General features: G+C 37.1%; 1 protein-coding gene across 3 annotated transcripts; it reads right to left on the bottom strand.

Moving 5' to 3' along the window:
* Nucleotides 1-2,628: 2,628 nt before the first annotated feature.
* Nucleotides 2,629-44,717, bottom strand: LOC131035885 (uncharacterized). Of its 3 annotated transcripts, XR_009104008.2 has the most exons (18): nt 42,404-44,717; nt 40,345-40,430; nt 39,667-40,203; nt 39,462-39,539; nt 21,019-21,094; nt 20,578-20,830; nt 20,285-20,397; nt 19,941-20,192; nt 19,272-19,846; nt 18,936-19,154; nt 18,763-18,822; nt 18,436-18,504; nt 18,143-18,283; nt 17,984-18,040; nt 14,190-14,249; nt 12,206-12,312; nt 11,509-12,113; nt 3,585-3,710 (listed from the first exon to the last, which is right to left on the bottom strand). XR_009104008.2 is itself a non-coding variant. In XM_057967644.2 (17 exons), exons 1-17 carry the CDS (start codon nt 44,157-44,159, stop codon nt 3,050-3,052), a joined length of 4,905 nt encoding a protein of 1,634 aa, XP_057823627.2. In that variant the 5' UTR covers nt 44,160-44,716; the 3' UTR covers nt 2,629-3,049. The 3 variants fall into 3 exon arrangements, 2 of the variants coding, with proteins under 2 accessions (XP_057823627.2, XP_057823628.2); XM_057967644.2 differs by lacking the exons at nt 11,509-12,113; nt 12,206-12,312 and adding an exon at nt 2,629-3,181 and having other exon boundaries at nt 3,270-3,710; nt 42,404-44,716; XM_057967645.2 differs by lacking the exons at nt 11,509-12,113; nt 12,206-12,312 and adding an exon at nt 2,629-3,181 and having other exon boundaries at nt 3,270-3,710; nt 18,769-18,822; nt 42,404-44,715.
* Nucleotides 44,718-121,896: the final 77,179 nt, after the last annotated feature.

The following is a 121,896-nucleotide window of genomic DNA, read 5'->3' as shown; positions in this document are numbered from 1 at the left end:
TACCAACCAAATTAATCGATTTCCCATCTAAATGAGGTTGAAAAATTTTCAATAATTGCTCGTCAAAAAAATCATACTAGATCAGCAAATAAAAGTGGTTAAAGATACCACTTTCTAGGTAAGTACCCAATGAGACCTCTATTTTTTGTGTTCATTAATTGTGATCAAGAGTTTGATATTAAATAATTGTTTTTAATCTTTCTCTATTGATATATTGTCTTGAAGCAATTGCATAGGTGTATAGTGTTTCTTTGAAGTCTTTACATCCTTGACCATTACCCAAAAGGATGACATCATCAAAAAAAATTAGAGGGGTAAAAGAACAAAAAAGAATAAAGGAATCTAAAACCTTTCAATTCATTACTCTAAATATTGAATTAGATAGCCTTCCTAAAAATTTATTTAGGATCACAAAAAGGTACCAAGGAATGTGATCCCTTTTCAAGGATCCTTTTGTTGGGCTACCATTAACAAGGGAAAAAAAATTGAGTCCCAATTGCAACTCGCGATACACACATACATCATACAAAACCAAATCCAACTTTCCTCAAAATCATGTTCATTTAAGTCCAATCAAATCATATGCTTTGTTAACATCAAATTTTATATTTATCTTTTGAAATTTTTTTATCTTTTAAGTGTTTATTACCTAATTATTCCAACTACAATTTTCCATTTTTTTGAATGAACACAACTTTCTCTTGACAAATTATTGACAATAGAATCAAAAAAGTGTTAGTTTGCTCTTTTCTCTTTAATCTATAGACATGTCTTGGAACCTATAGACATGTCTTGGAACCTTTTCATCGTTCTCAAGCATCAAAAACCCGAACACACTTTATTATAATAAAGCATGGTCATTTTATTGTTGACACCCAGCTCCAAATAATATAAGTTTATTGAGGCAGAGAAGAATTAGAAGTAGCCCAATAAAATTTGAAATTACGGATTCTTAAAAAGAAAAAATCCATATTAATTTTATATATTTTACAATTAAAATATGATTTAGTTTAAATTAATCAGATTTTTTTTGTTTATTTTATGATTTGTTTTCAATTTTTTTTTTAAATATATAGATAAAATTATAAGCCAGACCATTAACTACGGATCACTAGACTTCGATCAACTTTCTTGCTTCCCTTCATAAATTCTCAATCAAACCCACCCTAAAAGAGTCTAGAGAGCTGTTCTATTAGACATTCAGTAATTAAAATTTATTCCAGCAGAAAGGACAATGATAATAGAATTATTTGATCTCAAATGTAACATATGTTATTGTGACATTGATATACTTCAAGCTGGGTATGTAAAAATTTATGATTACCACCGTATGACGTCATTTACAGTGATCACAAGACTTCTATTTTCCGGAAATTTTGAAGACAAATATTTGTTAGTAATCCTAGACTCGAACACCTCTCACATCAATTGCACACATTTTCTCTTTTTATTTCTTTTTTCAGAACTGAAAACTACTAGTCCATTTTAGATAAAATTATTGAGGCCAAACACGAATCCCCCTTATTGATCCTGCGCTTCCCTATTCCAGTGTATCTGGATAATTAAATATGTATGATGATCTTCCTTGCCAAAAGCATGAGAACTCCTTTACAATCCCCAACATTGGTAATATGAACTTACTATTATAACCGTTTTGGGGCATCTAGGTTGCAAAGCTCTAGCTGCCCACAACATATTCATAAGAAAATATGCTCTAGCTGCCCACAACATATTCTTGACCAAATTTTCTCGAGGATTAATTAATTAGATCACCGGATTCGTTAAAAACTACTCCTAAAACTCACAAAAATCTTTCACAATATAGACTAAAAATTATCTTATAGTGTAAACATCTACCTTAAACATTGGTGTAAAATCTTTCGTGGCAGAGCGATAAGAAAAAAAATATATATCTATGACTCTAATCGTTAATACAGAATTTGCACATAAATCTGTAGAACTATTTTATTTCAAAGGTATTTTATTTTACAAGGCCACGTAAAAGCCATAAACTAAACCTTTTTTCAAGGTTATTTATTCTTGAGCAGAAATCGTATATAGCCCTGTATATTTTTTTTCCAGAGATAAACTCTATCCTCTTGGAGCCATTTTTTATTTTAGAAGAAGATTCTTCATGGCAATCAGGGTAACAGCAAAATCAAATGTTCAGTACCACTGACCATGAGATGTCCAAATTAAGAATCGATGAAGAAAAGAAAATCATAAATTTAAACCCCATCCCAGTTCCTTTTATTATACATTCATGTCCACCCACTTCCATTGGCTATACAATAGTAAGCATAGCAATAATGGTTTTGCAAAAGACTTAAGAACGCACCATAAATGTGTGTTTGTGGATATTAACAAAAAGTCCATTTGGGGTCTTCAGCAATGAACTCACCATCGTGACTCACCTCTCAATAACTTCGGTTTCTGAGAAACATTAGACTAGTAATTTAACTTGCTGAGAAAATTTCATATCCCTTGCTTGTGGAGATGTTTGTAGTGAACTTTACAGAATTATGTATTACAAGAATATTTGCAACTTGCTAAAGCATGCCATCAGAGTTTTTGTTTACATGCATCTCAGCAAATGGAGAAGCATCATTTGAAAAATTACACCTGTGATTTACACAAAATGACACATCAGCTATTTCTTTTGAATTTCATTCTGTTAAAAATACAATATTGGAAGATGCAGATTCCTCGCTGCATTTCCACTAGGCAGAAGCCCAGCAATGCGTATTAATTACAAAGGGAAATATTCTGTTCATTTGTACAACTTCATCCATGATATAGATACAATTCCCTGTCAAAACTTCCTTAATCTCAAAAGCATCTCTACTCGCAGAGATGGATTGCTTTATTTTTTCATCCCATTCAGTGACATCCTCTCCCTAAAAATCCTGATAATTGTACAAGCATGAATATGCCGACCAGTAACATAAAAATTTGAGTCGACAAAGCAAATTACAATTGAGACAAAGTGATTGAGGAGACATAAACAGGAACTCATTCAATCATTATACAACCAGAACCTAGATAAAGATTATGAATCTTGTGGCCCAGCATTTTGAAGATCCAGAAGAGGAACATATGCATATCCCTTCGGTAACCGTTTATTTTGCATAGAAGCCTCCGTTGGTGTCATTACCATTTCTCTTTGAAGTGTTTCAGCAATCTGCTAAAGCATAGTACATAAACATCAGCACAAGCTAAATATATAGACAACCAAGTAGAAATAATAAAAATGAATGATAGTTACTCACCTTCCTTGACTTCTTTGTCCTTCTCTGTGCATCTTCTCTATCGTCAGAAGCACCAAATTGAGGTGAATATGTGAATAGTTTCCTTGAACGTCCAGATTCTCCTACTAATGCAAAGGAATCTCCAAAATTTCTCCCGCGAAAAATATCATCTGAGGTAATCATTTGATGATTTAATTCTGAGCGGCCTGGGACAACTTCTCTGACATTACCTGACCCAGTATCTACACCATATCCATCAAATCGACGCTTTTCTATACTGCTAGCTTTCCAAGATTTACTCTCATCAGGTAGTCCACGAAAAGATGTAACAATGGAACCCTGAGCAAAGTCAGCATGAGAGCTGACATCTGGAGGCAGAAAAGAACTATGGAAAACTGCAGAAAATGCAACGCAATCCCTTTTGGAAGCAAGTATATTATGTGAGCAGTGAAGCACTTCGCGCTGCAAAAAATTTATGGTACAAGCATAATCATATTAATAGAGATCAACACCAATTCTAAACTACTATTTTTACTTGTGGTTTTTAGAATTTAATAAACTTGCAATTGAGAAAAGTCTTCTTGCTACTATATTTTGAAGAAAAACTGCTAAATTATTGAATGTACAGTAGCATAAGAATCTTTTCAACAAGCATAGGATAATGGTTACCAATTCACCATTGAAATTAAGAGCATCAGGTCATTTACTAGAATTGACAAAATGCACACTTACGCTTTAACTTTCAGGAAAAGGCAGAATCTTATTGAAACGTACACCATAAAAATACCACACTAGATCTAGAAAATTCACTTCCAATTTGCATGGCAATATGCATTCAGGTACCAATAATGCTACCAAGAAAAGATCACTTATTGACTCAAGGCCATGATCCTGATATTACTAAGGATTTTGGAAACAGAAGCGCAATAATAAACATGTAAAGTTGGTACAATAGACTTAAAGTTCTTGAACAGCTAAACTAATCCCTTATATAAAAATCCAACTCTTAAACAGAAAGCTCTACATCCAGGAAGGGTGGGACTCCTGGATAATTTAAGTGGCATGTCATGAGCTGGCACGACACTTGACTCAACCAAGGTGGTAGAACCACCCTCATCGGATAAATTTTTTGATCTGTCCCTATCTCCCTTTGTCAAAATTTATGTCCCTTCAAACAGTCCAGATGAAACTGGAGAAGATTATCAAAGCGTTTCTTTGCACAATAGGTAAGCCAGATGAGGAAATTTTTGCATTGTAGTGGGACTCAAACTGCAGCATTATGTAAGCCTGAAATCATAAACATTGTAGACATCTACGCTGGCCACTGCAAGCCTAACTCAACAGGATTGGAATGACTCCATTGAGATACTTCATGCATCACATGATACTTACATTAAATTAAAATCAAGTGGAATGACAAACATTGCCATTTCTATAGGCCTTCTTGTCAATGTTCACTGGTGCTGTTTCAGCAACCACCCATGTTCAAATCCCAGCTGAGTCACAGTGTGTTTGCAGGCTCTGTGCCCCTGGTGCGCTGTTACACTTGCAGAATTTGAACTGCTTATTTGTTTCTTGAGGTCCTAACAGCTGGGCCAGTTACTGCCTAGTTTGGGCTAAACGTCTGCTTGAAACCATCAATTACAGAACAAAAAAGACATTACCATGTCCATACAGTTTTAGGCACTTGTTCATAGCATATATTGATTATGCTAAAATTATCTGATATTGATCAATCCAGAGCTCAGGTATGGACTGGGATGTATATACTATAAAGTTAGCAACTTTTGACAGATTTGATGAATTTTCATATGAAAAAAGGCCATAATATGAACTTCAACATATAGAAGCAGATATCAAAGCATATGGCCTACATAACACGATGTTAGAAGGGACTGGACTGTAGATCAAAAATTTGAATGCAGAACAATCATATCTGATACAGATGCCAAACATCATGTTGCAGATAGAAGGCATGAACAGTCCAAACAGACAAATTGCTTTATAAATATGATCCAAAATTTAGCGTATCATCAGGAACTGAAGGTTTCCCAATTATCTGAATGCCAACATGCAAAGTCATATTCTAAATAGTTTCCTGATTGAATTCTCTCAAGTATCCAAGGACAACACTCTAAATTGCTGAAATTTAGACATGTTAGAAGCAGGAGAATATCACAGCATTATGACAGTAAACTAATTAAATGATAAACTGAATGGTGAATGAATAGAAAGAAGAATACTATGACAGAATACAAAAGAACAAAGAGAATAATGTAGATGTAGATGCATGTATTGGCATAAACACCACATAAGTAGAGAGCATAATATTATATCTTGCAATTAAGAGTCGTGTTATATGCTACCAACACCATGACAGTATCTAATGTAGAAGTCTGCATGCACCAAGATGTGCATGGACTCCCTATACTCCAACTAATCCAAAAAGGATCTGCTTTTTGTAGTTAATGACATGTTTTGGAACTAGAACAACTTTAATGTTGCAAAATGCTCAGGGTGGAATAGGTAATCTATGTGCTATCTTCAGTGTGCAAGAAAATCTTCAAAAACTGAGTATTTTGCCTATTTTGAAGAAATTGCTAGTTTCAGCAACCAGTGAAACATATTCACCACAGCAAAAGCATCATATACCTAAGATACTGGGTTCTTCTATTTTAGCCTGGGTCCTGGTGCGGGCACTGTTCGGGTACAGGTACGGTTCGGGTACAGCTTGGGTTCTTCCTGGGTGCCTGGGTGCTCTGTGGGTCCTTCGGCTTGGGTTTTTCCTGGGTGCCTGGGTTCTCTGTGGGTCCTTCATAGAAAGACCCACAGAGAACCCAAGGTCGTACCCAAGCATAGTTTCATAAATTAAAACCTCAGTTTCACTCACACAACTTTGTGACATCTTTTTTAATCAGAATATGCCAGCAAGCAAGCAATTAATTATCATTTCAGTTGCATATGTGAGCTATACATATGAACATGGGGTTAGTAAACTTTATATCAGCATTACTGAGATTGATTTCAGTTGATTTACATTATGCATATGTAGCAGCTGTTTGCTTATGTTTTGTGAAATCACTTTCCTTGTGTTGTTAATGATTTGGCATTTTGTCAAATGTTTGAAAAATGAAATTGAAGCAGCTTCTGCACTTGACACAGCTGGTGGTAGTGGCAAACCAATTGGGAGTCAAATGAAATTGAACCAAATTTTGATTTGACCTCAATGCTTCTGATGAAGAACATGAGTAGCACTCTTCTTATAGTTATACACTGATATAGTTTATATTTTATAATTTAGATGTTTGAACTTATATAAATATATATATACACACACTCGTATCTATACCCGTACCCGTATCCAAACCGGTAACTTAGTCATATACTATGGGGAATTTCCCACAATCACAGTGAGCGCAAAATTCTCTCTATTGGAAGCAGCAAATTGTAACAATCATTTGTGGAGTCCAGTGACATTTCCAGTATCTCATTATTTCTTCTTTCAAGCACAGTTTCCAAGTCTCTTCAGCTTCCAGATGTTTGTAATGTTATTTATACACCCTTGGGGATGTACTATAACAAGCTCTTACCCGTGATTCTATCATCTTAGATGGCTACTGGAGATAATTGAGAGCTATTTTAGTTGTTTAAAGGCTTTATCCATTAAGCCTAAGGGTAGTTCTTCCAATTGTAATGCCATTTGAAACACTAATTGGATATACACTTGCATTTGCTGGATTTTTTACCCACGAGGAGTTTCTCCAGAGTCCAGAGTAAACATGTCTTCTAAAAACTGTTGTTCTGTGTCATTAAATGGGTGCTCTCTTAGACTAAGAATTGAAATCTATTGCTGACGAGCTAGTTGAGGAATATCCTTCAAGTTTACAGAACAAGTGGTATGAGTGCATTCTCTTCCCTTAAAAGATTTCCTTTGCTAGATTAAGAATGGCAAAGCATGACTTGACTTGGTTTAAAAGTCTCATGTATTCCATGGAACTTGAGAAACAAGCTCCTACAAGTTCTTGGGAACAGTTTAAGAGGTTAATCAAGAAGCAATTTTATCTTATTTGCCATGGAGAGGGAAAATGTAAGGAAAAGCAATTCCTTAAGCAAAAATAAGGTTGAGATACATAAGAATATACTAGTGAATTCCATAGGAGAGCTGGTCAAAAAGAAAAAGATGCACTATATGAGGAAACTCCAATTAATACATAGGAGGTCTTAATAGACTTGTTTTTCTTTACAAACTGATGGATATATATGTAGCATGAACTTTGCTTGCTACCTTGAGGTAGATAGTCCCCCATCCTCTCCTACAGATAAGGGAGCTCTCAGCATCAAGAAAAAAATTGTACTTCATTGTGATCATCATGATAAGGATGGTTGTGTAGAGTCTTTATGTTGGAAACAACAATCTGAAAAGAACCCTTATAAGGTAAAATAGGTTAGAAAAACTCTATGCCCTCAGTCAATGTAGATAATCTAGTGATTAAAAAGCATAAGAGAATGATGGTAATTCTGATAACATTCTAAGTTTTATCTAGCTCTTTTTGATTCATGCCCTCAAGCTAGCTTGGTTGAACAAGATTTGATATATAAATTAGGCCTTAAAACGGTTCAACATCCCAAACCTTATTATTCATGTTGGATCAAATAAGGCATTGATAGGCTAGCTCATAAGCAATACTAGTTTGGTGTAAGTCCATTAGATGCATGTAGTCATCTTGGGCAGTCCATACTTGTATGAAAGGAATCAGTATTGTATAAGAGGCTTAAAAAACATCAGATAATCAAGAATGGTAAATCAATTACATTATATGCTTATTATGGCACAAAGCAGCCAATGCCAATCAAGTTTCTCCATGTTCGAGCAATCTACTTTCTCACCACACTAACAATTGAAGACAGGTGTATCAAACTTTGCCTTGTGCTTGCATTGTGGCACAAGACAAGGTGGCACATGCATCATCAGTTAAGGTTTTTCCACCCACAACCATTAAGTCTCTAAACTTTTGGGGGAAAATGCTTCCTAAATGGAGAGGTGCAATCCAAAAAGGGTCCAATTTTTGTACTTCATGGCATGATTTTGGAACTAGGACAACTTCTTTGATGCTGGAGAGTGTTCAAAGTGGAATGGAGAATCCATTTGCAAGCTTTGATGTGCAAAAAGATATTAAAAATTTGAGTATTTAATTTTACAATCGGCAGCTTCAGCAGGCAGTGAAAACAAAATCACCACAGCAATTTTTTCATTCACCATGGTGAGACCATCTTTGTCAGATGCAGTGAGTTTGTTACAATCATACATGGAATTCAATGATGTTCCAATTTCTCGATTTTTCCTCTTCCAAGTGTGATTTCTTGGTCTCTTCAGCTTCCAGATGTGTATAATATTATTTATACACCCTTGGGCATGTGCTAAAACAAGTTATTAGTGTGCTTCTATTATCTTAGAGAGCTGTGAGAGGAGTTCTTGCAGGAAATTCTCTGTTATTCAAGGCTGTCATTGTAATTGCAGCAGGGGAAGTAATTGTGAGAGCTATTGGAGGTCATTGGGAGTTGTCTCAGTTGTTTCTAGGTTCTGTATATTAAGCCTCCGGGCTGTTATTCAAGTGTAATGTCATTTTATAACAGCTTAGTATATTTGCATTTATTGGAATGTTTATCCATAAGGAATTTTTCCTCGGTAAACCACTCTTATGGTGGTAGTTCTCTGTTTTATTCTATTTCCTTCCTCATTTTTTTGCTAAGTAATTTCTGGCATGTGCTCTCTCAGACTAGGAATTAAAATAGTTGTTGATAATCTAGTTGAGGAATATCCTTCTAGTTCACAAATCACCAACCATCAATATGTAACCAAGGGGTATGCCCAGACACCTTGTATGTGAGAGCAGCCTGCATGTGATGCCAAGCTATAACTCATTCTAATGATTAACTTGAATGAATGAATATGCAGATAAAACTAATCATAGAGAAAACTTTCTGCTCCCTTCTGTCATGTAAAATATATCTATGTAAAACAATTAACTGACTCTTTAGAAAAGGAGAATGAACTCATTTCAAAAACGCTAAGAGATTTTGAAATTTTGTATCATGAAAAGGTGATATGTAATTGTGATGACATCACCAATAATGACTGATTCTACTGTTAGGGTGGCCGGTACATGGATGGGGCTAGTTTACATGAAGAAGGCCTCTGTGTTGAGCTGACAAGTGAATCGAGACCATATACTAAAGCCTATGCAACTAGAATCTGAGAACAGTCAGCAATTGGCAGATTTGCAAAATAGATAGATGTCCATGCTCACATGTAAGCTTATTTACATTTAAAATCGCCCTATAATGGATGAATTATATATCTTAATGCACTACAATTAACAATAAAAAGTTGACAGATGCAGGAGTGTGGATGCTATCAATCTGAAGAAAACTGATATAATACAACATTATATTAAATCTTGATAAACAGAACCAGACACTAAATGATTAGTACCTCAATCAGCTACACATCAACAGAGATCTAAGTTGCTGGTCCTGGTCCTGGTACGTGTAATGTCCACAAATTTTTATTAAGTGGCTTAATTGAATTAATTGATTAAATTGTCCAAAAATTAATTTTAATTCTTAAGGATGACTTTAATTGATTAATATAATTATAAAATAAAGAGAAAATATATTTGAGTCATTTTATTAGATAAAGTTTTCCAATTATGTCAAATATTTAAGTCGGCCTAATCTTCTAGATGTTTCCTGGATCTCTCAATAAGGAGGCTGGCTGGGAGAAGTAAAGCATGCTTATGAATGTGATAAACAGTTTATGATTTCTAAAGACGGAAACCTTTAGGAGTTGATAGGAGAGCTGGACAGAAACCTGGTTCTTCAAAATGGTTGGATTTATGATGGAATCTACATCTGTGCCAAATTTGTGAAGTCTCCAACTGAGACAAATTTATAAGTGTTTGTAGCAGAAATAAAGATATTTGCAGCACTGTGAAAATTTGCATCTATCTGGAAATAAAGATTTAATATTGCAATTGCCATCTGTTGAATACTGGCTTCTTTCTTAAGTTTGGTGTGAGTTTGATAATTTTATTCCACCGTTAATTCTGTATTGGCAAATCAACATTTTTATGCTGTGGCTTGATTTATATTATGATTATTGTTATAAATTTGTGGCTTTAATATTTGGTGGACGAAGAAAATAAATTAAAGTCCAATTCAATAAGGAGTTCGATGATATTATAAAGCTGTGGGTTGGAAGTATTTGGAGCCTAAGTCATATTAAAGATTGAAGTTGTGGTTGGTTAAATCTGACGATTTAATATTGAACCGGCCGTCTCAATAAGGGCTTCATATAAGTCAATCTATTAAAGTGTAATTTCTTAGGCCATCGGAATACTAAAGACTTATATATGCCGTTATTCTAAGGTTTGGCAGAAACATTTATTGCTAGCTTAATGTTGGCTGAGCGGTGTATTTAGCTTGTGCGGAAGGCATAAGGGCACGATCTTGGCAGAAAGATGAACGGCACTTATTTATAATGTTCAGGGTTTCCTAAGTTTCACAGCTTCCATAAATTCTGGCAGTAAATCATTTGACTGGTAACAGATTGGAGTATCGATTCCATTCAAGTGCCAAGCTTTCTGTATCAAGTCATGAGTTCTGAGCTGTGAACATTGAGGAAACCGTCTATACTCTTGCACTGGTGTTGGAAATATCATTTGGGCAATCACTGGCTTGAATGATAGTAAACTACCCAGGAGTCTTGCAGTAACCAAACTCTTCATACACCTTTATTTGGCAACTTCCAATGCCAAATATTCTGTATTCATTTGGCTGAAGGGTAATGCAATCGATTTTTGGTGCAAGGTCTGACTTTGTTTTTTTCTGACTTAATTTTCAATATTGGACGATTTTGTAAATGGTTTTCAAATTCATGATCTGGCCGAATATTTATTTCTGTTAAGCTGTCTTTCTGTCAAATACTTCCGTGCTGGAAGCCATAAGCAGTCAGTCTAACATATGCACATCAGTGAATTAAAGTTGGGATAGAACTAAGTGTTATTAAATTAAAGGAAGATATTGTTATCCCTATTTTTTGGATATTTTAGTACGGGTACAGGTTTGAGGTTCAGGTATGCCAGTAAACAGTTATAACTGCCAATAAACAGAAATCTTTAAATACCTGATAATTTACCAAAAAAACCCATAAAATCAGAATTCGGTGATTTGTCAAATATCAATACACAATGAAACTTACAATCAACATTCAGTAGTCTTCCTTTTGCTCTTCATCAAGAGCATCAAACTCAACATTTGGTTCAATTTCATGAGCCACAAAGAGTTACAACGCCACTTCCATTAGCTAGATCATATGTAGAAGCTGCCTCATCTAAAGAGATTTTGACAAATTGTCAGCCCACTCAAGAGTTGATCCAATTCCTCGTCACCCTTTACTGTAATCAAATTCCTTATGTGACAAGTGATGCAAGTCGTAGTGCATGATGAGCAAATCCTCAAGCTTCTTTTGCACCCAATCAGCTGCACTTAACTAAGGGAACCAAGGGCCTAGGTTTGGAGATGGCAACTAGTGGGGGTCTGGAGATGGAGACCCCAATGGCCTTTGAAACCAAACAAACCATCATGGCACATACCATTTTCATAATTTTATCACTTAAGTGCAAAATTAGGTATTCGGCACTTTTTTATTTATAAATTTATTTTTTGGTTTTTCCTTTTGGGCGGCCTTTGGGTCCCCCTGAGTTTGCCCAGGGAACTTACAGCAGACCTTGGGTGAACCCCAGGGCATCTCAGACCCGTACCTGAACTGGGCCCATATGGGCACCAGGGGGATTCTGTTGAACCCTGCAACATAGAAAAGGATATGAAAATTACATTAGTAGCGCCTGTATTCTTGTTCATGATCACAGAAACAAGAACATAGAAAGTCCACTCACCTTATTAACTTCCTTTCATGCCATTTCCATAACATGGAAACTAGAGTAAACCTAAGCAACGAGACATGATGAAAACTGGCATCTCCCCACCTCAACTCGCTGCCTTGCTGAGTTTGCCAATGGGACTCACTAGTCAGAGAAAACCGTAATGTCCCATTTCTTAAACTTGGCAAGTCATGCAAAACTTTAAAAAACGAGAAAGCGTATTGAAAAATGTCACTTAAAACACAATTAAAATTGAAAAAAATAAAAAAAGATCAATTGGATCTCTAAAGAACTAAGTGACATTTCTTTATTTGTTTCACTAACTTATCACACTTACTCTCACTCAAATACCTAGTATTTTTTATTTTTCACTATTTTTATCTGAAAGGACCGACTGTTTGGGTGCAGGAGCTTCATGGTTTGTCCCATGCAGTGTTCCTGATCCAATACCATCACTTGAAAAAACAGAACGGAACCAAGAGAAAAGAAATGAAGCAAATGTAATCAGATCAATTTTAAATTTTAATTACCTTAATGAAATTCCACTTTTTTAGTAACCTTTTAGTGTTCAAATCAAGTTTTGTATTCTGTTGTAATTTTTACAATTCTAAGGGTTCCCTTATTGGCAAGCAATAGTGGATGCGATGCTTGTGGTTGAACTCAAGTCCAATACCCCTATAATATAAGATAGGGATGCTGGCAGTTGCAAGCACAATCATTTAAGAGGAGTAGCCTATCTGGACTAAGGATTGCACAAATATAACTGGTGGATAGCCTGAAAAAGAAAGTATGGTGCTACTGAATTTCCAAGTTTTGTCTTCAGGTGGGAAGGTTTTTCTAAGTCAATTGTTGCCTCAGAAAATTAAAAATTCTAAGAATCAAAGTAATACCAAAGCTGTATGAGGAGAATCTAAAGTAATAACTCACTGACAATGCAGCAAACTGTGTTGATGCTCTAGTTAGACTACTTATGGACAGGCACACTACCAGTTTTTGGACTATTTGTTTGGCCAACAGCAATGATCTGATAGTACAGAATATTTGCAAACTGAAGGCAGGTCAAAATGTTTGTCGAGCATAGGCATAATATTTTCAAATAATTCACAACCAATCATGGATCTTCTCTTTGATTAGAGAGTTTGTAGAACTGGGGCCACATCCATTTTACAAACCTATTCAACACCTTGTAGTCCTTACTACCTGAGCAATGTAAACAGCCTACATACCTAAGGATGATTGTCAACGCTCACATTGTATAATGGATAGTCAATGATGTGTAAGTTTGGATTCCAGCTAAGGAGCTTGTAAATGTAGCTCTTTTTAAGTTCTTCCTTTCCTCTTTCAATATTTCTTTTATAATTCTTGGCTAAAATGTAAGATTTATTTTTAATAACTCACTCAGCCATGTGTTACTCTAGTTCATGTGGTTGAAGGAAAAAGCTTGCAATGGTCTCTATATTTGATGGCATGTACAGAACCAAGAGCATGTAAGAAACTTATATGGGAATGCGTTGTCAAAGAATCTGCCCATTTCAGATATCATTGACCGATGGTAGCAAAATCAACTCCATCCACTCCATGATTGTGCATAATTTTTTATCCCTGCCTTCTAGTTCCTTGAGAACTACAGGCTGCCAAGGTGATTATGAGCATAACTCTTAAGAAACATACATTTGGCCTTTAAGGAATCCCAACAAAGCTTTTGTATTTATCTTTTAAGTGATTCTTCATATAATTGACGATTTATATGTACTTGATATTTCTATGGTTTTGTTAGATGATCCTTGCCATATGCTTATGCAACAGAGTTCAAGAAGGTACAATAGATATTGCTACAGTAGTTGGAGAATACATTAGAGTTAGCATAGTTACAACTAAAAAAACCGTCTTTTTTCATTAGATAATGTAAGCAATAAACATGAAATACCAAAGTAAAACCCAATTTTGTCCATAAACACATCAAAGGCACAAGAATAACAAAGAAACTTTTGAAACCAACCTTCAACTTTTCTCTTCTAACAGTGCGTTCACAAATAAGTCGTATGCGTTCTAGTTCAACCTGGCAAAAGGAATTCATAAAGTTAACTGCTAAGAAATTACAATAGTGAAGAATTTATGTTCTATAATACGAAAAAATCAGGAGAAGATAGCCACAATATAATAATCTCAAACATCAAGCATGAAAATTCAGTTATCCTTGAAGCACCAAAGAAATAATTTACCAGAGAATTGTCTCTACACCTCAATTTGCTTACATCAAATTAACATTATACAGCAAATACAAATAAGGACCAATATTTATGAGTCTTAATTACAGAAAGTTTGTGTCTCAATAATCTCTTACATTTGAATACAAACTAATCGGAAATTCACCCATGTCACTCTAGAAGGTAAAGCTAGGAATTCACCTTCGGTTCAGTGATCCAATGCACATACTGTGACTCTCATCAATCATTAAAGGAAATCACTCTACGAGAAGCATAAACACATCCTTCTTGCCTAATGATACCAGCTTAACCAATGATGCATATTAAAATTTCATACTAATCATTTCTAGCAAAGACTCGGGTTTCAGTGTTAATGTGAATTATATCTCAAGCAAAAGCTGGAATTCTTGAAATACCATGTCGCGATGCTATGGTTTGAAGTGTGTGCATGTCACAATGACACAGAAAGACAAAAGAAATTAGAAGTGGGGTATTGCAATCCAAGGGGTATATGATTGGTAATTGAGATGGCTATAAAGTGGTATTGCAGAATCAACAACCAGGTTTAATAGCTGAGAGGGGCAATATATTGGATAGCAGATTGGTGAAAGGCAGGAACACAAGGCATCATGAATACAAAAATAAGGAGAGAACCTGGAAATGGAAGATCTCAGCTGAAAAACTCAAAAACAGAGTTATCAGAAGCTTAAACTATAAAGAAACCTAGGATGACAAGAAATAACTAGATAAGTGAAAGAGACAACAGTCCTAAGCAGCATCAAATTAGACAAAGAAGCCAATGGCAGATGACAACAGGGAAAATGACCAAAATTACAACTAGTGAAATAAGATCAATAATATTGGACTAGTCCAATCAATTACTGTGCTAGGGAGATCCAAAAATGATGTGACAGGAATGAATATGTAGTCCAAGTCAACCAATGGAATGAAGGTTAGATGTTCATTGCAAAGCAGGAAGAAACAGAATGAACAGTGAATGAAGGTTAGAAGCTACATTTACTTGATGACATTCAAATAAAAGTTTTTAAATAGAAGGTTTGTAAGATCTTTATACGGGGACGAATATTTAAGAATGGTTGTTAGTTAGATAATCCAGAGGAAGGGCTGAATAGGAGAGGCACAAACCAAAGGTAAAATGGTAACAATGGAAGATAAGATAGAAAGGAGATCAAGATAGAAAATGACCACAAAGAAAAACAGAGCAGAAAAGATACAAATAAGGTAGATTTCTATGTGATCCTGATTGAGTCTGTGTAGTTCTATTATGGCTTGTGTATATGTGAGTCTGTGATTTGGACTAAAAGATGGTTTTAATATCCTTGATATTTTCAAAAAAAAATAAGCAGTTTTTTGTGAATGAATTGTCGATTTTAGTAACATATGAATTTTGATGTAAGCATTATCACCTACCTTGCAACATGTATCTTCCAGCCTTTGGTGCATTTATAAAATCTCCCAAAAAATAGACATTTATTGACTTAAATTTTTGGTGCATTATAAAAACTCCAAGTGTATTCTTATAAGGATTATTCAGCTGCAAATATTCATCAACGGATTAACGCTAGAAGGTATATTGTAGTTAACAATGTTCAGCTCCAAATGTGCCTGTACTGATACTAACACTAGGAAGTCAAAAACTCCTCGCAAGTGTATTGATTGCAATCTAAATGGTGCCACATGCAAGGGGTGTGAATCAATTCCCATAACAACTGCAGAAATTCCAATGGAATACTTGTATGTTCCAGCTAAAATTCACCTTTAATCTGATTATTTTTCCTATGTATTTTTTCAAATAAAAACTAGAGAACATTATAATATCCATAAAGCAACAGCCTCTACAATTAGTTTGACTAGTTATGTGAGAAACAACCACATTTACTTATACATTTCATTGAATTTGAGAATAATAGTTTTGGACAAAAACTTGACAATAAAATACATAATCATATATAGGTACCTCGAACATCCTGATTCCACACTATACATTTGAACATACACAGCTTACAAGAACATTCCAGTGATTATGAGCATTTAACAACATCGATGGCATGTTGAAGAATCCAAACAGCACATTCCTGTTTATTACAACTTCAAATAAATCTGTATTCCCCAGTACCCGAAAAGGAAATGCAGGAATTTAAAAAGGAGCAGCCTAGAAGCACCCTAAAATTCCTAGGAATGGCATTTGTATTGGACATTAATATGGAGACCACAAGGGAACAGATGATGAGGAAAGAGAACCATGGACTAGAACAATTCCATGGAATATATAAGAAAACATTTTGACAATTTTGACAAAAATTACAACTACTTTTGCCATTTAGAAAAAAAAAATTGTTAAACATTATTTCATGATAGCAACCTTCAATCAAAGATACGATGCTATGAAATTTCACTAAGCATCATGCAAATCAGGAGACATGGATTCAGGTGCAGGGAACATACTAGTAGCCACATCTCTTTGTGACTATATATAAACACAATATAGCAGAATGCTATTTAATATGAATTCCCTAATCCTGAATCCTATGTTTGTTAGTACATGACACTCACACATGTAACAGGAGTTAATCCCCACACATTTACAGTGGACGAAAACTAATCTCCTAAAAAACCATTTCTTAAATATTGCATGCATACACATCTGTGTTGACACAAACATGATGGGAGAGAGCCGTTTTGCATTTCAAAAGCCGAAACACGTTTCCCCATCACGGACAGCCATTTCCAAGCTGTATAACTCCACCATAATGCATCTGTCTGTTCCGAAAAAGTCTATGGTTTCTTTTTTTTTTTTTTTAACTTTTTCTTGCTTTTTCTCCGCATTTTCCTTTTCCAAACTCCGGCTCACATTTAAAACTGAGGTGCACATTTAGATACTTATTTGGTTTTACTTAATTTTTTAATTATATTTTTATTATCGAAATTTGTTTAAATTTTAAAAATGTTTTAAATTTTATTTTTTTAACTCATATTTTGTCGTGTTTTAAAAGTAATATATATTATATATTTTTTATCACAGGGGTATCCCGGCGTCTCAACCCAGAGATTCCCACCAGACCTTGCCTTGGGCTTACATTTTTTTGCCAAGTTGGGGTCACAGAGAAGCGAGTTGGGGCGAGACTAGTCCCCTGCGGATGACTGAGCAGGCTCAAACCTCCCAGTCACCAGTTAAATCCATCTGGCGAGAGTTGAACCTTGGACCTACATGGGACAAGCCCAAAGCCTTAGCACAACCTTACCAACAGTTTGAGCTAGCAGGTTTTCCCTAATATATATTATTTTCAATAATTTATTTTTATTATATTTTTTTATTTAATGTTTTTTAGTTCAGCTCATTACATCTCACAATATGAGTAATGTCAAAGAAAAAACTGTCATTAAGGATAATGATTTTCTAGATTAAATAGTTTCAACTTTCATTCTGTTTATAAAATATTCAAAACCATTATCAGACTTATCTCATAACCAGAATTGAAGGATTGTCTGAATGAAGCTAGTCTTTCAAGAAACATTATTACAATAGGGCAATTAAAACCTTCACAAACTTGACAAATAAGCTCACCCGCATTTGTTTGATAAGTTTTAACTCTCCAGCACCTCCATGTTTCCGGGAATCAACCTGCATTGTTTAAAGACCATGTTTATAAAAACTTGCATTTAACTACATTCAAAACTCATAGTTTCACTACTATCAACTATGTATAAAATTGAGTTACACTACCTTTAGCTTTTGCTCTGAGCTATGTTTTTCACAATATGCTTTATGTTGAACCCTTCCTCCATGAACACCAACAGTCATATAAAGCCCAGAGTCTCTTGCGCATAATGGATGAAAATAATTGTGGCAGTGGCCAAAATTGCACTGTAGAAATATAAAATCCAGTTTATATTTAATGCAGATTTTATGTATTTTCGTAATGAAATTTGGCAAGCTATTGACTATGTCACTATATGTCCTAACCAAGCAGAAAGTTTTACTATAATTTTTTAACTTTCATGTATATTAATCCTAACCTTCAAACAGACACCCTGTCGATGACAAATGCTGCAAGCTGAGATTGGTCTCTCTCTGGAAAGAAATTCCTGAATTTTGGAACATATTACTAATTAACATTAATAAAAGTGCATGGCACAAGATTGGCATTATCAATATGTGAAAAAAAGTAATTATACAATTTTACTTCTAAAAGATGCCCTTGAAATTGGCCAGGGCCATATTGATGCTAAGCATGCTATGAAGCCAAATTACAATAGAATAGCATTCCGATACATAAATCAATTATCATAAAGAAATGAGAAAAGCATCATGTTAAATAGAAATACAATAGGACAGCAACGTACACATACCATCCCTGCAATGGGCTCAATCTGGCCCTTCTTGAATGTATTCTCCAGTATCCACTGCAGATTTAGCGCAAAAATATATAGTTGTGAACAAGATAATAAATCATATTATGTTAAAATTGTAATAATGTTAAAAACATCTATTATCTTCAATCAATCAAACTTCATACCTCAGCACAAAATACATGAACCCATTGACCTGTAGTAGTTATCTTAAATGCACCACTTGGACCACCACACAAGGCACACTCAAGATCATATCCAGGCCTGCCTTGGCTAGACAGAAATCTTGAACCATGGTATTTCCAGTTTAATTCTTCGCATGGCTGACAATACCATGTTGATGAATGAACTGGAGATAAACCATAGCAATCTTGGTGAACAGAGACCTGCCATAAAGTATTTACAAACTATATTAAAGATAGAAATATCCCATATAAACCATTACTATCATCCCACAGAAAATAAAGTGAGTTAATACTCAAAAGACAATTAGTATTAAGTACTTTGCAATGGCGACAGGTATAAATTTTGTTTCCATTCTGAAGCCGGCAAATATCACATAAAAGCGATTCATTTTGCAGTGAACCAGCTGACAAGGAGTAAGAATCAAATTGCTTTTCTGATGAAAATTTTGCAACAATGGGCCTTGACAATGTCTCTTTAGCCCGTAAAATTGTCTGTGAAGACGAGCCTGGGATTCCAGCCACAATATTCCCCTTAAGATATTTCTGCTGTGATACTTTCATGGGCTGTGCCATAGAAAAACTAGGTCTAGTGCCCCATTCATCAGGTTGTAAGGGTCTGCTCGGAAAAATAACTTGACGCAGTCCATGCTCTTCAACTGCATCTCCCAATCCATCTTTCCTAGAAGAACCGATCCTAGGTGATGCTGCAGCTGCTGCAGTAGCTGCAGCTAAGATAGCTTGTGCCTCTTTATGCCGCCTCTCTTTCCTACCCTGTTTCTTTGCTTCTCTTTCCCGGCGTAGATATTCATTCACTACAACTCTGTCAGCTTTTTGCTTCCGCAAAGCCTGCTGATCTTTTGATAAATTTGTTATCACCCTGAAAAGTAAATCCTCTGAAATGATATTCAGAGTAGTAAGATTACCATCACTGAAGACACCAACATGAGCAAACTCAATATATAAATGGTATCAAGGGAAGGAACATACCAATATGTTTACGATTTATCCATGCATAATCCAGAAGACTGCTCTGCAAGAATAGAATTTCACTTTCTAATTCATTTTCTGGTGCCAGATTTGAAACTCCTTTATTCCTCGCCCCTATAACCTGCTTTCTTTGATAATCTTTTGAGATGGATTCAACATTGGACATACTAGAAGTGGGACCCATTCCATAGTCAGTATTTTTTGTTCCATGAAAGCAACTCTTTCCAGCTGCTGCTTTACTTTCAGGGTGGCCTGTTCCAAAACGCAAAGTCATTTAGTAAAACTTCATCTACCAAATACAAACAAGATGTTGCATAAAAATTGTACAGATTTTCAGTCCCTACCATCATGATTCATTCCTTGATCTCCTTTTTGAAATCCTAAACCATTTTGAAATTCCAGTAGTCTCCTTTGTATATAAGGATGAACATAGTAATTAGGTGATTTCTTCACGCTTCTGAAATTTGACATAATAAGGAATTATTGGTGATGTCTTCCTGTTATGCATAAGTGTAAAAAGCCTAAATGTCTAGTCCATACACTAGAAACCAAAACAGTAAACGAAGATCACTGAGACAAATCTAGATCCTAGACAATAAGAAAACTAAATAGCATCCAACAATGAATGTGTTCTTACTCAATATCCAACGTAAGAGGAATTTCAGCTCGATCCCCTTCAAATATTAAACCAGAATTACTCCCATCCATCACAGCATCTAGGTCCTCCCTAGTCGTGCGCCCCTTCAATAGAAGATTACTAGAAACTGCTTTGTTATTCTTTAACTGAGTAAGCTCCTTACAATCAGTCAATTTAGCCTGTATTTTTAAGGAAGCATGCTTTGAATTACTGTTCTTTTCAACAGCAGAGTCACCAATTCCCTCTGGAACATCTGACACATAGAAAAAACTTCACTAAACATACCTATTTTCATAAATATAGAGCTCCGTATGACCATCCAATTCTTAGAGTACTTTCCAACTACTACTCAAAGAATAAGGTGTATCTTGGCAAAAAGAACAGAGCACAAACATTTTGATATTGCCAAGTGCAAATACTATTTTTTGCTGAAAAAAATACCTTCCATTTCAGCATGTAAGCTTTCTGACTGACACTTCAATTTTGTTGACACAGAATCTGCCAGTTGCTCAGCTTCCTGGACATCAGCCAGATAAATCTTCTTTGTCAATAGCATATTATGTATAATAAAATCGGAAAATCTAGCAAATAAATTTAACATATAAACTGAAATATAAGACTCCACCAAAACAATTAGTAATTGCATCTGTCATGTAGTTCCATGGACTTTAAGCAATGTTCTTTCAATTCTTGGGTCAAGATCTCGTCTTAGTGATTAATGATTCTTCAAAATCTGGTAAAGCTCTGAAGGAGTTCAAATGTATTTCTTTAGCACTTTTGGACTTCTGGTCAATCGCCCACTGTAATATTGCCAATAAAATTACCTCTAAAGCCATTGCTGAGAGGTTAAATATCTTACACTAAGAATCCAAGATTGGTTTCTAAATGCAACGAGGCTTTATGGAAAGCAGTCAAATTTTTGACACTGTCATTGTCATTCATGAGCTGATTCATTCTGATCATCAGGACAATATCAAAGATGATAGTGATCAAGTTCGATATTGTTAATACCTGTGGAACTGTGATCAAGTCCGTTGGAAGTTTTTGATGTTGTCTTGTTGGCTTTTGGCTTCAACAACAAATTGGTTAGCTGGGTTATGAATGTCCTCTGCAAAGCTTGTTTTCAACCTTGGTCAATAGCAACCCTGTCGACTGCTTCAAAAACTCCAAGGGGATTAAACAAGGCTACTTTTGTTTCCTTATCTTTTTATCGTTAGGATGAAAGCCTCGGGCATGCTTATTAAGGGTTGCAAGTTGTGGGGCAATCTAGCACATTTGTCAGCTTCTCCTCTTTTGCACCTAGAGACCAATAGACGGTTTATGGATGATACCATTTATTTTGGTTTCAATATGTTGCTGGAGGCACACTCTTGATGTGAAGATTTAAAACATTAACCATCAACCACAGAATAGCTTATATATCAGGAAAAATCTAAGATTTTCTTTTTCAATGTTGGCCCCTGATTGCAAGGGCATATTGTCAATAATTTGGTATTTTGGACCACTTTGCTTCCTTGCAAGTATCGTGACAGCATTCATCTCTTTATGAATCTCTGTAAAGTAAACTTGTGGGATGAAGTGGGAGCTGAAATTCAGGAATGCTTGGCCTCTTGGAATAGTAAATGGTTATGCTTGGAAAGACAGTTCACTTAAAGTAAAGCAGTTTTGAAAGCTATTCAATTTTATCTCGTCCATCCTCCCAATTCATAAAGCAGCCATTGTTGGCAAGGCACTCAGGATGACAAGAATTCCTGCTTCTTAGCTAGGAGAAAGTTCACAGGTAAAAGTCTCAGGGTGGTGCAAGTGTTAAGAGCTAAGAATTGCAAAGCATGACTCTAAATAATAAGCTTGCTTGGCACTTCTTGGATGATTATGATGCTAGTTGGAGTTATCTTTTGAAATATAAGTATTTTGGGACGATGATTCACTCCGAGGCTCTTCGGTTTGAAATTTCTCAGTTGCCTCACATGATGTTACAAGTTTGAGACTCGCCTAGGACTTGGGTGATGGGCATTCAGTTGATTTTTGGTTTAGTTCCTGGCTAGCTTATTGGAGGTTAGGAAGCATTTGATTCATGTTGGTACTCCAAGGTTTGTGATTACTACTAGATAGAGGTAAGAAGGGATGGCCACTTTAATAAATCATGGAAGTACTTTATGGAACTCCCTTTCCTAATTGATCAAAGATTCAAAACCAAATACTACTCTCTTCTAAAAGATGTTAGAATCCCTTGTTTGCATAGGGAGGACAGCATTAGTTGGAGTGGACACCCTTCTGAAAAATATTCAGTCTGTGCTGATTATCTCTTATCATAAATAAGAAATTCCCATGCTCAAGGATTGGTCTGCAAAGCTTATTTGGTGTAAAACAGCTTCCCCCAAGTGTAATAATTTTGCTGGGTTGGCTTCACTTAACCAGATTCTTACTTATGACAACCTTATAAAAACAGGTTTTTACAGTCCATCAAGGTGTGCGCTTTGTTTTATTTCTGAAGAATCAATCAATCACTTCTTGTTGCAGTGTCCTCGTCTATACCATTTCAGATCAAATTATGAGGTTGATGGGGCGTTTCTTGGCTAACCCATCAACTGTTGGAATAAGATTGTTGTCTCTATTTGTTTTTATTTTTCTCTGATTCTCAATGTTTGCTCTGGATCTCTAATTTATCATGATGTTTTCCTTTCCTTGAAAGGGTTTCTAAAGTTAAGTTTCAAATAGTGCATCAGGACAAAATCTGCAACTGGGAGGGTCATGTGGGGTGCTTTGAAATGTGGAAAGAAATTTTGTTTATCGTGATTCTCTCTCTCACTTGGAAACAAAATGTTCTGGTTGAAGGAGATTCGTTTATGGTTGTTAATAGCTATTGGAAAGTTTATTGTCCCAATTGGAAACTTCAGAGATTTTTAGAGGAAACCCCAAGAGTTGGGAACTCTTTTGATCAGATAGGAATTCTTTTGATCAGATAGCATTCTCAGATTGTTTCAAGGAAGAAAAATTTGAGGCTGATTTTTTAGCCAAAAGGAGTGTGGGTCAGGATCTACTGCTGACTATGTATATCGCTTTTCCTGAATCTTGGTCAGATCATGAGAAGTAGTTCACTTTCATCCACTGTAGACTTATATTTTATAGAATGTTTATTTTTATGGTGAGACATGTGAGTGTATTAGGTGCTCTACTATGTGAAAATTCCCCTTGAAGATGAGTAGTGATTGGTGTGACAGGGTGGCAAAAATGTGAGTCTTGTCCACATAATCAGTAGTTTGGTGATATATGTGTGAGTATTTATCTCTGGCTCGCATGAGCTTTTTAATATGGATTGTTTTCAACCCATGTTGATTGTGTGAATTGTTGTTTAACTTGAAGACACCAATGATATTTCGTTGTGTTTGGTGTAAGGTTTTTTCCTTTGGCATAACTAGCAGTAGACATGGTGCAGCACAGAGGCCCATCCAAGCCTCAATATCATTATCCTTACCTTTGGGGATGGGAGCTGGATGGTAGATTAGGGGCAACAGTCAAATACAAATATATTGATGAACTTGACTTTATTAAAGCCATCCTTGGAGAGTTCGATTTGGGTGACTCTCAGCCTCAAGGATCAAAAGCTTGCATCCAAGAGGATTTCTCAATGGTGTGTATAGTGTTCATCATTGAGCAACAAATTTGACTGTTGAAACTCTTTCTACTGTTGCATTTCTTGAATTTTTAACATGTGGTGAATGGGTTTAAGTAGAGAATGTTAAGGAATCCCGTCTTGTTGGGATGGCAACTAGGCAGATGTAAGCTTGGCTAGGATGTAGTTGGTATCTATAAACAGGTAACTAGAGAAATTCAAAGCCTTCAACACTGATTTGGGTTTGGTTGATAAGAATCTCATGGTTAACCACTCTTGAGGACATTTAGAAGTTTCCAATTCTTTCACATTAGCTTCTTTGTATTCAAGCAAACTTACGAGATCCAAGGAGTGTGCAGAGGTTTTCCATGGGTTCAAATTCCCTGCATAGGATGCAGGTTGTTCGGAAGGAACTTCTCGTGGTGGTTTGTATTAGAATATTTAATTATATTTTAGTCACCTATATTTAGTTCCTTGTTTAATGGTCATTTAGCTTTTTAGTTAATTAGCTTTTAAGCTTTATTTAGCATTTAGCTTTTTCTTTTTAATTAATTAGCTTTTAAACTTTATTTAGCATTTAGCTTTTTCTTTTTAGTTAATTAGCTTTTAGTTCATTAATCTTTTACTTTAACGTTATGTTCTAATTATAGAACATCGTCTTGTAACCTCTATATATACGTGTGTATATCGTTCAATGTAATCATCCGATTATTGAATCGTTCATTCAATTTATTTTTCATGGTATCAGAGCATGGAAATTAAAAATTTCGAAAATTTTTGTTATTAAAATTTTTCGAAGTTTTTATTGAAGAGATTTTTTTTTTAAAACTGTTTTTTTTTTTTAAAGCAGATTTTTTTCTCTTCCTAGGCAGTTTTTTTTTTTTGCAGGTTGAAAATTTTCCTAGGGTTTCTGCAATTTTCGACTAGGGTTTTGACCCTTCTGTTCAAATCGAAATTTTATTTTGGTTGCAGATTCTTGGTGGGTTTTTCAAGAGCTCAACTGGGTCATTGTCAAATTTTTCTAGGTGCATCGTTTTTCCGTGCCTCAATTTTTGAGCCATCGGATCTGCATTCTGTTTTCAGATTCTTGGTGGGTTTTTCGAGAGCTTTTCTGGGTTGGTCTCAGATCGTTCTGGGTGCCTCGATTTTTGTGCCAACAAATTTGCCTTGGAATTTAAAAACAATTCACAATTTCTGCTATTTCTGTGGACGTTGGGATTTTTGCTGTTTTTTTGGCACCATTTATGCTGTTTTAAGTGTGCAGAAAATTTTAATTTTGGGGTTTCTTCTAAACCTTGAAATTTGTGCCTTGGAATTCGTGCCAGAATTATCCTATAGGGTTTCAGTTTTTTCAACAGCTATTTCTATTCTGATTTTTTTTTTAAATCAGATTCTTTTGTCTCTTGCTTTCACTTAGTTGACCTCGATCAACCTCGATTTCCGTGATGGCATCATTAACCAACATCATGTTGGAACACAATCAGAAGTTCAACGGCCGCAACTACAACACCTGGAAACAGCATATGCTTACCATCTTTGAGTATTGTTGCCTTGATCAGCTTGTTTTGGGCAAGGAATCTCGTCCTACAAGAGCAGGTGATGATCAAGACAAAGATGATGTGAAGAATCGAGAGGCTCTCATGCTTATCAAACTCTCCATCACAGATGATCAACTCCCACAGGTGCCTTCAGGTAAAACAACAAAAGAGATCTGGGATCTTTTGAAGGATCTTCATGAAACGTCCAACAAGAGCCGAGCTTTCTTTCTGAAGAATATGTTGTTTTCTATCATGATGGATGAGAAGTCATCTATCCACGCACATCTTACGAAGATCAAGGACATCCGTGATCATTTAGAAGCTATAGGCCGAACCATGGTGGAAGAGGATATGGTAGTGATCACGCTGAAAAGCCTTCCCAGATCCTACGAGTATTTCATTGATATGCTCAATATCTCCTCTACTAGTGTTGATTTGAAGTTTCCTGATCTTTGCAACAAGCTACTCCAACAGGATTGATGGAAGCAGCAGTTTGGAAGCAGCGCTAGTTCATCCATTGAACAGGCTTTCACAGCCTCAGCTTCGCATAAGTACAAGGGTAAAGCTCCGTCCTTCCAACAGAAAGGACAAGGTCAAGGTCAACCTCAGAGGTCTTCCAAAAAGAAGAGCTTACAGTGTTCCTACTGTCATATATATGGCCATTTGGTGAAAGATTGCCGGAAATTGATAGCATCCCAGCAATCCAAATAGGGAGGCTCCAAGCAGAAAGCCAATTCTGCCACGCATCCTGATCAGAAGGAATCTACCTTCTATGCGTTCATGGCCCAAACCTCCTCTGATGATGTTCAATCATCAATCTAGTACATTGACTCTGGAGCCTCTCGACATTTCACACATCGTCAAGATTGGTTTACAGAGTACATGCCTTTCCCTGATTCAGTGATCTTTGGTGGAGGTGAAGAGTATACTGTTGTCGGCAAGGGCAACGTTCAGATTTCATCTGGTGGGAGGGATTTAATATTCCTCAATGTATACTTTGTACCTGGTATGAAGCTCAATCTACTGTCAGTCAGTCAGATTATGCAGCATTCACCACAGCTGGATGTCATCTTCGGGTTGCACAAGTGCAGCATTGTTGACAAGGAGACTCGCACTACAGTTGCAGTTGGTATTGAGGATCATGGTCTTTATAGACTTGTTGATTCTACTGGTTCTCAGGAGCTCGCCATGGCAGCCAGGAGTACTTCCATCAGCACTCTTTGGCATCAACGATATGGGCATCTCAATGTCCACTATCTCTCTCAGTTGGTTCGAGAGGATCTAGTCGTAGGATTACCTGAGATTCAAACTCAGAATCATGGAGTTTGCGGAGCGTGTCAAGCTGGAAAGCAGCATAGGACTCCGTTTTCAGATGAAGACGCTTGGAGAGCATCCAAGGTCTTGCAACTCGTTCATGTAGACATCTGTGGTCCCATGAACACTCCATCAGTCACTGGATGCAGGTATTTTCTATTATTTGTTGATGATTTCAGCAGACGCATGTGGGTTTATTTTCTTAAGCAGAAATCAGAGGTGTTCACCATGTTTCAAACGTTTAAGGCCTTGGTGGAAAAGGAGTCTAGCTATCAGATAGTCACTCTTCGGTCCGACAATGGAGGGGAATTTTGTTCTACAGAGTTCACCAACTTTTGTGCATCACATGGCATTAAGCATCAGCTTACCACACCTTACACCCCACAGCAGAACAGTGTTGTTGAGCGCAGGAACCGTACAATCACTAAGATGGCTCGGTCTATGTTGGAGCATAGAAATGTTCCAAAACACTTTTGGGCGGAAGCGGTCTTCACTACAGTCTACCTTCTGAACTGGTCTCCCACAAAGGTCGTTAAGAAGATGACTCCAGAGGAAGCTAAGTCTAGCAGGAAGCCCAAAATCAGTCAGTTGAAAGTTTTTGGCTCTACAGCTTATGTTTGGATTCCAGATGCCACGCACACCAAGAGTCAGAAATTGATGTTCATCGGCTACAATGACAACCACAAGGCATATCAGCTGGTTGATATAGACACTAATCACTTCATATTCAGTCGAGATGTAGTATTTGATGAAGAAAGAGGGCCTTTTCAACCTTCCTCTCCTGATTTGAGCACGGAGGATCACCCTCCAAAGGCTGTAAGTATGGGTGTTCGTCTTCCCTTAGCTCCACTTGATGGGAGGGATTTAGTTGACTCTGAAGTTGTGGGGTCTCCCAAGCATGACATTGCACCCCTTGACTTTCCTCAAGATCTTCACGATCCACATCCAGAGGAACTTGCTCCAGATATTCCAGGGACTCTTCATCCTGCAGCAGATGTTGGTACTTCTATTCTCCGGCCTAAGTGGTGGGCCAAGACCATTGGTGATCTTCATGATGATGAGCTCATTGAGGGTAGATCCGTTAGAGGTAAGAGCCAACAACACACAGTTAATTTTTCTCTTATGGCCAACATTCACAGTGTTTATGAGCCTCAAACATATACAGAGGCTAAAGGTGTACCTGAAAGGAAAAAGGCTATGGCAGCGGAGCAACATAGTCTTCTGAAGAACAACACTTGGGTATTGTCTGATCTTCCTCCAGGAAAGAAGCCCATTGGCTGCAAATGGGTGTTTAAAGTCAAGTATAAAGCTGATGGAAGTCTTGATAAGTACAAGGCTCGGTTGGTGGCAAAAGGGTTTTTACAAAAGGAGGGCATCGACTATGAAGAGACATTTGCTCCCACAGCCAAGATGAGTACCATTAGGCTTGTCCTCGCTCTCTCAGCTCAATTTGGATGGAAAGTCCATCAAATGGACGTCAAGAGTGCCTTTCTCAATGGTGATTTGCAGGAAGAAGTCTACATGACGCAACCTCCAGGTTTCAAGGTTGCCGGTAAGGAACACCAGGTATGTAGACTAGTCAAAGCACTCTATGGCCTCAAACAGGCTCCTCGTGCATGGTACATCAAAATTGATAAGTACTTGATTGATCAAGGCTTTCAGAGGAGTCCTTCAGATCCCAATTTGTATGTCAAACATACTAGTGATGATATTCTATTTCTAGTAGTCTATGTTGATGATCTCATCATTACTGGCAATGCAGCACATCTGATCATGCAGGTCAAATAGAATTTGTGTTAGCATTTTGATATGACAGATTTGGGAATTCTCCATTATTGTCTCGATGTAGAGGTTTGGCAGAGTGATAACCACATATTCATTTCTCAGTCAAAGTATGCCAAGAGCCTACTAGATAAGTTTCGAATGCAAGATTGTAAACTTGCATCTACACCTATGGAGATAGGGCTCAAATTATCAGCCAAATCAGATTCACCTATAGTGGATGAGTCTTCATTCAGGCAACTAGTGGGCAGCCTCATCTATCTCACCACCACTAGACCTGACATCAGTTATGCTGTGAGCTATATTTCTCGCTTCATGTCAACCCCAAAAGTTGAACATTGGGTTGCAGCGAAGCGTGTGCTTAGATATGTGAAGGGCACTCCTGATTTTGGCATTCTGTAAAGCAAAAGCAAAGATCCTAGGCTAGTTGGTTTTACTTTCTCAGATTGGGTAGGTTGTGTTGATGACAGAAAGTCAACTCCTGGGTATGTTTTCAGCTTGGGTACAGGTGCAGTCACATGGACCAGCAAGAAGCAACAGGCAATAGCTCTTTCCTCGACCGAAGCAGAGTATCGGGGAACTGTTAAGGCAGCATGTGAGGCAATTTGGCTACATAGGATGCTTGCAGACATGCAAATGTCTCAAACAGGACCTACTCCCTTGTCTTGTGATAATCAAGGGGTTCTAAAATTAACCAAAAATCCAGTCTTCCATGAGCGGACAAAGCATGTGGAGCTTCATTGTCATTTCATCTGCCAGCATGTTGAAGATGGATCAGTGATACTGCAGTACATTCCTACAAAAGATCAGACTACAGATATCCCCACCAAGTCCTTGAGCCCGGCAAAGTTTCTCAAATTTAGAGGGCAGCTTGGTGTGATAGATAGCATGACCATTAAGGGAGGGTATTAGAATATTTAATTATATTTTAGTCACCTATATTTAGTTTCTTGTTTAATGGTCATTTAACTTTTTAGTTAATTAGCTTTTAAGCTTTATTTAACATTTAGCTTTTTCTTTTTAAATAATTAGCTTTTAAGCTTTATTTAGCATTTAGCTTTTTCTTTTTAGTTAATTAGCTTTTAAGCTTAATTTAGCTTTTAGCTCTTTAATCTATTACTTTAACGTTATGTTCTAATTATAGAACATCGTCTTGTAACCTCTATATATACATGTGTATATCGTTCAATGTAATCATCCGATTATTGAATCATTCATTCAATTTATTTTTCAGTTTGTATAATGTCCCCACTTTGAAATGAAATTTAATAATAAATGATAATAATAAAATTAAAATATTTAAAATTAAATTAAAATATAAAATAGTATAATTAAATATGATTAATTAAAAATTAATTAAGTTAATGAAAAGTCAAAAGACATGAAAGGAAAAGTTGTGACTCCCTCAACAATGAGATATAAAAGGGAGAAGAGAACCTCATTTGAGAGGGGGAATAATTTGGAAATGAGAAGTGCAGATCTGGTTATGAGAGGTTGTGTCCCTTTCAAAGGGCAGAAATAATGAAGAGTTGCACTCTTTCAAAGGGTGTGTCTCTTGCCAAAGGGCATACATGATGAAAAGGTGTGACCTCTCCCTCACATTGAGAGATATAAAGGAAAGGAATCAAAAGCATCTAGTAAGATCACCGTGGATCAGATCAGATCAGAATTGTTATTAAGTTACAGGCAGTAACATCCTTGTTCTTGGAGGTACGCATGGGGATGCGTTTAATAAGTATGCTTAATATATGAAGCCCAATAATGTTCTTATGCAGAATTAATAGTAATACTAATATGGACTGCATTATGTATGACAGTCATACTTAATTTCATATATATATTCATAATACATAAAAAATATATATACTTATAGTCTAAATCATGTTATTACTTTCCGTATTTAAGAAGATGGGACTGAGATGTTCCAAAGAGGGGCAGTCTAAATCCAAGCAATAGGTTAAGTCCCAAGATAGGGTGGGGATCAGCGACCCATAAGCCTTGAGGGTATAGACCCAAGATAGGTAAGGGCTTGGATCTGTAAACTTTGAGGGAAGCTATTCTAGTTGGTCTCTAAGCGCTTTGGTAAGATATGTAAACCCTTCTCCCTTAAAACTGAAGTAGTAGCAGGGTTTGATATCTATATTAAGAACTATGAATAATGAAATTAATCAGCTAATGAGGAAAATAGACAAGCACTTGTTAATAACTTATTGAAGGAAATCTATCAATTTTAGTATATTTAAATAGATCAGGTAGGGGACATTACAGTTTGGGTGGCATGGAGGAGCTACAGGTGCAGGACATGGTTAGTTGAAGCGAAGCGTCGCTTCAGGTGGTGAGATAAGCAGTTAAAGCGCCCGTGCTTAGTTTCTCCTCATTTAAAGCTGGTTTTTGGTTGGCAGCTAGTAGTTAAGGTATTTTTTGGATGGTTGTTAGCTTTACTGCTTTCCAAATGTTGGCTTGTTGTTTATGTTAACTTTTTCCATACATCCATGGATAATCGCTATAGATCCCTCATTAATTAATCAAAAATAAATAAAAAATGCTTCGCTGCTAATTCACAGGGGAAAAGTCCTGTAGTCAATTACAGACCAAGCTAACTCATTTATTGTTTGATCCTCTGATGTTTCAATAATCAATATAGGGAACTCTTGATTGCAATGAGAAATGATCTGATACTTTGATTCAAAAAATTTATTAAAAAAAATTACCAAAATCATTTTTTCCATAATTTTATAGAATTAGGAAAACCTAAATCTTTGATTATAGTAATCAGAACTAAGTAATTTATACTAGTCCTTACAACTAAGCTGCTTAAATTGACTCCCCACTTCTTGGAATAAGGGCCATTTACCAGTATATGCTCTTGTATATGTTGAACTATTTAAAACTTGATGTAAATAGTTGAATTTAATAATATGCTAAAGCTTCATGTCTTTATTTCCATATAATGTCACCTTTTACATTTGTTGCTGTTACATTTCTTTTATCTTACTTATGTTTAAAGTTTAAACTACAAGATTTGTTTGAAACTTTTGATTTGAAGTACAGAAGCGTCACAGTTGACAGAAGGCCAACAGCACCTTGGAAATGAAATGAGCACAAGAAAAACCTGACATTGTGGAAGTTTACAATAAATAGTGCAGGCTTGACTCCAAATGATTACTCGAGCAAAGAAGAACTAAATCTTAATGTTAAGGCATGAATGTACAAGTTATTAGATCTTGTTTCTAACTGCTTTCATATTAAGATTTAGTTTTTAGACATGAACTTTGTAAATGAAACAGCCCGAGCTAAAAGGCTCCAAACATTTAACTTTCTCATTAAGCTGATGTCAACAATAACCATTTTTTGGTATGTTCATTCAACTATGTATGTGTACTATGCTGACTATTTATAATATAGTTTAGATTGTAATGACAAGAGGCGAGTGAAAAAACCAAAGGCTAGGAATCTAAGGGCTCACTACCTTTACATTTCACTGGCCATTATAACATGATCAAAGGTCCAGACGAACTTCCTTGTAATCTATTTGAGAACTAAATATAAATAATAGTGGCATAAAAAATCAGTATGATACAACTCTAAGCATATCTATCTCTGTCTAAAATATACCAAGAGATATCCTTCGATGGCTTAGATAATTAGTAAACAATTTAAGATTTGTAGATAATATAAAAAAGCAAATGAGATCTTGGCAATACGAACATTAGATAAAACCATAGACATAAAAACCCAAGCAGTTTTTTATTATATACTCAATTTCAAATTCACTTATGTGGGAATGACAATGCAAGATCTGAAATTTTGGAAGTGTAGGAACTGGCCCCTATTTCCCTGACCAGAAATACAATTCCTAATCAAACATTTCTTTAAGCTGGAGGTTCAAACCACAGAAGATAGAGACAAATTTCACATTAGATAATGATTATTTGGAACTTCAGATTTGCAAATGGGGCCTCAGTCACCACTTTTTAATCCAGAAGAAGAGGTAACATTAGTTCCACTATGTATACACCTATGCCTCCAAAACCATGGGATGAAAATATCCTAAAGCAAACTGCAGAGACTATGACCATGAGAGCATGCATCAGAATGGAATATTCATCTGGTAGGCCTTATGAATTACATTTGAAATGTTAACTATCATTATTTGCAAGATTTAAACCAAAGTTCATGTTGGAAAGGCAATTGTAAAATGGTATGTTTGTATTTCTTATTTTTTATTGAACAAGTGATTTTAGGACAAGATTTAAATATATTCTGAAATGGGATATTACAGTCATGAAAAAACCCTACTCACTGCTTGCAAGTCTCATACATCTCAGGAAAGATCTCATGTGTCCTACTTTCAAGGTTGACAGTGCTCATCATATATTATTGCCTGAAAATTGTTGGTTATAATTAGGGCCTGGCGGATTCCTATTGCCTTGGGCAACATTGGAGTCCGCCAAAGGGGGCCAGCTCCTTCTCCTATATATAGGGCCAGGCCCTATACCTCTCGGCTCCACCAAAAAGTCTTCACGCCACATCCAAACTCACCACGCCTCCTTGATAGGGCCGACCCTATCCATTTCGGTTAAAAGGAATTAAATGAATTAATTTGTTTAATAGTAAGAAGGCCGACATGATTAAGAAGTTTGCTACTCCTATAAATAAAGCCTACACTTCACTCAACATCAATTCAATTCAGTCCTTTGCAACAAGGTGCGAAATATACTAAGGAAGCGAAATTGATATTCAAGTCAATTAATTTACAGCGAACTATACTAAGAGGTGTGCAGATCAGCAACAGAAGACAGCGAACTTAAACAAGGCAGCAGATCATCTTCAAGAGATAAAGAACTCCATAGAAGGGTTGCTGCTACCATTGTTACATACAGCAAGTCAGATTAGAAGAACTGCAATTCATGACCTCCATTAGCAAACTAATTGTGAAGGCCTCTATGTCATCTCCCTTGTGACTGCAACATCTATACTCCAGATAAGTGTGTAATCATCAGTTGAATTCAAAACCATAATCAGATCTGTAGATCTTTTCAGGCTAGGTTTTTCCTCCTAGGAGGTTTTCCCAGGGTATCTTTGTCTTGTCTTTATGCATTCATTTTCTGTTTCTATGCTTAAATCTGAAAACAATTAATCTAATTAAACCTAGTTATCAACAATTCTAATTTTCTAAGTGTTATCTAATCTGAAAGTACTAAAACTAACAAAAATAATCTTTGTATGATTGCAAAATACTTGATATTGCTAGGTACAAAACAATTATTTCTTGATGATGCTGCATGGATGATATCCTCCACTCAGTATAAATCTTAAAATCCAAACCAATAAAAACATAACAGAGAAGAATCCATGATAGATAGTGAGTCTAAACAACAATGAATGCCCAATTTTAAGATATTTATCATGTCCTTACATTCCATTAAATACACACCATGTTACTAGCCTGTAATAAATATATTTGTGGCCCTGTGAGAGAATCTCAATGTCTCAAAAAGTCTGCATAGTAAACATCAAGATTTCCAATACACGTTGCATTCCGACATGTGAATGGGAAGTGGAATCTTTCAAAATTGTTAGCATAAACTCTCAAACTAGATCCCCACAAACTGCTCAATGGCATAATAAAATATTTGTGCTTCATAACTCATTCAGAAGGTCATCGCACTTTGCTACAATATCACTAGAGACACTTCAAAAATAAGCATCTACCTCTGACATTCACTGAGGAATCAATTAGCATTAGAGCAGTCTAGGTTATCTGTTTGACAAAGATTATTTATATAGTTCTCCTAAGGCCCATAAAAGAATCTTAAATTAAATAATACAGGTAACATTCAGGTTCCTGAGGATGTGTTGCATGTGTACAATATGAATCATTGGTCCAATTGGAAAAATAATTGTCTTCGCTGACAATATTAGGTTAAAACAATAGATAACAGTCTCATTAGGTGTTTGTCCATAAACTACTGTCCATTTCGACTGCAACTCAATATCAAGCTTAAAATTCAAACCTATAACCACGTAACAGATAAGGATCCATGACAAATAGCAAGTCCGAACAACAGTGAACACCCAGTTTTCAAGATATTTACCATCATCTCATGACATCCTACTAATGAGGCACCATGTTACTAGGCAGTAATGAATCTATTTCTGGTCCTGTGTGAGAATCTCAATGTCTGAAAAAGTCTGCACATAAAACATAAAGATTTCCGTTACACTGGTTGATACCTTGTGTTCCTACACCTGAATGGAGATGGGAAAAATTCAAAAAATTTAACTTCACTCTCGGACTAGATCACCACAAAATGCTCAATGGCATTAATACAGTATTTGTATTTCATAACTTGTTCAGAAGCTTGTCTAACTTTGATCCAATGTTACTATAGACACTTTAAATATGAATGTCACGGCATTTGGTAAGGATCTACCTCTGTTATACACTGAGTCATTCACTGAGGAATCAAGAAGCATCACAGCAGTTTGGGATCTGCTTGACAATAATTACTTATATAGTTCTTCCAAGGCCCACAAAAGAAGCTTGAATTCAACAATCCACATTACACGATATGATACAGGTAAATAATGCAGGCAATCAATGTTCCTAAGAATGTGTTACATGGGTACATCATGAGTTACCAATCATATTCAAAAAAATATATTCCTTGGCAATATTTGGTTAAACTTAGAAACCATAGATAGCAGGCTCGGTAGGTAGTTGTCCATACTGTGGATTGTAACTCAGTATGTTCTTGCTCTTTCCATTGTATATGCACACTTGTTCAACAAAAAAATTTGAAGGTCTAAGAAATTTCAAAAAGATCTGTTCAAGTGAGACATCTGAATTAATGAAGCTGGAAAGTTTTTACAAGGATCTTTTAGATGAACAGATCCAAATCCAAAAAGATAAATGTGAAAGGGAATGTTGTTGAAATGATAATGACTAAACACAAGGACCTTTGGACAGATACTGCTACAAGTAGGGATTGTACAAACAACGTTTATCATATCAGCATTTGTAGGAGCACATTAATGAAATGATAATATACTCTGTGAGACTCCCCCCTATCTGTTTAAGGAGCATCAGGACTTAGAGGGGAATATGTTTAATTAGATGAAGCATGCAAATCAAAATATGTAATTAATGTGACAGTAAATGGAGCCCAGGAAAGTTTTGCTAGGTTCCCTGTTATGGCAATTGACCAACGGTAATGATTTCCATGAGGACCATGGAGCACAGAATCACAGATAATCAGTGTTTATCCATGTTTAAGGGATAGGGGGTGCTAAGACAAAGGGGCACAATTTCGGGGATGGCAAAAAATTCCTAAATATTGGGTCCAGTGGGGGGAGCAACTTCTAAAATAACCTAAACAAACTATACAAAGCTGAAATTTTAAAAATTAAAAACAATGTACTAAATTTTGCAATGACAATCATCCCTCTTTCAGCTTTTTTGGGGTTCTTTGCATTCTTTTCCTTAAAAAATTACCTTTTTTAAATTTAATCCAATAAATGGTGCAAGTTGTCCAGTGGTGGAAAATAAGGAAATCCTCTCCAAATTCCCAAATCCCAAGGACATCTCCCAAATCCCTGGGGACACATTTCTATGGAAAAATGCAAATCTCATATGAGCAATCTAATCATCTTATTGCAATCCATTCTTTGATTATAATAAAGCTTACTCTATCATATTGATCTTCTTTGAGCTTTAATTTAGGCCTTTTTTATCTTGGGTGGCTATCTTCATAACCAAATCTTACCTGGTATGACAGCTTGAGAGTGCCTTTGATTAGTCTTCTCTAAAGATCTAAAGATTGCAGATCTTGTTTTTCCTTGAAAAACTTAGTAAGCTCTTATCTTCCAATGTTAATCTGGAGAATCAAAAAGGTTTAAAAGAAAAACTTGAATCGAGGGTGGCCTCTTTGAGTCTTTGAATTGCAAGTTTATTTTGGAACTTGATAGAACAAAACTAAGCTCACCATTGAATCCTGAACATCCAAGATAATCAATTTTACCTTTTCTCACATCCCAATTAAATATTGGAGGCCAAATCTAAAAGGATTTTAATCTGGGAGGTGCTTGGCAGATCCAATTAGTAGCCATCATTTTAGAGAACTGGGAGTCAAATTCAACCCTACCATCACATCCAAAAAGCCCAAAAAGCCCTAGATTAATCAGCTATAGAATTGTCAAAATAGAAGCACATAGCCTCGGGCCCTCAAAAAACAATTTGCCTCCTCGGTTGTCTGTACAATATTATACAATCCATACCATCAAAAGTGTTGTACAAGTAGGTAAAATACTAACATTTTATACATAACTTTTTGAGTTATGTGCAAGTTAACATCCACAAGGAGATTCTATACCTTGTTAAGACTAAACACTGCATGGCACGGTATAGCCATTGGCCACACAGAAACAGCCACATAACCATCACAACAACTGCCACATGAACTAAACTTGTCACCCATAACTTTAGTGCTCAAAAATCATTCACTACCATAGCACACACCGCCACCAACTCCCTGCCACCTACAACCAATTCACTACCAATCTTCCACTTGAACACCACCTACATTGGTGGGATTGCCAATTTTCTTTGCCCTCGTACCACTGCCGCCAACTGAACCATTGGGCCCCTTTTTTAAAAAATTTGGGAATGCTTAAAAAAAAGAATGACAAAAGCCAACAATGAGAGAGCATAATCAGATATTGAAATCCTAGGAATGAAGAACATCACTGTTATGCAAAACCAATTGATAAGTTGATGCATCTTCTACAGAACAATCATATCAAATTGCCTTCAACTGTGTTAGAGTGTTCATTTTCTTCTTATTCTTTACAATCAGAGAGACAAAAGGGGAAGTCACAAGTTGTTGTTGCAAATGACTAAGGCAAGGAAATAGATCCTTGATGCCAAAGCTTCACCTCATATGGCTTCATCACAAAGTGTGATTTCTTCATTTGAGATTTTTTCCACACCACATATCCTAACGGGTAACAACACATGCATATTTGTAGGAGAGTATCTCTTGACATAACTGAAGGATCATTCAATAATGTCCTTTGCACACCTTTATTGTTAACTAATCTCCTTTTTATCTATGAGACAAGAGTGTCAAGTTCACTCCAGGCTCTATAATCTTTCAATTTGCAGAGAAGTGATATTGTTGCAATTAGGGAGGCAAATGACAAATCTAGACTTTACACCTCCAATTTTGCTCCTGATGTTTCTTCAACTAATCTTCACATGTATTCATCTAGTATGGACACTCCTCATGAGATACACTATGGTTATTTGAACCTTCAAATCCTTTCATTGACAGAGATTCTAGAGACTTGTGTCCACATTCCATCTCCTACTACCAAATAGCATTCCTTCATCTATGATTTCAGAACATTCATTGTCTTCTAGAGAAAACTCCTTGGGATGAGTACTTAATTAACCTTTCAAGATTGTTTTTGAGTCTATTCTTACAGATTTTAAAACAACATTGAGGACATTCATATCCTCTTCAATGATAGTTCCATAGTAGTGGTTATCTCTTTGTCTTTAGTTCCTATTATTCATCAAATTCCACATGATTATGGTCACTTTCTTAAAGTAGGCCTTAGACTCCTAATTTGATTGTGGCACCTTTTGGCACAAACATGGTATCATCTATGCAGCTTCCAAATCAGCTTCCAAATAAATACATTCTAAGTTTTCTTCCCTCATATGCCTATTTAAAATGGGAAGATCTTCTTCATACACCTTTGAGTTTGTTTCTTCATAAGAGAAGAAATCTTGTTTAGTGATCATGGACCATTTTCAGCATTTAGTGTCGAGCTTCTACTGTCAATGCAAGAGACTATAGTTTGAGGGGGGATGCAAGGTTCTTGTCTCTCTATTTGGGAAGGCTTCTCTCTCAATACTTTTGCACTTAGTCGATTACTTAATTACATTATATGCAACTAGATAAAACAAGTTTGTTTAGGTAGGTGTCTATTATAGATAGGTTGCACATGAATTGTGTGACTTGTACTTTCCTCATTTGGTGGTGTTGTACTATACACATGTGCCTACACCTCCTATCATCCAATATTGGTTGTGCATTCAAATCTCTTGGTAATATATCATATATATACCCACTCTCATATGAGCAAACTAATCATCCCATTATAATCCGGCATTTGATTAGAATACTATTTATTCTATCATATTGATCTTCTTTGTGTTTTCCTTTAGGCCCTCTTGATATTGGATGGCTATCTCCATAGCCAAAACTAGATATAAAGCTAAACAAAGAAGAACCAAATTCAATTAAGAGAGTGACCTCTATTATTTCAAGATCCATACAGTGCTCCAACAAAAAACTTCAAAAAGTACTGAAAAAGGTGGAGAATGAAAATCTAGTTCACTGATCAAAATAATTGCACAAGCTGAAATATTTTATTCTATTACAATTTTAGAGAATATTGTCCTTGTAATCACTATGTGTTATGTCAGGAATATGAATCTAATTTATAAATCAACATTTAGCTACACCAAGACATTGATAAGTTTCCCTATGACAAGACTTGTATTCCAACTAATTTTAAGAACAAATCATTTCTTAATATTTTGTCTGGTACAAAATGAAACTAACCTTAATCAAAGATGTAGGCCAATTTGGTGACACACACATTCCATTCTCCAAATCAGTCAGAATTTCATGCCTCTCAACCTGAAATTATAGCAGAAAAAAAATTACGGAATGTTTCAATATCCTTATATGATATTAACTACCAACGGCAATAAAATGTAGGATACATTAAGTAGGCAATAGCACTACTTTAGTCTCTTTTTGATACCTTTCTTAAATTTTCATTGCAATCATAGTTGTCAGCTTCAACATTCAAAGCATTTTCTTTACTTTCAGATAAAAGAATAGATGCACCGACATCCTGGGCACCAAATTTAGAGACAGCATTGCACTCAGCATTTGTTTTAACGTCCTGCAAAATAGGAATTCTTTTAACTTGCACACTATTCTCTGGGATAGTATTCTCTGAATTGCCCAATGCCAGATCTATCACTGCACTATCAACATCAGAAATCTTATCTTTGATCCCTTGTAAATTTCCAGAGAGGCTACATTTATCTTCCATTGCATTACATGAGACATCTTTTGAAATAAATTGGCTGTGCACATTCTGAAATCTGCCTGCCATGGGAGGCAACTGACTTTCCTGCCCTAAACAAATTTCATTTGAATAATGAGATGTATTAGTTTCTCCTGAAAGCATGAATTCTGCTTCTGACGAACCAACATTTGACATGATTCTTGTAAATGATGTTCCATCAACTCGAGAGACTGAATGCTTAGGGCAAAATGCCCATAAATCAATCTGAAATAAATGGATTGTAAAAACCATAGATTAGAAAAGCCTTATGATAAAAACAAGCTGTAAAACTAAACTACAGATTAAGCATAGCACACAAAAATAAAAAATAATGTCTTTGTAGAAACAATAAGAATGAGAACTTACATCACCACTGCCCTCCTTACTAGAAATCCCCATCCAAAGTTTTATCTCCCTTGCACAACGGGGATGGAATACAGTTTCACAATTTCCTGGAAAAGCAAACAACATTTAGAACGTAGATATGATATTTCTTCATAATTACTATAAAATTCAGGTAGATAATAGGCCGAAGACATTGATATTAGAAAATCCTGCAAAGAAAACCATACACATCAAGCAAGACAAGGTGCAGCCAGACAAATTTATTACCAGATAAAGCTTTTGATTTCCACAGTTGTTTCATAGTGCCAAAAAATATAGAAATAGCATGAAAAAATATCCAGAACACATACACCTTCCAAGACATCTGTATATGTTAAAACAAGCAACAGATATATTATACTAGCCAACCCTTCACATAAAACAACAAATGAAAAAACTTATGTCTATTTAACAGGCACTGTTCAACCCACATCCATAAGAAAGTTCTAAGAATTTCAGGATACTTATGTCAGTAAGCTGCATACCGCTAAAATTAACACAGAGGAGTGGCAGAAATGTGATTCAAGGAATAGCATGCATTAAATAGTCTAACAACAAGATTTGCATAAGCTTTGAACGCATGCAATAGTTTATCCCTCTAAAAAAAACCATTTTTCTGCTGTACTTGTACTACATGCATAAAGCCTGTGAGATGGTTTTTAAATACTGTTACTTAAAAATTTGATAAAACGGTTGAACAAACTGCAATTTATTCTACAATAACAATTCAAAATATATCTTTTTGAGGGGACGAGAAAATGTTTACCAGGCAATATAAATTAATGGTGACATTTTGTTTTATGCATAAGCATGAAATGCTTAATTTCTCATTCTCTAATATTTAACTGAGCTCCCCATTCAGGGGGTAATGGACAACCAATTACAACATAGACTAAATAGTATGTCTCCTTCTAAGCAGGGGCTCCTGAAATTGAATTTTGATGGGACTTCTGGAGAGAATCCAGACCTCGCTTTGTAAAAGATGGCTCTTACTTTTTGAGATTGAAGACTAATAATGAGATAGAGTGGCCGGGTTCTTGCCTGTCAAGTTTGTTTATTAATTTGACCTTCTACAAGCATGCATAATGTTTTTTATCAAATATCAACCTGACATGCCACACATATATCTGCCTAATAACAATCAAAATATCTTACACAATCAGATCCAGAAACAGCAACATTGCCTAATAGTCTCTCTAGATGATGTATCTGCTGAGAGAAGAATTGAACAGAGTAACAAGAATAAACATCATATTGTTTTAGATTTCAAAGAGTACTTTTACTTAACTTAATCACAAATATAAATTGAAATACAATCTTTGCAGTCTATTTATATTCCTGTGTACACAAACATTTAAATATTGGCAGATAAATATTTATATCGATCTTACTTGGTGACATCTTTATGAATACAGCTTCCATCAAAGAACAAACTTGAAAAATAAGTTACCCCAAAAAGGTCCCTGCTCTGGCTCCTACTATACAAAGAGAGGAGTGCATAAATGACCTTTTGGCAGTGCCTCATTTCTGCAACAGCTATATAGGTAGCATTTGGCAACTCCACTTTGATGGTCTCTAGGGCATTTATGTCTTAGACTTCTATTCTGTAATAACACTCACCAGTAGCGTGCTTTGTATCACCAAAACCCTCTACCTCTATAACTAGACCTAAGAACACAATGGACACAATAGAATCTTTGCAGATATAGCTTTCATTAATAAACAAACTTGACAGGTAAGGTATCCCAAAAAAGTCTGCGACCCAATATCAAAATGGATTCTATTTTTCTCAGACCCAATATTACAATGGATTCTATGTTTCTCAGACCCAACATCACAATAAATACTATGTTTCATAGTAAACAAGCTGAAGTAGTCTAAACAGAATGTGACCATGTTATGAAAAAACAGAAAAAATATCTTAAGGCCCAAAATACAAAATTCAATAAAAGTTGTTTAGCTTACAGAAACAAATAGGAAATATTTGAAACGGGCAAAACAAACAACAAGAGAGACTTCTTAGTAATGGAAGTGCACATACCGTGGCTACATTGAATACAAGCACCATGATTCTCCTTGCATAAAGAACATAGTAACTTCCATCGTTCACCCATTATGCCTTCCACATTTTTAATTGGTTCCATTGTCTCTGTATTTTCTACATATGTTTCTGGGATCCACTGACAGCAAAATAAATGTGCAAACTGTAAGTATCCATTACTATATCTGTCTGAAGATGGCCTTGCCACAGGCTTTAGTGCCCCACCACTTCTTGTGCACAATATGCAAGGCCGTGTATCATTATCTAAACCACCATTGCTATGCTTAGGGCTGACTAAGTTATTTCCAGGTTTGGCAGAGTTTTCATCCATCAATTGAACTTGAGACTGATATGAACACCAGGAACACAGCCATTGGCCATTTGGAATCATTTGCACTCCATAGCATTCTTGGTGAACTGAAGCTTCACAAACAACGCAAGACAGGATTTGATTCCATTCATCGCTATCGCCACTACAGCACACATCACAATGTTCTTCATCACCATTTTCTGGGGGTGATACAACTGTAGTCATCATCTCAGCAGAAGACTCTGAAATCTTTCTCTTCTTACTACAGAAGGTCGCAGCAAGGAGCTTCCTTTTAGCATCAGACCTCCGTTCCTTCTTGGGAGACAATGCACAATTCGGAATAGAAGAAGATTCTTGCATCACTGCAAGCTTTGCTTCAGATACGGATTCTGGCTTAGAACAAGACAATACTGTTGCAAATTTTGTATCAAGACCAGGCTCGTGTTCAGGAGTAGAAACAGTTGCACTAGAACATAAGTCTCGCCTGATATCTTTTGCCACTTCAGATTGTGCAGGAGGATACAGTTCATGCACAGGAACTGACATTACATTAACAACTCTTGCAATAGAATTCATTTCAAGGCTAGTACTTGTTTTTTCTGCGTGATTTGGTTGGCATACCTCCATAGGAGATGACACAGCAAGTGCCTGACTGGTGGCTGAGGCTGAGTCTTGCCTCACAGGCAGTATGTCTGTTAGCTTAGCACTAGAGCTCAGTTCCTGTGCAATTAAAACGGATTCTAAACCATGTTCTAAAGGTTCAACATCCATTCTCAATTCAGTAGGCATCTGTTGCTTATTAGATGCTAAGTCAGGCCCAGACTGGGCTAATGGGAAAAAATCTATGTCTTGTGACTCCACTTTTCCGAGAGTAGCATAATTCGAGTTTTGCAGAGCATTGGTTTCATCTTTTAGGGACCCCCTGATGCGAGGAAGCAAAAGGCAAGGATCACAAACATTCGTCCAGTCAGAGAAATCAATCTTTGTCTGGGGAATTAAGGCCTCTATATCCTCCGAAGTGACTTCCCGAAAGTACTCCTCCGTTTCGAGCCAAATTTTAGAGGTCTTGCCATCCCTGTTCTTTTTGGAACCACCAAATGTAGCAGCAGTGTAAGGCTCGTGGCCTCGGCCCTGCACCTTTCTGTGCTTGCGCCTTCCGTCTCCCCCTGCCCCTGTCCCTACTCCTACCCCTGCCCCTCCACTTCCAAACTGCGATGCACCACCGCCATCAGACGCCATAGCACAGCCATCGTCTGCATCAAATGGCGGTTTCAGGGCCAATGCCTTCAAAGCCTGGGCAACTACATCAATTCCCATTCTATCTGCAATCGAATTCGACGCGCAAGCTCCTTCCTGGCACGTTATTTTTGCACAGTTTTCAGTCTGGTGGATCGGGCACAAGTTTCCGTTACCAACACAACCACCGTCGGCTCCGCGACCCATCATCTTCCGTCAAATGACAGAGTGAGAAGAAGACTATCAAGATCAATATCCCATTCACAACGCGAACAAAACACACGCCTCATGCGCACTAACCTCCGTAAAACGGCATTATTTCCTCAACATCAACACCACATATTTCTCACAGAAGCAAAAGTGCCCTTCTGAAGACTAACCCTAGAAACTTTTCCTTTACAGAAAATGCTCAAACAGAACCAGAAAAATCATGTACCTCTACGGCCGTCCGTTTCACAACGGAATCCCAGCTACTTTCAGCGTCAGCAGCCTGTCACTCTTTCGGCCCACCTGAAAACCCTAAGTTCCCCCGACCAAAAAAAAAGTCAGTACGGGAAGTCTATATGTGGTATGCAGCAACAGAGGCATAGCCGAGGCCGTGGCCGTGGCCATTAACAACCAGCAAGCAAGCAAGGGTTAGGTGTTTAGTCTAGGGTTGCGATCTTGAGGGTTACAGGAAATTTTTTTAATTTTTTTTCATTTTAATCTGTAATTATTTTTAAGAATGTGAAAAGGGGGAAAAAATTAATTTGTTTGGGAACAAGTGATGGTATGGCGGCAGCTTGGACCTAACCTCCTCTCATCGGTCTCATCCGCCACGTGGCTTCCCCGCTATGGCAGGGACTTACGTTTTAGTATTTGATGAGGTGGCAGCCGATGATTGGCACGCACCATTCCATAATGGGGCTGTTGTTTCTTAATTTCCGCCATAACAATACCGATGTGGGAGCCGACGCATTTGCCTTTTTACTCGCTGCCTTAATTTTAGGAAAGTTCATCGAAATGGGATTGCAATACTGTTCTTTTCTATTCTATCTTGATCTTTGTGTCACTACTTTTATTGGAAAGATTATTCTTCGTTGCTACGTTTTTCTCATTTGATATAATTTTACGTATTATGTGCTAATTTAATTATTAATTAGCATTTTTACATTTTTTTTAAATTTAGATTTTTTTATTTTTTATTTTTTACATGTCTTTATGCTTCATCTCTCTCAGCATTAATCAACATAATTAATCTATACCTTTTTTCAATTAACATAATAATTAATGTCCACCTCTCTCTCCATTAATTAACATAATAATAAATAGAGGCTTGGAACTTCATGGTCTAAATGATTTATTTTTTAACATTAGATTGTATTTTACAACTTTCAAATGTATTAAATTTTTAGATTTACATTATATTTTGTGCATTGTATTGTATTTCTAGTTTTGAGTGTGTTTTTAATGGGAGGTTTCAAAATAAACTCTATGATCAAGAAGTAAGATCAAATAAGATCAAAGAAGAAAATAAGATATCAAAAAAAAAATGTATTTTTCTAAACATATGATTTCCATTTTTTACAAGTATTGTTGTTATATTTTTTTAAATATATATATCATTTTATAAAATTTATTATAAAAGTACAAATTGATTTAGAATTTTTTAAGAATAGAATAAAAAAATTTCAATTTTTAGAATATTTTTTATATGAATTTTTTAGAATAGTTTTAAAATGAATTTAGAAAACTTAGTTAATTTAATTTTTAAAGCATTTCTTACCACATTGTGTTAAATATTTTGTAATATGAATTTAAAGACTTGTGATAATAGACAAATTATATAAAATAATTGTAGACTAATAAATTTGATTAGTACAACCTCGGTTGGTCTAGTGGTGAAGAACTTGTACTCTTGAAATAGAGGTCATGAGTTCAAATTCCACAAAGGGGGTAGGGTATGTACACTTTATCGACTTTGGTCCATTACCTATCAAAAAACAAAAATGACCATCTGATCAATTCCTCTATTAATTAAATCATATTTAATTAATCCCCCCACATTCTTCTACTGATTAAATAAATTATTCAATTTATAATTTATTTGATTTAATCCAATTGACCACATTCTAACCTTTAATTAAATAAATCATTTTCATTTAATGAAATCCCCCTTTCCTATTTCTTTCTTTATATACAAGTTGGCTCGACTTTGGCATTGTTATTGTGTCAGATACTTTAAAATGGAGTCTACAATTTTTATGCTCCCCAAGGATGGTAGCAGAATGATGGCATTTATGGGCCGAATTAAACAGGAACAATGGAGTAGGATCTTAAACGACCTTGATGATCTTGCTATTAAATTGTTATTGAAGTGATGGAGGAGGAACATATGAACTATGAATTCAGATTTAGGGTTAATTATGACATTCCTGCTACATTTGTAGCCATCTTACTTGTCATGGGTACACCCAAAAATGAGGCAATTCCTCTTTGCCAAGCGATTTCTAGAGAGGATTTGTTGACTGGTTTAGAACTGGTTGTCCACAATGTTAATGAGAATCTGATAATTCCTTACCCTGAAGATTATGTGGAGTCGTGTGTGAGGAATCGTGCTAACACTAATACATTTGGCCTAAAATTCTAATGGAAGCTTTCAATGGAGAAGCTATATTGTGATCGAATTTGTTTTTTTTTTGAAAAAATGCCCGATTTCGTCGGAATTCCGACGATAATGCAACATTTGGTTTCGACAAAGAAGGAATTGGCAATGACATTTGGGTTTTTTAAGAAAAAGTGTCTGTGTTCATCGAAATTCTGACGACCGCGTGCATTACTTTAAAAAAAAAAGAGAGACCAAGTCATTTCATAAATCTCGCCTCTGCAGTGAACCTATGGGTTTAATTGTGGCGGGGAAGATCATTGGTGTGAAACCAGTCGGTTTTACAGCTCAGGCTGGAAGTGGAGGGAGCACGATTCAGTTATGTGCTTTCCCAACAAATGGGAATTATTGACCTAAAGAAGCAAGCAGAGCCACACTGGAAACAACCCGAATTCCTGGACACTAACTATCGAATCTCCATCCATCTTCGTTGGCTTCAACCACAACTATTCGCGTAAGCGTCCCTTCCCGGTCGAGCGAATGAGTGCCTACCTAAAGGCCCTCCCAAGGTATCTTAGTTCGCGCTGTCTTGGGGCATATTAGGGGATCACAATGGCGATCACAATAGGGAACATACAGGTAGGGGCCATCCCCCGATGAACACGAAGGAGGGAGGTGGACATAGCTCCCTATGGGTTTAATCGTTGCAAGAAAAAGGTAGGGTATAATCAGCAAATTCATTGTTATACATATTCAAATATTTAGATTCAAAGTTTATTATATATTTATCAGATTAATTGCCAATAGCAAAGATGGTGAGAGGTTTCTGTAATATGATATGATCGATTTAAAAGAAGAATTTCTTACAAGACCTAAACCGTTGAACAATCCTACAATCATGTATTAATTAAACACTGCATTTTAAATAATGAACAATATAGTTAGCCAGAAACATATTAACACTGCTTTCCATATTTAAAATATATCCTAATTAAGGAGAGGGATGACCTAAACCTGCGTGATCGAGTGCCATTATATCAAATATATCCTAATTATGGATGCTGGAATATATGGTTGTGACAGAAAATACCTGTTGCAGAACCGTGAGAGCAATGTGTAGTGATTGAGTGCTATTTTTTGTCAGTGTTTTGGAAGGGAGCATAAGTGTACCGTTAGGAAGGTGGTATAAAATGGAAGTTGAGAGGTATAAGGTTATGAGGTGTGGGTTAGGATAAGATAGGGAGGTAAGTGATGAAGCATGAAATGGTGAAAGAGTAAGTTAGGATATGTTAGGGGTTTGGAAGGTAGGAAAGTGAATGGGGGGAGATAAAAGGATGTGAAGGATGGAATGGGGTTAGGTAGGTGAAGTAAAAGTAAGTGTGTACGAGGTTAAGGTGTAGGATAGGATGTAGGAAAGTGGAGGAGGTTAAGATAGGGGATATGAAAGGTAGATGGAAGGTAATAATGATAGGAAGTGAGGTAAAGGTTATGAGGTGTGGGTTAGAAAATAGGGTGTAGGAAATGGAAGGAAGGGTCATATCACTTTGAGATTTTTCACCAAGATGAGTAGCCCGAGTATGGACCTCAAATCTTACAAGCCATGAGGATCCACTTGTAGTAGAGGAGCATATACTTGCATCTTGGGAGCTTATTAGGAGTTTGCCTTGAATTTGGGAAATACACATAGAGGAGATAGAATATTGATCAATACACATTACCTAGCCTCATCACGCATAAATACAAGAGGTATAAACTATAGCAAGCACATATCATGAGCCAAAGGATCATATTCGAGAGTTGCTTCATCTCCAATCCTCTACATTTTTAAGATCCACAAATGGGGTTGAGGATAAGTCTTGGTTACTTAGCTTGGACTTATGCTTTGGGTTGCATCTATATGTGAGCAACCTAAAGGCATAATTTCCAATGCAATTTTTGAGAGGACTTGCTTCCACCTTGTGTAACTGGGAGGATAAAATGCACCAACTCACATTGGAAACCCTCTCCAATTACTATTTTGGAGTGCTTCAAAGTGTGTTCTATTTCAAAATATTTTTGACAGAGATGCATAGATGAGTTTCACAATTTACATAATAAGGTTTCATAGTGGCTCAACATGAGAGTTGGTTTTTTGAGTTCTTGTAGTTTGTAGATTGCATTCAAGACAAGTTACTTGTCAAATATTTCATTAGGGGTGGAAATCCCAAAATTTCAGTTTTCCTACACATGGCCAATCCAAATGACTTTAGGGTTGCTATGGCAAAGTCTCTTATGGAAAAGGAGGTACATGGGAGGACACAAGAGGCATGAGAGAAGTTTGTAACCTTGATGAAGGGACTAAAGTGTCCATAGGCCTCCCCATCCTTCAAAGGATAATTTAGATTTACTATATGATTTACAAAGAAAAACCCAATAGTATCAATATTAGGGACAAAGGTCTACTAGAGCATAGTAGGGGCCATAGGGTAGTCACATTTGACCATCATCGACACAAGGATATTTTAGGTATGAGAGACTATAGGGCTATCAAGCTAGGCCTTCTATGACTCAACAACCTTTTAGGGGAGAATCTAGTGGTTTTAGTAATTAGGATCTTCTAATTATGGTGGGGCCTAGCCAACATAGGGTTATATGAGAGGCACATGTTGTGTATATGTTAGTATCAGACAGAGAGTGCCCACAAGGTTTTAGAGTAGGTGGACACCATCCTAGGATGTCAAAGTAGATAGTTGATATGTGGGTCTTTACCCTCCCAACCACTCAACATATACCACCATGGGTCTTTACCCTCCCAAACACACAAAGGTCAAAGGAAGATTCACTATTGCAACACTCACTTTTTGTGACAGTCTCAAGCACTTAGGACAGTCACTCCTTTCGTGGCCATTCTTCTTCACACAACACTCTCTAACATTAATTATGATGATAGTGTACCTCCTTAAACCTTCCACCAACACCTAACTCAATACCAAACTCTTTCCCAATCTTGCTAATGGACTAATTAACTCAACTCACTGTGAAATTGTGACGGTCAATGCAAGGTTTAGGACAGTAGTAATTATGATCTTCTAATTATTGTGGGGCCTAGCCAACATAGGGTTATATGAGAAAGGGGTAAGTTCAATAGTGATGTGTATTAGATTGTCATCAAAGTTTCTTGTTAGTGTTACTTTGCATCGGCATTAACCACTTATTGTCATGGGAATCAACTAATAGACAACATAGATATTTATCATCAACCTCCTTTTTTTTCACCAAAGGGATAAAACATTATTAAACACAACGAGAATTACAAAGCAAGAAAGTAGATACATAACCTAATCTAATCTCCATCTGCATAACCTAAGAAGGTAGATACAACTAAATAATCTTGAAAGAATTGCATATGAAGGGAAATATTAGAAAAGAACTTATGTACCATGCTAGTCTATGTGCAGCTACTACTAATTATTGCATAGAAATAGATATGTGTTAGAATGTGTTGAAATAGTACTTAGCTCGAATAGGACAGACCCTATAAATGTAACTTGTAATTTGAATATACCTTGAAGTATGCAATATGGAAGGTTTGTATTCTTAATCTCCTGCCCATTTCTTAATTTAAAAGATGATATCTTTATTAAATATCTTTATTAACTTGATTTCTCCTTCAATTCTTGATGAATGCTTGATTTCCTGTTCACTTGGAATTGAATTGATTTTATAATTAAGAGATCACTTGAATTGTAGGTAAACCCCTTCAAATGACAGGGCAGGCTTCCTTTTATACCTAATATATGTCTTGAAAGCATTTTATCCTGATGGCTTTACATTAAAGTACTTTATCTTCTATCTGGTATTGGTGGAGCAGAGGCTGCATTGCATCGTCCTAGGATACATATTTCTGTAGATACCACACAAGTTAAATGTATCCCAGGTCGATGCAAAGCAACCTCTGCTCCAGAGATCACCAGAAAATAGAGAAAGAACTTTAATTTAATGTCATCAGGACAAATAATCTTGAAAGAATTGCATATGAAGGGCACTATTAGAAAAGAACTTATGTATCATGCTAGTCTATGTGTAGCTACTACTAATTATTGCATAGAAATAGATACATGTGTTAGAATGTGTTGAAATAGTAGCTAGCTCGAATAGGACAGACCCTATAAATGTAACTTGTAATTTGAATATACCTTGAAGTGTGCAATATGGAAGGTTTGTATTCTTAATCTCCTGCCCTTTCTTAATTTAAAAGATGATATCTTTATTAAATATCTCCTCTATTAAATATCTTTATTTTCATTTCTCCTTTAATTCTTGATGAATGCTTGATTGCCTGTTCACTTGGAATTGAATTGATTTTATAATCAAGAGATCACTTGAATTGTAGGTAAACCCCTTCAAATGATAGGGTAGGCTTCCTTTTATACCTAATATATGTCTTGAAAGCATTTTATCGACCTATGATACATATTTCCGCAGATACAACACAAGTTAAATGTATCCCAGGTCGATGCAAAGCAACCTCTGCTCCAAAGATCACCAGAAAATAGAGAAAGAACTTTAATTTAATGCCACCAGGATAAAAGGCTTTCAAGACAGATAAAATTTGAGTTTGATTGTCATCATTTACTTTGCCAAATTCTTCACACATAACTCCTGAATCAATTTCCTACTCACAAGAATTTTATTAAGTCTCAAATATAGGGAAACATAAGGCTTCAAATAGAAAACTTGTACATGCAACTAAATCCATTGACTAATTAGATGAACAAAATTAAGAAACAGTTTGATCATCTGAGAGATGTTGTAGACTAACAACTCACCAGCTACTTAGTTTTTGCGGGTACAATTTTTTTTTGTTTTGGTTATGGTTGTGGTGTTTGTAGGGAGACATTTACAAACTTATATATATTTTCACTATTTAATGGTTTATGGGGTTGTAATGGTAATTTAATGTTCTTTCATATTTTTGTATATATTCTTTATAATAGCCTATTATATTGATTTGTTGTCGGTGCATGAAGGCATTGAACGAGTTCTACTTTTAAAAATTACATGAAACATTTTTAATTTATTTGATTCAGTGTTATTTGCAAGAAATGATTATCAATGATGTTTCCTTTCTCCGAGAATTGTCTAGGATCTTTCCGTCAGATAATATGTAACATCGAATGACTAAATCTTTTCTTTACAAATGCTTATTTTATTTAATTATTATCTAAGCGTGAATTAAAATTTATATTTGTACGGAAGTAGAACATACAAGCTGAAGAGTCATGTGCAAGCAAATTTCGTAAAAGAAAGCAAGGATGCATTATCTTGAATGACATGGAAACAAGCTCACCAGCTGCCTAGAAGAGAGCAATTGGAGAAAAGTAGAGGAAAGTGTTAAAGGGTGATAAATAGATAGAGAGTATGCAATACAAAAAAACAATGTCTGGAGTGTGTGATGTGACGTCTCTAATTTATGTCCGGAGGGACTAACTGGTTTTGGAGTTACTGCAAAACCTAGTGGGCCACGCTTGGAGGAAATCAAAGTGTTCATGCAAGGAGCACCTTTTTTCTATCATGAGAATGATGATTTTGCACCGAAGGATATTTGGAAGTCAATATCCAAAAATATCTCTAGTGTGGAACCAGAGTTGGCAGACTCGAAGTAATTTTTCAGCTTTCAGAAGACCAAGAGGTTATATACACAATCTCCCAATAGAAGGGCAATTTCAAGCATTACCTCTCCCTCCCATGACTAATCAAGAAGCACTTCCTCAGACAAAGGACTATTGGCATCCATGGGATCAAAGAAAAAAATTGAAGCATAGACTCTAGACGATGTGGTGGTGTCCTTCGTGAAGAACTCTGCACTATAATTGAAAATTCACGAGGGAAACTGCAAGATAGTGAAGAGAAATACAATCTTGAAAAGTGGGAAGAATGGAGCTTGGTTTGGGTGGGGCCAAGTCAGGTGGCTCCTCTAGAGGTTGACGAGATAGAAATCATATTAAGATTTGATAAAGATCACACTCGTGGAACTTCGTGTGCGACTGATCGATTGCGGTGTTTGGGTAATGCATTCCAAATAGATATAGTTGCATACCATTTATCTGTCTTGATTAAAGCCTTTTATCCTAATGGCATCAAATTAAAGTACTTTCTCTTCTATCTGGTTTTGGTGGAGAAGAGGTTGCTTTGTATCGACCTGACCTGCCACCTATCGACCTGACCTGCAACCTATTGGCAGGTCAGGTCGATGCAAAGCAACCTCTTCTCCACCAATACCAGATAGAAGAGAAAGAACTTTAATTTAATGCCATCAGGATAAAAGTCTTTAATCAAGATAGATAAATGGTATGCAATTGTATCTATTTGGAATGCATTACCCAAACACCACAATCGATCAGTCGCACACGAAGTTCCACGAGTGCGATCTTTATCAAATCTTAATATGATTTCTATCTCATCAACCTCTAGAGGAGCCACCTGACTTGGCCCCACCCAAACCAAGATCCATTCTTCCCACTTTTCAAGATTGTATTTCTCTTCACTATCTTGCAGTTTCCCTCATGAATTTTCAATTATGGTGCAAAGTTCTTCACAAAGGACACCACCACATCATCTAGAGTCTATGCTTCAATTTTTTTCTTTGATCCCATGGATGCCAATAGTCCTTTGTCTGAGGAAGTGCTTCCTGAATAGTCATGGGGGGGAGAGGTAATGCTTGAAATCGCCCTTCTATTGGGAGATTGTGTACATAACCTCTTGGTCTTCTAAAAGCTGAAAATTACTTCGAGTCTGCCAACTCTAGTTCCACACTATAGAATTTTTTGGATATTGACTTCCAAATATCCTTCGGTGCAAAAACATCATTCTCATAATAGAAAAAAGGTGCTCCTTGCATGAACACATTGATTTCCTCCAAGCATGGCCCAATAGGTTTTGCAGGAACTCCAAAACTAGTTAGTCCCTCCAGACAGAAATTAGAGACGTCACATCACACACTCTAGACATTGTTTGTTTGTATTGCATACTCTCTATCTATTTATCACCCTTTAACACTTTCCTCTGCTTTTCTCCAATTTCTCTCTTCTAGGCAGCTAATGAGCTTGTTTCCATGTCATTCAAGATAATGCCTACTTACTTTCTTTTACAAAATTTGCTTGCACATGACTCTTCAACTTGTATGTTCTGCTTCCGTACAGATATAAATTTTAATTCACGCTCAGATAATAATTAAATAAAATAAGCACTTGTAAAGAAAAGATTTAGTCATTCGATGTTACATATTATCTGACGGAAAGATCCTAGACAATTCTTGGAGAAAGGAAACATCATTGATAATCATTTTTTGCAAATAACACTAAATCAAATAAATAATAATGTTTTGTGCAATTTTTAAAAGTAGAACTCTTTCAATGCTTTCATTCACCGACGACAAAGCTGTTTGACCCACATCATCTCTCGTCGTCGGAATTCCAATGACAACTAGTGAAATATCCGACAAGGATGCTGTATATCCGACGTCACTTCCATGTTGGACAGTCATCGAGGAGCAAACATAGCATCCATCGGAAATTTGATGGAAATCCGCCGAAATTTGTAGCCAGGGGTGCAAATATAGTCGTCGTCGAAGGAGTTCATAACATAGTCAGACTACCGACGCGAATGGCATCGCCGAGAAGCCCGGCTATGAGTTTTCAATGGCAAAGTTGGTCGGAAGTCTGAGGTTGTGTCGTCGCAAATCCGACAATTAGCCGTCGGAAATTAGGCCCAAATGTACTAGTGTAAGGATGTGGTGTTGTGCCCTATCTTAGTTATCAAAGATATCTCCTCCTTCAAAGTAAGGAAACCGATAACCGCTAGAAACATTGCATTCCTCCAGAAATGGCTTCATTTGAAACCTGCCTAGGGTATGAAATGGTGGGTTGAATATATGGTTGAGGAAGGCTTTTCACCTCCTTTGGACTTCCCTACAATAGATAGCAAAAAATTTTAGGTACTTCCTCTGGTGATTATGAAGGCATCTCATCTATCTAACAAAACTTCTTCCTAAGCTAGAAAGAAGACTCAAAGGGAGATGGTGGAGGTTGTCCCATCAAGCTCTTCTACTAATCCTCACCCTCCTCATGGGGACTATGTTTTTGTTGATAGGAGCCTAAAAGGTCAAGGACTCGATTTTTATTCCCTGCTTATGATATACTGAGTTTTCTTGGGAATCCCCAGGAATTATGTTGCACTTGCTGGGGCATACTTGGTAGCTTTCTATTATGGTTATTTAGCAATATTTTGTTTGTACATGTGGATACTCGAACATTTTAGACTTGATCTCAAGACTTTACTCTAGATGTGTGGTTATATAGGGCTAAATGATAAGATTTTGTCTATATGGATAATTTTAGACTTTTACTTTGGTTCAGGTTTTATATTTTCCTGAAGTACCGACATTGCTTTAGATTTCAGTTTCATGCAATTATGTTTCCTGTGGGTTATAGTGTAATTGATGGTAAAGCTCTGGGTCCTCTCTAGCTATTTGGCTCTCCATAAATAATACAAGTGTGTAGATAGAGTACTCATGCAGAGGAGCAAGAACCTTAGACCAACCTGGGCTTTGGTTTGGTTTGTGTTTCTTTATGCTTACATGTTTATGTTATGCTACTATTTTAAATTGATATGTACCAGAGGTGAAGGAGCTATCTTAGCTTGCATGTTTTTGCTAATAGCTAACAGTGGGTCTAGATGGAAGGTGGTTGTTTGTGACTGTCTCTGTGTAGGGAATATTATCAACACAACTCAACCAAAGGATATTGTTATTCTGGATTGGTTGGGACAACTTCAAATTCCAGGGGATGGCCATACCGATGAGTGACAGACTCTTAGTTTTTCAGCATATGGTTTTTCACTTCGAGTGTTTTCCAGTGGCAAAACACAGACAGACTTTTGTATACTGTCATGTGATATTTGTATCAAGCTTATAGTAAGGAAATATGTAATTTCTCAAATGTATCCATATACTACAATTATATTAAATTATTAAATTTTTTGGGGCAAGACCGGAGGTTTTCTCCACTCGGCTCTTTCCTACCGATGCCCCTAGTGAGTCGGGTTGTATTAGGTTTCAAATAGTAACAAAATCTTATGGCTTGGGCCTTTTACCAATCAAAAACAAAAGAATCCCCCTTTCCTATTTAATTAAAATCTTTCTCCTATTTAAATAAATCAAATTTATTTAAAAATCCTTCCAATGCAAGTCGTAACCACTTTTTGAAATAAATCGTTTTATTTCAAAATTAAACCCAAAAATATCCTCCCACTTGCATCCTCCTAACAAATCCACTTACATGTCTAATCCCCCTTCTAGATTCTTCTAAACCATCCTAATTAGCCTAATTACCTCTTAAACTTTTGCACATTCCTTAAGAGAAGGTTACTTCTCAAAAACCCTCAAAGTTTGAACATAAACCATTAAAGGCTTTATGTCTTCAATAAGCTAACCTCCAAAGTCTTCAATAACCATTAATGGTTAACTCAAACTTGACCCTTGGTTAGAGACTTTCTCTCTAACTTAACTCTTCTCTAACCCATGGGTCTCTTCAAGCACTCGTTGCTTTGACCATGGTTGTCCATTAACCCTTGCACAAGATTTTATCCTTTGGAAAAAAGGATTATCCAATAACTCAACCCTAACCTTACCCCCTAGGGTAACCACCATGTCTTCTCATGCATTTAATGTCTCTTCTCTCTCCTCTTAAGCCATCTCATGTTGACAATTGTCACCATTTCATTGGTGAAAATTGTAAACATGGATTGAAGATCATTCAATCCTAGCCCTTGTTAAGATTACTCGATCTTAACCATCCAATTGCCCATTTCTTCTATAAATAGGCCTCATTTCTCTCATCATTCATATCCAAGTTTCATTCATCTAGATTATAGTCTACTTTATCAAGTGTTGCCTCTCTTTATTAATCATCATCTTAATCACTTAGAAGCGTATTAGTATAGCATTTTATCATGTTTAACATATATCATGTTAGCATAGTTGTTAGTTTATTTATCATAGCGTCATTTTCATCATAACTAATCTTAATCCTAATAAGCTTACCATTTCCAAATAGATCTTAGGTGCATCTCGCATATAGATCATTTTTCATTCAATATCACTCATTCTTGGAGTTGTCATTCGAAAATTCAGTTGCTCAATGATCTAAGATCAACCATTGACTTGAGGAATCCAATGAGATTGAGAACAATGAGACACACCTTGGAAGATTAGCTTGTTTAACTAGTTTAAGCTTAGTTAGTCTTTATATCCAAAAGTTTCATTGTTATGTTAGTTTCTAGTTTTCAATTGATTGACTGATTGCACTAAATCTCGTATACATTTTTGGCGCCCACCGTGGGGTATGTCCCCAAATTTGAAATTGTTTTGCAGGTAGGTTGAAGACCAAGATTACGCTGGAATCTTAAAATAGCGCATATGCGAAATACTTTAGCGCATATATATCACTGTTCAACTCATAGGAAGAATATCATAGCGCATTACAGTCTCATCTCAACATGCGATTTGTTCTGTTCTTTTAGCGCATTAAAGTACCGGTCTAGCGCCTTCAAGCATCAGTCTAGCACTTAGGATCTGCAAAATAGCACTTAGGTTCTATCTTTTAGCGCATTTATTTCACTGTTTAGCGCATAACAAGAAGATAAATCTAATTTGTAAAGCAGAAAGGAATAACTGTTAGGCTTGTAAGCCCACCATATCAACTAACTTTTTGAATAGATTTTGCAGGTTTTAAAATTTGTTTTACAAGTGCTCAAGGTTTAGATTAGTTATTTTTTTACTTATTTTTGGTTAAATTTTTTTTATTTTTTTTTTCAAAAAAGATTAAAAAAAACTCATTTTCATTTTTTTGTAAAGCCTTAAAAAGAACATCATTTTTTTGTGATGCTCCCTAAAAAGAACATTATTTTCATTTGGGGCTTTTAAAGGAACTTTATTTTGGTGTTGGTAAAAAGAACAAAGACAAACTTCTCTTTTTGCAACAAAGGGGATAAAAGGAACAAGCCACCTTTCAAAATTTTAAAGTAACAAAAGAACAATCCATCTCAAAGTTGGAAGTTTTACTTTCAAGTTAAATCGTTGTTATCATTTTGGCAATTTCTTTTGTTGACAAGGATTTCTTTTCATAAGTTTAGAAATTGCTATCTTTTCATCATTGTTATCTTGGGTAAAATAAACACCATGTCTTTTGGAACAAAATTTCCAAGTAGCATTTAGACAATATTGCGATATTGGTTAAAAAGAAAGAGTGTTCATTGTGAATCAAAGGTGATAGGTATATGCTCTCCCCTTAATTGGGTGATGAAAAAGCCAAACTCGTCACTTTATTTGCTTTCTTTCATTTTTTGCAATTAAGATAAATCCTTTAGCAGGCCTACCCTCCCGAGAATACCATAAGGTCGGTGAGAGGGAAAAGACCTAAGTGGGGAATGGCTAACGCCAAGTATTCCAACTCACTATAATCAAATGTGGATGTGATGAAAATCATGTTCAACAATTTTGCTCAGTGATTAGTCTTCCCCCAGTATCCTTGAGATACGTAAAGCCTTTGTTCTAAAGGTTGGGAAGCCTCCTGAGAGAGTTTATCACTGAAGACCGAACAAAAGCCTTACTGAAATATTTTAAAGTAGAGCCCTTTGCAAGTCAATTAGCCAAACATTTCTAATATCATAGTGCAAGGGTGGGAAGAATCCGCCCCTAAGACACTCACCATATATCTCCCAAGAAAATGATCCAATTGAGAAGCAATTCTCTTTGGTTCAACTTCTGGCAAAATGCAAAAAAAGGGGCCCACCCTAGGGTGTGACGGGGTTGTTTGAGCTGACGGAGTATCAAATGTGGGCTATGGTATTATTAATGACCCTTGAGATTAAAGAGTCTGTTTGATGTGTATTTCTTATTCAAACCAATGAAAACAAACAGAGATTTGAAAAGATCATATTGAACATATACTCATTGTTTAGATTATACAAACTATATTTTTACTTGCTATTGTATTTTCAAATCATTTTTCAGAAGATCATCCATCACAAACAATTTTTTTACAAAAATGCAAGTCAAGTATCAAAAAAATTCAACTTTAGGGCAACTTAGCACATCAACAATTTAGATTAGCGCATTAAATCATCATTATAACACATACTACTCATTAGTTAGCGCTCAAGAGATAAACATTAGTGCATTCAGTGCATACAATTGTGTGTGAAGTCCAAACAAATTGAAAAGCTTCAAAACACCAGTCAACACATAAGCACATAACTTTAGCACTTACATCGGACAACTTAGAGCATACAAAGATCGGAGTAGCACATTCGACCCCTACTTTAGCACTTACTCTGCATATTTTAGTGCATAATCAGAAATTTTGTCTCGGACAAAGAACTGGTTTTCAACTTTTTCAAAAAATTAAAATCATCTTCAGATACCCTCTTAGGTCTTCTCTCAAATTCAATTGTCACATACGGGTTTTCTTCAAACAGAGTCAGAGGATATTGACTGGTGATCCAAGTTTCACAATTTCAACCAATATCAACATCAAATACTTAGCTAGTTATCTAGGTTAGTTAAATCAATCTAGTTTCCAATATCAGGATAAATCATCCTTCATCGAGGAACTTCATCACATCATTTGACGCACTTAGTCATATCAATAGGGGAATATCAAACCCTCTTTTTGACATAGTATGCTTGGGTGTCAACGCAAGGTAATTTTTGTTCTCAAATCAATCTACTCAAAATTGAAACCTTGATCACTCATATGACCACCCCTCAACACTTAAAGAAGAAGAATCTTTGTCAAAAGACTACCTTGAAAAGGAAAGAGCTTGGTCAAAAGAAGATCTTGGAGAAAAGGAATTTTCTCTACATAAACCACAAACTTTTGTTGAAACATCACACATTCCTACACCATTTCTGTAACTATCTACACGGTCAAGGAACTGAGTTTGATGAGGAATCCTTGAAAACACGTGCCTTCACACAAAGGTTATCACTATCACAACATCTCAACAAAGGAGGAAAGATAATTTTGGCTTATCTACCTGAAGATCCAATCACTTATTGAAGCATGTTTCACGAAGATAATTCACATGCTAGTTGCAACTCTACCTCAAAAACATAGAGAACAAGAAATACAATCACTACTGGTCATGGGATCTAGAAGAATGAACCCCTTCTTTGATGCTAGTGAAGATGAAATAATTGAGGATCTAATCCAAGAGGCCCAAAAAAACCCTGGTTTCCAGAAACTCGTGCAAAAACTCATAGAATCCGACAAGGAAAAATACTTTCTAATGTTAGCAAGCAATGACATTAAGATTCATGCGAGATTTGATTGGACCGGTTAACACAATAGAACCATGGAACAAGATAAAAGCCAAGAGCACACAACTATAATACCAACGACAATGATGAGGAACCAAGGAACAATGATAACGAGCCTTTGGGTGCATTAACACAACAAATCTAGGCTCTTCAACAACAGATGCAAGACATCCAACAAGGGACAACAAAAATATATTCCTTAGATATTATTTGCCCAATTGTGAAATTCCCAAATATGACAAATATAATGGTGCAAATGACTCCCAAGATCATGTAAGGGAATTTTGCGCCATGAGTTTGGAATTCGCACATAATGACACCTATATGATGAGATTGTTCCCAAGGAGTCTATGGGGACAAATTATGGAATGGCTCTCAAAACTCACACCAACCCTAAGATCATTTGAAGAGCTAGTAAACAAATTTGTGTCACAATACTCTTACAATATTCAACATGAGATAGCCATGCTCGATTTTTGCAATACTAAACAGAGAAACAATGAACCATTTATGACATTCCTACAAAGATGGAAATGATTGATTTCTAGATACCCTTGCACGCTACTTGAAAAGGAAAGGATGGATATCTTTATGGACAATCTTAGTAGAAAAATGAGTTATTGACTCCAATTACAATTTGCACCTAGCTTCCAAAAATTGATCGATAATGGTATCAAAATAGAAGAAACCTTGATTAAAAGGGGAATCTTGAAATTCTCTAAGGTACTAGTTTCTCAAACAACTACAACAACAATAACAATAACACCAACAACAACGTTGACAAATCCAAATTTTGGACGAGAAACAAGAATATCGTCAATGATGGTGTGGTAGACGCCCATAATGTAAAACCAAAACAACCAGTGTTGAACTTATCAGGTACTACACCAACTAACAATCAAATAAACAATAACACAAAACCAGCTCCTACACAATATCAAAGGAAATTCACACCTTTGGGATAATCACTTGAATCATCATTCAAAGAACTTTTGGCAAACAAACTTATCGCATTGCCAAACACGAGAGATTTTGAACCACAAGTCAAACCACCATGGTGGAATGACGCGCATCATTGTGAGTGTCATCGAAGCAAAGGTCATCGGACAAATGATTGCCTAAGATTGAAGAACTTGGTTCAAGATCTATTAGACAAAGGTGACATAATAGTAGATGGACATAAAACCAATGATGATCAAGAAGCATTCAAGAATCCCCTTCCTAATTATGACAAAGGAGCATCATCATCCTCAAACAACAAGGGGGCCCATATAAATCATGTGTAAAACAACATCATCAATCACATATCGGTATGTGACAATCAAGTCAATGTCATTAAGATCAAGGACAAACAAGAGCAGGTCCCGGTATATGTGACTAAACGGGCCGAATCCAAGTATGCATTAAAAGGAAACACTTCCAAGGCGTCCACTCCTCTGAAAAATCAATACAACCTGATAGATCAATTACAAAAAACATCGATCCAAATATCAATACTAGAGCTTCTCAAAATCTCACCAGCGCATAAAGATAACAAGTTGGATATTGATTGACTCCAATCCATGGTGGGGCATTTAACTGTGTCTCATAATCTATCATTTTCTTGATGATGTCTCTTTGAGTCAATCGCATGATACTCTTCTCCATATTGAATTTTTGGTCTATAAGCATCAGGTAAAATGTGTACTAATAGATGGAGGAGCTAACCTAAATATTTATACTTTAAAACTTGCTCGTGCATTGGGCTTCTCAGCAAAAGCTATTGATCCAAAGAAAAATATAACCATACAAGAATATGATGACAAAGAATTATCATCAGAAGGATTAGTGGTACTACCTATTCAAGTAGGACCAATTCAGAGGGACACTCTCTACCAAGTCTTCAACATAAACTTGTCTTACAACATATTCTTGGGTCATCCTTGGACCCATGAAATGTAGGCAGTACCATCTACATACCACCAGTGTCTAAAATTCCCATACGATGGACAGGAAATGTCCATCTCAACAGACACTAATCCTTTTCAATACTGCAGCAATCTCAAAGCAACTCAGAATATTCTTGTACCACATAACAAGGAAACTCTCACTTCCACATCATCCAATAGTAAAAACCAACTCAAATCTCTATCCATAGATTTTGAGAAAAATATGAAGTTAAAGGAAAAAGGCATGAGATAATACTCTTTTGAATCATCCTCATGTCAATCAAAATTGCCAATTTCACCAAGGTCTCATGGACAACCATCAACATCCAAGCAAAAATATTCACTACCCATCAAACTCTTTGATGGTATGCTTATTCAAGCATGAACACTAGCAGATAAAACAGAAGACAAAGATGTCTTGAATTGGTTATACAAGGATGAAGAGGACACATGAGCAACAATGTTAAGTGTCACAATCCTAACAGAACAATATGGCAACGGATTTAGGATCATGCAAAGGATGGGATACACGGGAAAAGGTTCAATTGGAAAAAGAAAAGAGGGTATTATAGAACCCATACATCTTCTTACTCAAAGTACCAAAGAAAAATTAGGAATAGGCTTTGGTTAGGATATTCTAGTCTGCAGGCAACCAACAAATCAGTAATAACATCAACGACAAAAGTCCACATGGCAACAAAATCAACAACAAGAATCTGTGTGACGATAAAAAAAAAAAGGGGAATAAAACAACATCAAGAAGTAGAAAAAGCAATCCAAAAGTGGCAAGAAGAGGAATGTGCACAGGGACAAAAATAATTTGCCATAAGGAAGGTAGAAGCGATTCAAAATTTCTATTAGCAATTCCATAAACTATAGGCCATGTCTGAAACATACTCTAATGAGTGGGAATGGGCTTCTTGTTCTGATGTGGCTCAGCTGAAAGCTCAACAATATGGTGAAACAATGGAAGATTTACAAGCCTATGGTGGAAATTGACCTCCAAAGTGAGTTGGTTCTCCTGGTGAAACCTCCTAGAAAACTAACTCTAACTAAGAAAAAGGATAGAGATGCTTGCTAGAAATGAAATTCTAGTGCTAAAGAGATGTGATACACCAAAACAAAATTGATACTACTTGTTGTCCTAAACTTCTATCAGCTTCAAAATAATTGATATCTGATTCACAACCTAGCTAAGACCATAAAATTCATAAATGTTTTTTGTGAAGGTTTGAAAGGTTTTCAATGTTGTATGAAGAAAATGTGTTTCTACAATATTCAAATGATTGAAAAACTCAAATAACACAACACAAAACTTGAATTCAATATGGAATTTTCTTGTTTAACAAAGCATTCACGAGACAAAAAATAAAGGATTTATAATAAACCAGAATATTCTGATCAAATCATATGCATGACAATGAAAAAGACAAAAATATGTTGGAAGGAATAACTATTTTTATTGACAACATGGTAAAAGTCTATTGTTACAATGTGTGAGATTTTGCCAAGATCAAGAGGCAATGGAAATCACAAAATAGAGAGACAAAATAGATGATAGGAATAAACTGTATTATATCAAGATGCAAAATATGATCAATTGGATCATTACAATATGTTGATTGATTGTTTGTACAAACAATGTAGATGAGCCTGCTTATATAGGCAAGGCAATATGGATATGTGAGCACACAAACATGACATGTGGCTCGATGAGAAACAAGGGTAGGTAAGAAATACTAGGGGTAGGTAGGAGAAATGATATAATATTCCACAAGAGGTGGATGACCCACTGAATGTGGAGTGTATCAACAAGATAAGACCACAAAAGGTGGAATTTCTCCTACAAGTTATATCCCTATGTGCACACTTCCCTAAGTGTCTCATATCCAAACTACAAAGAGATGCATTATCCTAAGTTAACTTAAGTAAAGTGTAATAATATCCATGATGAATATTTATTTACACCAACACAATGCTTTACTCTGAAAATGCATGAGCTACATTAAACTTCTTGTTGTGTGTATGCAAGAAAAGAAAGAACTAAACTCTAAAATGAGAAAAAGAGAAAGCCTTATAGAAGAGAAGCTTTTGAGAATTTGAAGAAGAACCGATGCTTAATTGTTGTCTCCACCTTAGATTCCTCTTCAATTGCTTGAAAATATCTCCTTTTGGCTGAAATTGATTCAAATCCATGCAAAATGGTGCTCATAACAGCTGGAAACAGATTGTTGACTGCTAAAACAGTCTTCTCAACTGAAGACCAACCCATGAGGGACCCTGAATTGCACTTGAACAACTGCAAACTCACCCAAAGCTCCTTATTTTAAGGCATTAATTGATACTTTCTTTTGTAACTCCACATCTTCCCTTCTAACTGATCTTTGATCTTGTAACTGATTGATATTACCAAAGACTATGGGGTCAGATCTGGCTCATATCGTGCATATAAAAGTTCAGAACTTTGTCAATTTTGACATTTTAGGATTACAAACTGAAATTATTGGTATATATAAATAATGGGCGTATTAAATCATATTTAGACTGATGTAAGAGCTTCAGATCTCCTCAATTTCAATGTCATTATGCCTATGATATCATGATCTGCACTTTGATGACAGAGTGATTATATTTGTCCTCTTATACCTGAGAGTGTGCTATTGGGATCGCACCATACTGAAACATTGTGGGTGTACTCAGATTTTGAAGTTTTATGATTGTCCTTTAGTCTTACAGTTACCTATGTGACATGCTACCTTATATTCCTTCTAGGAGTTTTCAATATGCAATCACCACTCAAATAATAGTCACATGCCATGATATTCATTATGGTTAACTACTGTATATGGTGAAAATGGATAACAATAACAACAAGATTGAAAGGCTAAATGAATTCAACCACTAAACCCTAGCCTGACAACAACAAAGATCCACCATAACATATGAAGATTACCTAAGACAATGCAAATCACATGAAATCACAAAGATTATACCATCACATGTCCAATAGGGTTTTGATCTCCATTCTTCCTATCTCCATTGATCTTGTTTGATATATTTGCTCTCAGATTTTATGTGCACAAGAGCTCAACAAAGAACGGAATGTGGTTGCAAGTAGGATCTTAGTGTAGTCAAAATGATCATTAGGGCATTAAGTCATTAGAATGCTTGATTAGGGTTGATAATGAAGGAAGCATCTCCTTATATAGAAGACACTATATGAAATGGAGGGATAAGATTGAGAGGTGTAAAAGGAGGTCGGCTAGGATTAGAGGGTAGGTAGAAGAAATAGTAAAATAATGAAAGGGGTAGGTAGTGTAGGAATTAAGAGATGAATGACATGTGTCATGTGTAGAAAAAGCTAATGAATTAATTGAATAAATAAAGATTTATTTAATTAATAGAAAAAATGAGATCAATTAAATAAATAAATATTTATTTAATTTAGGAAAAGGATAATTTAAATAAATAAATGTATTTATTTAAATGAGAAATAAGGTTAGAAGAGGATAAATGAATTAATTAAATAAATAAAGATTTATTTAATTAATAGAAGAATTAGGCTTAGGTAATTAAATAAATAAAATATTTATTTAATTAGACATACCAATTTTTAGGTGTCTACATTTTGCCCCTCTTTGAGACAATGCGGCTTGTCGCGTTGTTTCAAAGAAGATAAGATGAACTGATACAGAGTTGCCCCAGGATGAGAATGATATGCCCCCTCGAGAGATTGGATGAAAATGTCTGAAAAGATTGCAGACAATCTCTCGATAAGAAAGAAGGCGAGAATGGACTGATCAGATAAAGTGACAAAGTCACGGGATAAAGAAGACTGACTCAGGAAATGAAGGCTAAGGCTAGGGTAGGCTATAAGATAGACCACGGGGGAAAATACATCCTCATTGTCATCTACACCTTCACGAGATGAAAGTGCAGAGCGAGAAAAGAGCAGGAGCAGTCAGCAGCGATGGCTTTTGTGCATAGATTCGACCGTGTTCGTTGATTTCAGAGGCCAACAGAGGCAGGAGAGCTGGTAAGTACCACCAAACCTCCTTGTACTTTGACGCATTTAATTTTGTCATTAATGCATGTCGAATAGGGCAATAAATGCGCTTAGAAGTAGAGTTGAAAAATGTCAAAAACCGTCTAACCGCGTCTGCGTCGGTGCCAGGCGCATCTGTGTCGGTGTCAGGCACGTCTGTGTCTGGAACCGCGTCTGCGTCGAATGCGGGCGCGTCTGCGATGTGCAGGGGCGTCTACGTAGTCTAGGCGCGTTTATGCCCGACATAGGCACGTTTGTGTGATACAGGCGCGTCTGTGTTGTGCAGGCGCGTCTGTGCAGTCTGTAGGCGCGTTTATGTAATGTAAGCGCGTTTGCGTTGAAAAATGCAAGTTAGGTCAAATCGGTAGTTCTGTGATGAACATATGCTGTCGATTGGATAAGCTGCTGAGAGGATACACTCAAGTAGGTCCTCTAGGGAAGACTAGGATAGATCAAGGCACTTTGTGATGAACAGTGAGTACCAAGATAGAGTACTTTGTGATGAACAAGGAGTACCCAAAGGATGAGCAGCACTTTGTGATAAACAGGGAGTGCAAATGTGAATAACACTTTGTGATGAATAGTGAGTGTCACACACATAGTACTTTGTGATGAACAGGGAGTACTACTAGTATAGAAGCAACACTTTGTGATGAACAGTGAGTGTCACTAGGATAGATAGCCATATGCATTTAGATAAAAAGTAGCATTTTGTGATAAACAGTGAATGCCACTATAACTGACATGATTGATTTGCTTGACTACAGGAGTATTTGCCGATGCTAGAGTCATGGGAGAGATTCCCGTCGACGCAAAGGTTGCGACCTGAGTTGTTGCTCGAGGACAGAGCTGCCATCGAGGAGATGGGTTTGAGACATGTGCTATATGTGCCTGAGTTTCGGGCAAACATGGGTTTGCTGACTGCGCTTGCTGAGAGATGACACTCTAAGACGTGCACATTCCATTTACTGATGGGTGAGATGATAGTCACCCTGGAGGATGTTGAGTATTCAGCATATTGGGCAGAACATCCATTTCCCCGATTGACAGATCCAGGAGAGGCACTGGAGGGAGATGGTGGTGGTAAGGAGGATGATAATGGAGGTGATGGTGGCCGAGGCCGACGGAGGAGGAGAGGAGTAGTGGGAGAGAGGCAAGTTGCACCTCAGAGGGAGGGTGGAGAGGAGAGGCAGGCTCGGGTGGTGAGGGGTCGTGGTGGATTGCCTCTACAGGTACCAGCAGCACAGGGTCCCAGGTAGGTACAGAGACAGGGACAGGTGCCAGTACAGGCACAGGAGCAGGGACGGAGACAGGTACAGGCACAGAGGCATGTACAGAGACAGGTACCCGTACAGGCACCAGTATAGGTACAGATACAGGGGCAGGCACCCGCAGAGGGGGAGCCACAGGCAGAGGCAAAGGGGGCTAACCCAGAGGAGGATGAGCTGATTGAGCTCAGGGAGATCTGCCAGGGACAGGTAGATGAGATTCGGGAGTTGGAGAGGGAGAGGGATCGGCTCAGGACGAGGCTCAAAGATACTGAACGGGAGAGAGATCAGGCGATCCAGCGCTATATAGAGGCTGAGACAACACTGAGGGTAGGGAGACAGGCAGCGAAGGACACAGGGGTAGGATATGCATATGTCCTGCGGGCAGGAGAGGAGATAGGCTACTGGAGGGACCTCTACTATGGTGTAGTGCCAGCAGATCAGCGGGTGAGGAGCTTCCATAGACCATCGTGTACAGCGACAGCTATGGGGGGGAGCTGGAGGAGACAGGCATCGAGTGGTGGGGTCATGGGTCCACCACCACCACCAAATAGAGGAGATAGGCAGGGTGATCCTGGGGCGGGTCCTTCAGGGGCTCAGATTCCACCGAGGCCAGGCGGCTCTGAGGGAGGGAGTTCATCATAGCCTTAGAGGGCTCCCCTTTGTATCAGTTTTGTACCATTTTTTGTATGATGATGTAGACACCTGCGGGTGCTTTTGTAGCCATATGTATTTTTGACATCATTGTATCATGACACTTTTGATTATATATATGAGATGATTCATTTTTGCGGTAGCTATATGCATGTGTACCTATGTGATGAGATGTTTAATGATGTATGAAATGCCATATTTTTGTTCTTTTATGTTGTATATGTATGATGCAAATGTGAATGTATGTAATGCAAATGAATATGATAATGCAAATGTAAATTGTGCTAACGAGTGTTGTGTGCAGGATGTGATGTAGTTGTGATATCTATATGTATGTCTAAAATGCTTATATGTGGTAATGCAGGTGCAACTATATGAAATGCAAATGTTTTTGGTGTGTCGTTATACTTAGTCATGTGATAGCAGGCTATGCGGATTCGAGAAGGACGATGGAAGTCAATCAAGAAAGGGGGATGAAAGATAGAAGATATGAAAGTGAAAGAGCTTCTTGTGCGTTATCATCATTGAGCTTTATTATGGCAAGTAGGTTATGACAATCGAGGCATATGTTCGACCTAGAAAGTCATTGTACCTATTTGCATGGAGATAAGATAGTCACAAACAAGGAATGCCCCAGTTCACACTAGACTCACAGTGTCCTCATATCCTTGGACAAGTCATAGCATTACTAAGAGACAATCCACAAACAGCAAATACAAATAGGCGACGATACCCCATCCTCGCCTTTCTAGTCAAAGACATCCTGGAGATAGAATCTCTAGTCAAAGACATCCCGGAAAAGCTAAAAGACATGTCACCAAAAAAGATGAAATCAAAAGAAAACCAAGACTCAACACCAACATCCACTGTAGTCCTCAAGTTTAATGTCTCTTGTCACTTGTATAAGTCGTAGTTGATTGTGGTCACAATGTTTACTTTCACAAAAAGGATAGATAGCACTGAACCATAATATTGTCTGAGTCTATTGAAAGATTTGATTTGTTGAAGCCCATTGTTGTTGCTGTGTCTCATCTTAAACTGACTGAATCCATGAAGCTGATACTTTATTGCGAAGAAGACAAAACTTTATTGCGGACTGACGATGCAGATGTTGCTTTATTGCGGATTGTGCGCGGATAGACTGAAGGAAGCTGGAAGAAACTGTATTCCTTGAAACATGCGATGTTCTCAGTTCCACACCCATCACTAGACATAGGATTTGCCTTAGCCACAGATAGGATCCGGTTTATTATGGATGGAAAGGGAGATTTATTATGAATGGCTAACCAATCTTGGGTAGATCAATAACAAGCCATGATGGGAATGGGTAAGTTTATTATGGATGAATAGATTGTGAGTGTGTGCAAAGTGAAATGATGAAAGAGAATCCTGAAGGAGGGAGGAGCAATGTCTCTATGCATGGCGTTGGTGACCCAGTTTTCACCATGGTACTTGCCTAGGGCGCCACCGAAGTGGTTTTCACATTGGACGAAATTATTTCTCTTTACTTTTTTCGATTTTTCAATGTTTTTTGTGTCACAAGGCGCCTGTTTGCCAGGTTTTCACCAAGTAACGATTTTTTTTGTTTTATAATTTTTTTTGTATTTTTGATTTTTTTTTTTTTTTTTTGTATTTTTGAATTAGGATATTCCGAAGAGCTATGTGTAGAACCTGCGAAGGTGCATGTTGTTGATAGGATCCTCCAAAGGTTCACCTTCTGTAGTTGAGAGCTGATATGCCCCAGAGCCATATACTATTGTGATGATGTAAGGACCAAGCCAGTTTGGTTCGAACTTGCCCTTCTTCTCTCTGTCTTGCTGATTCTTGGGGTTTTCTCGGAGAACCAAATCACCTACCTCAAATGTGCGAGGCTTGACTTTGTGATTGTAGCTGCGACTCATTCGTTGTTGGTAAGCCTTGAGATGATTAAAAGCAGTTTGTCTCCGTTCATCTAGCAGTTCCAGTTCTTGTAAGCGAGAGACTCTGTAATCTTCATCAGTGATGATATTTTGCAAAGAGACCCGTAAAGAGGGTAGTTCGACCTCAATAGGCAAGATGGCTTCAGAACCATAGACTAGTGAATAGGGTGTAGCTCCTGTAGGTGTGCGGACACTTGTGTGGTAGGCCCAAAGTGCAGGATTGAGTTGGATATGCCAATTATGGCCAGCATCGTCGACTGTCTTCTTGAGGATTTTAAGGATTGTTTTATTAGACGCCTCAGCTTGGCCATTACCTTGGGGGTAATATGGTGTGGAGAAATGGTGGGCGATATGGAAGCGGTCACAGAGTTCACGAACATCTTGATTTTTGAAGGGACGCCCGTTATCAGTGATAATGGAAACAGGAATACCGTATCGGCAAATGATATAGTTAAGGATGAAGGTAGCAATCTGTTTTCCAGTGACTTGTGTGAGAGGTACGGCTTCAATCCACTTTGTGAAATACTCTGTGGCAGTGATAATGAATTTATGACCATTGGAAGAAGGAGGGTGAATCTGGCCTATGAGATCGAGTCCCCATTGACAAAAGGGCCAAGGAGACGCAAGTGGCTGTAATTCTTGTGCTGGCGCATATATGAGGTCTCCATGAATTTGACATTGCTTACATTTCTTGACAAACTGATATGAGTCTTTTTCCATATTGGGCCAGTAATATCCAGTCCTAATGAGTTTCTTGGCCAAGGTAGGACCACTAGCATGTGGACCACATATCCCTTCATGCACTTCACGTAACGCAATCTGAGCTTCGTCGCTTTCTAGACATCTAAGAAGAGTGCCATCTAGACCTCGCCGGTATAGGATATTAGCTAAAATGACATATCGAGAGGATTGGCGAATGAAGGTGCGGCGTTGGTTATTTGATAGATCAGGAGGTAGGATATTGTCGCGAAGGTATGTGAAGATGGAACCATATAACTGGGATTCAGGACCAACAACACATATCGTTTCAGTAGGAGTGATCTCATATGATGGAACCAAAAGGTTATCCACCAAGAACTCATAGCGGGTCTCATTTGGAGGTAAATCGATCAATGAAGCAATTGTAGCCATGGCATCTGCGGCGCGATTTTGCTCTCTTGGTATCTACTCAAAATCTATCCTTGTGAAGTATTGTTTCAGATCATCCACCATTTGTTTGTAAGGCATTAATTTTTCATCTTTTGTTTGGTAATCATCAGTTGCTTGACAGATGACAAGTTGAGAATCCCCAAAAACACGAAGTTCCTAGATCTTCCACCAAACTGCAATCTGTAATCCAGTTGTTAATGCCTCATATTCTGCTATATTGTTAGTGCAAGGAAATGATAAGCGGTATGATTTTGGTATAGAATGCCCTTGAGGGGTTATAAAGAGAATACCAGCTCCTGCCCCATGCTGTGTGTATGAGCCGTCAAAGTACAGTTGCCATGGCTTTGTATGTGATACTGTTAAAATGGATTCATCTGGAAATTCTGAATTTAGAGGAACATCATCAATCATGGGGGCATCTGCTAACTGATCTGCGATGGCTTGTCCTTTTATTGCTTTTCTGTCCACATACTCGATGTCGAATTCACTCAGGATCATTACCCATTTGGCCAGTCACCCCGTAAGTGTTGCTTTATTGAGAATGTATTTTAATGGATCAATTCTTGCAACCAACTTAGTCTTATGAGTGAGCATGTAATGTCGTAATTTCTGTGAAGCAAAGACCACGGCGAGACATGCACGCTCGATTGGTGTGTAGTTTAGCTCATATCCCACTAATGTGCGACTAATATAGTATACGGCCTTTTCCTTGCCCCCAGCAATTTGTTGTGCTAAGAGTGCTCCCAGTGCTGTTGGAGTAGCTGATATGTATAGTAGCAAAGGTTGATCTGGAACTGGTGGCATCAAAACAGGCGGATTCAAGAGATAATCCTTGAGCGTCTGGAAAGCCTGTTGATAGTTATCATCCCATTTGAATTTGATATTTTTATGTAGCAGGTGTTGAAAAGGATTGCACTTATCTGCAAGTTGTGCTATGAATCTTCGTATAGATTGGAGTCTCCCTTGTAAGGATCGAAGTTGACTGATATTTCTGGGTGGTGACATGTCCAAGATAGCCTTGACCTTTGCTGAATCAGCTTCGATTCCTCTTTTGGACACAATGAATCCTAGGAGCTTCCCGGAGGTTACTCCAAAGACACATTTCTTGGGGTTTAATCTTACTTTGTATTTTTCCAACCGATCAAAGACAACTGAAAGTATGTCCAAATGTGTATCTCTGTCTACTAATTTACCCAAGAGATCATCAACATAATCTTCCACAGTTATGTGCATGAGATCATGAAAGATAGTAGTCATTGCTGTTTGATATGTAGCACCTGCATTTTTTAGTCTGAAGGGCATGACATTCCAGCAGAAAGTTCCCCAAGGACAAGTGAATGATGTTTTATGTTGATCCTCGGGTGCAATCCTGATTTGATTATAACCAGAAAATCCATCCATTAATGATAACATTTCATGACCTACCGTGAGATCAACAATCAAGTCAATATTTGGTAATGGGAAGTCATCTTTTGGACAAGCTTTGTTGATGTCTCTGAAATCTGTACATATTCTGATGCTGCGATCTGGTTTACTGATAGGCACTAGATTGGATATCCATTCAGGATAATCAATTGGGCGTATGAATCCGACATCCAATAACTTCTCCAGCTCTGCTTTGACTAGTAATGCCACTTGTGGATGCATTTTTCTTAATTTCTGTTTCATTGGCTTTGCCCCCGGTTTGACTGTCAAATGATGCATTACCAAATCCGGATCTAGTCCAGGCATATCAGCGTATGACCATGCAAAGTTGATTTGTCGTTCCTTGAAGAAACTTATGAACTGTGACCTTTCGGACTCTGTCAATGATTTAGCCAGGAATATGTTATGTGGAACCTCTTCTATACCAATGTTTGTTTTGATAGTCTCCTCTACCAACATGGATGACTTTTCCTCATATGATGCTGGGAGAATTTCGAGCCTTCCATCTTCGGGTGCCTCAGAGAGGTTTTCACCCTCAGATACGTCCTTTCTTTTTACTTTTTTGGGGTCAGATAGCACCACAGTGTGGTTTTCGCCATAAGACCCTTGATTTGTTCTTATTTTCACATTTTTGCGACTGGAAATTCCGACACCCTCACCAAAATATGCCATGTTGTTTGAGTTCTATAGTGTATCCTGCTTTATGGTCCCCAGGAGGGAGATCATCTCGTATGCCAAGATAGTCAATAACAGCTTCATCATTTTGGAATGTGTCAAACTGTGCTGGTCCTTCATAATCCCAATCAATGAGTTGGTGATGAACAAGGGGAGGGCCTTTAATGTTTTCGGAGCTTGCGGGGTTAAGAGTGAAGATGTGGTTATATTCGGGTATGTCAAGGTAATTATCGAGGTCATCGATGGCACTCTCCTCATCAGTCTCAATCGCGAGCGAATCCAAATTGTCATCACTAGTAGCGCATTCTGGGATAGGTGTTCTCATCCTATGTGATTTCAACCTAGAACCTCGAGACGAAGACTGTGTGGAATCCTCATGGGTTGTTTCTTGACCAACTCTGAATTTTTTATAAAATTCCTCTTCTTCTGTGGGTTCATCTGGCTCTCTGAATGTCTCGATGAGCTCATAATCACTGGAGGATTTGTCTGAACCCCATTCCCATTCGTTGGAGTCTGTGGAATAGCGATCTTCTTGTTGAACTTTGGCAGCTTTGATTTTTAATGCTTCTTCTTCTGTCCTTTTAATGTGGATCTTGGAAGTCAGAAAACCAAGTCCCTTCGAGCGTTCCTTTTTGAAAGTCAATTCAGGTTGTAAAGGTTCAATGATGCCTTCCTTTCGTAACCCAAGAGGGCTTCTTCCATCATACCCAAATTTTTGTAAAATCTTGAAGCCTTTGCCATATTTCTCACAGGGTATATTGATGTGATCTTGTGTGTCATCTTCAATGTCTTTGTAAAGCATTTTGTATAGATCTTCCTCCTCCAGTTTGCCCCATCTTTGAACGACAGTAGGGTCCCATTTGAGTATCATGATGGATACTTGTTTGTTAGGATGTGGTCTTCCATATTCTTTTGGAGAACTCATGACTTGTCGTAAGTACATGGTTTGATTTAAAGTGTACTCTCCCATGCCTTTGTCCTAAAATTTGCCTTTAAGCTCACCTTGTTTTGATGTCGAAGGTTTCAATGACTCAGGATCAACGTAGGCGAAAGAAGGAACAACTTCACGATTACTGGGAATGATGGTTTCCGTATGTGATCTCAGGTTATTGCAATATATGAATGGATTAGGATCACCATCAACTATTACTTCGACTCCATTGTGAGGAAACTTAATGCATTGGTGATATGTCGATGGGGCTGCCCTCATTTCATGAATTTAAGGACGTCCTAGCAATATATTATAAGTGAGGTCTAGATCTAGGACTTGACAAACCACATCCTTTGTAACTGGCCCAATTCTTAGAGGTAAGGTGACTGTGCCCTTGGATGAGCGCTCTTCATCATCATATGCCTTGATGGTGATTTGATTTGTTGAATTTACAGCTTTGTTGGAATATCCCAATTGTTTGATAGTGCTTAATGTGCAAATGTTTAGACCAGCTCCTCCATCTATCAGGACTCGTTTGATTCTATGTTTGTGTATGAAGGCTTCAATGTGTAATGGTGCATTATGAGGCTGACTTATGGAGGCGTCATCGGCTTCTGTGAATGTAAGGGAATGTGGAATGGAAAGGTATCCCACCATGGCTTGAAACTGGTCCACGTTCAGATCAGTAGGAATAGCAGTATCTCTCAAGATTTTGTCAAGAATAGCTTTATGAGCAGGGGATATGCGTAAGAGTTCAAGTATGGAGATGAGCGCGGGTGTCTTCCCTAACTGTTCTACAAGGTCATACTTAGGTTTAGTTGATGAAGAAGCGGTGTTTTTAGTTGAAGCACCTAGCAAAGTAATTTTACCTCGACGGGTTGTAACATGACACTCAGAGGTAGGCTCGGAAGAAGATCCAACACCTCTTAGGACAATCTTGGGTCTCTGAGGAGGATTCTCAAGGTTTTTGTCCTTGATGATAATAGTAGAGACATGATTGTCCATCGAGATGTGATTGATAGTTGAATCATAGTTGTAAGGTGCTCTAGTATAGTTAGCTTGATCATCTGTGACTTTAGCTTTTCCCTTGTCGTGCTTTGGGAATGGTTCCTTAAACATCTCATGTTCTTGATTGGATGAGTGTCCCTCAATCTCAATGTCACCTCTATCAATGAGATCCTGTACGATGTTCTTCAGTCGATGACAATTTCCTGTCTTATGACCCTTGCTCTTATGAAATTCACAATACTCATCATCGTTCCACCAATTTGGTTTAACCTTTGGTTCATATGGAGGAAAATATGGAACTGTGATTACCTTGTTTGCCACTAGCTTCTTGAAGACTGACTCAAGTGGTTCTCCCAATGGGGTGTACTTCCTTCGTGATCTGGAAGTTGTTTGAGTATTCACTTGATTGTTTGTAGAACTTGATCCTGAAAAGATGACTTTGGGTCGCACTGTGTTGGCATCAACAACACCATCATTGACTGTGTTCTTGTTTTTATTCCAAAATCTTGGCTTGTCTTTTCCTTTAAAATCATCTTTGTTTTCCTTGAATATCTTAATGACTCCTTGTTCAATTAGGACCTTCTCTGTCGCTAAGCCTTTTTCAATGACGTCCTTGAAGGTGGACAAACAAGCTTTCCTTAAGTCATAACCAATCTCTTTGTTAACATTTTGGGTGAACATTTCTACCATTTGTTTTTGTGGAATTTCACAAGAGCATCTGTTGGCTAGATTTCTCCATCTTTGTAAAAATGATGCAAAAGATTCTCCCTCTTTTTGCTTGGTGTTGCACAAAGTAGTGACTGATATGTCTGTCTCTATGTTGTAGGAGAAATGTTGAATAAATGCCTCTGCTAAGTCACCCCATGACTTAATACCAGGTGGGATTTGGGAGAACCATTCCATAGCTTGATCGCCTAAGCTTTGTGGGAATAATCTCATCAAATATGTCTCTTCTGAAGCTACTTCAATGCAAGCTGTGAAAAACTGTCTTATGTGTGCCTTAGGATCCCCTTTTCCTCTATACTTATCAAATTTAGGTGTCACAAAATGTGTAGGAAATGGAGGCATTGGAATGCTCTTGTCGAATGGATAAGGACATATGTCTCTCATTATGTATGTTGGCTTCGGTGTATTTATATCCTCCATTTTCTTTTGTAGGTCCCTTATTTGTTGCTCTAAATTGCTCTTAGGTGGAGATCAACTTCTTGCACCATACCCCATGTTTGAGGCACCAATTGGAGGAGGAGCATGTTGCATATATGGATGATATTGATCATACACATGTTCATATGGAGGAGGTCTATAGTGATGTGGCATATATGGAGCACTTGGTATAGATTCATGTTGAGGAACACCATATTTATTTTGCGCATGTATACCATATTCTACAGGCATGTCATGTTCCATTGTGCTGCCCCCAAATTTGACATGAGGTTTCCTTGTGTCCAAATTTTGAGCATGCCTTTGAACATCCAATTGCTTTGGTTGATCCTTAGCATTAGTATGTGATTGAGCATATCTGTCTGCATAAGACTTCCATATTGGTCTACGAAGGTAAGTATCATATGCTTGACCATGTGTATGTGGGACCTCTGGTTTTTGAAGCAAAGACGATGGTGATTCAGGCACCATATATGGTCCTTTATTTCCTCCACTATTAGGTCTCCTTTGATCCATGTTGGAGTGAGTTTGTTGCAAAGGTCGGTTTTTCATTATTTGAGACATGTCAAAATCATGAGGTATCTTGGCTCCACTTTGTGCCATCATGTGTAAGAAGTATTGTCTATCTCTCCTCATTATTTCCTCAATCAATCGATTGAAATAGGGATTCATAATGGATTCTTCCACATCTGCTGAATGTATTGATAAGTTGTCCAAATTGTCATTGTGTGTAACATTGTTGTTTGTAGTGCCTGTGTTTTCAACATTTGGAATGTTTCTATAGACATCCATGTCAGGTAATGTAGTGTGATCAGTGTTGAAAAAGATATCATTCTCATACTCATAAGAACTCATGTTTGTGGACTCTTGAGCCTTTTTAGTTTCTCTCCTAGATTTTTGAAGACGGTTTCAACCATGAACTAGGTATTGACCAAGATGTGTGAGACTAGATGAAAATGTAAAAAGTATGGAAGACCAAGAGTTGTATGGAGTGTAAATGAATCTGAGGTGTACTTGCAATGTCCAAAGTGTAAGACCAAGTATGTATGTAGTAGAGTAGGTGTGACTTCCAAAGAGAGGATAGTTTCTCTTGATGAGGTAAGCTGACCTTGACCCTAAATAAGACCAAATGAGACCCAAAGGTAAGAAACCTTGATGAGGGACCACCTAGCAAAGTGTTGTTGTATGTAATGTGTTGACAAAGTATAGTGAGGACAAGCAAATGACCTTTTGACTCAAGTTTAGACAAGTGTGAGTGTAAAGCAAGATGTAAAACAATGATGGATTTTGTGAGACCCAAAGACAGGTTGAATGCTAGATGAAACCTAGAGAAATGACCTAGGAAGCTCAAGTATTTCGAAACTGATTTCTTTTTGTTTGCTGGACTGTAAATTTTTTTTGCAATTTTGAACACAGACGCGCCTATATACTTCACAGACGCGGTTACCCGACACAGACGTGTTTCTATTCAACACAGACGCTATTCTGCCCTTCACAGACGCGCCTAGACAACACAGACGCAGTTAAAACAGACACAGACGCGTTTCTGTAAAATTTGTGCAATTTTTTCCAATCTGTGAAGTCATTTTGTTGTGACCAAATCTGACTGTTTGACTATTTTTCGTGACAAGAGGACACAATGTTGATGAGGACTCAATGTTTGCAAGTGTTTAGACTAACAATGACTCCAAGAAAAGTGTGTTGTTTGATGTAAAATTGTTTTGCATACACTTGAAGACACAAAAGACACAATGTTTTGCTGTTTGGTCTTGAATGTTTAAATGTTTAAAATAAATCAAGCACAATTCTTATGGCTGGCCAAGACAATAGTTGTTGATCCCACATAGGGTTTTACCCCCGAGGCTACGCTATTCAGAGCGGATACTTAGATGCTTGACCTCACTGGCTCCACCCTCGGCACTCACTTCTTGGGTCAGCCAAGCATCAGTCCCCATGAAAACTCCCCATGGCGAACTTTGTATCTCTACTAAGAACCGTATGTGTGTGGGCCGCTACCAAAGGTCCGACCTCCTGCCCCAACAACTAGAAGGATTTGGGCCTCTAAAACAAAAAGGTGCTAGTAAGGGCATCCGCTTGTGTGGCCATACATGGGGCACTTTCAGCTCTGTAAATACAGAAGGCTCCCAGCCGGTAGGGGTTACGCCCTACAATTGATCAAATAAATTTGATCAAACGGGTTTATGGGGAGACATAGTGTCGGTATGAACTAATCAACACACGTTATTCATAGTTTTCACCATGAATACATTTGATTATAGTGGTTCGGATGAGGTGGGTTTTCCTCGCTACCACTTGGGTCGTTCTCTTCTCACTAGTAGTCCTAATGACCACACGGGAAGACAGGCCCTCTAAAGATTAAACAAAAAGAGCCTATTGCTCAAGACACAAAAGACAATGATTCAATTTTAGTGCACCAATGGAAGTGTTTGCTAGTCTATGAAAACAAGGCACACAATAAAAATCAAAAAACCTTGCCAAGGACCTGCAACAAAGAGTTTTTAGTAGTTCGGGTTGTTTGAAATAATCACCCCTTCCTGCAAACACACAAGTTAGGTAAATTTTAAAACCCAAAAGACTTTGTGAAATAGGGGCCTTCAACCAAATGATTTAGCTTCCAAGGCAAACTGCACCACTTTTGTTAGCTAGATCTGAAAATGTTAGCTCAAAATAAACCAGATCTGAAACCCTAAATGCAAAATCCGAAAACTAAATCAATAAAATTTCAAAATTTTGAAACAGGCAATACACAGACGCGATTACCCCCGACGCAAACGCGACTCTGTGACACAAACGCGGTTCTGTGAGGCATAGACGCGAGTAAAAACCACAGACGCTCTTTCCAAACACAGACGTAGGTAAAAATGACATAGACACGCTTCTGTAACACAGACGCGCCTCCCTGGAACCTGCAAAATGAGATATTGCCAGAACACATACGTGGGTAAAAATGACATAGACGCGCTTCTGTAACACAGACACGGATCCCTGGAACCTGCAAAATGAAATATTGCCAAAACACAGACGTGGATCCAGTTGTCTCAGACGCACCTGAAAATCAAAAAACGTGATCCGAAAGTGCGCAGACGCAAAAATACCAAAAATGCTGCCGAAAATATCTGATCTGCAACTTCAAAAACACAAGATCTGCAACAAGGAGGTTAAATGCAAAGGGACAAGAGTCCCACCAGGCGTGCCAAAATGTATATGGTGAAAATGGATAACAATAACAACAAGATTGAAAGGCTAAATGAATTCAACCACTAAACCCTAGCCTGACAACAACAAAGATCCACCATAACATATGAAGATTACCTAAGACAATGCAAATCACATGAAATCACAAAGATTATACCATCACATGTCCAATAGGGTTTTGATCTCCATTCTTCCTATCTCCATTGATCTTGTTTGATATATTTGCTCTCAGATTTTATGTGCACAAGAGCTCAACAAAGAACGGAATGTGGTTGCAAGTAGGATCTTAGTGTAGTCAAAATGATCATTAGGGCATTAAGTCATTAGAATGCTTGATTAGGGTTGATAATGAAGGAAGCATCTCCTTATATAGAAGACACTATATGAAATGGAGGGATAAGATTGAGAGGTGTAAAAGGAGGTCGACTAGGATTAGAGGGTAGGTAGAAGAAATAGTAAAATAATGAAAGGGGTAGGTAGTGTAGGAATTAAGAGATGAATGACATGTGTCATGTGTAGAAAAAGCTAATGAATTAATTAAATAAATAAAGATTTATTTAATTAATAGAAGAAATGAGATCAATTAAATAAATAAATATTTATTTAATTTAGGAAAAGGATAATTTAAATAAATAAATGTATTTATTTAAATGAGAAATAAGGCTAGAAGAGGATAAATGAATTAATTAAATAAATAAAGATTTATTTAATTAATAGAAGAATTAGGCTTAGGTAATTAAATAAATAAAATATTTATTTAATTAGACATGACAATTTTTAGGTGTCTACAACTACAAATCTGACAATAAATGTGCTACTGTATTTCTCCTGCTTTATAGTTATTCTTATTGTAGCAGGTCAAATACTTAACACCACTACTATTATAGCCTCTCAAGATCTCATATATTTGTCTTTCTTTATTGTTCATACCTTTGAAATCCGCCCTTACTATTGGCTAGCTTTGTTGGTTCTTTATCTCTATTTTTTGGTTACTATCATTGCTGCCCTTGAGTTGCCACTGTGATAGTGGCTCTCATATGCAAATGAAAACCTTTGTCATATGAAAATGATATATATCCTACCCTTGATTGAAATGGAGTCTTCTTCTATCCCTGCTTTTGGTTATCAATGTGTCTCTTCTTTTAAACTTTATCTCTGTGACTTTTGAGAAAGTCTTCATGATTATCTTCCTTTGATAACCTATCCTCCTTGAGTAGTGTTGTGATGGTCTTATGATAGCGATGAATGGCCTTATTTTTTTTTGCTTCTCTATAGATTAAATTCACTATCTCTTTTGATCATCAGTTGTTATCTATGACTTGCCATACCTTTCATTGTTTCATCACTGTGGCTAAAGACTGGTTTGATCTATGTTCTTTGCTTTCTAGCTAATTAGGTTTGTCTTATACATGGTGTTATTGAAGGAAATGACTGCTCTTAGTCATTTTCTAGACTAAAAATCCTTGAAAGCATGACTGCTTCTTGGTGTTGGGAGGCTTTAATAGCTATAACTGCTATTGTTCACTATCATTGAATCTCTCATGCACTAGTAGATGATAAGGTGTGCCCTTTTGGCTTGATCTCATTGATACTTTGATGGTTCTTAACTGCATATTAGCTATCTTTTGCTGTCAGAAAAAAGGTTGCACACTATCTCCTCATTGTGTTTTGACTATACCTTTGACAGTCATATGGATCCTATGATCATTGCATGCCCTCATTTTCATGACTGTCTTTGGATTTTCTTTTCAAGACCCTTGTGCTTTTGATTGTCTTTTTATGGCTTTATTATGACTGTCTTTTTATCATATACCAAAACTTTCCCTTTATATCTTTTCCACTATGACTGAGACCAAAAATCGTGTCAACCCATTCTCTATTCAAGGACTATAATCTTAGTATTGTCTATTCTAACTCATAGACCTAAAGTGTATTGGTCTGCTCTATATGATTTCTCTATTCCTGAAAATGATATGGACTACAATCTTGTCTTTGTAGCTACTCTTATCACATGTTTGTATAATTATGCTTTAGACAAGGAATGCCTATTCTTTGAATGAGTATTGGAATGAATTACTAATGCACCACATATCCCTTTTTGCTTCCATGAGTGGTGATTGGCCCTTTGTGATTGCTCTAACAGTGAAAGACTCATCTAATAGTGAATTTCATCACTAGTTGTAACTGCATTATGAGCTGATCTCTAGGGTATTTTTGTTTCTCTTAGCTTCTACATACATGATTATATCATAGGGACTGTACATGGCCTCTCAAATCTGGCTTCCTTGGACGAGTTTCTTCTTCTATCACAATGAATGATATGTTGCTCTTATTCACTATGGGGGTTCTATCGATGACTGTATCTAGGGGTTGTATACAACTATTTATTGTTATGTCTGCTATTTCTTCAATCACAGTCCCCTTTCTTGTCTCTTAGATTTGTCTTGACTGTGTATTATGCTCTTAAACCACCTCACTGTCCTATGAGTTGATAGGCTTTCAATCTAGGTCAAGTGGTCATGATTCTTGCATATGAATGTGGACTATTTAGGATAACAAACTGAAGAGAGGAAAATGAGCAAATGTAAGATTCAGTGGTTAGTATTCATATAAAACATTCAAACATATGATAAACCACTTATACCTTACTATCTTGCCTTCTCCTTCGGATAAGACCTTTGGTGAAGTGAAGAATGCGCCCCTTCCTCACTTGAGTGGATTGGTCCTTGATGGGGATGTGAATTTCTCTTCAAGTGCTCAACATGATAGGTTTGGATTTGATTTGAATGGTGAGGATAGATAAGATGAATTAGATTAGATGATTAAAGGAAGAAGATAGGAGGGAAATGGGCAGCATGAGAATGCTATGGAGGATTATGGATGCTTTTGTGAGGAAATGATCCTCTCATTTATAGATTGGAAGAGGCCAATGAAGGGCCAAGATTGATTTTCTTATGGATGGTTGAGATTGATTTGAAATAGAAGGCATGGATCAAGGGTGCCTTGGGAAAATAAATAGGAATATAAAATTCCTTGAGAAGAGGGGGGGGAAAGGAAATTTGAATTTTAAAATGAGGAATTAAAAATTCCAAAGTAAAGGATGCGTGGAGGGATTCAAAGAAATTTGAATTTCTTTGAGAGGCTCAATGTTGATGTGACATGAGTGGGAATATAAAATTGAAGGATAATGATAAGCATGATTATGAGAGTTCCTAGAAGGATTAGTTAGGTTGAGTGGGATTAGGAAAAGTGATTTGTAGGAATCACATCAATAGGTTAATTAGTTAAAATTAATCAACTGAGTGGGTCTAGAGGAAATAATTATTGGAGGGGACTTTAGAAGAATAGGGGAATAATTAATTTATTTGATAAATTAATTAATAGTGATAGGATTAATTAAATTGGATTTAATTAACACTGAGAGGAATAAGGATAATAGAATTAAATCAATTAATTATGTTGACACACTTAAATTAATTAAATATTAATTTTAGGTGTCTACATTTTGCCCCTCTTTGATATTGCGTCATGAAATGATGTTATATCAAAGAAGAATAAAACATAATGGAAGAAAAGGATAAGGACTAGTAGCATGATGCCCCGGTCATGAGATGAGGAAGAATGATGAGGAAGTAGATCTATGCCCCCTCAAGAGGACATGCGGGTTCGAAGAACACGAGTGTTCTCTCGAAATGGATTAGAATACTAGGTGATGAAAGGATGGAGATGATGAAAGAGGGAATAAATGAATGGATTGGAGTGTTGTGAATGAAATGAGATAAAGAAACGATAAATGGATCAGATTCTTTATTGAGCAGATATAGAAAGCAAACCTAGGTTTGATATTGCCATGGATAGTCTACACCACTGATTATAAGAACCAGGATGATATGAAGATCTGAGGCATGGACTGACACTAAATCAAACAAGAATGCCTTTCACACAATCATGCAAGTGTTGATAAACATTAATGCAGGGCTGTTAGATCATACAAGGAAAACCTTCAAACACACCATGCTATGAAAACTATGCCCCATTATACACCAACCACGACATACCAAGATATAGGATGATCAAGGCAGTCCTGTACAAGTATATTCATGGGACACAAGATGAAAATAAAGTGAAAATCTCAAGCGTGCAAACAACATGCACATGACCAATTGGCATCTCTTGCCAAGAGTAGGACATGGATTTGGATAAACTATCAGACTAGGGAAGGATGCATCTCGATGGGCAAGTGATGGATTTGGATAAACTGACAAACATGGGAAGGATTCATCCCGATGGGCAGGGTGTGGATAGATTCATGGATGACAAAAGACAAGCTGGATGTGCAAGGTCTGCAGATGAGAGGATTACCACTTGGATTTGATTATCATAGGTGCTTGGATTAGGCACAAGTCAGTGTGAGCTTTGGTAGATGGGAAAGCTCAGTTTGATGGATTGGATAGGATTGGAAGAAGGATAAATGATTAGATAGAATGAAAAGGGGGATGGATGATTGAGTATGACTGGATTGGGGATGAGATTAATGATTGAATTGGAAGAGATGGAGAATATGATTAGATGAGACAGGATTGTATTAAAAATATAATTGGATAGGATGGGGGAGAGTGGTGGATAGGATTGATTGATTGGAACCAATGACAAGGGAGAACCAAGGATTGGTAAAAGGATGGATGGATGGAGGGAGGGAGATATTGTTTGGATAGGAGATAGAGGGATCAAGTAGATGGATATGGATAGGATATGAAGGGATGGAGGGTAGGGTGATGGATACCCAAGGACTATGTTGCAAAGGAGTGCAATGCCCCATAGTAGAGGTAGTGGAATTAAGGATGTAAGGATGGTGGATAATAATGTGTGAGTTTGAAGGATAATATGTAATAGATATGGATGGTAGAGGTATTAAGGCTTGTGTTTTCCAAAGCATGCATGCATATACATTATGTTACCTCTATATGATCAAGACCAAAGATAAGAATGGAGGATTCATTTTGATAGGATGAGAGATATGAGATGGAGTATATGGATAGGATAGTCAAGATCAAATATAGGAAAGGAGAATGGACTTATATAGGATGCAGATGGATGGGATGATTGCATGGATGAAGCTTGCCCCCAAGTGTAGAGTGCAAGAGGATGAGGGAATTTCACATGACTCTTGTTTGCCAAGTTTTCATCATGGTACTTACCTAAGGCGCTACAAGAAGTAGTTTTCCCCATTGGATGAAATGATTTTACTTTACTTTATTTTATTTTATTTTGTATTTTTTCGTGATTTTTTTTTTGAATTTTTTGAATAGTTTGGATGGATAAGGATGATGATGAGTGGACAGTGGATGCATGAAGGAGGAAGGGAGGACTCAAGCATCTAGCTCCATGGATGGTATCCCTTAGTATTGCTTTGAAAGGGAGGTATGCTCATAGATGTTGGTAATAATAATTGAGGAGATGAAATGGATAGGGGATGGAAGATAAGGATTTGGAAAGGATTGGACTAACGAAATGGGATTTTGAAAAATGGATGGGGTTTTGAAAAATTTGAGGAAGATCAACATTGGAACACATCTTGAAGGGTGGTGGATGATGAGCCAAAATAATGGCTCTGTTTTGATAGATTTTTGTCATAGAATTCTTGCTTAGGTCTTGTGTCTGGGTAATATTTGGGTTAGAAGACTTTCCTAGTTGATATATTTTTAAGTATTTCTGGAACTGGTTTATCATATACCTAAGGTTGTTATCTAATAATTTTTAAATGGTCCATGCATGCAAATTATCTAAATCAATCTTAGAATGTGGTTTAATTTATGTTATGTTAACATCAATAGATACACATGTTTTTGTTCATATTAACATCATGATGCAGGGTCAGCCAAGATGAAAGAAAGACTAAGTTGGTGGATAAGAGGAACATCAACGTGCCGCTAGGACGTAGACCCAGTCAAAGTGGAGCAGCATTGGAGAAGATCATAACCACTTGATCGCTTCCTCAGTAGAGCAATTTGTGGAACAATCACAATTGTTCCTAGTGGAGCTTAAATCCAGGAAGGAGGTTGTGCTATATTTTCTCAGTTGCAGGACAATTGTTGTTGTTCTATTTTCCTACACTAACTTCTTCTTTAATGTAATAAACCATGTTTGTCTATTCCTTTGGGACGTGGGTTGATCAGTTAGGAATTTGTTATAAAGATTCCTTATAAATAAAAGGTCTCTATCTCCTCTCAAGGGGATGAAACGATCATAGAATTTGTAGTATCCATCTTTTAGACTTATGTATTTTGTAGTCAATTTGAAATAAAGAAGACAATGTTATTTTGAGCTTATTAGTTGTTATCTAGAGTTTTGGATATACTCACTCAAGGGGGCCCACTTGATGAGTAGTCCCTTTGTGTTTTTCAATTAATTTCCATCCTGTTATAGTTAATGTTTTGGCATTCAACTATTCCTGCAGCCACTGGAAATAGTTCATGTGTCTGTTCCTGCAGCTATAATGGGCAGAGTATCTCCTATCCGCTGGCCAGAACATTGTCATTCAGTAGCAGTTGCTTAAGTTATCTTCAGTTGTGAGTTCTGATAAAGTATTAGTTCATCATGTTTTTGCACATTTATTTAAGAGAATTTCCTTTTCTAACAGTAGGATAGAATGGTTCCAATTTGAACTTAGTGTACATACAATGTTGGCCCATTTCAAGTTTACGTCCCTGGTCGATAAAGTAAATGAGCCTTTTCTACAGGAGAGTTAGCTATTCAGTCAAAATGTCCAATCTCTGAACTGAGTTTTTGTAACCTAGTTGCTATTCCAATTGTGAGGACCAACAATGGAGTAGTGGAGGAGAGGATTTTGGATTAGATGGAGGATAAAGTGTGGATTTTGGGAAATGTGGACCCAAAATAGAAGAGGGGGATGATGGAGTTGGGATGGTGGATTTTGGGACATAAGGACCCAACATGTATTTTGAAGATGGAGGATTTGAGGACTTATGAATGGATGGAGATTTTGGATTAGCAAGTTTGGATGCCAATTCTGATTTTACTTTGGGATGCATTGCTTCTTTGAGTAATTTGGGAATCCACGTAGTTTTTTATTTTTTTCTTTTTGGTCCTTTGTGGCCTTTTTGATTTTTCTTTCTTTTGGATCATATTTTTCTTTTGAGCATGTCGCTTTGAAGGGACATGTTGATCCTTTGATTTTTGTGGATTTTGAGCTTTATGCTTTTTAGATTGGGCATCCAAATTGCTTCCAATGGAAATGGGACAGGTGCATGAGGATGAATGACTTAAGCATTTTATGGATGGTGGGATGATGGAAGGAGAGTGTTGGGAGGCATTCAATGATGTGTGCCTTTGTTGATTTTTCTTAGGGATTATTTGAGGTGATGGAGTGGTGGATGGAGGGACGTAAGAACCCAAAATGGATGGAAGGAATGGAGGATTTAGCTTTGGAATATAGGGTCCCAAAATGAATGTGGATGATGGGGGATGACATGATTTTGATTTTCATGAAGGACTTTTGGATTGAGGAGGAATAGAGGATGTACCAACATCTTGAGCACTAGCTTGAGGATCCTTATTATTTCAGAAACAAGATGAGAGTCCATTTTGAGGGGGATGAGATGTGGAAAGAGGATTAGGATCTTTAGATGGATTGGGATCATGACATGGAGATGAAGGGATACTTTGATCTTGACTAGGGAGGGTGTCATGAGATGGAGTGGGAGGGGTGATTGGATCATGAGATAGAAGAGGATCATACGATGGAGGGAGAGGGTTGGATAGAGGAATCATATGATCATGAGATAAATGGAGGGAATGATATCATTGGATGGAGTGGAGGGAGATGCATCATGAGATGGAGAGGATTCTATGCTAGGATTCTTTGTAATAAGCTTTTGACATGTTTGGAGTTGTGGGGATTGTGTGATGGAGGAGGATATGGAAGCTTCGATGTGAGTAGATGGAGGAATGGGGGTATCATGAAGTGCAGAGTATTGAGATTTTTTTGGAGGTGGAGGTGATTGGGGTGGATGGAGGACTTGAAGAGACTTGGTAACTTTGTTTTGAGGTGGGGATTTTGTCTCCTTTGCTAACATGTCTTTGATAAGATTATGGATGATGGATTTGGAGGATGTGGATAATATGGATTTTGGAGGATTAGGATAAGATGGATGATTGGGATTAGATGAAGGATTGGGATAATGGATCGAGGAATTAGGATTAATGCTTGGAGGATTATGGAGTAAAGGATTTGGATGGGGAGTAGAGGTAATGAATGTGTTGTAAAAGAATGGTGATTGGGATGTAGATGGGAGGAGAGATAAAGGTATATATGTGGATGAGGGATAATTTTTGGAATACAAGGAATCCAAGAACACTGAGAGGGGGGGGTGAATCAGTGTTCTGTCGGTATTATAAGATTTTACCTTATTACAACATACACATATAAACCAGTAAATGAAGAAACATATAACATGAAGTAAATAAATCATCCACATGAATGGACACTATAACACACTAAATTTTATACGTGGAAAACTTCAAAGAGGAAAAACCATGGTGGGATTTGTGACCCACAATATCAATCACTGGCCATATGAAAGATATTACATAGCATGGGGGCCTACACATGTAGGAAGGCACACTTCCTAGAGCACACTGCTCAACACAAAAGAGTCTCACTGACTACAAGCTTCTACCGAGATAAAATAGTAATGGTGAACTCACAAAATGCATCTGCAATGCCAAAAAGAGTTCCGGTTATAGCTTTGTCCTGTACCGGTTCATAAAATCTAGACCCTTTTACCAATATCTCCTTTCTTCCAAGAATGCTTTACAAACCATCTACTGATCATTGCATGATATTACTTTCGCATACAAATGATCTACATACATATCCTTCACATCACACTATTCTAATTCCTCGTCATATATCAAAATGACCTAATAAACTGACTTATATACCCTTTACAAACAATATGCCTTATGTCGGCTTACAATACAAATGATATTCAATGTTGGATCTATACAATAATTACAAAATGATTTTACAAATAAAACCTTTCAGATCCCGAACTGATGTTGACTCCACTGAAGTGCTAGATGTCGGTGTCGGTGCCGGTGATGACCCTGATTACTCCAATATCGATATCTGTCGGTGTATGCCTCCAATGCAGATATCTGCTGATATATGCCTTCTGGAGAATCTTGTTGCCATCAATGACAACATATGAATCCGATGAGTGTCAATTTCCAACAATCTCCCCCTTAGGCATTGATGGCAACACTCATGTGAAAAATGGATTCCCTGCTGATTCAACTGAAACATGCTCCCCCTGAGCTGATTGACTATGTTTGCAATATACTCTCTATCTGATATCCTCCCCCTAGGATTATATACATATACTCCCCCTTTGTCATCAATGCCCAAGACCAATGAAAGAATTATTACAAATTACTTTACCAGAGCTTGACTAATTTCAAGATTTTTGGATAAGCTTTCTCTAGAAATTGTATATAGGTATCCCAATGGGTTTTGAATGTTTCAGATATGGATACAAGTCCACTCAGTAAATGTGCAAGTGTTTCTTTCTTAGTGACTTCTTCCATTGTGGGCTTTGCAAGCATATCCATGCATTCCTTCTTATGTACACCAAGTGAATCCAATCTTGGACTCACCAACCCTTTGAGACTCCTTGCTCTCCGAATGATCTTGTCTCTTTCCTTTTTTAAGATAAAAATTTGGTTCTCCAAAGTCAAAATTTGTCCATCAATAGATGTTGTAAGTGAAGTTAGTCCATCAAAAGAATTAGCAATATTAGCAATCTTTTCTTGTAACTCCTTTATCCTCTTATCTACATTTGTTTTAAGAATCTCTATATTACAACAAACCCTGTAGATGTTAGTACATTTTTTCAAAGAATTTTCAATAAGTATAAGTTTCTCTTCAACCTTTTTCTTTTATGTCTCGATAATCTGGTCAAAAGCAGCTTTCTTAGCCAAAGTAAATCTTTCAAGTGCTTGTCGGTTGGAAATCTGTTGCAATGATTGAATTTTATTAGATATGTGCTTTGTTAATACCTTAAGCTTGCCGGAAGGGCTTGCTTCATTTTCAATCATACATTCAGGAATCAATCTATGCAAAACTGTTATTGACTGATCTATTATTCCTTTGTCTGCAGATCCCTCCTTCATTAGCTTTTGAGAAGCCATCATCATTAGCTCTATGGGACTCATCTCTGTGATTGATTTCTTCTCAACTTGAGAAGTGTCAATTGCCAAAAGTTTTGCTGAGGAATCAACTGTCAGTTCAGTCTCCTTTTCATTTTCTATCTTCTCCTTATCCTCTCCCGGTGTATCCCTTATCTTAGCCTCTTTTGCACTGGTGGCTTTGCCACTTGGTGCAGTATCTGTTACTGTCGGTGGATCATTATCCATAATATTATATGTATTATGTACATTACCTTTCTCAAACTGTACAAATGTTGTCTCTGTCTGTATAGTCTATACACTCTCATCAATTTTAGGTTTATCTGTCGGTTCATTCAAAATTTGATCTGAGCTTCCCAAAATTTATTTTCCTTTAGATCTATCTAGAATGGTGGCAGCTGTTGCCTTAACAAATTCTTCTTGAGAAGTAAGGAAATCAGGATTCTTTTGGAAGAATTTAGCCCAACCATCTCTAGTCTCATTTATTATTTCATTGACTCTGGCCATCATTAAGCTTATTTTTCGAGGTTTGCTACTAAAGATTGTTCTATTTGCAACATTTATACATCTTTTCATTTCCTCATTATTTATAGTACCACAAATGCCTAAAAGTTCAACTTCTTTAATCTCTCTGTCCCTCTTGATTGCATCTAATCTCCCTGCATCTAACTTATTATACAATGATAAAGGAATTTCCTTCAAAATTTCCACCAAATCCTTCTTATATATGTCTAAATGTAACAAAATTGCTTCTTCCATTTCATTTTGCTCATTATCATCTAAATCTTCATAGAAATTTGACATATTCTTCAAAATTCCATCTTTAGTTACCTCATCTATCAATTCTGCACAAGTCATTGGGGGGATGATGGTAACATTACCAGATTCAATTGCTTCATCTATTACACTCTTTTTCTTCTTGTTGGGGGTTGCAGGAGCAGATGGAGCAGGCTTCCTCTTCTGAGTAGGTTTCCTTGCCGAAGGTGTGGATGTTGTTGTTACCTTTCTTACTAGCTTCCTCCTTAGCTCCACCTTCTTCTCTTCTACTAGAGGCTTGTCAGCTTTATTCCTATGTACCCTTCTAAATGCAAGAGGTTGATTATCCTTTGCATTAGAGTTAGAAGTGATAGGAGATATGAAAGTTGTTGGCCTCTTTTCCTTAGGAGCACTTTTCACTTCAATTGTTGCAGCTGCTATTGCCGGTTGATCTATCGGTTTAGATCCAAAACCTAGTTCTGTATCTATCCTGTGAATTATATTCTGAATGAAGCAGACATTTTGTCTATTTTCTTTTCTCTCCTTTTCTTATTGAATCCAATTTTAACTTCAAGAGCCTTCTCCTTCGCAGTACCAAAGAAGCATCAATCAATATTTTAGCTTATAGTTCCAGAATGTTGTCATCAACTTCATACCCCAATTCAGTGACCCATATTGTTCTAGGTTCCACCGCTTCCATGAGAGTCTCGTCTGTTTTTACCATGAAGCAAATTTCAATGGAGTATTTCTCCACAATGTGTTTGGAGATTCTCTCCCTCAGTCTCATGTTCTCTTGAAAAGTTTTAAAGAAACCCCAAACTTCTCATCCCTATTGCTGCCAAGACAAGTGATTGCATCTTTAATCTGCATGCCTACCGGTATGTCATGAGCCCATCATTTCTTTCCCAAACCCGACAACTCATTCATGAAATACAACATTAAGAAGACAATAAGATTGCCAAATCGGAATGTTACTTTCTTGACACCTTTGATTTTTCCAAGATTTATCATTAATTCACTTCTTAACCATTCAAACAAATCATACTTTCCATTATTCTTTATCATTTGATATGCAACATGGATATAGGAACTGGCATCAGAGTTTAATCAACTTGATTGTGTTACCTTGTAGTCGATGATCATGTTGGAAAATTTCACATCTGTATCTTTAATGGTGTTGACCCTCATTGACCTTCCATCATGGGTTGTGTCGGTGAGCTTTTCAACCTCAATGTTGGAGATCTTCTTCCCTGTTTCATGCCCAGCTTTGGGTAAGCTGGTGACCACCTGAATTGCTTCTTTGGTGATCATGTGAGGCTAGTCTAGCTAGATGAATTCATTATGGACCCTGCTCAGAACATATCTAATCATTTCGTCCTTGAATCTTGGTATTGTTGACAATTGTTTTGACACACTCACCAATAGTCAAGTAGTTTACGCAAACACTCACCACCTCTCCTAAAAAGTAATGGGTTCAGAAGAACTCACTACCCTAAGGTCTCTGTAGTCGGGTCTCGACGGTGATGGATAGCTCAATGGCCGATGTAGTTATACTTGTAAGGGGGCCTGCTGGTTAAAACTAAATCCCATTGGATTATGAACAATTGTACTTCCTTTTTTTTTTGTATTTTGCGACTTAAGACTCTTTGGGGAAATAAAATGCGAAGCGTAAGGGAAACAAGAAAGTAACAATAAGGACCAATATAATGACAACTTAATGAGCTATCCAATTAATTCCCTGCAATCCAAGCAATTATCAAATATTATCCAAGTTAGCATTCAACAACGAACCTCCAGCAAACCTGCAATATCATCAATTTTACAAGCCTATGGAAATAAAAATCATCAACAATATGACCTATCACAATAATTCCCATACACCACTGTCGTGGGCAATATGATTCATAAAGTGATAGACAAAGAGATTAAACCACGTTACTAACTCTAAATAATAGACGTTACCAGATTACACAGAACAATTTGGTAGAATATAAAGTAGATCAGGCAATCTACAAGCTGCTTTTCATATTAATCTCCATGAATGTATAACAAAAATAAGTCAAATTTCTTAACAATCTGAAAAATACTCTAAAATCTCTAATTGGACCTCAAATCATCAATTCGCGGACCCCTACAAATGAATTCAACTTCTCAATTTATAGAAGTTCTTTCACCCTATTATTTAGGAAATAACTCTACCCTAAATTAAGAACTAAGAAAAAGGAGTCGCAGTTAACTTGCAAGTTTCTGCCTGGACACTCCACTTAACAACTACAAAACTGACACTGCATGAGCATTATGAAGACCCTGCTAGGTGAGCCACATTTTCGTAATCATGCAGGATTTCTTTCAAAATTGGGACTTGAGTGAGAGGACCAGTTTTTAAAAAAAGCTTTTCTATCTTTAGCAATTATGGGAATATCCTTTATTTCTTGGAAAAAGCCTTATAATTTTCAATTATACATGCAACTGCTTGGGCTGGCGGATTGGCCACATGCTTAATTCTAAATTTATATTTCTTCAAAGGTGTTCCCTGTTCCTCTAACTCCTTCACCATATCTGCCACCTCTTGACACTGAGTAATCAAATGTGTGTATCTATCCATAAGGGTAGCATCGAACTGGGCAACAGGTCCTAGGTTTTGTGCTTCATATGCATCTCATTGATTCAAAACTCGTTGCTGGTCCATTATTCTAGTATCGACTATTCTGATGCTAAAAGGCCCCAATACATTTGTGAAAAAATTCTCATACGACAAAATCTCTCTGAGGAGAGGGTCCTGAATATCAGTAATCTCCTTGATATACTGCTGATACATCTCTACTTTCAACTCCAGAATGTATATGTAGGATTGTAGATTCTCACAACTATCCCCTCCTAAAAGGTTCTCTTGTACTATCAGCTCCTCCCCTAAGCATAGTATCCTTTTCAAAATTTGGAGTTGCTTATTAAAGGTGTTCTCTTTCTGCTCCCATTGAGTGGAGCATGTTGCCAAAGCTCCTCTCGCCTGTATTGCCTTGTGGTATATTTTCATTGTATCCTGCAAAAACAATCTAATCTTGGCTGCATTTACTTGAGCCCAAGATTTGGCGGCCGTAGCTACTTGTCTCACCTCCAGTAGTGCCTTTACCTCCCCTTTTGGCAGTGATGAGGTTGAAGGCAAGTCATCCGTCTTACAGGAGTCCAAAGGCTTGCACATTTCTACCAAGAGATGTTTATATTGTCCAAGCTGCGCTTTAAGTTCTACATTTGAACTATGCTCCTTTTCCACGCGCCCTCTAACAACACTCATGGCTAGCTCCAAGGTATCTAATTCTCCCCACTTGGTCTGCTTACCCAGGTTTACCTATGATACTTGGTATTTGGGAGAAGCTTGTCCTTCGGCCTATGATGGAACCGCCACATCTACAATCACTTCACCGGAACTAGTTTTTAACAGGTCATGAACCGTCTTTAACTTCTTAATCTTTGGTGGTTCCTCGGTGATTGCTTGTTGTAGAGTAACCTTGGGAAGCTCTGCTTTTCTCATTTTCTTTCCAAAGGTAAACTCTAACCATTCTGGTATATCCTCAGCTTTCTTCCCTTGATGTGACATAATCTCAACAGTTATAACATGCACCTCTACCTGCTCCTCTATCTGCTCCTCTGCTTCAGCTTTCATTTGGCCAGGATGTTGGAACGATGAAACTTGGTGGGCTAAGTTAACTTGGAGAGTAGCTTGGAGAGCTTGTTGTTTATGTAACTCTCTTAGCTTATCACTGACCTCCTGATTGAATGCCATTTCTTCTTCACCTAGCTCCATCTCTGTTTGCCTGGCTTCTATATCCTTAAGCAAATCCTCTTGGTCTTGAGGAGTTAGAATCAATCTTTCATTCAGGATATCTTCTTCTTCACCTCCTTCTTGCTCACTACCTAGAGGCCATTGTTGGTTGAGGTCCTCTTCCTCTTGGTCAGAGTCAGACTTGACGTTTCTAACTTTTGCTTCCTCAGTAGTGGATGTAAATCCTTGCACTCTGGGCTGCTCTGTGAAAACATTCACTAGTGGTGCGGGAGCAGTGGTGCCTGAAGGACCTGTTGTACCTATGGAGGGTGGCTGAGCAGGTACCTCCTCGGTGGCTTCTAGGTTTTCCTCTTGATCTTGAGTACCCTCTCCTTCCTTATGGCCTATAGCAGTCCTTGGTGGGAGAACTCTGGCAAGTGGAACTGCGCCTAGCCCATCGGTCACTCCTAGGTCTACAGCCTTCTTTAGTAGTTCAGACTCCTTCATCTTTTCTTGGAGTTTCTTCAACAAGTCCTTAGTGCTTTCTTGAGGCTTGTCTTCCTCACCTGGGTTGGTGGAGGTATTTTGTCTTGATGCTAACCTCATTTTCTGAGCATACTCTTTATGACCTCTCGACTGCGGCACCCCTGAGGTGGATTCCTTTTGATTTATCTTTGATGCACTGGGTCTGACCCTCTGGCTTAACCATTGCTTAGTCCTGTTGATGACTACTTGGGAGACCTACTCTATGTTTGTATCTTCGCTTGTGGACCATTTCACTGGGGAGAGGGGCCTCTTGTCTATCCCTGATTCTTTATAAATTGGATCAAGTAACTCTCCATCATCTCTCAGGTCTTTAGGGAGGTTAGTCTCGATGCCAAAGTCTCTGACCTGCGATACGGATGACCTGTTATAATTCTTCTCCCTGACTTCAAAGTTGTCCTATAAATTGGCCCAAAAGTTTTCCAAGCTGGGCATATGCCCCTCATATGCCTTAGGCATAGCTTGCTTAAGTTTCCTGTAGGGATCATAAAATTCCCTAGTATGATTATATTCTTTCGGGTTCAAATCCTGAAGCTTTTGCTTGGCCAATTTCGCCACTTGTATTTTAGAGCAGGTGAAGTACCCAATGGACACTGAGAAATCAATTCCTGTCTTATGCTTTAATGACGAGAGTGATTGGAGGCCTACAAGTTGTCTTACATATTCCAACAGGATCACCCTATCGTTGCAATAATGAGGCAGCAACATTGGATTCCCTATGAATCCACTAACTCTAATGTAAGTGGAATGTGGGTTCTGGATGAACCAACATGCCCACTCCCGGATGATAGCCATAGCCTCGAGGCTAATTTGGTATCCTGTGTCTCCAGTCAACTTAATGATTATAGGGAAGACAAAAGCATCATTAACCCTCTTAAAGTGTGTCTTTGCATTTGTTAGAGTGAGCTGGGAATAATATTCCCATATCTTCTTTTGTCCTTCTTTCTCTCGTAACTGCCCATCCACTTGTAGGCCTGGGAATTTTCCAGCTCTGGCAGCTACCCAGATGACATATGATGTGAAGAAGAATTTCTGTGTTTGTTGCACTTCTTTCATTTGCCTATAGATATTGTTAGAGAGGATCTGTGGCCAGTCAAAGTATTGTTTCCCTATCAAAATGGTGGTCATTAACTGGAACATCTAGGGATGGAAGTGTTTGCAGTCTGGCTTGCCGAAGGCCCTGCTGAGCATAATAATCAAGTCCCTTTGAGGCTCTTTGAAGTCCTCCCTCAGGACCTCTATAGTTTTGAGCCCTATTTTTCTCTCTTCTTCCAGCCAGTTGGTATTCATGTGTCTTTTGTTGGCTCACACCTTGTCGTTCCATGCTTTCAAAGCTTCTTCTTTTGTTAATAAGAATGCCTCTTCCCTAGTTGGGATTCTGAAGATGAACCCCAGCATATCCGGTGACAGGTCAATAACAGTCTTTCCATGTGCATCAATGCACTTTCTGGTGTCTGGATTGTAGAATGGGGCAATGGTCATTATAAACTCTGGTGCTTGCAGCGACTGCGGGAACATAGTAGCTTCCACAAGACCTGACCTCTTTATTCTTTGGTGGAGAGCATCTAGGTTTGGTTTATCCAGTTGGGTTGCAATATCCCCAATCTCTATGTGTCCCACCTCGGTGTTTGTGACCCATCTAATTTGATCATCCAGCTTTGAAACATGAACCTGTCCTTGATATTGGTACTTCATAGTGGCTGGAAGTCTGTCAATTTCTTTGCCCCTCTTGTTGGCGGATGTGTCCATCTAATCACTGGAACCTACAGGCAAAACACAAGTCTTAGTCCTCAATGCTAAACATAAATCTCAATCTAGTTCAGGACTTCGGGGTCACGGGGTCCCGGGGTGGGATGACAATGAAACCCGAAACTCTGGGGACCCGAGGTTCCGAGGTGAAATGGAAGAGAAACTCGGAACTCCGGGGACCCGGGGTTCCGAGGTGAAATGGAAGAGAAACTCGAAACTCTAGAGACCCAGGGTTCCGAGGTGAAATGGAAGAGAAACCCAAAACTCTGGGGACCCAGGGTTCCGAGGTGGATATGGAAGAGAAACTCGAAACTCCAGGGACCCAGGGTTCTGAGGTGGATTAGTCGATGAAACCCGGAACTCCGGGGACCTGGGGTTCCGAGGTGATAAGGCAATGAAACCCGGAACTTTGGGGACCTGGGGTTTTGAGGGGGAATGGCTATGAAATCTGAAACTCTGGGGACCTGGGGTTTCGAGGTGGATTGGAAATGAAACCCAGAACTTCGGGGACCCGAGGTTCCGAGGTGGAATGGAAGTGAAACCTGAAACTCCGGGGACCCGGGGTTCTGAGGTGACACTAGGGCACGCCCAACTACAAAACACGAAAGGAAAACAACAAAAACAAAAACAAAAAGACAACCAAACAAGAAAAACATGCAAGGAGGGAAGATTCACCAACCTGGTGAATCAAAAAACAAACAAACACCGAGAGAGAGAGAGAGCTTTGGAAGACTGGAGGTTCACGACTTGGAGCTAAGGAGGAGAAGGTCAATTGCGCAAATGAACTTAAAAGTTCAAAAAATCGTATATATAGCCTCCCGAAAACCCGTCCGTACGAAAACCATAAACACGACCCTGGAACTCTGGGGTCCTGAGGCCAAAAGAAAGGAAAAACAAAACAACCTCGGGACTCCAGAGTTCTGAGGTCAAAAGACAAAACAACCTCGGGACTCCATGACTCTGGAGTTCTGAGGTCAAAAGACCCAAGCCCTCGGGACTCCAAGACTTCGGAGTTTCGAGGTAAAACAAAAAGGGACCTTGGGACTCTGGGATGCCGGAGTTTCGAGGTAAAACAAAAAAGAAAGAAAGAAAGAAAAAGAAAAAAAACAAGAAAGGGGGGCTACATTTTGACTCAAGGAGACCAAATGGGGAAATAGATATGCTAGGAATAACAGGTATATATAGGATTTTTGTTAACCCTAGGTCTTCAATGATTTGATATTTCGACTTGATTGTTCTGGAGCTACCTAGTATCACAAATTGATACATTCCCTTGATTTCCTCAGTGCCTAAATCCTCCAAAATGCAATGAATATAAGCCCTGACATCTTCCACATAAACTACGACATTGGGATCCCTCGAGAATGCACCAGTAGAGTCTTCCTTCATTGCAATTTGAGGAAATTTCTTGAAAAGAGGTCTAAGCCTATCCTTAACCTCAACAATAGTGGGATTCACAATGAAAGTAAGAGTAGATGATGATCCAGATGCCATTTCAAACAAATACTTGGATAATGATCATCGGTTTAAAGATCTTGATTACTTCTCAGATAATTGTTGGAAGTCCTTTGGAATGCCTTTACTCGCTCTTGATCGCCTATGATTTGCCTTTGCTTCGCTTAGGTTTTCTCGAGTGTCGGTGAGTGAAAATGAGTCCATTTTCCCTTTTTATCAGCAAGTAAACCGTAATTCATCACTGTCATAAATACTTAGCGGTGCGCCCTATCGGATGCTGGTTTCACAGTTTTATGCCGGATAAATCTCCATCAATGATCAATACCAGTCTCCAGATCTCTTCCAGGGAATATGCAAGATTTGCAATGAATTTGGTAACCCCTAAGGCATATGCCTCAGTTACCAGTTGAATTTCCTGTCGGTGCAGGAATGCTCTATTCTACCAGTGGATTTATTGGTGAAGTTACCGGTGTAGTTGCATCTCCACTTGGTTCTTTAGACTTTCTAACCCATCTCTTGGTGCGATCTTGTAATTTTTTGGCATTATACACTCAGATGAGAAAGGTAGATGTTGTCATTGATGGCAACAAGGTTCAACAAGGTTCTATAGGCTCAACCGGCAATAGACTTCACCTACCGGCATCGGTAGATACAACAAGGTTTATTCACACCAGCATCTAGTTTACATTGGCAGCAGATCATACCAGCATTCCAGGCCGACTTGACAATAGGATTGTTTATGCAAAATAAATTTTAATATAAATTATAATTTTATGGCCAACATGTTGTATTGTAAAGACTCATATATTTATGAGTTCTTGTAGGTCATTTTATATGTAAGAAAAATGTATGAAAGCGGTAATATGAGATAAGATAGGATATCATAGCGAATAGTTGTATATGCATTTTGATGTGATTATTTTGGAGTGAATTAGAAGCAGAGCAGAGTGAAGATTATTCTATTTAAGCATAATCATTTGACAGTATACCAGCTAGGGTTTTTGGCAGAGGCAGAATTGGTATCAGATAGAGCATAATAGTGAACTCATCCAACATTTTGATGCAAGTTGTAAGAGTTCAATTTTGTGTTTACATCAGTATTGTAGTCAATGTGACTCCATTTTTGTTGAGTAGTGAACTCTAGGTAGTTGGCCTTCCTGCATGTGCAGACCCCTTTTGTACTGAGTAATATTTATTCATATTGGCCAGTGAGTAAATATTGTGGGTCACAAATCCCACCTAGGTTTTTCCCTTATCGGGTTTCCTCGCCAAAATATATGTGTTATGGTGTGCTTTGATCCTGATTCTTTTGTTTCTCTTTACTGCATTATTGTTTGCTTACCGGTATATTAATTTCAGTTACAGAATTGCAAATAAGTTTAAATCTTTCATCTACCAGTTAGACACTGATTCACCCCCCCTCTCAGTGTCTTTGGGATTAACCAAGTATCTAACAATTGGTATCAGAGCCTGGTCATCTATTTGCAGAAGCCTAACAACTTGAGGAAGATTCTAAAACCAGTACCAATGGAAAGTTTGAGACAACAGTTGGAAACATCTCTTGAAGATTTTGATGCAGAAAAATTAAAGAATATCAAACTGGAAGAAGAACTTAGATCTGCTCGAGAATTCATCAAAGCACTTCAAGAAAACCTGGTCATAGCACAAAATAAGAGAAAAGAATTACATGCACAACTGCAAAAACAAGATGATGAAGAAAAAGAAACTCTCAGAGATATTGTAGAGAAACAGAGACAAGAGAACAATAACATGAAGAATGAGATGCAAGATTTAACCATGAGAATATGTAAGGATATTGAAGACAAAAAGAAGAATCAAGAAGATTTGGCCAGAACACTTAATGAAAGATCAGATGAATCTACAAGGCTTAGTTATGAAAATGATATGCTTAAAATAGAGTTGATTCAGATGCAACATGACAAAGAGGAACTTATGAGACAAGTTAGCACTCTAGAAGGTGAGTTGGTCACTACAAATGAATACAAGGACAAATTCAAAAAGAGCTCAGACAAGCTTGATGATATGCTGAAAAGTCAAAAACCTGATGGAGAAACAGTTGGACTTGGATTTGAACATGGAGAAAGTTCTAGAACCGTAAATAATCACGATCACAACAAACCGATAAGGCAACCCAATGCTTATAAATTCAATGGCAAATATTTTTATTGCAACAAATTTGGTCATAGAGAAAATCAATGTAGATATAGGAATAATCAGAATACAAATTTATCCACCGGTTAATGTTCCAAATGCAATAAACATGGTCATAACTCAAACAATTGCAGAATGAATGTAAAATGCTATTCTTGTGGTAGATTTGGACATCTATCTAATCAACGCAGAACTCAAACTGGGCAAGGTTATGGAAAAGCTATTCAAAGAAACAATGTAACCTGTTATGTATGCAACAAGATTGGGCATATTGCAAGATTTTGTAGAAGCAAGAATGTACTGACAAACAAAAGATGTTCTAATGACAAAGGCAAAGAAAAGGTGAATGAAATCAAGCAAGAATTCTCTAAACAATGGGTCAAGAAGAGAGATCAGAGAAATGATGATTTTGGCTCTGCACTGACAGAACAGAGCAATCCTGCACTGGTAGGATATTCTTCATCCAACTACGGAATAATCCTTAGGGGTAAGGCAACTAATTGAAGATCATGCATTTTACCCTCAGATGGTGGTAAGAAATAATTATTCTTTACCAACACATTTGTTGAGTTACATAATTGACGAAACATTTAATGCGGTTGTCACTTAACTTTTTGATTATAAAAAATTGAAAGTTCTCATTTCGACTTACCAAGCATTCAAGTATTCGAAGAGCATGGAAGTAGAGCACTGACATTCAAAAAGCAAAGCAACAAATATTTTCAGGGCATCCAAGGTTTTCACTTAAAAGGTATTTATTTTATGACATGGCTTCTTCATCTTCCATTTCTGAATTCATTGCAAACCCTACTATTGTGGAGAATATCAAACATCCTAGACCAGCCTTTAAGTTAATCCCTAAGATAGCTAAGATGGATGACTCTATTGGTGCATTTTTAAAAATTCCAAAGGGAGTTGCATTTGCAGAAGACCCTAGGGCATACATTCGCTATAATATTGAAGATTTAGGGCATGAGGATATAAAGAACATGTTCATGAATGTCATCACAAACAAACAAGGTGTAATCAAACCCGAACATAAGATTGTGGAAGATTTAGGCTTCATAGACATCCTTCACATGCCTGAATTCGAAGATGAAACTGTTCGTTATGTTCTTAGTAGAGTTCACGGTGAATTCTTATGGCTAGACTCAGTTTATAAAATCACTAAGGAAATAATTAGGGTTGTTATAGGTTTACCCTCTACCGGCACAAGGCCTGAGAAGAAGAAGAAAAATCCAAACAAAGAGGTTATGAACTTAATCGACACTACATATGATAATAGATCACTCAGGGTTAGCGACATAACTGATAACAATGTTAAATATGCCAGTATGGTTATTGGATATAAGGTTGCACATACAAATAGGCTGAATTTTGTTTCTAGTATATGCATTCACAATACTTATGGTAAAGAACAATGCTAAAATTGATATTTGTGAGTGGTTGAAAGATGAACTGATAGAAAATTTGGACAAAATTAAAGGTGACAAAAAGGGAACCTTCAAATTTGGAAATTTGATTGTATGTTTAATGTTATACTTCTCAAAGGAAATTCCCGGTATAGGCCACAAAGACTTTGCCTATGATATTCCTATTGGAAAACAAATTAAGGAGGCAATTACCGGTATGGGTTCAGAAGGTAACAAACAAGTAAAGGAATATTTCAAAAACTTTCAAGCTAAAATGAAGCAAAGGGAAAGAATCCCTCAGAATATTGTTGAGAAATATGACAAACAGGTATGCTTTGTTATTAAGAGAGATGAAATATAGATGGAGGCAGTTAAACCTAGAATTGTCTGGGTAATTGAGATGGGATATGAAGTAGACTCAAACATTTTGGAATCTTATGCCAAGATACTTCTAGATGCTCCACTAGAACCTAATGAAAAGATCTTTGGCATTGCTGAAACCATAGAGAGTGATGTTGCTATTCAAAAGAAAAGAAAGAAATGAGATAAAATATTGAAAGATGCTTCGAAGTTTATTGAAGATGTTAAAAAGGGATTGTTGAAACTTGATCCGATGAGTGGTGTTGCTGCAAAAGAAAGAAAATCTGAACAACCGGTAACACATATTTCCCCTGTTGTTACTTCATCTGACTCTTATAGTGACAAGACTACAGAATTTAAAAGGGTGGATAGGAAGAAGAGAAAATCCTCACCGGCACCTGCTCCATCACCTAAGAAGACAAGGACACTTTGAAAGAAAGAACAGGCTGTGAGAGAGCCTAGTGGTCCGAAGAAGAAGGTTACACAGAAGAAACTAGAACAAAAGGTATCTGATACTCTTTCCCCGGAAGAGCCTGTTAATGAAATAACTCAGGATGGAAATCTCAGTAATGTTAGTAAGTTTTATCATTCTTTTAAAGATTCGGATAAAGACACTATTGAAGAGAGCATAAAATTGTACTTAGATATATATAAGAAACTTCTTATTGAAGTCATTGATGTTCTCCTTGATGACTTATATTTGAGACTTGAAGTTAAAATAATGTCTACTATGGAATTGGATAAGAAAATGAAGGTTGAAGCACTGTTGGCTATTCATCCAGTTAAATCTAGACAAGAAATTGATGAATTGATAGTTGAAGCTAACAAAACTATTTTTGCAAGTGGTCACCGGCAAGTAAGCCTCATGGCCAACATAATAAAGGAAATAGAAGATGAGACAACATATAAATAGGATATTTTTTTTTGTGGAGAAAGAGAAAAGAGAAGAAAAATAAAGACAAAAGGTCGACAAATCTTTTACTAAGGTATACCAAAAAGGAGATAAAGGAAAGAATAAGGTTGGCAGTGTACCTGACTTCACAATAAAAGATAACTTACCACCACTGGCTCAGGACACCCCACCGGCAGTAGCAAATACACCGACAGATGTGCAAAATCAGCATGGAGAAAAGATATCAGAGGAAGTAAAAATAGATGATGTTGATCCTGAGTCAAACATTCTATTTACAATGAATGTTGACACTCAGGACATCAATATTGTAATGGATAATACCTCTATTTCAAAAAGTTTTGAGGAGAAGAAATCTGAATCTGTAAATGTTGAGATCTCTGACTCACCGGTCAAGGTAGTTGATATTTAGTAGAATATTGAGATACCAGTTGAAAAAGAACAAGAATAGATAGCATTTGAACCAACAGTGAATAAGAGTGATAATGAGGATAAGGAAGTATTTAAGGTAGCTGAACAAATAACTGGAGAAGAGAAGAAACTTAATGCAAAACCTAGCACTTCTCCCAGTACTTCCACTGTGGATTTCAGACCAACAACTGTCACCGAAGTACTTTTGGATTCTATAAAGAAAATAACTGAGTGTAATGCCTTAGCATTCAAGGCTATAGATGACTCTCTATCGATTTTGTAGATGATTGCACCAGAGTGCAAGGTAGATCACATTATTGGCTCAATAGGTAAATTGGACACATTGTCTAAGTTCATTTCTACTAACATCAGACATTAGACAAAATAAATGAGGAGACTATTCAAGAAAGAGTTAATAAAGAAAAGGAAGAATTATTTGGTAAAACTATAAAGGATTGTACTCAGTAGATTGATTCATTGCTACCGGCATTGAATTTCATTATTTTGGAATATAAGGAATTATACAAGGAAGCTTGCAAACCTCATCATTTAACTGAAGATATTGATGATTAAATCAAGAAAACTCAGAAGGAGATTGACGATATTGTAGATAAAATAATTGGTTCTTTGGAACTAACATCAGTCTTAGATCAGGAAATGGATATTCATGTAGAAAAGGTTGAAAATATAGAAAAAGAAAAGGCTAGATTGAAAATGAAAACCTGGGAGTTGCAGAATAAGCTTGGTCCAAGATTGGACAATCTACTAACTCACTGGAATGCACTATCAAAGGCAACAATTCAAGGAGATAGATCACCAGAACAACAAATGCACTATCTTACCAGGATGATCACGCAGACTGAAGCAATAATTCCTGACATTACAAAGTACCTGCAGGGTCTTAATTTAGTTCTTGCAGATATTTTTCAGATTGTACATAACAAACTTCAGGTATCCAAGTAATTTTTAAAATTTTGATACTTTTGACATCCTTTGTCATTGATGTCAAAGGGGGAGTGGTATAGTGAGAAATATGTACAGAGTAAGGCATGGTGAAAAGTGAACAGAAGGAGATCATTTTCTCAAGGGGAGCACTCTCAGTTTTTGTTTTTTGATTTTTCTCATGAGTGTTGCCATCAATGCCAAAGGGGGAGATTGTTGGCATTATACACTCAAATGAGAAATGTAGATGTTGTCATTGATGGCAACAAGGTTCAACAAGGTTCTATAGGTTCAACCGGCAATAGACTTCACCTACCGGCACTGATAGATACAACAAGGTTTATTCACACCGACATCCAGTTTACACCGGCAACAGATCATATCGGCATTCCAGGCCGACTTGAGAATAGTATTGATTATGCAAAATAAATTGTAATATAAATTATAATTGTATGGCTGACATGTTGTATTGTAAATACTCATATATTTATGAGTTCTTGTAGGTCATTTGGTATGTAAGAAAAATGTATGAAAGCGGTAATATGAGATAAGATAGGATATGATTTCAAATAGTTGTATATGCATTTTGATGTGTTTATTTTGGAGCGAATAAGAAGCAAAGCAGAGCGAAGATTCTTCTATGTAAGAAGAATCATTTGACATACCTGCCAAGGTTTTTGGCATAGGCAAAACTTATATCAGACATAACATAATAGTGAACTCATCCAACATTTTGATGCAAGTTGTAAGAGTTCAATTTTGTGTTTAAATTAGTATTGTAGTCAGTGTGACTCCATTTTTGTTGAGCAGTGAGCTCTAGGAAGTTGGCCTTGCTGCATGTGCATGCCCCTTTTGTACCAAGTAATATTTATTCATATTGGCCAGTGAGTAAATATTGTGGGTCACAAATCCCACCAAGCTTTTTCCCTTACCAGGTTTCCTAGCCAAAATATCTGTGTTATGGTGTGCATTGATGTTGATTCTTTTGTTTCTCTTTACTGCATTATTGTTTGCTTACCAGTATATTAATTTCAGTTATAGAATTGCAAATAAGTTTAAATCTTTCATCTATCGGTTAGACACTGATTCACCCCCCCTCTCAGTGTCTTTGTTATTAACCAAGTATCTAACATAATTCATCTACCTTCTACTTTCCTTTCTCATTTGCTTTGTCATTGCTAACCGGTTTAGTCTTGCTTCTACAGTATTAGCAATATGACATATTTTGTTGCATGCATAACATGTAACATTGTTCTTTTGAATTACTTTGACATTCGGTGTCATTCCTTGATCTACATTGATTAGCCAAATGTCCAAACTTTCCACATGCATGAGATTTAACATTTATTCTGCAATCTTCTGACTTATGACCATATTTCTTGCAATTTGTGCATTGACCAGGAACTGAATTGTAGTTTTGATTTGCTCTATTTCTTACATTGCTTAGCCATATGCCCAAATTTATTATAAACAAAGCATCTACCATTGAATTTGTAAGCATTAGATTTATTTACTAGTTTCCTCTGTTCTGATGAGTTCTGCATATCGGTTGTCTGATCTTCATTTGCAGTATCAGAGCTTTCGCCTTGTACAAATACAAGTTCTCTAGAATCTTCACTCTGCCTTTGTCTTTTCAATAAATCATCCAACTATGCATCACTAATCCTGAATTTTTCTTTATACTCACTTGCAGTATTTAGATCATCTCTCAGAGTTATTATTTGTCTTTCAAGCTCTTGATCATTATTCTGGGATTGTACCAAATCAGTTCTCAACATATCATTCTCATGAGCCAATCTACCACATTCTTTAGATTTGTTCTTTAGAGATACAACAAGATTTTCTTCCTTCTTCTTTATATCCTCAATATCTTTTGACATCCTCATAGTCAGGTCTTGCATTTCATTCTTCATTAGCATGTTTTGTTGACTCAACTTTTGACATTGTTCCTTAAGTGCATTTTTCTCTTCATCATCCTGGTTTTGCAAAAGTTCCGTCCTCCTAGCTTGAGCTAATGATAACCTTTCTTGCAGAACAAGAATGAATTCATTAGCAAAATTCAATTCATCTTGCAGTTTTAAGTTCTTCATCCTTTCACCATCATAATCCTCAAGTGCCATCTCAAGTTGCTTCTCCATAGCCATGTTCAATGATTCCAGTTTCAGGATCTTCCTCAAGCTGTTAAACTTCCTCTGATACACCAGGCTCTGATACCAATTGTTGGAATACACGGAATCCAAGAACACTGGGGGGGGGGTGAATCAATGTTCTACTAGTATTATAATATTTTACCTTATTACAACATACACATATAAACCGGTAAATGAAGAAACATATAACATGAAGTAAATAAATTAGCCACATGAACGAACACCATAACACACTGAATTTTATATGTGGAAAACCTCAAAGGGGAAAAACCACGGTGGGATTTGTGACCCACAATATCAATTCACTAGCCATATGAAAGATATTACATAGCATGGGGGCCTGCACATGCAAGAAGGCACACTTCCTAGAGTACACTTCTCAACACAAAAGAGTCTCACTAACTACAAGCTTCTGCTAAGATAAAACAGTAATGGTGAACTCACAAAATGCACCTGCAATGCCAAAAAGAGTTATGGTTATAGCTCTATCCTATACCGGTTTATAAACCCTAGACCCTTTTACCAGTATCTCCTTTCTTCCAAGAATGCTTTACAAACCATCTACTGATCATTGCATGATATTAATTTTATATACAAATGATCTACATACATATCCTTCACATCACACTATTCTAATTCCTTGTCATATATCAAAATGACCTAATAAATTGACTTATATACCCTTTACAAATAATATGCCTTATGTCGGCTTACAATACAAAATATATTCAAAGTCGGTTCTATATAATAATTAGAAAATGATTTTACAAATAAAACCTTTTGGATCCCAAACTGATGTTGGCTCCACTGAAGTGCTGGATGTCGGTGCTAGTGCCGGTGCTGGTGATGCCCTTGATTACTTCAATGCCGGTATCTATTGGTGTATGCCTCTAACGCTGGTATCTACCAGTATATGCCTTCTAGAGAATCTTGTTACCATCAATGACAACATATGAATCCAATGAGTGTTAATTGCCAACAATAATATGTAGATACAAATGGGGAATAAGATGGATTTCCCTTGTCAAAGGTAGAGGAAGGTTAAGAGATATGATTGGACTGGGATTAGGTGCAATGTGTTGAGGTGGGATGGATGAAGGTATGATAGGTGGATGAGAGATTATGGGATTGACTTGGTAGGCAGGTTGAGGTGGTTTGTGAACTTCCATGAGCATCTTCTCATACCAAGCTTTGAAATTCTGGGTAGCCATGTTGAGAATGAAATGGATGAATATGAGGATTAGGACTTGGATTCGAATGATGGGTCAAATTTGATTGGATTTTGGTTGGATCTGATTTGGATTGGACTTGATTTGATTGGATTGGTCCTTGGATTAGGACTTGATTGGATTGAATTATATCTTAGCTTTTTAGATTAGGACTTAGATGGGAATTGATGATGAATTGGATTTGATTGGATTAAAGGATTGGATGGTTGATTGATGAAGGATTGGATAGTCAGATTAGAAAGATGGATGGATTTGATTGATTGATTGGAATTTTGGAGATTTGATTGGATTAGAGGAAGAATGATTGTGGGAGAACAAATAGATAATAGGAAGAATAAAGGGGGAGGCTACCCAAAGTTGGATGAATTTGGATAAAATATTGGTTAAGGAAGGATGATTGTTTGAATGGATGAAAGTGGATTGGGGATTGGAGAATTACTTGGATGAATAGAAATGGATTAAAGATTTGATGATGAAAAGATGGAATTTAGAAAGAGGGAGGATTGATTGGTTGGAGGAATGATGGACTTGGCAAGAGATATCAAGCAATGAATATAAGTTGGCCACTGACACACATAGAGAATCCAAACACAATGTGCTATCCTAGGAAGTTGGATGAGGAGGAAAACCTTTGCTTGTTGACTCAGGTACACACCCAATAGCTAATAAAAATACGACCGTTGGGTGTCATGCAATGGATTCCCAACGCTGTATTAGCTGACTCCAAAGGCTAATGGGGGCATGATATGGCAAGTCTCTTGGGGGAGTTACTAACCCCCTTGCACAAAGATCATCCACCTTTCGGAGGTGAACTGGGTGGCTTCTATTCCTAGGGTATTTAGTATGGATTTTCGTTCAAAGACTACTCCTTGTAGTCGCACAAGCATGATTAAGGCCTATAGCCCTACAAAGTACTAAGCAAGATGTAGTCACGCAAGCGTGATTGAGACCTCAAGGGCCCCTACAAAGTGCTCAATATGAGAGTTAGCTCTCAAATAGCTCCGTCCTCTGAAACTTTCATCTCAAGAGGCCTATTTATTATAGTGAGTCAGAATGCCCAGGTTCAGCTATACTCACTTGGGTCATTCCCCTCTCACCAATGCCTAAGAAAATCAAGAGGGCAGACCCACTAAGGGAAAGCACACAACAAGCTAGAAAATTGTTAAAGGTCTAGATTTTTGATTGTCTAGATAGACAAGAGCATACTCTCCTACTTTCACACTTTTCTCAAATACTAAAGCAAGAGTTCTTTTTCCCCTAATTAGATCTAGGTGCCTAGAATAAAAAAGATTAAGAAAAACACAATGTTTAGTTAGATTTCCTTAGGCAACTTACAAAATATTAGATTAGTAATTTTGTTTATGTTTTGGACCACTCGAGCAAGATCTGTAAAACTCAAAAATCTGATTTATAGACAAAATTTTGTAGAAACAATGTTCGTGCTATTCTACAGACACTCACGTTGAAGTGCCTGCGCAGACACTGAAATGCCTGTGTACGCGCTAAAGGGGGTGCGAAAAGAGAAATGCATAAAAGCACAAAATTAAAAAAAATGCATAACGTACCTAGGGTGGACACGTCATTTTGATGGCGATCACGCCGAAGCATGTGCGCTCGCGCTGAAGCAGGTTAGCACAACCAAAAATTTGAAATTTTAAAAATTCAAAAATAGGTAGGATTCTACCAGAGCACCCATGCTATTCACAGAGGACTTGCGTTGAATTGACACTTCTGAAATAAAAAGGATAGCTAAACACAAAACTAACTATTTTTTTTATTTTTTAAGTTTTTTTGCTTTTTATTGTGTTTTTAATTACCAATTCTGGAATAAAGACAAAAGATGAAAGAATGGAAGAGAGGAGAAGGAATAGGATGATGTTGCATGCAAACGCGCTATTCCCATGGCGCTCGTGCTGTTCTGTAGACTTGCAAAAGGGCGGGTTAAAAATTTTAAATTCCCATCCCACTCGCTCAAGCGCGTGCGCATGCACCAAAGTAGGCAACGCTGATCCCTTGGCAGTTGCGCTAGTTTACAGTCGCTCACCCTGTTTCGACACCTGCGAGCAAAAACTCACAAAAAATTCCAAACAAGATTAAATTCTAGGGATGTGGGTCCCACTGGGCATGCCAAAATTAAGAGGGGAAAATGAGCAAATGTAAGATTTAGTGGTTAGTATTCAATAAAACATTCAAACATATGATAAACCACTTATACCTTGCTATCTTGCCTTCTCCTTCGGATTAGACCTTCAGTGAAGTGAAGAATGTGCCCCTTTCTCACTTGAGTGGATTGGTCCTTGATGGGGATGTGGATTGCTCTCCAAGTGCTCAACAAGATAGGTTTGGATTTGATTTGAATGGTGATGATAGATAAGATGAATTGGATTAGATGATTAAAGGAAGAAGATAGGAGAGAAATGGGCAACGTGAGAATGCTATGGAGGATTATGGATGCTTTTATGAGAAAATGATCCTCTCATTTATAGATTGGAAGAGGCCAATGAAGGGCCAAGATTGATTTTCTTATGGAGGGTTGAGATTGATTTGAAATAGAAGGCATGTATCAAGGCTGCCTTGGGAAAATAAATAGGAATATAAAATTCCTTGAGAAGAAGGGGGGAAAGGAAATTTGAATTTCAAAACAAGGAATTAAAAATCCCAAAATAAAGGATGCATGGAGGGATTCAAAGAAATTTGAATTTCTTTGAGAGGCTCAATGTTGATGTGACATGAGTGGGAATATAAAATTGAAGGATAATGATAAGCATGATTATGAGAGATTCTAGAAGGATTAATTAGGTTGAGTGGGATTAGGAAAAGTGATTTGTAGGAATCACATGAATAGGTTAATTAATTAAAATCAATTAACTGAGTGGGTTTAGAGGAAATAATTATTAGAGGGGACTTTAGAAGAATAGGGGAATGATTTATTTATTTGATAAATTAATTAATAGTGACAGGATTAATTAAATTGGATTTAATTAACATTGAGAGGAATACAGATAACACAATTAAATCAATTAATTATGTTGACAAACTTAAATTAATTAAATATTAATTTTAGGTTTCTACACAAACTCTTGCACCAAAATTGATTTATTGTTGTGTTCCTTCTTTGGTTTATCGGACTACTTTGCGATGATTGAATATGTCTTCCATGATGGATAAAAGACCCTTATCCATGCATGTCTGCAATCTTTTCATTCTATGGACTGTTCATGCCCTAAAATCTTCACAAATCACTTGATAATGCTCATGCAACATAACTCAATTCAAAACAGGAACAAAGGAATAGAGACTCTCTTCAATATCCATACCCCATATGCAAATGTATAAGAAAACTTCAAACAACCACCTAATAAATCAAACACGGTGACTTATTTGTGGTATGCTTGAATGCTTGTATAGCTGTAGGAGTATGTAGAACCTACCTTCACTCTTCTTTGTGGATCCTGGGCTTTGTGTAAGTAAAGGTTGTGAGCATGATGCTTGCATGACCTCCTTAAGATGAAATCCTGGTAGTAAATTTGGGGTGTGCATGCTGCCCCACTTCTCTTTTTGAGTCTTTAACTATATCTTGAGAGCATATATTGTGCATGAGATTTGTGTCTAATCCTTGTACAAGCCTTGGAATCTCATAGTTTCTCTTTATGTGCATTCATTTTCTTACTCTTTGATGAACTCTTTATGATCAAACTCATGCATTCAGAGGGTTTGCATGCAACCATTATTCAGAACTCCATATTCATGGTGAAGGCATAAGATGAAGTGTTGAACTGATGAATAACTCAAAGAGAACCCCAGAATCACATGAAAACACTTAGTTCCCAACTTTATTTTCCCTCAAGGATAACACAAAGCTTTCTTTGACCATGAGTTAAAGATGAAAAGCTGCAAACCTTAATTAAAAACACTTTAAACTCTTTTCATTTATTGCCTCCAAATTGGTAAACGAACCTATCTATTACTTTATGAACGTGGGAGACAAGATATTTTCCCAAATATTATACTTCATTTATTTGGCAACCTAATCCAAAGGCTTTTGAAATAGTTCCCTCTTTTCAAGTACTTAAAAATCTTCCAAAAATTTAGCATGAGGCTTAGATGAACACCTTAGGTTTTTTTTTACCTAAAGGTAAAAAATAGGCAACATTTTGGCAACCTCTTAGGGGTGTTTGCCTACTAAACACATTTGGACCAGTGGCTTGGCTCATCCATTGGGCATATGAGTCATTGATATGGCTTGGGAAACTCAAGTTCAGAGCTTGACCTCACTATTAGAAGCATTAATCAACACCTCACAACCTTCTAACAAGGTTGGAAATGTGCATCCGCACTTAGGGGAAGGAAACAAACTGAACTAAAAGATGTGCTTCAACACTTATAGGGAAAAAAAAATCAGACAACAAGGTACCTTAACACTTATTAGAATGGGAAAACTACTCTACTATGTACAAGATGAAATGTTACCTCAATACCACAATTTGAGGTGTATCCCATTGACTGGGGTGGGAAGCTCTTCTCCTTCCAAGTTGGACAATTGAAAGGCATTACGTGGCTTGCATTTTGTAATCAGGCAAGGACCACTCCACATAGAATCAAACTTAGTATGCTTTCCAAGCCTACTCTTCAGCTCATCCCATTTAAGGACTAAATCACCCTCATTAAATACCCTTAAGAATGCCTTCTTGTCAAATTCTCTTTTCATTTGATCTTGGTGGTTTTCAATGTTTTACAATTCATTCTTTCTTACCTCTTCCAATTCCTCAAGCTCTGCAAATCTAACTTGCATGGGTTCTTCTTCCAATATTTTGAGCTCCTTAATCAGATTTAGTGTAATTAATTCAAATGAAATTGGAAGCCTTGTTTCCTTACCATAAACAAAAACATAGGGAGAAATACCTATAGCTCTCTTGGGTGTGATCCTATCAGCCCATAATGCTTGCTTCAGCTGATTGTGCCAAGTCCTCTGATCATCTTCCACTATTCTCTTGATGATCCCAATCAATTTCTTGTTAGTGGACTTAGCTTGTCCATTACCTTAAGGGTGATAATTGGATAAAGTACTTAAAGATATATTGTTATTAACAACCCATTCAGTTATTCTAAAGCCTACAAAAGCTAATGCATTTTAAGATATAACAGAATCAGGAACTCCAAACCTTGCTACCAAGTCTTGATAAAAACTTAGGACTACACTTTCATTTGCCTCTTTCAAAGCTACACCTTCAGTCCACTTGGTAAAGTAATTAGTGGCTGTTAGGATCCATTTGTGCCCTAAACTGGAAGATGGATTGATGACCCCAATAAAATCAAGGCCCCACTTCATGAATGGTTGTTCAACCTGAATAGGTTGCAAGGGTAAGGCTGTTAATCTCTGTTTGCCTGCAAAAATTGCACACTTTCTACACTTTTTTACCCAAGCATATGCATATTTATGTAAATCAGGCCAAAAGCACCCAACTTTCATGATTTTTAGAGCTATAGTCCTTGGTGCAAAATGACCACCAGTTGGTCCATCATGGAATTCTTCTAATATTCTATCAATCTGATATGAATCTATGCATCTCAAGAATACACCAATAAAATCATTTCTAAACAAAATTCCATCCAAAATGACATAAGGGATAGCTTGAAGTCTGAAGTACCTTTGTTTACCATTGTTTAAACCTTTAGCATACTCACCAGTAAAAAGAAAATTCATCATTTCATGCACCCAACTTGTAGGAGGTGCTACTACAATAGTTTGTTCTTCATCTTCATGAATTATGACAACTTCTTCAACCTTTTGTTCGTTGTTTTTTGTGTGATCAGCAAGTTGTTCACATAGTCCCTTGGCTCTAATCAGCTTGGTTACCTTGATATTAACATCATACTCCATCACTTTCGTGATCCAACCAACTCTTTTGCCATTAAGATCTCTATTCAGCAAAAAATCTTGTTATTTGAAAGCATGTGTCTAAATTTATTTAGACTCCTAATGACTGCTAATGCATGTTTCTCAACAAAAGAATAATTTTGTTCATACCCTTCTAGGCCTTGGTTGAAGAAAGCTATTGGCTGTTCCAATCCCTCATCATTCTGTTGTATCAACATAGCTGAAATAGTGTTGAAAGTACCAAAAGCATATAACACAAAATCCTTTGCAAAGTATAGGTTTATCAAGGTAGGAGCTAATGCTATGACAATCTTAATCTCTTCAAAATTACTTTTAGCTTCATTAGACCAGCTAAAAGTGATATTATTTTTAAGCATGCTAGTCAAAGGCTTCATAAGAGCTGCTATATTGGGGATGAATCTCCTTACAAAATTGATTTTACCTATAAAACTTTGAAGACCCTTCTTATGTGCAGGTAAAGGCAAAGCTAAAATAACACTTACCCTTTCTAGATCTATGGTTATGCGATGTTTGGAGACAATATAGCCCAGTAACTTACCCTCATGGACAAAAAAGATGCACTTCTTAGGATTGAGAGATACTCCATATTCTCTACACCTTTCAAAAATTTGCCTTAAGTGAGAAAAGTTCTCTTTTGCATGCTTTCAAAAAATGGCTATGTCATCAAGATAAACCCAAAAAAACTTATTTATAAGACCTTGGGAGGTCATATCCATTGCCCTCTGAAAGGTTGCTCCTGCATTAGACAAACCAAAAGGCATTTTCCTATATGCCATTATTCCCCATTTTGTAGTGAAGGTTGTCTTAAATTGGCCATCTTCTTTTACTAGGATCTGATTATAACCAGAATAACCATCAAGTAGTGAAAATATATCTGAACCTGAAACTACTTGTAGGATTTTCTCCATTGAGGGCAATGGGTAATGATCTTTTAGAGAGGCTCTATTAAGATCTCTAAAGTCTGTCTACACAAAGCATAATTTCACCATTCTTCTTTCTTATAGGAACTGAATTTGAAACCCAAGATGTATGCTTTATGGGAAAGATGATATTACATTGGATCAACTTGTTTAGTTATGTCTTCATGAGATGCTCAAGTTTTGGATTTAGGGGCCTTTGCTTTTGTCTCATAGGTTTAGCATTAGCTTCCAACTCTATGGTGTGTTGGGCTAATTCAAGATTAAATCACTTCAAATCTTCATACTGCCATGCAAACACATCATTGAACTCTTGACAAAGCAAAACAAATGCATGCTTCTCTTCAGTTGTGCATACCTTGCCAAGCTTTAATAAATTATCTTTGAAGATCTCAATAGGTTGATAGTGCTCCTCTTTAGCAGAATGCTGCCTTTTTCCTTTCTGACTTGATCATCAATGTTAAAGATTGACTTAAGGGTTACCAATCCCTTTGGAAGATTGTTACTCTTTAATTGAAGAATCTAATTTTCATATTGCTTTACAAATTTATGTTGATTACCAACTGCAAATTCAACTTCTTCAATAAGAAAATTAATAATTTGTTCATCTGAATCAAAGACTTACCAATTGACACTATTATCTGGAATTGAAGGCGTAACAACCACTTTGACATATTATTGTTTTTCAACATTATTTACCTTATCTGGGATGTCAAATTGAGCACTGAAGGCAACCAATCTATCTGCTTCCTTATTCTGATTTTTAAGCACAAATAGCAGATTAAAAGTATCAAATTATTCAATTAAATCTTATATTCTATGCTTATACATTTTAGGGACATCATTCTTAGTCACATTGACACTTATTACTTTATTTACCACTAGTTCACTATCCCCAAATACTTGTAAACACTTTACATTTCTCTTTCTAGCCCATTCTAATCCATGTGCAAGTGACTCGTATTCAACTGTATTATTAGTATAGCTGAAAGAAAATCTAAAGGCTGAAAAGTATTTCTTACCTTCAGGAGAGATCAATAAGCACCACCTCCAGAATCAACCTTTCTCCTTGAGCTATCAAAATAGAGTTGCCACAATTCATTTCTTTGTTGTTCATACTGTTGATTGGACAACTATTTGTCATCTTTTTCAAGATTAGGGACAACAATTCCCTCTTCATGAATCATGTAGACACCAAGCTCTAACTCTTCCATATGATTGAATGGATCTTCTTCATAACTATCAACTGCCCATTCATCTAATACTACATTAGGTATCCCTTCTATTGGGGTGTTTGGATCTTGGATCTTGGGTTGTTCATCGGGTTCTTCTATGGACAAATTTGCATTGACAACACTTTGGATATATGAATCTATATGATCATTGGATAACAATTTTGATTTTATGGTCACTTTTGGTACCATATTTTATTCTGAAGAACATGCATGACCAATCAGTAGACAAATACCTACCCAAATTAGCTGTAAAATCTCTGGACAAGCATAAGGCAAAGTGAAGCAGAAGATCTATGATGTAGACATCTTGTGGAATTGAGAAGTTTGGGCATGCATAGGCCCAAATTCTTAATCACACCTACCGTGTTTACTATTGTCCCATCTAGGTTGACTACCCCTTTTGAAAGAGGCTCATATGTTAAATCCAACCTATCAACTATCTTCTTTGGCTTGACAAAACTACTTGCACCTGAACCAATCATACAATTATGCACTAGGTGCTGGCCTATGATTAAAGTTAGATAAAAAGGAGGGGGTTTAATCTTTTGAATTTGTTGTTCATTGTTCTTGTTGGTGTAAATAATTATTCATCATGGATATTATTACACTTTAATTAAGTTTACTTAGGTACATGCATTTCATAGTAGTTTGGGTATGAGACACTTGGGTGTTTGTGCCACATTGGGATAGTGTGTGTAGGAGAATTTCCACCTTTTATGGCATTGATATTATCTTGTTGTTACATTACACCTCATGTGAAATATTATATTGTTTCTCCTACCTACACACCTATTTCCTACCTACCCTTGTTTCTTATTGAGACACATGTCATGTTTATGTGCTCACATATCCATAAGCCTTGCCTATATAAGCAAGCTCATCTACATTGTTTGTATGGACAATAACGAGCTTCATTGAACATCTTGTAATAATCCAGTTGATCATATTTTTCATATTTTGTATATTGATAGAATATAGTTTATTCCTGTCATCTATTTTGTTCTCTCTTATTTGTGCTTTCCATTGCCTCTAGATCTTGGCAAAATCTCACATGGTATTAGAGCCATTAGAGTGTCATTGGTTTGCCAATTGAGAAAAAATTGATGCTATTTGGGGTTGTGTATTTTGAAGTCTTCTATTTCAGGTTATTATTAAAGCATGATGGGTCAAATCTAAGGTTACCATTGGATTGAGGAGGTCCAAGAAAGTCAGTTTTGCCTTTTGTTTCATCCAAATCGGACTTCAGAGGCCAAATCTAGAGGCATTTGAAGTTTGAAGGTGCGATGGAAATTTTCCATAAATTATAATTTTGCAGGCAATTTTCAAATAGTGATATCTCACTCATCTGGACTCCTTTTTTCGAGCAATTTTTTTTTTTTTTTTTGGGGTATAATTTCGTGATCTGTACAGTGGTGCAAGAGTTTTCTGATTTTTCAAATACAGGTTTTTCCGAAATCGTGAAATCTCAATTTTTACAACTTTGGAGGCTTCGTTTGGGCTCATATGGACTCCTTTTCAGGTGCCATTTTTTTTGAAAGTGCATAATTTTTCATCTACTTTCATAATCAACCATTAGTTTGCAGTGATTTTGAGTAGAAATTGTACTATCAATATTTGGTCATTTTTTGGCCTATTTGGTACTTGTATTTTGCTTGGATCTCAGTTTAGATCACTAGCAGCATTTGTTTAAGTCTCTTATATCTCATTTTGAGAAGTTGGAATCATTGAAATTAGAAGTCCACTTTTCCATTATTTGCAAGTGCCAACATGATCTTTTTATGGGGGGTCAGTTGTTCATTTATATCTCTTGGTGAAATTCCATTCGGAGGCATCTTCATCGGCAGTATTCTACAGGGCTTCTTTGTTGGTGGCATCATTTTCATGTTTCCACATTTGAATATTTTACCATGATGTATGCTTTTGCTTGAGAAATGTTGTACTCATACTATCATAAAGTGCCACACCTCTTTGTATCTTGTCATTGTTGACTATTTGATGCAATCCTCTTGTACACGTAGATTAGGAATCTCTTGTGAGAATTGGTGCATGGCTCTAGTTGAGACTTAGATTGTACACATTTGTGCATGGCTCTCGTGAGAATTAGATTGTACCAGTATTTCTACCATTTATGAGTATCTAGATGATGCTCAAAGCAGGTTGTCTCCATGCCTGATCTTCTTTTTGCTGCAGCGAGTGATTCATCGTCATCGACTTGGTACCTGGTTTTGTCACACTTTGACATTATTGGTGCAGCATTTGTCTCTCTCTCTTCCTTATGGGGAGGTATTTTGGTCAACATCATTGGACCATCTTTGCAGGAGATTCAACATTGAGAGCATTGTGTGCTTTCATCATCTCTCTTTTGGGGGAGGGTTTTTTCCCATTGGGTTTTTCTCTCTTTCCCCACTTTGTGAGAGATTTCATTGCATTGTTTTGCATGCATTTTCATTTGTACATGGGTACCTAACATGGCCTAGTAGTCAGGACCCATCTTACATTGCTTAGTTGCATTGTAGACTTTAATGCATTCCCCTAAGTTGCACTTAAGGGGGGGTGTTGGTGTAAATAATTATTCATCATGGATATTATTACACTTTACTTAAGTTTACTTAGGTACATGCATTTCATAGTAGTTTGGGTATGAGACACTTGGGTGTTTGTGCCACATTGGGATAGTGTGTGTAGGAGAATTTCCACCTTTTATGGTATTGATCTTATCTTGTTGTTACATTCCACCTCATGTGGAATATTATATTGTTTCTCCTACCTACCCACACCTATTTCCTACCTACCCTTGTTTCTTATTGAGCCACATGTCATGTTTATGTGCTCACATATCCATAAGCCTTGCCTATATAAGCAGGCTCATCTACATTGTTTATACGGACAATAACAGGTATTCATTGAACATCTTGTAATGATCCAGTTGATCATATTTTGTATCTTGATAGAATGTAGTTTATTCCTATCATCTATTTTGTTCTCTCTTATTTGTATTTTCCATTGCCTCTAGATCTTGGGAAAATCTCACAAGTCTTTTCTTGTGGGGTATTGTATAAGACAACCTTGGGCTGCTCATTAGGAGGCTCTTGTGACAAAGAGAGGTTAGACAAAGACATTTTGTAGCAAATCCTTTTTCCCTGGAAGAGCTAAGGAATCCCACATTGAGGCACTAACATGTGTCTTCTTCAATTGATCCAAAATATTAAATGAACTTGTACTAACCTTCTGTTGTTCTTTTTTAACGACAACATCTTCGTGAACTTGTGTTGTTTGTGATTGGCCTCTTGGCTTATCCTTGTTCACCATAGGTTGCCCTCTTAGTAGAATTTATGTATTTAGAGTGGGTTGAGGTCCAGATGGTGCTTGTTGGCTTGTAGAAACCTGATTGGTACCTTTATCAGCTTGTTGTTTGGACCTTGTATTCACTGCAATAGAAGTATAGGACCGATTCTGAGCATGTGGTTGATTCACTCCACAAAATTCTTCACCTTGCCAATTGACCAAGGTGACATTCGTGCCTTGTTCAGAATGAGAACCTTGTTGTTCATGAGTTCCATGAGTATTATCTTCTAAGACAATAAAGTTATTCTGAACCATGAGTGCTTGGTGTAGCATACCATATGAACAAGTGGTCTAATTATGAGGTTGGTTGCAAGGATAACACCAATCATAATCCGATGCCATGTTGTTATGAGTTGGGACAACATCCCTGGATGTGCTGGTAGTGTTAGGATTGTAAGGTATATTGGATCTTTGGTTTTAATTCCTTCTTTGACCCTGAGAGTTAGCTTGATAAGGAGGCTTGTTTTGCTGGTTTTTTTGATAAGGGGCTTGATAAGGCATGGTATTTTGGGCTACTTGCTTCTCAATATTGTTTATTTTATTCCCAAAACCTTGGAACATGGTCTTCAAATCATTTTTAAACTCCCAAAACTATTGATTTGGGAGTGTAATAGTGTTTGCTTGGGCTAAAACTTGACAATTCAATGCTAGTAATGGCAGGACAACAACTAAGGGAGGCTTTGAAAGAGGTACAATAGGCTATATTTCTAGAAATATGGGCATTGGGGGTCTAGGAGTTATTTTACTAGCCTGAATTAGACAATTTTCTGCTCTATTAGTAACATCAAATGCATTTGGGAGAGTATTTGCACATATAGACCGAATCATGACTGAAATGTCAGTATTAAGGGCCTTAAGATGAGATAAAAATGCATGTGCAGGAGTAGGCCTTACCATGACAGGGATTTTGTTCCAAGTCTTTTGGAAACAAAAATTGAAATCACTCATTTGCTTTTGAGGAGCCCTCTTTATGGTACTCAGTTGCTCTAACAATGACAAATAGTCAGATTTGTCTTCAAAATGTGAGTTCAACCTATCGCCCAACTCATCCCAGGTAGCAATCGAGTTTATAGGTATCCCTTTGAACTACTGATGCACTTTCTCTTTGAATGAGGCAGCCAGGAGTTTGATTGCAACATTCTCTTTTGTGATATGATGTACACCACACAATGAATCTATCGCCCTTATAGGCTCAATGGGAGTTGTTTGATCTTCTTCTGTGAAGAAAAGTAGGCTTTTCAATGTTGCTACAAGAATATCATCATGATGTGTAAGATTCAAGGGGCTGCCTTGATTGAAAGGCACACAAGGATGAGATCTTATCAGAGCCATTGGGATAATAGGTGGAGTAATAGGTGGATTTATTGGTGCTTGAGCTGAGGAGAATGAAAATAAAGGATTATTGTAAGTTGTAACTGGAGGCCGAACAATGAGAGGAGTAGGCAAAACTTGATCTGATGGATTTGAAGCCTTCTTTGTTGCCTTACTCTTCCTCTTTAGTGGTGATAGTTGAGAATGCTCAATTGGATCCTTGCTTTTCCTAGTTTGGATCTTTCTCATAGGCTATATGTCACTGAATCTGCTTGAAACCATGAAAAATGAGTCGCCAGGGATGAAATTGGTTGCCTTTGAAGGCTGGAATTACTGTCGCTCACACCAAAACAACAACAAGAATGGAAATTTTTTGAGCTGTAATCACTCAAATAGGACCCACCGGGCATGCCAAAAACTGTTGTCACCAAGATTACACCCATGTGTGCTCAGCTGAAAGCTCAGCAATTTGGTGAAGCATTGGAAGATTTCCAAAAGCCCATGGGTTGCCTATGGTGGAAATCGACCTCTAGAGTGAGCTAGTTCTTCTGGTGAAACCTCCTAGAAAACTAACTTTGACTGAGAAAAAGGATATAGATGCTTGCTAAAAATGAAATTCTACTGCTAAAGGGAGGTGATACACCAAAAAAATTATGATACTACTTGCTGTCCTAAACTTCTATCAACTTCAAAATAATTGATATCTGATTCACAACCTAGCTAAGACCATAAAATTTATAAATGTTTCTTGTGAAGGTTTGAAAGGTTTTCAATGTTGTATGAAGAAAATGCATTTTTACAACATTCAACTGATTGAAAAACCCAAATAACACATCACAAAACCTGAATTTAATATGGAATTTTCTTGTTTAACAAAGCATTCATTAGACAAAAAATAAAGGATTTGTAATAAACCACAATATTATGATAAAATCATATGCATGACAATGAAAAAGACAAGAAGATGCTGGAAGGAATCACTATTTTTATTGACAACTTGATAAAAGTTTGATGTTACAATGCTTTAATCTGAAAATACATGAGCTACATTCAACTTCTTGCTGTGTGTATGCAAGAAAAGAAAGAACTAACTTTGAAATGAGAAAAAGAGAAAGCCTTATAAAAGAGAAGCTTTTGAGAAGTTGAAGAAGACTTGATTCTTAATTGTTGTCTCCACCTTAGATTCCTCTTCAATTGCTTGAAAATATCTTCTTTTGGTCTAAATTAATCCAAATCCATGCAAAAAGGTGATCATAACAGTTGGAAACTAATTGTTGACTGCTGAAACAGTCTTCTCAACTGAAGACCAACCCGTGAGGGACCCTGAACTGCACTTGAACAATTGCAAACTCACCCAAAGATCCTTATTTTAAGGCATTGACTGATACTTTCTTTTGTAACTCCATCTCTTCCCTTCTAACTAATCTTTGATCTTGAAATACATGATCTTGTAACTGATTGATATTACCAAAGAGTATGAGGTCAGATTTAGCTCATATCATGCATACAAAAGTTCACAACTTTGTCAATTTTGACATTTTAGGATTACAAATTGAAATTATTGGTATATAGATAATGGGCTTATTAACTCATCTTTAGACTGTTGTAAGAGCTTCAGATCTCCTCAATTTCAATATCATTATGCCTATGATATCATGGTCTACACTTTGATGATGGAGTGACTATATTTGTCCTCTTATACTCGAGAGTGTACTATTGGGATTGCACCATACTGAAACATTGTGGGTGTACTTAGATTTGAAGTTTTATGACTGTCCTTTAGTCTTACAGTTACCTATATGACATGCTACCTTATATGCCTTTTAGGAGTTTTCAATATGAAATTACCACTCAAATAA

Source organism: Cryptomeria japonica, chromosome 8 (assembly GCF_030272615.1).
Source record: "Cryptomeria japonica chromosome 8, Sugi_1.0, whole genome shotgun sequence".
NCBI lineage: Eukaryota > Viridiplantae > Streptophyta > Pinopsida > Cupressales > Cupressaceae > Cryptomeria > Cryptomeria japonica.
The sequence above is the reverse complement of the archived record's forward strand: the minus strand, read 5'-3'. Positions and strand labels throughout refer to the sequence as shown.

Excerpts from the sequence above, each read along its gene's own strand:
- LOC131035885 (XM_057967644.2), bottom strand. The coding sequence starts at position 44,159 with ATGATGGGTCGCGGAGCCGACGGTGGTTGTGTTGGTAACGGAAACTTG. Across the intron at positions 39,540-39,666 it reads GCAATGAAAATTTAAGAAAG|GTTGAGAGGCATGAAATTCT; the intron begins GTATCAAAAAGA and ends CTATAATTTCAG. Across the intron at positions 18,041-18,142 it reads GCTCAGAGCAAAAGCTAAAG|GTTGATTCCCGGAAACATGG; the intron begins GTAGTGTAACTC and ends TAAACAATGCAG.